The sequence below is a fragment of the Heptranchias perlo genome, chromosome 3 (assembly GCF_035084215.1).
Source record: "Heptranchias perlo isolate sHepPer1 chromosome 3, sHepPer1.hap1, whole genome shotgun sequence".
In the NCBI taxonomy this organism is placed as follows: Eukaryota; Metazoa; Chordata; class Chondrichthyes; order Hexanchiformes; family Hexanchidae; genus Heptranchias; species Heptranchias perlo.
In genome coordinates, this window is record NC_090327.1 from 16,751,004 (window position 1) to 16,883,514 (window position 132,511).

The 132,511-nt window shown below is 42.7% G+C and overlaps 1 protein-coding gene across 1 annotated transcript; it reads right to left on the reverse strand.

The window, feature by feature from the left end:
• Positions 1-5,136: 5,136 nt before the first annotated feature.
• On the reverse strand, positions 5,137-112,541 carry vapal (VAMP (vesicle-associated membrane protein)-associated protein A, like). The gene is made up of 6 exons (XM_067978325.1): positions 112,356-112,541; positions 70,643-70,795; positions 44,978-45,081; positions 21,232-21,312; positions 17,440-17,619; positions 5,137-5,888 (listed from the first exon to the last, which is right to left on the reverse strand). Exons 1-6 carry the CDS (start codon positions 112,411-112,413, stop codon positions 5,727-5,729), a joined length of 738 nt encoding a protein of 245 aa, XP_067834426.1. The 5' UTR covers positions 112,414-112,541; the 3' UTR covers positions 5,137-5,726.
• Positions 112,542-132,511: the final 19,970 nt, after the last annotated feature.

A 132,511-nucleotide genomic window follows, 5' to 3' on the forward strand; every position in this document is an offset into this window, starting at 1 on the left:
ATGGATGGCTAGCTCAACTGATGTTGAAAGAGCCCGAGATAAGGAGTTTGAGAAATGTGTAACAGATTTAGTGTCATTTTTGACTAGTCCTGAAGGGAACTCGTGTCAAAAGGTGACAAAATGGATTCAAAGTTAAGTAACTGAGGGTAAGATTGTGCAGGAGGATGAGGAGTTAAAATAGGAACTTGTCAGACTTTGTGTGAGGTGGAGACTAAGCTTCACCACTCCAGGCTTGGATAAGGACACAGACTGTGAACGTGAGACTTTGAATCGGTACAGAATGGGGTTCTATGATGGAATCAAGAAGGAGAATCACAAGCTACAGAACGGGTTCTTTTGTTTTCAATGTACCTTCTCTTTAGAAAACCTGACCTCATTGTGGGTGCTTTCTTTTCGTGTTGCGGGCTATGCCCCCTATTTAATGCTGGTTATGTGTTTTACTTTTTTGTGTAATGTTACAAAGATTTTGTTTCGCTGTGAAAGCAGTTATTTCCAGTATTTTCAGAGTTTTTGGAAAGGCGAGTCTGAAGAAAGAACGAAACCAAAGACGATGTAACTTTAGGTTTTAGTAAGCATGCGCTATATTGATAAAATTATCTGTTTTGTCTTGTGTTGAATTTTGATATTGCTGAATTAAAATTGGAGTTATTGAGGTTAACTAACCTATTAAATTGTGGCAACCATACTTTTATTGTGGACAAGTAAAATTTTGGTTCTTATATAAAAAATGAGTATCTCAAATTCCAGACATGAGATTATCATGTATGAAAATTAATCTGATTGAAGTTGTGAGTAATGGTGAGTGTGAATTGATGTGTAAGGAGTTAAGGTGTATAACTATAAATCAAAGAATGATATCTTGTTATCTAGTACAGGGAATCAATTCTGATAATCATCTTGGTTGTACTAATATGTGATAGCTGTTAGCCAATCACAAGATAAAAAGGGTGCTGTCAGAGCTATGGTCAGGAAAAAAGTGACTGAAAAATGGAAAAGATAAATAAAGCTCTATCTCGATAGAAAAAGCAGAAAACCTAGAACAGCTAGGAGAGTTGGTTATGTGGGGAAAAAAAAGAAAAATTAGCAAACTATAGTTGTGTTATGGCAAGGACAGCAAATTATAAAACTTCACAATTAGAAACTGAGGGCGAACTCAACAAAAAGATGATCTCAACAACCTGGAAATGCTGGTTAACTAAAACCTAAAATGAACAAAGGGAAATGCTATCTTCTGACAAGTTTTTTTTTTAAATTGCCATGAAAGCTACATTGACGTACGCAGAGAACGCTGCGTGCGTCTGATATCTGGCTCGGTCGTTTTGTTTCTGCTAAAAAAAGTTAACCCCTTCCAAGGACGCTGACATCGGTTTTTAAATTTAACAAGCAACATTATTTGCATTTATTTAAAACTGACATAATTTAATTGGATATTTCCCCACGGTGACAGAATGAAATAATAAAATCTTGTATTGACAAATTAACCTCTTGGGCTCTCAAGAACAGCCACAATGAATTTTCTACGTTTCTTTTAAAACTGGGGACCATGGTTTTTGTGACCGCCCATGAGTGTTGATGGCGCAGGATTACCAAGAGTAGTTCTTTAACATAAAATGGCTTTACAAAGTTATGGAGCAACCTTTGCTGGAGGAATGCTGGTGCAGGAAACAATCCAGTAGTGTGAAGAATTTAAGACCTTATCTCACAGCGGGTGACTATTTAGACTGAGACTTTGCCTCTCAAAGGCTCGGCTTTAACCCAGTTATTTATTTTCTTTCGAGACAAAGTTCTCGAGTTGGGGAGATAGGGGAGTTACATCCAAAAATAATTACAAACACTTCTGTCTCTACTGTAAAACACAAAGCCTGGACATAATTTCTGAAATTGGAACTGATAAGAAAAATTGATGAGTTGCTGTTCAAGCACTCAAGGGAAAATTTACCTGTAGTTTAAGGGGATAATCACATTATATTTTAATATAAAATGAGTCTAGTCTGATTTGGTTCATATCCAAAGATATGCATCAAGGAAGAAGGTTTTTTTTTGGTGGGTGGGGGGGAAATAGTGTGAACAAAATTGTACATTTACCAGTCCTGTCAGTCCAATAATACTGCTTTCTCCAATTGGGATAATGAAAAGCGGTCCAAGAAGAATTTAAGTAAAACAAAAAAATTGTATTGGGATATTGGACTTGACTGTAAACATTGTTTGGACAGTATATCACCATTCATGAGCCCTGGATAAATTTTAATGGGATGTGCAAAATTGGATGAGAGGAAGTGATTGAGAATTAAAGTATAGAAACAGAGAAATTACACCACCAAATGGGAATTTCTCAAGTCATTTACCTGGGCATGACTTACCAAAAGATATCAATCTGGTATAAACGTACAATCTCATGAAAGTCAGGAAAGTGTAATTGAGGATAGTAAATTGATTGCTTTCTCATGGAGATGTTGTGTCTTTGCCTAGTCTGAACAATGTAAAAACTGCATTTGATAGCCTGGCCATTACCTGAGACATTGGGACCCTGTAGGGGAAAAATAAGCAAAGACCTCCAGACATTCCCTGATCTGTTAAGATAACCTGAAAGCCCAAGAATGGCTACAGTGGACACGAGAGATACAAGTGTATGCTGCTATCAATCGGAAATGGAGACCAGGATGAAGAACATTACTACAAAGGCCTAGTGAGGTATTGGAACCATTCTTCAGAGTAGTTGCTCTTACAGGATGAATCTTACTGGACATATGATGTGTGCCATGGAAACCACATTCACCAATACCATGAGTAAGGAGAAACTGGCCAGCAGAAAATTAATAATCAAGATTACCACCTACGATATGTTGCATATGAGACAACTAGTATGCAGAAATGCGTGATGAAGATGCACTGAAAAACGGGTCTTAAACATGCTCAGTTACTTGACAACAGCACAACATGAAATGGTTAATGTGGCCCAGGAGAATGAGAAAACCTTTTAAGCAAGGCACTGACACATGCTCCAGAGAAACTGACTAATTAATGAAACAATCAGGATAGAGTTGAACACTGGTACCAATCAGAGGGATTGAAATTAAAGTAATGAGGGACACAGTAATTTGGATTTCCAAAAATCAGGGTTAAGTTCCTTTCAGTTAACAACGAAATTGGGCTAGGGAGAGAAAAAAAATGCGTAAGATGGATATAAGTAAAAAGAAAGCCGGAGAATCTTTAATGTCCATGATTTCTTGATAATATGGTACACTGTAGTTTTCTGTACGGTGTATTATGATTTTCTTTGTCTACATCACGATGTGTAATATTAACCAAATGAAACTTAGAAGCAATGTGTATATTTCTATGTGTGTTTATGTAATAAAATGTAACTCAAGATGATCTTAGACAAGACCGAGAAGAAAGTTACAGGATAAGGTGAAAATTGACCCAGAGTGGTTTCATTCAGGTTCAAGGGGTTGGAGGTGTAAGAATATGGTTTAAACTGGGCATAGTAAATTGTCCCATCCCACGTAACGTCTGGGCATTTAGCAAGAGGGCAATGCTGATGGAGACGAGGGTGCTGTCCAAGAGTCAGCATGTGGACGAAATAATTTACGACTAGAAGACCAGAGATGCGTATGTGCAACCTCGACAGCCAAATAGTATAAAGACAGGGCACTCCACACCAAAAGTTAGAGTTCTTGGAGCAGTTGGAAGTCCACAGCCCACTTAGACCAGAAGAGCAAATGGCTCAGATAGGGATGTGATGCTGACAAGATGAGAACGTGGCTGTTGGAAATTACGACTGAAAGACTGCAATGAAACAACACGATGTTGACGTTGAAATGGGGACATTTACCCTTTCCAATTATGAATGTTGGGCAGAATGCATGGGTAAGATTGCTCTCATATGGCTTTGCACTCGTCCACGGGATCATGATAATCATTTTAATTATACTACTATGTGTGAAGTGGACCCTGACTAAAGTCAACCATAGACTGCAGACCTTAGAAACCACAGCTTTGCTCAGAAGAAAATGGGATAGGTGTGAGAACTTGAGAGCCGGATTCTCTCGACCTCAAGGTGCAGACTATAAGGAAATATAGTTTTCACATAAATGTATGAGGAATTCAGAGAGTTAGACTTAACGGGGTTATGGGTGAGAAACTACAGGAACCAGCCTTAGTGCAGTAATAGTGGTTAAAAACACGCAACCGTGATCTGAGGCAAAAACATTGAAACAAAGGATGAGCCTGTATATCCAAACTTGTCGCTAAGCAACTACATTCCAGAACAATGGATGGACCCCTAGTATTGATAAGGGAACCATCTATGAGTGGCTTAAATTTGCTGCAGTAAGGGGGGGGTTAGGGCTTAACTCAGGTGACTAAGAAGCCAGCCCCCACGAGACTTAGCTGTAGAGAAGAAAGGTAGAGAAGGCGACGAAGTCAGAAGTTGTCGAAGAAGTTAGAGAGAAGTTAAACAAACTGGACCAAAAGTTACAATCTCTACCCAAAGGGCAAAGGGATAATATGATTCCTTGTTTTCTGATAATTACCACTTAAATACTTGCATGTATTTATCCTTGCTTTTGTTCAAATAAAAGATCACTATAACCAATTGGTGTCAGGTTGAAATACATAAATCTCACAACCACTACAGATTACCCACATTTAACATGACAGCTGGAGATGGAAACGTAAAACTTGTTAATTTACAGACCAATTACAGCAGTAAACGGACACCATGCTTTCAAAAAATAAAGCTACTACCTTGTACGTTTTAAATCAGTACCACACTTCATGAACACTTACTTGAAAGGATAGTGATGGTCTCAAATTGGACTATACCAAGTGGTACAATACAGGCTCTTCCCAATTCGCACAATACAGTGAGTCATACTGTGTCTGGGCAAGTCAACTCATGCCACTATTGTACTCCTACCACCTGGTCACCTTTGTCTAGGAAGAGTGCATGGAATGGAGACCGGGGGTGGGTGGGGGGGGGGGGGGGGTGGAGGTGAAAGAGGTGAAGAGGTAATGAGATAGTGACATTTTAACAAAAAGACATTCAAGTCCATAAATTCCACATATTCAATGACAAGAAACTATGAGGTATAATTTTGTCAAAATAAGTGAGACAGAAATAATACACAGTAGTTTAACGTGTTAAAGATTTTATTTTCGTTAAATACCATGGGACAGGATTGGTAAGAATGGAGAGCTTTCAATCAACATTTGCCTCACAGGGGACGTTTCTGTGGCTAGGGAAAAACTCTGCATTGATAAACTTGTCAGCCTTCAGCAGCAAGGGGGATAATTTACAAGGAGGCACCTTTTTTTTCAGTACATCTCTCATCACTGGTAAACAAGTGGCATGAGCAACCGGACTATAAAATGAAGAATTTCAAGAGGTAATCCAGCAACAGGTAACAAAATTTAAAAGGATTAAAATAACATTTACAAGACACAACATTTCATTCAACTCTTATTAAACCACAGAGAGAACAACTCATTATTTCCAAGGACCTTTATGTGAAACCTTGAGATACCTGCTATTGATGTTTTGACAATGTACAACTCCAATTATCCAAGAATTGAAAGTAATTTTTGTGTTCTAACCGTGTGAGATCATTAAAGGCAAGGCCTGCAAGATGCTGTACACACAAACATGGTCACTGTGAGCCATACTACCAATGATATGGCAGATCAACAGAACATTTCAGGCCTCAATAACTTGCATGCTTCCTCTACAAGATGAATTTCCCTAGAAAGAATCCAATGAAAATGGCTGCAATTACAACAAGGAGGGAGGGAAGAGCAGTGGAGCCGTTGTCTCTGATTGCAACACTAGATGTGGAAGACACTGGGTTGCCTGACTGAGCTGCCTTCCTCAGCCTCAGTCCATCATCCTAAAGAGAACAAAACAGTAGAGTTACATTGGAAATGCACTGCATTAGGCAGCATCTCACAAATTCTCATAACTAGCCCAGTGAGAATTTAGTTTTGTATTAACAGCCATTTGGCTCTTACCACTAATTGGTTTGTAGGCCACTGAATTACAGACACCTGAAACTGCATTGTACCCTTTATTTTATCCTTTTTTTTAATAAAAGCATACAGTGGAAACAAGTTGCTTCTTCACACGAGGAAAAAAATCTGGAAAGGCAATCACTGGCTTGATTTTGTGTGTCACCAAGTGGCCAGTTCTAGAGCAGAATTGACAGCAGCATGGAATAAGTCACTTATGCTTTCAGTTATGGAACAACACATGACTTTGGGTGGCAGGGCAAATTAAGTTTCACCATACATTCTACAGACCATATTAATATATAAATTAACATATAGATGTGGATAAAGAAACAGTTTAATTGCTTATTTGAAGGTTTGTGTCTCATTTATGTGCTCAAGCTGCAATCCTTTCCAACAATATTTTCATTCCATCAGTTTGTACAGGGAGGTGGGGCGGGGAAAAAGAGTCTATGTATCGGCCACAATATCTATTTAAAAACCTGAAGACTAAAAATCATATTTATAGTTATAAAAGTAAATAATTTAATTCTGATGTGAAACACAATCCAAAAGTTTAGTCTCAAATTGTAACTGTTTCATATGACCTTTGCTTTCGTGGGAAAGTCCACTAGAAACTTGGAAAAATAAATAAACTCTAACTCCAAGCATTCAGAAAAGCTTTTGGAAAATTTCAACAGGAAAGTTTGAATTTGAACCAAAGGCAACAAGCTGGATGAGTGCCAGTCCAGGGCAAGCGTACTCTGAGGATCCCATTCAGTCCCCTTTTAAATGGAGAATAATCATCATCTGGTCCAAATGGAACACATTCCAGAATTCTTAAGGAATTGAGTTAGAAAACAAGTGAGGATCAGAGTTAATATTTCGGGAGCTCCACCCAAATCAGAGGGGTCAGAAAATGTTTTCCAATGATAAAAAAAAAATTACAACCTAATATTCTAGTAGAAAAAACGATCAGCAGCATTTTTCAGGATACTAAATGTGTTCAAAGAACACAGAACCCATGAGTAGTTAGAATTGCTTCAGCAGCAAAAGGCCATGCAGCTCACTAAATTATTAGTATTCTATAAGGAGGTAATTACATTAGTGAATAAAGGCTGTCCAGTAGGTAAAAGTTACTTGGGATTTTCAGACAGCATCTGATAAAGTTTAGTATGTGATGTTTTTAAAGACTTGGAAATGAGGCAATGTATCTAGTTGGTTTAAACATGGGCTTGGAAACTGAAAGCTGGTGATGAAAAATGGGAAACACTGCCTGGGCATGGCACAGTGAGAAATGAGAGTTAAACGCAGATCTGTTTTATATCTACTGCTGCTCATCATCATATTAATAAGAATAGTTCTTAGTTTGCTGTTATCTTCATATTATTTGTCCAGGTGATTATGCTAGGGATATTTAAAGCATTCAAAGGGATCTAGATTAATTAAGCAGATTTTATTACTGGTAAAAAATAAGCAAACACATTTTAGAACAGCAAATATGTGCATAATGAAAAATGCTCAAACAGAAAACAAAACTGACTAGGGTACACTTACTGACCATTTACTCAAAGTGACCAGTCAATGTGAAACTAAGGAAAGCTTAATTTCAGGGTATTTGAATAATTGAGCACCCTTAACAGGACTTGCAATTAAGACGATCAGAGCTTGTAACGCACTTTGTTTTATTTTCTCATATGCTAACTCACAATTTACCAAACCAAAGGAAACAAGTGAAAAAGTTACACAAAATGCAAAGGCCCAATTTTAACTATAAACAGTCAAGCAGGCAATTTAAGCAAAAAAAAATGTTGGTAAGAATCAGTTTGAATTGGAAGTCAAAATAAACCAAGTGGCAAAAACACACACTGAATTTGTGCCAAAGGGCTGGAAGAATAAGAGTGTAAACCCAATTTTTAAAAATTTAAGAAAAAGTATGCTGGAAATTATACACATTATTTTGAACTGAGTAGAAAAAAATACTAGTCCAATGCAAAGCACTGAAAAGCAACTAAAATAAAGGCAATAACTCCATCAGGTGTTGGGTCAAGTTTATTTTACTTTTGGATGCAACTATAAATGGATAAAGGCAAGATGGTTAACTTTACATTTTAAGTTTTGAAAGAGCTTTTAAATAAGGCTTCTCAAGAGTATTAGGTGGAAACAAAACTATATGGGAGCCATTATAAGGGCTGTAAATTTGGTTGACAAGATGGAAGAAAACAGTATTGCTGTCAATGGTAGTAGTTCCAACTTGTGATCTAAAATTACTCACATTAGGAACTAGGATAAAGGATCAATTTAATTTTTTTAAAATTTCAGAACATGGTAGTAAATGGAAAAGTATCATACGGAAGTAAGAGAGCTAGCAGACATGTAAACAACAAAACCGTAAGTCTTAGGAGTATCTATTTCACACCAAGCCTATTTACAGAATACAGAAGTTAACACTCTTTGAAAGCATTCAAAAAATATTAATATTTCCTGATTTAGCACCAAGTCAGATGACAAATCAGAATTAACAGCTGTTAACTTCAAAGCTGTTCCAGCCTGTTTACTGGTAGGTCATTCTTTGCAACAGGTTAGAGAAACGTAGCTGGCATTTTAAAAAATTCATTCATGGGATGTGGGCATCGCTGGCAAGGCCAGGATATATTGACCATCCCTAGTTGCCCTTGAGAAGGTGGTGGTGAGCCCCTTCTTGAACCGCTGCAATCCATGTGGTGAAGGCTCTCCCACAGTACTGTTAGGTAGGGAGTTCCAGGATTTTGACCCAGCGATGAAGAAGGAACAGCGATATATTTCCAAGTCGGGATGGTGTGTGACTTGGAGGGGAACGTGCAGATGGAGTTGTTGCCATGTGCCTGTTGCCCATGTCCTTCTAGGTGGTAGAGGTCACGGGTTTGGGAGGTGCTGCCAAAGAAGCCTTGGCGAGTTGCTACAGTGCATCCTCTGGATGGTACACACTGCAACCACGGTGCGCCGGTGGTGAAGGGAGTGAATGTTTAGGGTGGTGGATGAGGTGCAAATCAAGCGGGCTGCTTTGTCCTGGATGGTATCGAGCTTCTTGAGTGTTGTTGGAGCTGCACTCATCCAGGCAAGTGGAGAGTATTCCATCACTCCTGACTTGTGCCTTGTAGATGGTGGAAAGGCTTTAGGGAGTTAGGAGGTGAGTCACTCGCCACAGAACACCCAGCCTCTGACCTGCTCTTGTAGCCACAGTATTTATGTGGCTGGTCCAGTTAAGTTTCTGGTCAATGGTGAGCCCCAGGATGTTGATGGTGGGGGAATCGGTGATGGTAATGCCGTTGAATGTCAAGGGGAGGTGATTAGGCTCTCTCTTGTTGGAGACGGTCATTGCCTGGCGCAAATGTTACTTGCCACTTATGAGCCCAAGCCTGGATGTTGTCCAGGTCTTGCTGCATGTGGGCTCGGACTGCTTCATTATCTGAGGGGTTGCGAATGGAACTGAACATTGTGAAATCATCAGCGAACATCCCCATTTCTGACCTTATGATGGAGGGAAGGTCATTGATGAAGCAGCTGAAGATGGTTGGGCCTAGGACACTGCCCTGAGGAATTCCTGCAGCAATGTCCTGAGGCTGAGATGATTGGCCTCCAACAACCACTACCATCTTCCTTTGTGCTAGGTATGACTCCAGCCACTGGAGAGTTTTCCCCGATTCCCATTGACTTCAATTTTACTAGGGCTCCTTGGTGCCACACTTGGTCAAATGCTGCCTTGATGTTAAGGGCAATCACTCTCACCTCACCCCTATGAGACATGAGACATGGAAAGCTTTCAACAGATCATGACAAACAGCAGGGATGACCATAAATCTAGGCAAGTAATCTGTTAATCCAGATTTTGTTGGTTTAATGAGGCTAGGCTGAAACCAAGGCTGGTATAGTCTGGTCTTGAATTTGATGGAAATATGAACCCCAAAAACAAAATCAAAACCAGGGAGAAGGAGTTAGGAGTTGGAAGGAAGGAGTGTCTACTTCTGAATTATATTCAATTGGACACTGATTTCAACAAAGATCTTTGCAGTTAGATCCAAGTCAACAACTTACATTTATATTGCGTATTTTACGTACAAAACTTCCCACGGCACTCTACAAAATAATAGCAAAAGGAAAGGATACACCAAACTGAGAGTGTTTAGCAGTGAGATTGAAAAAATGGGACTTAAGGTGGTTCTTAAAAGGAGGGGTAGAGCAGCAAAGGAGTGTCAGGAGGGAGTTCCAGAAATAGAAGGGCCTAGGTGGCTCAAGATGTTGCCACCAATAGTGAGGCAATGGTGGGATGCAAAGGCTAGAATCAGAAGAGCACAGGAAGGAGCAGATTGCAGAGATACAGATAGAGTGTAGTGAGCCCATGGAGAGAAGACAAGGATTTTAAATTTAATACAATGGGGGATAGGGAGCCAGTAGGTTTGAGAGTAATGGTGGACTGGGCTTTGTGTAGGACAGGATACGTACAACTGCATTTTGCATCAGAGAGACCAGTAAGCATGCATTGGAATAAATAAGTCTGGAGGTGACAAAAGTATGAACAACAGTTTCGGCAGTAAGGTAACCGAGGTAGTGTTGCAGAGGTGGAAGTAAGCAGTCTTGGTGATGGGAGAGAATATCAGATTTGAAGCATTGCTCAGGGTTGACGAAGACACCAGCACGATGTACAGTTTTATTGAGCATGAGAGGGGCCAGGGAGGGAGATGGAGTCAATGTCAAGAGATGATGGTTGTGGCAACCACCAAGAATCATGGCTTTGGTTCCCCCCATGTTCAGTTGAAGGGAGATGTTATTTGTCCAAGATCAATCACTGAAGGCTCAGCATAGTTTTAGTCATCATCAAAATACCTGAAAGGGCCAAACTGCTTACTTCAGCAAAAATACAGAGTTATAATTGGATATTCAGCATCTCCAATGTAAAAAAAATCTCCAAACAACTCAAAATTGGAAATAGATAAGGAAACAGGTGTTGAGCCATGCAGCGAGATGTTGGGAGGGGTAACCAAAAGCCTGATTAAAAAGATGGGTTTTAAGGTGGCACTGAGGAAGAAAGAAATGGCACAAAGGGCTTTAGGGAGAGAGCTGAAGGATCAGCTACCAAATGATGGCATGAAGGGAGGGGAGGACGCACAAAAGACGAGAAAACCAAAGGATGTTGGTAGGAGGTTTCAGAAATAAGGTCTTCCAATCCCTTCATGGTGTTTTTGCACATGTACATGGAATTAGAAGTTATTACATTAGAAGACAAGGATCCAGTGTAGATTAGTGAAGACAAGGGGTGCTGGACAAGTAGTACTTCTTATAGGAGAGGTTTATGGACAGCTGTTTTTTTGTACGAGTTGGAAAGTGTGGACGGCAGAGGGTAGAGAATGGAGTTCAGAAAGGAGGGCACTAATAATTGAGCCTACAGAAGGCAAAAAGGATGGAATTCGGTTTCTGCTACAGAGGGGCTAAAAGAAACAGACAATCTTATGTTCTTATCTTGATGATGGATAGGATGTGGAGTTTGAAACTCAGCTCAGTATTGAGCGGGATGCAAAGATTTTGCATAGTATGGTTCAGTTCGAACAAGTAGCCAGGGAAAAGGATGGAATCAGTGGCAAGAGTGTAGATTATAGGATGGGGGCCTTCTCTTTCCAAGTTGGTGAAAGTTGATGCTTATCCATGATTTGATGGTGGACAGGAAACAACAACTTGCATTTATATAGCACCTTTAATGTGGTAAAATGTTCCAAGGCAATATGACATTAGGGAAGTTGTCATGGGGTCAAGGGAAGTGAGATTGAGGTAGTGAAGAGGTAGGTGGTGTCATCTGAATACTTACAGAAACTGTCACCAAAGAGCAGCTTCCAGATGAATGAAGAGTAGGACATCTTAGTGCTGTGAGTATTGTGGAAACCAGTCTAAAGGATTCAAATTGAGGTTTGGGCAGGAACCTAGGAGGTGATGATGCATTCAAGAATCTTAAGAGTGGTTAGGGAGGAAATGAAAGATGAGCAAGAAGAAAGAAAGACTTGCATTTATATAGCGCCTTTCACAACCTCAGGATGCCCCAAAGTGCTTTACAACCAATGAAGTACTTTTGAAGTGTAGCCACTGTTGTAATTTACGATATGCGGCCATCTCAACCCACAAACAACAATGAAATAAATGACCAAATCATTTATTTTGTGTTGGTTGAGGGATACATATTGGCCAGGACACCAGAACTCCACTGCTCTTCTTCAAATAGTACCATGGGATCTTTTACACCCACCCAAGAGGGCAGGCGGGGCCTCGGTTTAACGTCACATCCGAAAGATGACACCTCCAACAGTGCACCACACTCAGTACTGCACTGAAGTGTTAACCTAGATTATGTGTTCAAGTCTCTGGAGTGGGACTTGAACCCACAACCTTCTGACCAGATGCAAGAGTGCTACCACTGAGCCACAGCTGACACTTAACAGCTTTGTCATGAGCCACATGACAGCTATTTGTCATGAGTTGAAATTCCAAGCATACAGTTTTGTTGAGTTATGGGTGGTTAAACTGGAAGTTATTTCAAGCATTATTTAAAATCTTTAAAGGACTGGAAGTTTAACTTCTAAAGGAAATTTCAATTATTCCAATCAGGTTATCCAATATTGTCATGTTCAGCCAAATTATTAACTATAAAACAAAACAACTGACAATTATGTACACCATGATAGGGATAGTCGAGAGGCATTAAGGAGATGTGTGAAATTGGGGAACACAAAAATATTTTTAGCAAGATTCAAGGCTTCTTTAAAAAAAGACTTGTTCTCTAACTACAATGGAACCCTGCAATAGCTTTGTGGGAGCCTCGCAATACGTGTATTTTATAATAAAAAGGGAAAGGAACAAAGTGTTTTATTTTGAAGGGGGAAGTGGAGATTTTGTGCTGCAGTTAGAATTTAATGTTAAGTTTTGGACACCTTACTTTAAGGAAAGATGGCAGGCCATGGAGAGTTATAGAAGAGATTCACTGAGACCAGGGATGAGGATTTTGATAAAATAAATCAGGAAAAACTATTTCCCATGGTCTGAGAGTCAGTAACTGGAGGGCATAAATTTATTATTACAAAAGGGAGAGGTTAGGATACTAATTTTTTTTTTAAAATACATGCTGTTAGGACATGAATGCCCATCAAAAACAGTGGTGGAAGTAGAAGCTATAATAGCTTTTAAAAAAGTATACGTATTTTAAAAACAAAAATTTAAGAGCATAGGGAAAGAACAGGGGAATGGGACTAGCTGGATAGCTCTTTAACAGAATTGGCACAAGCATGATGGTCTGAATGACCTCCTTCTGTGCTGCTTGATTCCATGGCCTACTGTTAAAAAGCTGTGCTGACTGGCCCAAATTAACTCATGTTTCTCCACGAGCTTTGCAGTTTCATTCCATATTATAAAGTCTGCTAGTTTTAACAATAACTGGTCGATAATTTCCTGGCTTATCCCCGACTTTTTTTTTTTTTTTTTTGAGTACCACATTTGCTAACCTCCAGCACAATTTTCATTTCTACACAACTTTGGAAAATTAAGAGTTAGAGCCTCTGCTACTTCTTCCCTAGCTTCCCTCAGAATCTTCAGATGTTAACCAACAGGCCCTACTGATTTGACTACCTTACGCTTCAATAGCTTCTTTAGTAACATAATAATCTCCACTAATTGCACAACACGCTTCCCTGGGGTTGGGGGGGGGGGGGGGGGGTCTACAATCTCAATAACCACCTTATCTGTGAAAACTGAGGCAAAGTATTTATTTATTTCACGGTGTGATATTACGCATTACAAGCCAGAAAATCGCAAGCTCAATTCAAACCCTCATGTGCTGAGTCAGCTGACTTCGTCCATCGCAGAAGTTCGAATCATAGAAAGGTTACAGCACAGGAGACCATTCGGCCCATCAAGTCCATGCCGGTTCTATGCAAGAGCAATCCAGCTATTCCCACTTTCCTGCCCTATCCCCATAGCCCTGCAATTTTTTTTCCTTTGAAGTACTTCTCCAGTCCCCTTTTGAAGGCCATGATTGAATCTGTCTCCACCACCCCCTCAGGCAGTGCATTCCAGATCCTAACCACTCTGTTTTTTTAAAAAAAGTTTTTCCTCATGTCACCTTTGGTTCTTTTGACAATCACCTTAAATCTATGTCCTCTGGTTCTTGACCATAAGAGATAGGAGCAGGAGTAGGCCATTCAGCCCCTCGAGCCTGCTCCGCCATTCAATGAGATCATGGCTGATCTGATTTTTACCTCAATTCCACTTTCCCACCCTTTCCCCATATCCTTTGACTCCCTTGCTGATCAAAAATTTGTCTAACTCAGCCTTGAATGTATTCAATGACTCAGCCTCCAGAGCTTTTTGGGGTAAAGAATTCCAAAGATTCACGACCCTCGAAGAAATTCCACCTCATTTCCATCTTAAATGGGCGACCCCTTATTCTGAGACTATGCCCCCTAGTTTTAGATTCCTCCATGAGGGGTAACATCCTCTCAGCATCTACCCTATCGAGTCCCCTATTGACCCACTAACGGGAACAGTTTCTCTCTCTCTACTCTGTCTAGACCTTTCATGATTTTAAATACCTTCAACAAATCTCCTCTCAACCTTCTCTGTTCCAAGGAGAACAACCCAGCTTCTCCAGTCTACCCACGTAACCTAAGTCCCTCATCTCTGGAATCATTCTAGTAAATCTCTTCTGCAGCCTCTCCATGACCTTCACATCCTTCCTAAAGTGTGGTGTCCAGAATTGGACACAATACTCCAGTTGTGGCCAAACTGCTGTTTTATAAAGGTTCATGACTTCCTTGCTTTTGTACTCTATGCCTCTATTTATAAAAGGCTTGGAGGTTCCTGTATGCTTTTTTTAAAAACTACTTTCTCAACCTGCCCTGCCACCTTCAATCGATGTGTGTACATATACCCCCAGATCTCTGTTCCCGTACTCGAAAAGGACTCGAAGCATCCAGGGAACCCCACTGTTTTTGAATCCAATGCCTTAACCTCTCGGCCATCACAGGTTGGGGTGCTACAATTGGCCTTTGCACCCCTAAATTAAGGAGGGAAGGAAAAATTGTTAGCCAAGTTTCCGGCTCCTGAATGCTATTTGGCAAGCTACCTGCGAAACCTAAACCAGGCAAGAGTGGATAGCTTCAGGTCAAATCTGAACATTTATAATGCAGGAAATGGCAATTTGTTGATAGAGTGCTATTTAATATGGTAACATTCATCTTGTAATCTAAAATCACTAAAAACGGTGTAAAAGATCACTTGCACTGCAGCACAGTTATAAAAACTTGCAGTAAAGTGCAACTAATGCACAAGACTTCATGGCATATTTATCCTCAATCAAATATTTATACAATCATTGGTGACCCATCTGTGTTTTTAGCTGCATCTTGTTTTTAAAAAATGCAAGAATGGGATCCCCACCCGACTACTTAGCAAGTTTATCCTAAAAGTAGCTGAACCACACATCAAGGAGGTCTAAGATTTAATGCCCAATATCTGTAGTAATGAAGTTTGAATTACTTCTTTCAATTAAAGATCAGATTTTTTTTTGATCAAAATGATTTGTTCCTTGATTCAATTTAATGTACCTTTGATCTGAATACCATTTTGTTTCATTGGGCAGATTTGCACATTTGATATGTGAAAATGTTCATATTGATATAGTTATATATCACAGTATTTGAGATATTGGTTTCTCTATTGTCAATTGTACATATATGAAAAACATTACTTCAGAAGGAAACTAAATCAAAGTGCTTGGTTTCATACCCAAGGGATGAAAAGCTCAAATTTTCCAAATTGTGGTACCAGATTCAACAAAAACCTGGGTTTCCCTCCCTAATGGAGGGCAAAGATACTCTGCTAGCCACCAATATAGAAAGTTTTACAAGACATAAGCAATTGAATTTGATGTGCATATCTCAAGAGGCTCATAATTCACAGACACCCCAGCAAAAATCCATAACAGACTATCACTGTATAAATGAGATATACAAATATATGCTTTTATAATTTTTTGTTGCTTCATGTTAGTTAATTGTAAATGAATGTTAGCTGCTTTAATCTGTATGCCTATGATCCTATGGCAATATCCATAATTTCAAAGAGGTTGACAGTGTAACGTGAGTCTAAACCAAATCAAGTAAATAGATTACAGCAATTACAAGTTGTAAATCCCTTGCATACACATCAAAATTATAGGGGATAAGATCTGCTTGTCAGAAATGCTGTTAAATCATTGAGACAAACTGTTCTACAAAAATACAAAATTGTAACAGCGGAGTTGGTTGACTTGCATTAGGCAGCGATAAGAGCATTACTGTTGCCCTCAATTACACTGGCTTACAGGCCGGGGAGAAGAGAAGACAGTGAGAGTTCTTGTTCCTCTTCATTATCCAATAATTGCTAGAAGTGCATGTGTGAACCTTAGGTGATGAAAACATCAGGTGAGGAAAGGACCAGGCTCAGCTTTGATGAACCCCATTCTAATAAACCTGCAGATACACAGTCAAGGCTCATATGAATAATGTCCACTTAGTCCGAGTACTGGAAGGTGACTGCTGACTGTCAGTCAAAGCCTTGGCGAGGAAAGAACACAGAATTATTAAGCACAACCAGTTTATCCCTCAACCATTTAGACACAATTCTGTACTATAATGGTGTCTTTATTTGCACATTTTGCATAGGCATCATCTGGAAGTAAAGCTTCTGTATTTTACTGGAGGATGCATTCAAAGACAGCCAAGTAAGTTGGTGTACTACTAGGTTCAAATCTTGTATCTGCAATTCTGTGGCATGCTACATTGGTACATCAACTCAATCATCTGCCTTTGAATGCAAATTCAAACAATGGTCCATAAACTTCCATATCCCACCCAGGCCAACTGATCACACCAATTCTCAGGCAAAGAGAAGGGAAATGGATGTATTACAATCATGTATCCCCTAGCAAATGGATTTTGAGCAGCACTTGTTGAGGCCTGGAAGCAAGTGGCCTACCTGTGCACCATTAAGGAATGTGTAATGAAAATGTAAAACATAAACAGGAAACAAAAGTATGACAAGTGAAGAAACTGAATTTTTTAAAAGGAATATTACTCCATAATATGCTTGATCACGTCAGTCCATTCTGTACATGCAGTCGAAGCCATTCCTTGGTCAACCTGAAATGGGGTGCATTAGTACGGCGCAGAAGGAATCCTTTCCCTTTCTCCATTCCTTCCCTCCCCATGCCAGAGTCTGCTGGAGATTCAACCTCAGATCACCTCACTGATTGTACCAGCCGCTTGAATGGTTCCAGTATCTGGCCAGTAACCTCTCAGATTAAGAGTAACATTCTTCTGCCAACATATCTTGACAGACCTCCAGGAATGAATGTGTTATACTGTGCAAAGCTTTTTGTACTGGTTCATAAAGGCTTACTTTCAGCTGTCGATTCTCATCTGTCATTTTCACCAACTCAACTTGAAGCCTCTTGCATTCTTCCATTAGTTTCCTCACTTCAGTATCATCCAGTGAAGCACTGGCAGATTTTGGTATTGCCGGTCCATCTGATTTAGGTGCATTCGTTATTGCAGCAGATTTGCTCATTTCAAGATCATTCTGCAAACATTTTGAAAAAGGAGCGTTACTGATATTTAATTACCTATGAAAACTTGTTTACATACAAATGGAGTACAGCAGTGTGAAACACATATGGTATATGTAATGACTTTTTAAAAAAATGCTTTTTAGTCAACGACAAGAAATTGCAGGCCAGTTATTTTAACAGGATGCCCAACATATAGGGGTAGATACTTTCTTTAAACATTGTGATTATTCAGCTCATACACTAACTACTTTGAAAGAAAATTCTTCTCCCAGATAAACAGATATGTATTCACACACTCTCATCAATTTAACTCAGATATGGTCACTTGGTAATCTTTTGGGATATCTCCCATTACTCGAACATTTAAATGGTGCGTTATGAAATATGCAGAGCTGCTACATATTTCATATGTAAGGAGTCTTACAACACCAGGTTATAGTCCAACAGCTTTATTTGAAATCACAAGCTTTCGGAGCTTTCCTCCTTCGTCACCTGACGAAGGAGGAAAGCTCCGAAAGCTTGTGATTTCAAATAAAGCTGTTGGACTATAACCTGGTGTTGTAAGACACCTTACATTTGTCCACCCCAGTCCATCACCGGCATCTCCACATCACATATTTCATAGCCTGCACATTGTGAATAATATTCCTTTTTGTCTTAGCAGAAACAGTAGTGTTTGAAAACACCAGTAAATTGGTTAGCACTTGCATTAAAAAAGTTCCCTGCTGCCATTCAAAATTTTAGATTACATTTGGCAGTGAAGAAAACCTACCACAGCTTCTCCTTTAAAACTTAAAATATTGAGTTTGACACGGTTTCTGCGGAATACACCCATCTATCAACTTTGTACAACTGTAAATGTACAGGTTAAAATAAAAAACACATTCAAATAAAAAAAGTATTTACTCCATTACTTATGCATAACTAAAGATCTGCTTATGGTTCAGAATCCAGAAAACCCTATCCACCTTCTGCAAAAATGTCAAACATATATGCACCCAGAAGAACAGTGGACTCCTCTTATTGTCTTTTTTCTCAGTTTTCTAAACTGTCAATTCTTCAATTTCTTTGTTATTTTGTCACACCAGTCAGATGAGTGCTCACAGCTCCCTCAAAATGGGAAAAGAAAATTAAATCCCCATTGCACTGCAACAGCAGTCATCTGAAAAAAGGCTGCTGCATTTTGATTTGATTGCAGAATGATTAAACTTAAATATGCTTTGTGCCAGAGAAACTACATATGGAGTGAAATTCGTATTTTTCCCATTACTAGCCGCAAACGTGACAACAGGAATCCACTGTACGATTCTTGCTGCAATACTTGCATTAATCCTAAACTGAACTACTTGCTCACTAGAACAGACCTGGACCTTCTGCACTTTGGTTTCACTGGCTGGGGCAGATATAAATCCCTGCAGGTCACTTCTATGGCGACCACTGATTGGAGTCTGAAGGTTGCCACCACGGATTGGAGTATGAAACCTGAGCGCATTTCCTGGTGTGGGTACAGCACGTGGAGGCGGTCGAGCACTGTCATAATAGTGCACAAAGCTGTGCAGATCCATCTTTGCTGTATCTAATGGGGTGTCTAAATCACTGCCTAATGGGTCGCACTCTACAATCTCGTTCTGCTATATAGAAAAAGAGACTTCAGGTAGATACATGCAATAATAACTGGCTTCTCTTTTGACTCTTATAAGCAGAGCTTGCATTTCTTTCTTTTTGAGGCCTTTTAGTGTTTTTGTCCTAAAAGAAAAACACACATTATTTGAGAGAATACAGTTATCAAATAAATGGCACACTCCTCTGCTGGTTTTGATTCAAATATTCCAATAAGTTGACATAAGTTTTGTCCACTGTTACCAATGGCATATTTACAGAAGGGGAAGGGGAAGAGTTTTTAAATAAATATATACACACACAACACACCCAATTGCTTATAACAAAAATGCATGCCCTTCTTATAAGCCAAGTCCTTTGTTACCTTGAAAGTTACCTTTGTTACCTAGACGCTGCATTTGTTGTGTTAATCATATAAAGTTACTATGTCAGCGATGTCACTAGGCTTTCAGCAAAGCACAATGTTGGGCATATGAAAGTTTTATAAAGTGCCCATTTGAGCAATTATAAAAACAAAAAGTTACCCAGCACTAATATTGTTTCTTTTTACATTCAAGTCTGGGCAGCATCGAGACCTCTAAGACACCACCATGGTGATGTACTAATGGGAGCAATGAGGTGACATAGTCTGACTTACCCTGTATCACATTTACACCAATATATTAAATACACCGAATAACAACATTGTTCTAGTGCATAATGAAATTAGTGAAGTGTTAAGCCCACAACCTTCAAATTTTTATATGATTAGATGCTCTTGCAATAATTCTGTTAAATACTTCATAGCAAGCACTTGGTCTAATTCCTAACTAAACTGGAAAAAAAAACTACATAAACAGTCAATTCAATGAAAGAAAACATTAGTGCTTTGGCTACTGCAGCATAGTGAGAACTGAGGTCAGCAACAATAAAGGAAATAAGGGAATTACTGATTATTGTTATAGACTGCCCAGGTACAAGATTAAGATAGACAGGGAAAGGTTTTCACAAATCAAGGAGGCTTGTAAAAATACCAGAATGTTAATCATATGGGATTTCTATCACCCAGAGACTGACTAAGAAAACAGCAGAGGAAAAAAAAAATCACAGTGCATGTTTCTGTAGGCAATGCAGGATTGCTTAAAGGGAAAATGTAGTCATTGGCCATTCTGGATCTAATCTTTATCAATGACCCAGGTTTGGTACATAAAATGTAGAAGTATGTGAAAATTTGTATTACAATAACCATATTCAAATCAAAATGCTTAAGGACATTCAAAAATAACAGTAATTCAAAAATATTAAGACTTTAAAATCCTCAGACTTTGAGGAATTCTGAAAGTTTTTTTTTTAAAAAAAAAGGTTCACTGAACACAATAACAATCGGTAGAATATTAGAAAGCGTTTGAAGAATTGTTTGGTTCCACATTGGCAAATAATGGCTAAGAGAAGGAGTGATGGAAATAGACTAACACTGGATAAATAGCTGGCTTAAAACTGGGCAGAAATAATTTGAGATCTCCCAAGAATGTGTCTTGGGACCCTTGTTACTTCAATACAAAATTAATGTCTTAAATTTCTACGTTTGCGAAGGATACCAAAATGGGAAGTAAGACAAACGAAAAATCCAACCAAATTTAATAAGGTTATTTCTGGGCAAATTGATAAAAAATATATATATTTTACACAAAGACGGAATCGAATGTGGGCTGCAAATGTGGTAAACTCTTTCTCTCCTCCTCCGCACCCCTTCACCCATTTTTTCGAAAGGAACTTTCTTCTCGGGTTATTTAGGAAACAAGGCAGAAAATTATTAAAAGTTATTTACGTTAGTGTTAAGTAAAACAACTCGCACTAGATAGTCACTGCAGGAATTCACGACACGTTTTATACTCTACAACGAATATACGGCATCTGTACAAGCAGCAAAGTTATAGCTATTCTCCATAAGGAAAAAGAATCAAATATAACCTTCCAGAATTCATAGTGAAGAGTGAATTTTTTGCCCTTCACTATTCTCTTACCGATTTCTCATTCTCAAAAGGCAACTCGAAGACACATCTCAGTTTGGAGTCCATGAGATCTTCAGGCTTTGCATCCTTCCACTAAGGAAATCAAAAAAGTCTGTTTAAATAACCTCTACTTGGGCACAGAAAAAATAATCAAAAATTGTCAGTTGAAACTATACCATAAACAGTGAAGAACTTACATCAAAACTGTTCAACAACCATCCCAAAGGTATGCATACTAGAAACAGTCAGTTCAATAATGCACTACACAAGCTTTTAATTAAAATTAAAAATTTTAAGGGCCACATTTCTACAGTTGAAGTGGAAATTTGCCAAAAATCTAGAGATTGTCATCCCTGTGAGTGCAGCATTGAATGCAGAATTACAGTATTTTGATCTTTCTCTACATCAAAGGTGTTAACATTTTCAAATCAACAAGAACAGTATTATTAAACTAATGATAGAAATGTCGAGTATAGGGCAAAGAGCACCTTTTTAGCAAGATACAATTACAGAACAAACAGAATGTGCTTCAAATTTTCCTGGTAGATCACAATTAACTGCACTACAGTGAAATACTTTCCAGCATCCAGTTTGCTAAACATTAAATAGATTTTAAGAAATCATGGGTTCCATAGAATCATAGAAAATTTACGATACAGAAGTAGGCCATTTGGCCCATCGTGTCCTCGCCGGCTGAGAAACAAGCCACCCAGCCTAATTCCACTTTCCCGCATTTGGTCCGTAGCCCTGCAGGTCACGGCTCTTCAGGTGCACATCCAGGTATTTTTTTTCTAAAATGAGTTGAGGGTTTCTGCCTCCACCACCCTCTCAGGCAGTGAGTTCCAGATCCCCACCATCCTCTGGGTAAAAAGATTTTTCCTCATTTCCGCTCCAATCCTTCTACCAATCACTTTAAATCTATGCCCCCTAATTATTGACCCCTCCGCTAAGGGAATTAGGTCCTCTCCCACTCTACTCTATCCAGGCCCCTCATAATTTTGTACACCTCAATCAAACCACCCCTCAGCCTCCTCTATTCCAAGGAAAACAACCCCAGCCTATCCAATCTGTCATCATAGCTAAAATTCTCCAGTCCTGGCAACATCCTTGTAAATCTCCTCTGCACCCTCTCTAGTGCAATTATATCCTTCCTGTAATGTGGTGACCAGAACTGTGCGCTTTACTCAAGCTGTGGCCAAACTAGTGTTTTATACACTTCCAGCTTAACATCCTTGCTTTTATATTCTATGCCTCGGCTAATAAAGGAAAGCATTCCATATGACTTATTAACCACCTTATCTACCTGTCCTGCTACCTTCAGGGATTTGTGGACATGCACTCCAAGGTCCCTCACTTCCTCTACACCTCTCAGTATCCTCCCATTTATTGTGTACTCCCTTGCCTTGTTTGCTCTCCCCAAATGCATTCCCTCACACTTCTCCGGAATGAACTCCATTTGCCACCTTTCTGCCCATCTGACCAGTCCATTGATATCTTCCTGCAGTCTACAACTTTCCTCCTCACTATCAACCACACAGCCTATCTTTGTGCCATCCGCAAATTTCTTAAATGTAGGGGGCATGATTAAGTCCAAATCATCAATGTATACCACAAAAAGCTAAAGTTCTAGTGCCAAGCCCTGCGGCACCCCACTGGAAACAGCCTTCCAGTCGCAAAAACATCCATCGACCATAACCCTTCACTTCCTGCCACTGAGCCAATTTTGGATCCAATTTGCCACATTCCCTTGGATCCCATGGGCTTTTACTTTTTTGACCAATCTGCCATGTGGGACCTCGTCAAAAGCCTTGCTAAAATCCATGTAGACTATATCAATTGCGCTAACCTCATCGATCCTCCTGGTCACCTCCTCGAAAAATTCAATCAAGTTAATCAGGCGCGACCTCCCCTTAACAAATCCGTGCTGACTGTCCTTGATTTGTCCATGCCTTTCTAAGTAACAGTTTATCCTGTTCCTCAGAATTGATTCCAATAATTTGCCCATCACCCAGGTTAGACTGACTGGCCAGTAATTACTCGGTCTATCCTTCACTCCCTTTTTAAAAAACGGTACAACACTAGCAGTCCTCCAACCCTCTGGCACTAAATGCCGGCTACGCCAGCGACGCCCATATCCCATGAATGAATAAAAAAAACATCTGTATCCAGTTGGAAAATGATTGTTAAAGCCTCCACTATTCCCTCCCTGGCTTCTTTTAACAGCCTGGGATACATTTCATCCCGCCCCAGTGATTTATCCACTTTCAAAGATGCTAATCCCCTTAATACTTCCTCTCTCACCATGTTTATCCCATCCAATATGACACAATCCTCCTCCTTAACTTCAATTCAATCATCCCTCTCCTTTGTGAAGACAGAAGCAAAGTATTCATTAAGAACCACACCCACATCTTCCACCTCCACACGTTGTTTACCTTTTTGATCTCAGGTCAAACACAGGTTTTTAAATTTTGAACAAACCCGCACATCACTGGATGTTCCCAAAATTGAATTTACAACCAACCAACAGGCAGGCGATGGGATGCAACAGCTAACATAACACCTTTCAATGAATTAAGTTACAGACTGAGTACGTGAAAACTACAGATAAGTTAGAATAGTTAGAATATTTAACCCTGGAGGGCTGGGCTCTTTATTTTAGCACCATCTAGTTTCAATTTAGCATTGTAAGCTTTCAAGTTAAATGCTTTATCCAATGCCATTAAGGCATCCAAAGCTAAATAGATAAATTCTAGCATAAGAAGTGAGTTCTCAAGAGCCAAATGGTGGTACCAGGAAGCACTGTGCCATATTCACAGTAGAGGAAGAGGATAACATACCTGACATTCCAGGGAAACTAACAACAAATCAAGGACTGGAACTCACTAAAGTTATTAACGCAAGCAAGAAAACAATGAGAAAAAATAACAGCACAAAGACTGACAAATCCCCAGGACCTGATTGTTTCCTTCCAGGGTTTTAAAGGAAGTACTGGAGGAAATTGCAGGTGCTTCAGCTATAATCTTCCAAAGCTCTCAATTCAGGAATTATCCCTTTAGATTGGAAAATTGCAGATGTAACTCTTCTATTTAAGAAAGGTGAGAGAGAAAGCAGGAAATTATAGACCTGTTAATCTAACATCTGTTGAGGAAGTTATTGGAATCTATAATTAAGGCCAGAGTGACATAGCACTTAGAGAAATTGGACCTGATTGGAGAGCCAACATGAATTTGTAAAGGGTAGAGCGTGTCTAACAAACCTAATTGAAATTTTTGAGAAAGTAACTAAAGTAACAGATGGGAATGTCTATGGACATGTTTATATGGACTCCCAGAAGGCATTCAATAAGGTTCCATATAAGAGACTGTGAGCTAAAATTAAAGCTCATGGAATTGAAGACATATTATTGACTTAGTTAGGAGGTTGGTTAGGCAGCAGAAGATAGAGAGCAGGGATAATGGGTATGTACTCGGATGGGAAGGAAGTGACTAGTGGTGTCACACAAGGATCTGTGCTGTGGTCTCAACTATTCACTATATTTATTAAGGGCTTATGTAACACAATAGAGAGCAAAGTGTCCAAGTTTTTTTTTTAATACGTTCATGGGTTGTGGGCGTCACTGGCAAGGCCAGCATTTATTGCTCATCTCTAATTGCCCTGGAGAAGGTGGTGGTGAGCCGCCGCCTTGAACCGCTGCAGTCCGTGTGGTGAAGGTTCTCTCATAATGCTGATAGGTAGGGAGTTCCAGGATTTTGACACAACGACGACGAAGGAACGGCAATATATTTCCAAGTCGGGATGGTGTGTGACTTGGAGGGGAACATGCAGGTGGTGTTGTTGTTCCCACGTGCCTGCTGCCCTTGTTCTTTTAGATGGTAGAGGTCGCGTGTTTGGGAGGCGCTGTCGAAGAAGCCTTGGCGAGTTGCTGCAATGCATCCTGTGGATGGGACACTCTGCAACCATGGTGCGCCACTGATGAAGGGAGTGAATGTTTAGAGTGGTAGATGGGGTGCCAATCAAGCGGGCTGCTTTGTCCTGGGTGGCGTCGAGCTTCTTGAGTGTTGTTGGAGCTGCACTCATCCAGGCAAGTGGAGAGTATCAGCAGGAACAGAGTACGGAGTTAGACGATCAGCCATGATCATTCTGAATGGCGGAGCTGGCCCGAAGGGCCTACCCTTGCTCCTATTTTTAATGTTTTCTATCACACTCCTGACTTGTGCCTTGTAGGTGGTGGAAAGGCTTTGGGGAGTCAGGAGGTGAGTCACTCGCCACAGAATACCCAGCCTCTGACCCGCTCTTGCAGCCACAGTATTTATATGGCTGGTCCAGTTAAGTTTCTGGTCAATGGTGACCCCCAGGATGTTGATGGCACAGGATTCAGCGATGGTACTGCTGTTGAATGTCATGGGGAGGTGGTTAGACTCTCTCTTGTTGGAGATGGTCATTGCCTGGCACTTGTCTGGTGCGAATGTTACTTGCCACTTTTGAGCCCAAGCCTGGATGTTGTCCAGGTCTTGCTGCATGCGGGCTCGGACTGCTTCATTATTTGAGGGGTTGCGAATGGAACTGAACACTGTGCAATCATCAGCGAACATGCCCATTTCTGACCATATGATAGAGGGAAGGTCATTGATGAAGCCAATGACACAAAGATTAGTAAGTAGTGCAGACAGGAGCATAAAATTACAGAGAAATTGATAGATTATGTGAGTGGGCAAAACTGTGGCAGATGGATTTCAATGCAGGTAAGTGTGAGGTCATCCATTTTGGACCAAAAAACGATAGATCAGAGTATTTTTTAAATGGTGAAAAGCCAGGAACAGTGAAAGTCCAAAGATATTTAGGGGTCCATGTAGGCAGGTCACTAAAATGTAGTAGTCACGTACAAAAAATAATCCAAAAGGCAAATAGAATGTAAGCCTTTAGAACTAGAAGGCTAGAATATAACAGGGGAGGAAGTTTTGTTACAGCTGAACAAAGCCCTGGTTAGACCACATCTGGAGTACTGTAGACAGTTCTGGGCAGCGCACCTTAGAAAGGATATATTGGCCTTGGAAGGAGTGCAGTGCAGATTCAAAAGAACGTTATCAGGGCTTCAAGATTTAAATTATGAGGTTAGATTCCGTAAACTAGGCCTGTATTACCTGTAATATAGACGGGTAATGGCTGATTTGATTGAGTTTTTAAGGATTTTGAAAGGAATTGATAGGGTAGATAGAAACTTTTTCCGCTGGTGGGGGAATCTAGGACGGGTAGACATAACCTTAAAATCAGAGCCAGGCCATTCAGGAGAGAAATTAGGAAACACTTCTTCACCCAAAGGATGGTATAAGTGTGGAACACTCTCCCACAAAAAGCTAGCTCAACCAATCATTTTAAATCTGAGATCAATAGATTTTTGTTAGCCAAGAGTATTAAGGGATATGGAGTCAAGACGGGTAAACAAAGTTAGGGTACAAATCAGCCATGACCTCACTTAATGGCAGAACGGGCTCGAGGGGCTAAATGGCCGACTCCTCTTCCGATGCCCTACTTGAAACACCAAGTTATGACAGCACAGCCCAATGTGAAGCAACATTTCTCCAGTTACTTTGAAGCAATTAAACTTTTTCTCGTACCTTTCAACTGGATCTTGTAAATGATCAGGAGAAGAAACAGCAACACAAATCTCAAATTACGAAGATGTACACTCCCAATACTCCATCAAAATATTGACAATTTTTAACAGAAAATTCCACTGTTACATTTTGGGATTTTTACTCCAGATATAGTTTTCTTGGGTTAAGTGTCTCAAATCACTCCCATAGGTGTGCGCTTGTTTATAGAATCATAGAATCTACAACATGGAAACAGGCCCTTCGGCCCAACATGTCCATGTCGCCCAGTTTATACCACTAAGCTAGTCCCAATTGCCTGCACTTGGCCCATATCCCTCTATACCCATCTTACCCATGTAACTGTCCAAATGCTTTTTAAAAGACAAAATTGTACCCGCCTCTACTACTGCCTCTGGCAGCTCGTTCCAGACACTCACCACCCTTTGAGTGAAAAAATTGCCCCTCTGGACCCTTTTGTATCTCTCCCCTCTCACCTTAAATCTATGCCCCCTCGTTATAGACTCCCCTACCTTTGGGAAAAGATTTTGACTATCTACCTTATCTGTGCCCCTCATTTTATAGACTTCTATAAGATCACCCCCAAAACCTCCTACTCTCCAGGGGAAAAAGTCCCAGTATATCTAACCTCTCCCTATAAGTCAAACCATCAAGTCCCGGTAGCATCCTAGTAAATCTTTTCTGCACTCTTTCTAGTTTAATAATATCCTTTCTATAATAGGGTGACCAGAACTGTACACAGTATTCCAAGTGTGGCCTTACTAATGTCTTGTACAACTTCAACAAGACATCCCAACTCCTGTATTCAATGTTCTGACAAATGAAACCAAGCATGCCGAATGCCTTCTTCACCACCCTATCCACCTGTGACTCCACTTTCAAGGAGCTATGAACCTGTACTCCTAGATCTCTTTGTCCTGTAACTCTCCCCAACGCCCTATTAACGGAGTAGGTCCTGGCCCGATTCGATCTACCAAAATGCATCACCTCACATTTATCTAAATTAAACTCCATCTGCCATTCATTGGCCCACTGGCCCAATTTATCAAGATCCCGTTGCAATCCTAGATAACCTTCTTCACTGTCCACAATGCCACCAATCTTGATGTCATCTGCAAACTTACTAACCATGCCTCCTAAATTCTCATCCAAATCATTAATATAAATAACAAATAACAGCGGACCCAGCACCGATCCCTGAGGCACACCACTGGTCACAGGCCTCCAGTTTGAAAAACAACCCTCCACAACCACCCTCTGTCTTCTGTCGTCAAGCCAATTTTGTATCCAATTGGCTACCTCACCTTGGATCCCGTGAGATTTAACCTTATGTAACAACCTACCATGCGGTACCTTGTCAAAGGCTTTGCTAAAGTCCATGTAGACCACGTCTACTGCACAGCCCTCATCTATCTTCTTGGTTACCCCTTCAAAAAACTCAATCAAATTCGAGAGACATGATTTTCCACTCACAAAACCATGCTGACTGTTCCTAATCAGTCCCTGCCTCTCCAAATGCCTGTAGATACTGTCTCTCAGAATACCCTCTAACAACTTACCCACTACAGATGTCAGGCTCACCGGTCTGTGGTTCCCAGGCTTTTCCCTGCCGTCCTTCTTAAACAAAGGCACAACATTTGCTACCCTCCAATCTTCAGGCACCTCACCTGTAGCTGTCGATGATTCAAATATCTCTGCTAGGGGACCCGCAATTTCCTCCCTAACCTCCCATAACGTCCTGGGATACATTTCATCAGGTCCCGGAGATTTATCTACCTTGATGCGTGTTAAGACTTCCAGCACCTCCCTCTCTGTAATATGTACACTCCTCAAGACATCACTATTTATTTCCCCAAGTACCCCAACATCCATGCCTTTCTCAACCGTAAATACCGATGTGAAATAGTCATTCAGGATCTCACCCATCTCTTGTAGTTCCGCACATAGATGACCTTGTTGATCCTTAAGAGGCCCTACTCTCTCCCTAGTTACTGTTTTGCCCTTTATGTATTTGTAGAAGCTCTTTGGATTCTCCTTTGCCTTATCTGCCAAAGCAATCTCATGTCCCCTTTTTGCCCTCCTGATTTCTCTCTTAACTCTACTCCGGCAATCTCTATACTCTTCAAGGGATCCACTTGATCCCAGTTGTCTATGCATGTCATATGCCTCCTCCTTCTTTTTGACTAGGGCCTCAATCTCCCGAGTCATCCAAGGTTCCCTACTTCTACCAGCCTTGCCCTTCACTTTATAAGGAATGTGCTTACCCTGAACCCTGGTTAACACACTTTTGAAAGCCTCCCACTTACCAGACGTCCCTTTGCCTGCCAACAGACTCTCCCAATCAACTTCTGAAAGTTCCTGTCTAATACCATCAAAATTGGCCTTTCCCCAATTTAGAATTTTAACTTTTGGGCCAGACCTATCATTCTCCATAGCTATCTTAAAACTAATGGAATTATGATCACTGGTCCCAAAGTGATCCCTCACTAACACTTCTGTCACCTGCCCTTCCTTATTTTCCAAGAGGAGGTCAAGTTTTGCCCCCTCTCTAGTCGGGCCATCCACATACTGAATGAGAAATTCCTCCTGAATACGCTCAACAAATTTCTCTCCATCCAAGCCCCTGTTGCAATGGCTGTCCCAGTCAATGTTGGGAAAGTTAAAGTCCCCTACTATTACCACCCTATTTTTCTTGCAGCTGTCTGTAATCTCCTCACATATTGCTCCTCAATTTCCCGTTGACTATTTGGGGGTCTGTAGTACAATCCTATCAAAGTGATCTCTCCCTTCTTATTTTTCAGTTCTACCCATATAGACTCAGTGGGTGAACCCTCGGATATATCCCCTCTCACTACTGCCGTGATGTTCTCCCTAATCAAGAACGCAACTCCCCCTCCTCTCTTACCTCCTGCTCTATCTTTCCTATAGCATCTGTACCCTGGAACATTGAGCTGCCTGTCCTGCCCCTCCCTTAGCCATGTTTCAGTAATAGCTATAACATCCCAGTCCCATGTACCCATCCATGCCCTGAGTTCATCTGCCTTGCCCATCAAACTTCTTGCATTGAAATAAATGCAGTTTAATCTAGACTTCCCTTGGTCTTTGCCCTGCTTTCTCAGACCATCTGTCCGGTCATGTTCTGTACACTCTCCCTTACTGCCTTTTGTTTCTGTCACCACTTTACTTCCCACTGACTTCCTGCATCGGTTCCCATCCCCCTGCCACATTAGTTTAAACCCTCCCCAACAGCACTAGCAAACACTCCCCCAGGACATTGGTTCCAGTCCTGCCCAGATGCAGACCGTCCAATTTGTACTGGTCCCACCTCCCCCAGAACCGGTTCCAATGGCCCAGAAATTTGAATCCCTCCCTCTTGCACCATCTCTCAAGCCACGTATTCATCCTAGCTATCCTGTCATTCCTACTCTGACTAGCCCGTGGCACTGGTAGCAATCCTGAGATTACTACCTTTGAGGTCCTACTTTTTAGTTTAACTCCTAACTCCCTAAATTCAGCTTGTAGGACCTCATCCTGTTTTTTACCTATATCGTTGGGGCCTATATGCACCACGACAACTGGCTGTTCACCCTCCCCCTCCAGAATGTCCTGCAGCCACTCCGAGACATCCCTGACCCTTGCACCAGGGAGGCAACATACCATCCTGGAGTCTCGGTTGCGTCCGCAGAAACGCCTGACTATTCCCCTTACAATCGAGTCCCCTATCACTATAGCTCTGCCACTCTTTCTCCTGCCCTCCTGTGCAGCAGAGCCAGCCACGGTGCCATGAACCTGGCCACTGCCACCTTCCCCTGGTGAGCCATCTCCCCCAACAGTATCCAAAACGGTATACCTGTTTTGGAGGGAGATGACCGCAGGGGACCCCTGCACTGCCTTCCTACTCTTCCTCTGTCTGTTGGTCACCCATTCACCATCTCCCTCAGTAATTTTTATCTGTGGTGTGACCAACTCACTAACGTGCTATCCACGACTTTCTCAGCATCGCGGATGCTCCAAAGTGAGTCCATCCGCAGCTCCAGAGCCGCTAAGCGGTCAAACAGTAGCTGCAGCTAAGAGAGAACACCTAAACCAGCCCCTGCCAAATATCCAGCTAATTTGTCAGATGCCGGGGGATCGAGGGGGGCGGCGGCGAGAGCGGTACCAGGAGAACAAGGGGAGCGGCAGCGAGAGCCCCATTCACTAACAGAGAGTGGCATCACAGTGACCAGAAAGGAGGAGCTCTGAGAGACCCAGAATAAAAGGGTAGGTTAAACGGGTTAGGTAAACAGTAATTAAATTAATAATAGGGAGTTAAGAAAAAAAATTCTAAATATAATGGATGGGCAGCTGAGACACTTTTTAAAAAATATTCGTTCATGGGATGTGGGCTTCGCTGGCAAGGCCGGCATTTATTGTCCATCCCTAATTGCCCTTGAGAAGGTGGTGGTGAGCCGCCTTCTTCAACCGCTGCAGTCCGTGTGGTGAAGGTTCTCCCACGTAGGAACATGAGTAGGCCATTCAGCCCCTCGTGCCTGCTCCGCCATTTGATAAGATCATGGCTGGTCTATAATCTAACTCCATATACCTGCCTTTGGCCCATATCCCTTAATACCTTTGGTTGCCAAAAAGCTAGCTATCTCAGATTTAAATTTAGCAATTGAGCTAGTATCAATTGCCGTTTGCAGAAGAGAGTTCCAAACTTCTACCACCCTTTGGGTGTAGAAGTGTTTTCTAATCTCGCTCCTGAAAGGTCTGGCTCTAATTTTTGGACTGTGCCCCCTGCTCCTAGAATCCCCAACCAGCGGAAATAGTTTCTCTCTCTCCACCCTATCCGTTCCCCTTAATATCTTATAAACTTCGATCAGATCACCCCTTAACCTTCGAAACTCGAGAATACAACCCCAATTTGTGTAACCTCTCCTCGTAACTTAACCCTTGAAGTCCGGGTATCATTCTAGTAAACCTACGCTGCACTCCCTCCAAGGCCAATATGTCCTTCCGAAGGTGCGGTGCCCAGAACTGCTCCCAGTACTCCAGGTGCTGTCTAACCAGGGTTTTGTATAGCTGCAGCATAACTTCTGCCCCCTTGTACTCTAGATATAAAGGCCAGCATTCCATTAGCCTTCGTCATTATTTTCTGCACCTGTTCATGACACTTCAATGATCTATGGACCTGAACCCCTAAGTCCCTTTGGACATCCACTGTTTTTAAACTTTTTACCATTTAGAAAGTACCCTGTTCTATCCTTTTTTGATCCAAAGTAGATGACCTCACATTTATCTACATTGAATTCCATTTGCCACAGTTTTGCCCATTCACCTAATCTATCAATATCCCTTTGTAATTTTATGTTTTCATCTACACTGCTTACAATGCCACCAATCTCCTTTCAGGAGCGAGATTAGAAAACATTTCTACACACAAAGGGTGGTAGAAGTTTGGAACTCTCTTCCGCAAATGGCAATTGAATAAGAAAGATGAGACTTTCTATGCCTTCATCTAAGTCGTTAATAAATAGTGTGAATAATTGAGGCCCCAAGACAGATCCCTGCGGGACTCCACTAGTCACATCCTGCCAATGTGAGTACCTTCCCATTATCCCTACTCTCTGTCGCCTTTCGCTCAGCCAACTTCCTAACCAAGTCCGTACTTTTCCCTCGATTCCATGGACTTCTATCTTAGCTAACAGTCTCTTATGTGGGACCTTATCAAATTCTGGAAGTCCATATAAATAACATCCATTGACATTCCCCTGTCCACTACTTTCGTCACCTCTTCAAAAAATTCAATCAGGTTTGTCAGGCACGACCAACCTTTCACAAATCCATGCTGGCTCTCTCTGATTAACTGAAAATTCTCAAGGTGTTCAGTCACCCTATCCTTAATTATAGACTCCAGCATTTTCCCCACAACAGATATTAGGCTAACTGGTCTCTAATTCCCCGGTTTCCCTCTCTCTCCTTCCTTAAAAAGCGGAGTGACATTTGCAATTTTCCAATCTAAAAGGGACAGTTCCTGACTCTAGAGAACTTTGAAAGATTATAGTTAGGGCATCCGCAACGTGCTCATCTACTTCCTTTAAAACCCTGGGATGGAAACCATCTGGTTCTGAGGATTTGTCACTCTTTCGTGCTATTATTTTCTTCATTACTGTTGTTTTACCTATGTTAATTTTATTGAATCCCTGTCCCCGATTCAATATAAGTTTTCTTGGGATTTCCGGCATGCTATCCTCTTTTTCTATTGTAAATACTGATGCAAAGTAATTATTCAACATGTCCGCCATTTCCCCATTGTCAATGACAATATCCCCACTTTGTTTTTAAGGGGCCATCACTGCTCCTGACCAACCTCTTTTTCCTAAAATAACTATAAAAGTTCTTCATATTTGTTTTGATATCCCTTGCAAGTTTCTTTTCATACACTCTTTTTGTAGCTCTTACTATCTGTTTTGTGACCCTTTGTTGATCTTTGTATCTTTCCCATTCGCCAGGATCTGTGCCATTTTTTGCCTTTTTGTATGCCCTTTCCTTACGTCTTATACTGTCCCTCACCTCTTTAGTTGTGCATGGCTGTTTTTTTTGGCAAGTAGAGTTCTTGCCCCTCAGGGGTATAAACCGATTCTGTATCACATTAAATGTTTCTTTAAACATTTCCCACTGATCATCAGTCATTTTACCCATTAACAGATTTGCCCAATTTACTGTGGACAGTCTCTGTCTCATCCCATTGAAGTCGGCCTTGCCCAAGTCTAGAATCTTAGCAGCTGATGCACTTTTTCCCTTTCAAACACTACATTGAACTCGATCATGTTATGCTCACTAATGGATAGATGTTCACGCACAGTTAAACCGTTAACTAAATCTGGTTCATTATTCATTACTCAATCTAGTATGGCTTGCCCCCTTGTTGCCTCCAGGACATACGGCTGTAGAAAACTATCTGACACATTCAAGAAATTCGCTACCTTTCTGACAGTTGCTAGTCTGCTTTTCCCAATCTATGTGAAGGTTAAAGTCCCCCATTAAGACCACTATGCCTTTCTTACACGCTTGTCTAATCTCGGCATTTATACAATCTAGCACTCGGAGCTGCTGCCAGGGCTCCTATATACAACTCCCACTATAGTCTTAGATCCTTTCCTAATTCTCAATTCAACCCATAAGGTCTCTGTTGGCTGCTTAGCCCTCGTTATATCCTCCTTTATCATTGAAGTGATTTCATCTCTAATCATTAAGGCTACTCCTCCCCCTCTTCCATATCTCTCCTGTCGACCTTATAACCTGGTATATTTAGTTCCCAATTCTGACCATCCTGCAGCCATGTCTCCATAATAGCTATCATGTCATACCCTCCAATTTGAATTTGAACCTGTAGTTCATTTAATTTATTCCTTATACTCCGTGCATTTGTATATAGAACTCTGAGTTGGGCCACACACTCTAACCTGACCTTCACCTTTGATGCTGGGTTAATCGCCTTACACCTTCTCGTTTTTACTTTATCTGCAGTGCCTAAAGTACACTTTCTTTCTGCTGCTCTACGCTTTTCCCTTTCACTTGTTCTTGAACAACTGTTTGTACTATTTGTATTGTAAATTTCCCCTGGGTCTTCCCCTCTCTTGCTGCTCTCAACTTTGTTCCCTTCTGACTCCCCGCTCAGGTTCCCATCCCCCTGCCACTCTAGTTTAAACCTTCCCCAACAGCACTAGCAAACACCCCCGCGAGGACATTGGTGGTGGTCCTGCTCGGGTGTAACCCGTCACGCTTGTTCAAGTCCCACCTTCCCCAGAACCGGTCCCAATGTCCCAGGAATCCAAATCCCTCCCTCCTACACCATCCCTGCAGCCACGCATTCATCCGGTCTATTCTCCTGTTCCTACACTCACTAGCACGTGGCACCGGTAGTAATCCTGAGATCACTGCCTTCGAAGTCCTGCTTTTTAATTTACTTTTAATTCACTTTGCTGGACCTCATCCCTTCTTTTACCTATGTCGTACCAATATGGACCACGACTACGGGCTGTTCACCCTCCCGCTCCAGAATGCCCTGCAGCCGCTCCGCGACATCCTTGACCCGAGCACCAGGGAGGCAACATACCATCCTGGAGTCACGTTTGCGGCTGCAAAAACGCCTATCTGTTCCCCTTACAATTGAATCCCCTATCACTATAGCCCTGCCACTCTTCTTCCTCCCCTCCTGTGCAGCAGAGCCACCCGTGGTGCCACGAACTTGGCTCTTGCTGCTTTCCCCTGATAAGCCATCTCCCCCAACAGGATCCAAAGCAGAATATCTGTTTGAGAGGAAGATGGCCCCAGGGGACTCCTGCTCTACCTGCCTCGTCCTTTTACTCTGCCCACAGTGCTATTAGGAAGGGAGGTCCAGGGTTTTGACCCAGCGACGATGAAGGAACGGCGATATATTTCCAAGTTGGGATGGTGTGAGACTTGGAGGGGAACGTGCGGGTGGTATTGTTCCCATGTGCCTGCTGCTCTTGTCCTTCTAGGTGGTAGAGGTCATGGGTTTGGGAAGTGCTGTCGAAGAAGCCTTGGCGAGTTGCTGCAGTGCATCCTGTGGATGGTACACACTGCAGTCATGGTGCGCCGGTGGTGAAGGGAGTGAATGTTTAGGGTGGTGGATGGGGTGCCAATCAAGCAGGCTGCTTTGTCCTGGATGGTGTCGAGCTTCGACTGTTGTTGGAGCTGCACTCATCCAGGCAAGTGGACAGTATTCCATCACACTCCTGACTTGTGCCTTGTAGATGGTGGAAAGGCTTTGGGGGGTCAGGGGGTGAGTCACTCAACGCAGAATACGCAGCCTCTGACCTGCTCTTGTAGCCACAGTATTTATATGGCGGGTCCGGTTAAGTTTCTGGTCAATGGTGACCCCCCAGGATGTTGATGGTGGGGGATTCAGCGATGGTAATGCCGTTGAATGTAAAGGGGAGGTGGTTAGACTCTCTCTTGTTGGAGATGGTCATTGCCTGGCGCGAATGTTACTTGCCACTTATGAGCCCAAGCCTGGATGTTGTCCAGGTCTTGCTGCATGCGGGCTCGGACTGCTTCATTATTTGAGGGGTTGCGAATGGAACTGAACACTGTGCAATCATCAGCGAACATCCCCATTTCTGACCTTATGATGGAAGGAAGGTCATTGATGAAGCAGCTGAAGATGGTTGGGCCTAGGACTCTGCCCTGAGGAATTCCTGCAGCAATGCCACATTGTCTACAATTCCTGTGCCACGTGGGAACTTCAGGATGCTTCATGTGTCCTGGAGGGCCACAAATGCAGGAAATGACTCTAGTTGCTCGAGCTCAAGCTGAGAGTTTCCGAGCTTGAGGGGCAGATGAAGTCACTGCAAAGCATAAGGGAGGCTGAAGGTTTCCTGGATCATACGTTCCAGGAGGTGGTCATCCCGCAGCCACAGAGAGTTCAGGATAGCATGTGGGTGGCCATCCGAAAGGGCAGGAAGAGGCAGGCAATGCAGGAATCTTCTGGGTGTGTGGCACTCGCAAACCGGTATTCTGCATTGATTATCAGTGAGGGTGACGATACCTCGAAGGAGTGCAGTCCTGGCCAGTCACCATGGGGCAATGGACTGCACAGGGGGGCAGTGTTAAGTGTAGAAATGCAGTAATCACAGGGGATTCGATAGTCAGGGGGGCAGACAGGCGTTTGTGACTGTCGACGTGAGTCCTGCATGGTGTGTTGCCTTCCTGCTCCCAGGGTAAAGAACATCACGGAGAGGGTGCAGAACATTCTGTGTGGGGGGGCAGGGGAAGGGGAACAGCCAGAAGTCGCGGTTCACGTGGGTACCAACGACGTTCGAAAGTCTTTCAGGAGCTAGGGAGGAAGTTAAAAAGCAGGACCTCAAAAAGGTACCAATCTCTGGATTACCCCCAGTCCCATGCACTAGTGAGTATAGAAATAGGAAGATACGGCAGGTTAATGCGTGGCTAGAGACATGGTGCAAGGAGGGCTTCAGATTCATGGGGCATTGGGACCAGTTCTGGGGCAGGAAGGACGGGTTGCACCTCAACAGAGTTGGGACCAATGTCCTCGCAGGGAGGTTCGCTAGTGCTGTGGGGGGGGGGGTCGCGGTGGTGGGGTGGTTTAAACTAATTCGGCAGAGGGATGGGCACCAGGATGTCGCATTAGAAAGGAGAAACAAAGTGCACAACGGATTGGAAGAGACAGATGGCACTAGTGGAAGAAATAGTATAGTATCAAATGGGATCAGACTAAGAGAGGCTACAAGAAGGTCTAAGATAGATTCAGAGTGCGCGTGTATAAACGCAAAAAGCGTGATAAATAAGGTTGGTGAGCTGCAGGCGCAAATAGCCACATGGGAATATGATGTAGTGGCGATAACGGAGACCTGGCTCAAAAAAAGGGCAGGGTACTTAATGTACCTGGATACAAGGTGTTCAGGAAATATGTTGCCGGCCCAATGAGGATTGCTGGATCTCGTTCTGGGGAATGAAGTGGGTCAAGTGAAGCAAGTGTCAGTGGGGGAACAGTGATCATAGTATCATAAGGTTTCGATTAATTATGGAAAAGGACAAGGAGCAATCTAGAGTAAAGATACTTAATTGGAGGAGGGCCAATTTCAGTGGGTTGAGAACGGACCTGGCCCAGGTAAACTGGAATCCAAGATTGGCAGGCAAAACTGTGATCGAACAATGGGCAGCCTTTAAAGAGGAGATGGTTCAGGTACATTCTAGGTACATTCCCACGAGGGGGAAGGTAGGGCAACGAAAGCCAGAGCTCCCAAAGTGACAAAACAGAGAGAAAGTAAGGTGAAGCAGGAAAAGGGGGTGTATGACAGATGTCAGGTTGATAATACAAGTGAGAACCAGTTTGAACAGAGAAACTACAGAGAAGTGAAAAAGGAATTAAGAGGGGCAAAGAGAGAGTATGAGAATAGACAGGCAGTTAACATAAAAGGAGAATCCAAAAGTCTTATATAGGTATACAAATGGTAAACGGGTAGTAAGAGGAAGGGTGGGGTCGATTTGGGACCAAAAAGGAGATCTACGCATGGAGGCAGAAGACATGGCTAAGGTGCTAAATAAGTACTTTGCATCCGTCTTTACTAAGGAAGATGCAGCCAAAGTCACAGTAAAAGAGGAGGTAATTGAGATACAGGATGGGCTAAAAATTGATAGAGGAGGTACTAAAAAGGCTAGTCGTACTTAAAGTAGATAAGTCACCCGGTCCAGATGGAATGCTTCCTAGGTTGCTGAAGGAAGTATGGGTGGAAATTACAGAGGTGCTGGCCATAATCTTCCAATCCTCCTTAGCTCTGGGAGTGGTGCTAGGGGACTGCAACTATTACACCCCGTTCAAAAAAAAGGGGAGGGGGATAAACCCGGCAATTACAGGTCAGTCTGCCCACTGTTGGTGGAGGGGAAACTTTTAGACAATAACCTGGGACAAAATTAATTGTCACTTCAAAAAGTATGAGATAATAAATGAAAGTCAGCACGGATCTGTTGAAGGAAAATAGTGTTTGACAAACTTGATTGAGTTCTTTGATGAAGTAACGGAGAGGGTTGACGAGGGTAGTGCGGTTGATGTTATGCATATGGACTTTCAAAAGGCATTTGATAAAGTAACACATAATAGACTTGTTAGCAAAATTAAAGCCCATGGGATTAAAGGGACAATGGCAGTATGGATACAAAATTGGCTAAGGGACAGAAAGCAGAGAGTAGTGGTGAACGTTTGCTTTTCAGGCTGGAGGGTAGCATATAATGGTGTTGCCCAGGTGTCGGTATTAGGACCATTGCTCTTTATGATATATATTAATGACCTGGACTTGGGTATACAGGGTATAATTTCAAAGTTTGCAGATGACACAAAACTCGGCAATGTAGTATACAATGTGAAGGATACTAACAGACTTCAGGAGGACATGGAGACACTGGTGAAATGGGCAGACACATAGGAGACAAAATTTAATTCAGATAAGTGATAAGTGATACATTTTGGAAGGAAAAATTAGGAGAAACAATATAAACTAAATGGTACATTTCAAAGGGGGTACAGGAACAGAGAGATCTGGGGGTGTATGCACACAAATCTTTGATGGTGGCAGGACAAGTTGAGATCCTGGGCTATATTAACAGATGTGGAGGTGCCGGTGATGGACTGGGGTGGACAAGTGTAAGGAATCTTACAACATTAGGTTATAGTCCAACAATTTTATTTTAAAATCATAAGCTTTTGGAGATTATCTCCTTCGTCAGGTGAGTGAGTGAGTAAAAGGTTCTCAAATCGCATATCTTATATTAGGCTGGGACACGCTCACACCAATCAAAGGTGTCGTTGGTGTTCAGACAGGTTAGCCATGGAAAACAGTTTTGAATACACAATGGGTCAGATTACAAAGCCATATAGAGAAAGAGACCCAAAAGGCAGAGAGAGAGAGAGGAAAAAAAAGAGAATGTCCAGTTGTATTAAAAACAGATTAACTTTTTTTTCCCGGTTGAGGCCGTCCTCATGGGTGTGCAACCACAGGGAAGTCTATCGTCAATTGGTCCGACCACACCCTTCAACCAGACGAAATCGAAGTTCTCAGCCGAGGGCTCAATTTCTGCCCCACCACCAAAATGGACCCCATCGGTCTCGCGGCGGACACAAAGGAATTCATCAGGAGAATGACACTCCGGGAATTCTTCCACAAATCCCAAGATTTCAGCAGCGAACCCAATGAGACAATCAACGATCCGGAACAGCAGACAGAGGGATCCGCGGTACAGCAACCGAAGAAGAAAGAGTCAAACTGGACTCCTCCGGAGGGTCGCTGCCCGAAGCTTGACATGTATGCTCAAGCTGTCAGATGCGTCAACGCCAGATTCATCAGCCGCACTCAGAAGACAGTCCAGAATGTCACCCGAGCACAACGCAACGCCATCAACGCTCTCAAGACCAACCGCAACATCGTCATCAAACCAGCGGACAAAGGAGGAGCCATCGTCATACAGAACAGAACGGACTATTGCAAAGAAGCATACCGACAACTGGACAACCAGGAACACTACAGACGGTTACCCGCAGATCCGACCAAAGAACACACCCATCAGCTCAACAAACTGATCAAGACCTTCGATCCAGACCTTCAAAGCATCATACGTGCTCTCATCCCACGTACTCCCCGCGTGGGAGACTTCTACTGCCTCCCAAAGATACACAAAGCCAACACATCCGGACGTCCTATCGTATCTGGCAACGGAACCCTGTGTGAGAACCTCTCTGGATACGTCGGGGGCATCCTGAAACGCATCGTATAGGGAACCCCCAGCTTCTGTCGCGACACTACAGACTTCCTACAAAAACTCAGTACCCACGGACCAGTTGAACCAGGAACACTTCTCACCACAATGGACGTCTCGGCACTCTACACCAGTATCCCCCACGATGACGGCATCGCTGCAACAGCCTCAGTACTCAACACCAATAACAGCCAATCTCCAGACGCCATCCTACAACTCATCCGCTTCATCCTGGATCACAATGTCTTCACCTTCGACAACCAGTTCTTTACCCAAACACACGGAACAGCCATGGGGACCAAATTCGCACCCCAATACGCCAACATTTTCATGCACAAGTTTGAGCACGACTTCTTCACTGCACAGGACCTCCAACCAACGCTATACACCAGATATATAGACGACATTTTCTTCCTATGGACCCACGGCAAAGAATCACTGAAGAGACTACACGATAACATCAACAAGTTCCATCCCACCATCAAACTCACCATGGACTACTCCTCAGAATCAGTTTCTTTCTTGGACGCACAAATCTCCATCAAAGATGGGCACCTCAGCACCTCACTCTACCACAAGCCCATGGACAACCTCACGAAGCTCCACTTTTCCAGCTTCCACCCTAACCACGTCAAAGAGGCCATCCCCTATGGACAGGCCCTACGAATACACAGGATCTGCTCAGACGAGGAGGAACGCGATAGACACCTGCAGATGCTGAAAGACACCCTCGTAAGAACGGGATATGACGCTCGACTTGTCGATCGACAGTTCCGACGGGCCACAGCGAAGAATCGCATAGACCTCCTCAGAAGACAAACACAGGACGCAAACAGAGTAACCTTCATCGTCCAGTACTTCCCCAGAGCGGAGAAACTGTGCCATGTTCTCCGCAGCCTTCAACATGTCATCGACTGCACAGGACCTCCAACCAACGCTATACACCAGATACATAGACGACATTTTCTTCCTATGGACCCACGGCAAAGAATCACTGAAGAGACTACACGATAACATCAACAAGTTCCATTCCACCATCAAACTCACCATGGACTACTCCTCAGAATCGGTTTCTTTCTTGGACGCACAAATCTCCATCAAAGATGGCTAAGGCCATCCCCACGCCTCCACTACTCGCCTTCAAACAGCCACCCAACCTCAAACAGACCATCGTTCGCAGCAAACTACCCAGCTTTCAGGAGAACAGCGTCCACGACACCACACAACCCTGCCACGGCAACCTCTGCAAGACATGCCAGATCATCCACACAGATACCACCATCACACGAGAGGACACCACCCACCAGGTACATGGTTCATACTCCTGTGACTCGGCCAACGTTGTCTACCTCATACGTTGCAGGAAAGGATACCCCGGAGCATGGTACATTGGCGAGACCATGCAGACACTGCGACAACGGATGAACGGACACCGCGCAACAATCGCCAGACAGGAGGGTTCCCTCCCAGTCGGGGAACACTTTAGCAGTGAAGGACATTCAGCCACCGATCTTCAGGTAAGCGTTCTCCAAGGCGGCCTTCAAGACACACGACAGCTATCGATTTCTGCTCGACGATTTTGCGTTAAGTTCCGCACCCATGAGGACGGCCTCAACCGGGATCTTGGGTTCATGTCACGCTACACGTAACCCCACCAGCAGGGAAAAAAAAGTTATCTGTTTTTAATACAACTGGACATTCTCTCTCTCTCTCTCTCTCTCTCTCTCTCTCTCTGGCTTTGTAATCTGACCCATTGTGTATTCAAAACTGTTTTCCATGGCTAACCTGTCTGAACACCAATGACACGTTTGATTGGTGTGAGCGTGTCCCAGCCAAATATAAGATATGCGATTTGAGAACCTTTCACTCACTCACCTGACGAAGGAGATAATCTCCGAAAGCTTGTGATTTTAAAATAAAATTGTTGGACTATAACCTGGTGTTGTAAGATTCCTTACATATATTAACAGAAGCAGAGAGTGTAAAAGCAAGGAAGTTATGCAAAATCTTTATAAAATACTGGTTAGGCTGCAGCTGGAGTATTGTGTTCAATTCTAAGCACCACACTTTAAAGAAGGATGTCAAGGGCTGAGAGAGGGTGCAAAAGAGATTTACTAGAATGGGACCAGGGATGAGGGACATCAGTTATTTGGAGAGACTGGAGAAGCTGGGTTTATTCTCCTTAGAGCAGAGAAGGTTGAGAGGAGATTTGATAGAGGTGTTCAAAATCATGAAGGGTTTTGATACAGTAAATGAGAAACTGTTTCCCAGTGGCAGAAGGGTCGGTAACCAGAGGACACAGATTTAAGGTGATTGGCAAAAGAGCCAGAGGCGACATGAGGTAACATTTTTTTAATACAGCGAGTTATGATGATCTGGAATGCCTGAAAGGGTGGTGGAAGCTGATTCAATCGTAACTTTCAAAAGGGAATTAAATAAATACTTGAAGGGAAAACATTTACAGAGCTATGGGGAAAGAGCAGAGGAGTGGATCGAATTGGATAGCTCTTTCAGAGTCAGCACAGGCACAATAGGCCAAATGGTCTCCTTCTGTGCTGTACCATACAGTGATACTATGAACCCTAAAATTCTTACAGCTATGTAGGTAGATAACAGAGTTGAAGACTACGTAGACTAACTTGGTAGAATTACTTGAAGACCAGGCAATTTTCTTAATTGCTTTCTTTAAATCAGTTTTCATGTGAAGATTGAAAACAATTCCTCAACTTGTCCTTTTGGTTCAGGCATCTACACCATATACAGACATGAAAAGGAAGGCATTAAGAAACTCAAAATTTAAACCTCTGCAGGGCACCTAAACCAAATCTTAGTCATTTCCTTGGAGGCATTCTAAGAAAATAATACAAAGTTCTGGTTGATATTGTGGTACCTTCATAAATAAATGGATGGACCCAAGGATAGGAAAATAGTAATTGTCATCTTTAAATTTAAAAAGGAGTAAAGCATCAACCCAAAATTTCAGATTGTTTAGTCCAATGCTTCTAGTGTGAAAAACACTTGCACATTTTTAGGAATGCTAATGAATATTCTTCAAGGATTGCAAAAGTCAGAGAGAGTCACAGCATGGATCTACTGGAATTCTTTGGGCTACCAAAATTAGTTGACAAGAATGATTCAGTAATTTAGTTGGATTTTCAGAAGACATTCATTCAAGTTCTACTCATGAGGCTTTAAAATACCATTAAACCTCATGACTAATGACAAATTAGCTAGGTTAAAAACTGGCTTGGCAATAGACAGCAGAAGAATTAGCTTCTGAACAATGACTACTGAAAATATAAACGGATCAGTCTTCAGCCCCATTATTCCCATTACTCAGAGAAGGCTAATTCCAACAATGTTAAAAGCTGATATCAATTAACAGCAGGGCAATTATTAGCATTCAAAGTGATCTTGACAAATTAAAGTAGATGTGCTCAGGAATGACAAATGAATTTTAATAGGAATATAAATATAAGGTAATGTATCTTGGAACATGAAAACACTGATTTGCGATTAGAAAAGGTAGAAAATGAAGAGTGAGGCTATTAACTAGTCACATAGTTGATGTGAAACCAATGCAGCTGATCTTAAATGCATGTGACATGTCAAAAATTCTGAATTTTAATTTTAACAGCTTGTTCCAGATTAAATCTTAGGACCAGGGCTCAATGTCTTAGTAAAGATTCTAGAGTGTGCACACAAAGACTCTGAGCAAAATTCAAACTCATACCACTCAGGTCATTAGCAAAGATTATGTAACTCCCAGCTGGCTCACTAGATGGAGCTTTTAACAAACTTTTTGTTCTGACTATAAATGCGAAACGTTCAAGGAATCCCACTCACTCACCTGACGAAGGAGATAATCTCCGAAAGCTTGTGATTTTCAAATAAAACTGTTGGACTATAACCTGGTGTTGTAAGAATGTTTACATTTGTCAACCCCAGTCCATCACCGGCATCTCCACATCTTAACAAAAGCTGATGGTAGTGTTCAATCCCACCCTCCCAGTTGGTGAAGTACTAGAGTGGTTTATTCTCGTTAACTAATTCAATACAAAGGCTGTACATGAACTTGCTCATTGATAGAAATTCTTTCCAGTTTCTGCTAAAACTATATAAAATTATGGCATAAAATTTCCACTATCACTAGTCCCACTTGATTCGGCAACTGACTAAAGTTAATTTTTATTCCCACCACTGAAGCAATCCGTAATCCAGCAACAGCTGAAAATTTCAGGTTGTACTGCGCAAGCAATACTTCAACAGCAATTGCTGTATCCAGACTGCATCAAAAAGTGGGACAAGTTAGTCAAGAATCTACAGCTTTTACAACAAATTCTAACAACTTATTTCACTATATGCAATTCAACAATTACAGTGATACCAACTGCATAGAGAAACTTCAAATCGCAACAGCATTATCCTTTAACAAAAATTGGAAATAAATTTGACTATGTTGAACCAAATAAGCATGCCCTATATTTTGAAGGCAATCTTTGTCCATTAAGAATATACAGTAGTCCACGGAGCCTACTTTTTCATCCAGTCTTCACTTACTAATTAAAACATGCACATGAATACATGCAACATTTAGAAACTGCAAAGTCAGTCGGTCTACCTCAAACATCATGCTGACTGATCACCAGAGTGGCATTAGGTTAGGTATGGGTGTTGGGAAGAATTTTTAAAAATCACTAATTGTAGTCAGTAAAAATTTATGAAGTATCACAAAACAGAGGCAGGGTAAACAGTTTTTTTTTAAAACTAGGTTTTACAAATCATAGAATTAGTATACTGGCCATTAGAGAATGCAGTGAAGACTTTTGGTGCTCTTTTAATCCTTACTGATAAAATGTAATACTTACTACTGCCTCCATGTCTGCAGCGCCAGGCGGAGCATAGACTGTCTGTACCATGAATTTGTGTTTGCTTTTCTCATTGGGATCATAGTCAAAAGGCTGTAACATTACTGGAGAGGGAAAACAGAAGTGTTAGTTTTGAGAAGGCCAGGGGTTGGTTCTTAATTTGAACATTTAAAAACTGTTAGTTCATGAAGTAACAGTGCCCCCACCCCAGTTAGTTTAAAATACTATTCAAGTGATGATAAATAAAGTAGCTGTCTGGTCCGAGTGTTGCCACTAAGTCATCAGTCTAGATACCGAAAGTAGTGCATCGATTCCTTCCATCTGTCTAAAAGTGTAACTACATTAGTGAGAGTACATGAATACCTAGTACAAAGAATCAAGTAACAAACTTCTGGTGAACAACTACAACCACTGGCACTGCTTTTAAGTTTCAGTTCTCATTTTCTGCTGGGCATAAACAAGCAATTGGAACTGGCACTGAAATTCAGTATACAAGCTGGTTACATAGGTACCATCCAGTGGCTAGAATCAACTTAAAGACCAAAGTACAAATTTTTAAAAATTTTGCTGGTCCGGACTAAATATTAAAAAAAAGTCTTGAACCTCAACGTCCATGGAATTTACACAACTAGTATACTTGATCATTCAGGCAAGTAACTGAAAATGCTGGAAATAGACAGCAAATCTGTAAGCATCTGTAATGGCAAAAGGCGTTAACATTTCTGGTGGGAATCCTTCCATATCCAAATGGGTCCACATGAAATATGGTTAACCCATCTTATCTGTTTACAGTTGTGATTGAGCTGGTGTGTATTCCAGCATTTTGTTTTTATTTCAGGATTTCTAGTTTCTTGCTGCTAATTGCTGTTTTCACAAGAACAAACTTTGGTAAAACAGGTTAGAAACTTATACAAATTACAATTCTACATTCAGAAAGAACAAAGTTTCTCTCCACCATGTGGAAACTCACTCAAAAATGAGAACCAAACTGACACCATTGTTCCTAGCACCAGATAGAGCTGTGAGTGAGTTTAAACTAGTAAACACAAAGTTGGGACACAAAACATATGGGGGTGGGTTCGTAAAGAGCATTGTGAGAGGTCAAAGTTTAAAATTGAGGGGTGAAGATATGAAAGGTTAAAAGAGAGAAAGACAGGTTAAAAGAAAGAGGCACTGAGGAGTTTCACTGAATCAAGAGTTCAGTGTTTAAGTGAATGTACAAATTATTAGAAAAAGTCAGGGAACTAGAAGTACTAATTAGAATGGAGACAAGGTATTATAGCCTTAATGGAAACATGGCATCACCCATGGCAAGACTCAGAACTAAAGTATTCCCATCAACATCCTGGGGGTCCACAATGACCAGAGACTTCACTGGACCAGCCACATAAATACTGTGGCTACAAGAGCAGGTCAGAGGCTGGGTATTCTGTGGCAAGTGACTCACCTCCTGACTCCCCAAAGCCTTTCCACCATCTACAAGGCACAAGTCAGGAGTGTGATGGAATACTCTCCACTTGCCTGGACGAATGCAGCTCCAACAACACTCAAGAAGCTCGACACCATCCAGGACAAAGCATCCCACTTGATTGGCACCCCATCCACCACCCTAAACATTCACTCCCTTCACTGTCGGCGCACCATGGCTGCAGTGTGTACCATCTACATGATGCACTGCAGCAACTCGCCAAGGCTTCTTTGATAGCATCTCCTAAACCTGTGACCTCTACCACATAGAAGGACAAGGGCAGCAGGCACATGCGACCACCACCACCTGCACATTCCCCTCCAAGTCACACACCACCCAGACTTGGAAATATATCGCTGTTCCTTCATCGTCGCCGGGTCAAAATCCTGTTACTCCCTAACAGCACTGTGGGAGGACCTTCACCACACTGACTGCAGCAGTTCAAGAAGGTGACTCACCACCTTAAGAGCAATTAGGGATGGGCAATAAATGTTGGCCTTGCCAACGACGCCCATGAACGAATAAAAAAAAATTTGCAAAATTTTCAGTAGAGAAAAAAAAGGGTTAAAGAGGCTGAATGGGAGGGAGGAGAGAAGATCTAATTGAAATCATATGCTCATTTCTATGAAATGTGATAGGCCACTTGGAATTTGGTTACTGCTAGCTTGCTTTCCTTAGGCTTGAGAAGATCCATTTGTGTGTGGTATGCAAAATGTCACTTCAGTGGAATTATTCTACACAAATACATTTTGATTGCAAACAAGTAGAAATGATTAAACACAGACTTCTTGCATCATCCTGAAATCTGTCAAATTAACTGTGTGACAAGGTGCAAATGGGGTGGAGGCTTGTACTGGGAGAGAGCACAGAAAATCATATTAGTTTGATAAACTCAATTCAACAATGAAACACATCTTGTTTTCTTGTAGCCCAGTTTTCTAAAGGGTACAAGTGCATGCCAGCCAGCATGCTCTCAGTCCCCCAGTTCTATATAAAACAACTCATGTGATAGTGTTCTTGTGCAGCTCTATAGGCGATTACAAATACCCACGGACAAGAGTTACATTATCAATAGAGTTACAAAAGTAACGTGCGCGTTACTTTTGTAAGCATAAGCTAAAAGCCCTCAAAAAATACTGCTACAGCTACTACCAAAGTTGCTTTTAATAAACCTGTTCCATAGTTATAGCTTAAACTATAGTCTGTTAGAATGTTTATTCTTCTGCTTTCCAAAGTCCAAAAGATCACAAGAGGGCTTGTGTCATATCTAGAAACCACACAGTAATAAATGTTGCTTTTTGATACCTAGACAACGCTACATTGTGAGATATTGTGCATGTAAAGTCACACTTTTGTTTGTAAGGACTCACTTACAGAAGTGGTCTTTGGCACAGAGTACGAAACATATCTAAGGACATAATCATAATAGAAAAGTAAATTTTTATTGGTGCTCAGTTAGTCAGTCTGGGTTGAGCTCAGAAATACAAGGATTTTTTACAATATTGGAAGTACACTATCGGCCAATGAATAGTGGGACAACAATCAAGGACGAGATTTGAAAGCAATTTAGAGGGGTTTGCACAGTAACAAATTTGTGATAAGGGACTTCAACTATTATAAGATAGACTGATAACACAAAGGTTTGTGGTCAAAATTTGTTGGAACGCAGTTTCCTCAATCAGTAATGTTGCATATCCAACAAGGAAGAATGCAGGGCAAGATTTGTTTCAGGGTAAAGAAGCAGGACAAGACGACAATCTCAAGGTACATGAACAGTTGAGAAATAGCATCCATGAACGAATCAGGTTCACCTTAAAAAATATATGTAAGACAAAGGAGAAGTGAAAGATAAAGGTGTCAGACTGGAAATAAGCACACAAGTAAACAATTGTCAAAGAAGGGAAGGGACCACTTAGGAGATAAAGAGGGCACTATTTTATACTGAAGGAATGCTGTAAGTATTTCGCCTCAAATTTTTTTTTTAAAAAAGAGGAAAGTGGGATTGCAGGAGTAGCAAGGAGGATGTAGAAGAGAAACTACCAGAGATAATATTCAAATTAGGGTGCATTAAAAAAGTTAATGCAACCAGGAGTACAAAAGTCACCAGACCTAGCTGGTTTACATCCCAGAATACCAGAGGTTCAGGAGGAGATAATGGAGGCACTAACCATAATTTTCCAAAAAAAATTTGGAAATGAGTATTATACCAAATGAGTGCAGGGTGGTAAATTTTACACCCTCCAGGGGAAAGAGATAAGCCAGGTGTAGGGATAAAATTTGGATTAAGGGATATAAAGGGGTGGGCCCCAATTTGCCGGTATAAAACGGTCTGAAAGGTACCATTCAGTCTTGTTAGGCTGGAAACAAAACACAAAGCACCATGGGGTACTTGACCATGTTAGCCCTTTTCAAACTAACAGATAGGTTTAGCTGACCAAGGACATTCCAAGCTTTACTTAAGGAATGTTTAGAAGGGATCTGTTCCTGAGAAGAGATAAGAGTACAAAGGCGTATTGATGAAACATCTGATGAACAGGTGCAGAAAATAATCAAGGCAGCAAATGGAATGCTGGCCTTTATATCTAGAGGACTAGAGTACAAGGGGGCAGAAGTTATGCTGCAGCTATACAAAACCCTGGTTAGACCGCACCTGGAGTACTGGGAGCAGTTCTGGGCACCGCACCTTCGGAAGAACATATTGGCCTTGGAGGGAGTGCAGCGTAGGTTTACTAGAATGATACCCGGACTTCAAGGGTTAAGTTACGAGGAGAGGTTACACAAATTGGGGTTGTATTCTCTGGAGTTTCGAAGGTTAAGGGGTGATCTGATCGAAGTTTATAAGATATTAAGGGGAACGGATAGGGTGGAGAGAGAGAAACTATTTCTGCTGGTTGGGGATTCTAGGAGTAGGGGGCACAGTCTAAAAATTAGAGCCAGACCTTTCAGGAGCGAGATTAGAAAACACTTCTACACCCAAAGGGTGGTAGAAGTTTGGAACTCTCTTCCGCAAACGGCAATTGATACTAGCTCAATTGCTAAATTTAAATCTGAGTCAGATAGCTTTTTGGCAACCAAATGTATTAAGGGATATGGGCCAAAGGCAGGTATATGGAGTTAGATCACAGATCAGCCATGATCTTATCAAATGGCGGAGCAGGCACAAGGGGCTGAATGGCCTACTCCTGTTCCTATGTTCCTATCTGCTAATGGTCTGGGAAAGGAGTCAGTTGGCTGCATAACTCAATAGAGCTTTGTAGTCAAGTAGGCCATGTTCCTGCTGAAGATACATCCCTATAGTGATAACAAGGGCAAGAGATAGCTCAAGAATGCGAAGTTAGAGTGAAGCCTCTGCAGCCCATAAGCTTCTCACAGGGGGTACTCGAGTTTAGAGGGCAGGCCTAGTAGTTGATTGATTAACACTATAAACCAATGATGTATCAATATTACCATGTATACACCCCCATTAGTAATTAGTGGGTGTTGTCTAATAAACTGTATAAACTAAGTTGTATTGCCACTTTTCTTTTGAGAACGAGGTCTCCAGCTGGGGTGGCTGAGATTGTTCTCCCATGTGCACTCGTAATAAACTATCGATCTGGGTAACACCAGAGTCTGTTAGTTCTGTTTTACCTTCCAGATTTTCCTCGCTTACACCAGGAAATTAACGGTCAGATACTCTTACCTTAGCTATGGCTAAATTTCTGCAGCCTACATTGCAAGGTGAAATTTGTGAACACCAAGAAAGATGTGGACTGGTCAGGAACAGTCACCTTGTTTTTGAACAGGGCAGGTCATGCTTGACTAATTTAATTGAAATTCTGGGAGAAAATGAAAAAATGTGTTGTTAAAGGGAATAATGTGTATATGGATCATTTGATGTGCCAGTTACGACTTCAAGTCTGCCACAGGTATCCACTCTGGTTCAACGGTGTATGGCATTCCCTTAAACGGTCTGGCTGCCTGTTTTTTTCTTTTTGAAACAAAAACCAGCTCCCACTGCCCTATATCTGCTGGAAGTGTAGCAGGATCCAGATGTATAACAATGAAACTTCCGTGTGATCTTGACCAAATCTCCGTGGCTTAAGCAAAAACAGAAAATGCTGGAAATACTCAGCAGGTCAGGTAGTATCCATGGCAAGAACAGAAAAATTAACGTTTCAGGTATGAACTGGAGGATATTACTGATTACCTTTTTTTTAAAATGATGTTTCAGAACAAAGGGAAAGGGGGGGGGGGGGAAGAGAAGAGAGAAAAAATCCAGTGTTTTTCCCCCCGTGTGTTCTGTTCATTTTTAATTGCTGTTCATCAGCAATATCTTCCAGGTTTATATCTGAAACATTAACTTGTCTGGTCTCTACACAGATGCTGTCTCACCTGCTGCACATTTCCAGCATTTCCTGTTTTTGTTTCAGATTTACAACATCGGCAGTATTTGCTTTTTGTACTCCTTTAATCTTTCTGAAGGTGGACCGAATCAACATTGGGCGTAACTCGATTCAGTTCATAAGCTGCTTTAATTCACAATAGGCAAAACACACAGAACACTAAGTATGATGAAAGTTACAGCACAATCAGTTCAACTTCTGTTTGTGTACCTTGCACATTTAAATAACATGCACAAGCCAGCCCAACTTGGTGAATCTTCTACTTTTAGTAAAAACACTAACTCTCCCTAACCAGGGCAAGAGGTTCCCCACTCACAGCCTGATTCTGCCTGGCCTGACCCCCTTTTTCAGCCTTTCGGCTGCCTTGCCTGACTGACTTTGGCTGTGAGTTGATTCTTAAATAGCCTCCCCCAAAGACTCAGATCACAGAAATATTGACATCAAGATGCCAAATGTCTACCCAATAACCAGACATTAACAACAAATGGGTCATTATTTGATGTGTGCAATACATTTAAATCTCTCCAATGTAGTAACCAGGTTCTTAAATCATCTAAAACTATCTCCAGAAATTGGTCCCTTAACAGTGAATAGCAAAGCCCATCATAGTATGTTGCAAATTCACTTTCCAGCCCCATCTGCCACATGTCCTTGAGCTGAATAGCCATTTCTCTACAAGTATTGTCCAGGTCCCTTCTAAGTTTCTTAAATTTCTGCCTGTATACCTCAGGCGTTAAATTACAAGACCCAAGAAAAGCACATTTTACAACATCATAGTCTGACCAATTGGAAGGATTAACATTAGAAACACCGCAAGCACTATTTCGCTTGGGGATATCATGAATCGGCTGGCCCTTGTGCTAACCAAATTTGATTGCCTAGATAAAACTGCTGATATCATCTGATGATATCCCCCTTTTGAAAATTTGGAATTAGGTTTGGTTTAATAAAATGGTGGGTCCCTAGTCCTGCTAAAGCATGTCTTAGCCAGTTCAAGATCTCCTCCTCTTCTGCCTCACCTTGACACTGTTGCTCATTCTTCTTAGCTTCAAATTCACGCCATTGCCTCTTCTTTCAATCTTCATTGCTCTTATTCTTTCCTTAACTGAAGCTCACTTTCGCAACTAAAACTTTCACTCCTTTAGCTGAAACACTCCATATCTTCTACCACCAAACGTGCTGATTCATTAACTGTCTCTTTTGATCTGAATGACATTTTTAGTTTCTGCTCCATTCAATTTAAAATATTTTGTATTACCTTCATCACCAGTGTAACTCAGCTAATTGCCACCAATTGGTGCAAATTCAGTTCTACAACAGGTATCTACTCAAGTTCAATGGTGTCAGTCAACACAAGGAAATTTGTCAACACTAAGGTGCTAGATATCTCCCAAGTGACCATACATTAACAACAAACGGATCACTGCTTAGGATCTGTGCAAAACAACAACCTATTCCCTAATTAAAGCACCTCTCATGTGCCTATCGGTAGCCAACCCAGTATGGGGCTGTGAGGAAACTATTCCCTTTCAGGCAAGTTACTGCAAAAACACCAAACCACACATTAAAATTCCTTATGTCCTGTCTTTTTCATGGAAAAACAAGCCACAGAATCCTAAACCATGACAATGCCACATAAAAGACTACGAAAATTGAGGCACATGATATTGATGGGAATGTAGCTGCATGGATAGAAAGCACAGTCGGGATAAATGGATGTTTCGGTGTTGGAAGCAATCACAAGATAATTACAGATGTGCACGGCCATTTTAATTCATTCATCCAGAACTATCCCACCAATGTAGCATCTAAATGATTCAAGCGTTTTTGCATGCACGCCAGTGTAGAAATATTTCCTGATTATCACTCCTAAAATTACCTTTTACCAGCTTGATCCAGTGTCTGCTTATTCTACTCCCACAATTTAATTTAATTTTTTTTACTTTTACTTTTTCCAGTCCCTTAACCATCTTATATACCTCTAAGATTACCAATTTGACATCAACTTTATAAACTGAAAAGTTGTAGCAATCAGCCTCACGGCTGCTATGAGTTACTCCTAATGCTCAAATGTCTCCCTTGTTTCTTGGCAACCAGAAATGGACAGAGCATTCATGGTGTGGCCTGACTGCAACCCTATACAGTTTGATCACTACCTCCTCTGATTTATATTCTACTGTATAGCTGTTCAGCAATCAATTGTTCTGCATTGGTTGCTCATGTTTAGCATCCAGTCTACTAATACTCCTAGGTCTCTTTAGATTAATCATAAACTGTCTCAACACCATTCATATGTCATCTATTTTACCTCTTATGTGCAGCACTTCACAATTGTCTGTGTTTAAATTTCATCTGTCATTGTTCTGCTCACTTACATGTTTAGTCCAATTTATTCTGTCATTCCTGAGCTGCCTCATTTATTTCACTGCCCCTCCTAGATTAGTATCACCGACTTTTTAAACCACTTTGCATTGAGTTTCTGACTCAACTCATTTATGTAAATTAGAAACAGCAGTTGTCCCAACACCAAGCTCAGATATCCCACACGGTATTTTCCCTCCTCCCTCCCCACTCCCAACATAACTCCTAAAAGTATTCATTGTTACCTACCCTTCAGCCAGCCTCCTATTCATTACCCAGGTTTAACATGAATCCCCACGGCTTTGAGTTTAACTAAATAGCCTTTTGTGTGGAACATCATAAGCCTTTTGGAAGTCACCAGCATAGGGTTTCTCACAGTCCACTTAGGACATCACTTCCTCTAAGTCGTCGAGGAGGTTCGCCAAGTCATTACCGCATGGATAACTTGATTCCCGATAATTAATTCTATTATTTTTACATTAAATGAAAGTAAGACCAGTGGATTTGTAGTTGCCTGTACCCACTTTATCATCCTTTTTGAATATGAGCACAATAGCCTGTTTCTAATCTACTGGTAACCCCCAGTTTCTATCAACTTCATGATTGTCAGTGCCTCACAAATCTCTTCTCTGGTGTCTCAGCGCTCTGGGATAATGATCACCCATCTCAGGATTTAACATTTCAAGTCCTTTTCGCCTTTTTAGGATTTGCAATTCATTTATATCAAAGTCATCACTTTTACTAGGGATGTGTTTGTTTGGGAAAGATATATGGTCAAGTCTCCCCTTGTGAATACTTGGGGGGGGGGGGGGGGGGGGGGGGGGAGAAGTGGTTATTCACAATATTTAGTGCTAATCCTGAGTTTTAAGCCAGTTAGCATTTATGGTTTTCACCTCTCTCGCTGCCCTCGTACAGTTGTAGTTCTGGAAGAATGTTTTACTGTTATGTTTATCCACAGCTGATTTGCTTTCTCGGCCTCTTTTGCTGCCCTTCACCCCTTCTAACAAGTTTCTGCATTTTCATTTATTCATCCAGTGAACTTCCCTTTCTTCTTCACAGAATTTGTAGAGGATATTTTCCTCTATCACTTTTCATGTGTTTGTTCATCCATTTAAAGGTCATAGTTATTTAGCCTGAGCTTGCTGATTTTCAGCAAGTTTTTGACCTGCATGCTAAGGTAACTTAAAGCAATTCCACCTGTTGTCTACTGAAATGTTGTTGAATAACCATTCCCAATCATTTACTTTATTTGTTCCATCAGTTAATTAAACTAAGCCCTTTTAAAAAGTTATATAATTGGTTCCTAGTCTTGGATATTTCAGACTCCCAGATCTGTAGTTCCTGTCCCCCAGGAGTACAACGACTTTTATTCGTAAGAACATAAGAAATAGCAGCAGGAGTAGGCCATACAGTCCCTCAAGCCTGCTCTGCCATTCAATCAGATCATGGCTGACCTTTAACCTCAACTCCACTTTCCTGCCCGATCCACATATCCCTTGATTCCTCTGGAGTCCAAAAATCTATCAATCTCAATCTTGTATATACTCAATGATTGAGCATCCACAGCCCTCTGGGGTAGAGAATGCCAAAGATTCACAACCCTCTGAGTGAAGATATTCCTCCTCATCTCAGTCTTAAATGGCCGACCCCTTATCCTGCGACCATGCCCTCTAGTTCTATACTCTCCAGCCAGGGGGAACAACCTCTCAGCATCTACCCTGTCAAGCGCCCTCAGAATCTTATATCTTTCAATGAGATCTAAACTCCAGAGAGTATAGGCCCATTCCACTCAACCTCTCCTCATAGGACAACCTTCTCATCCCAGGAATTAATCTAGTGAACTTTCGTTGCACAGCCTCTCAAGAAAGTATATCCTTCCTTGGATAAGGAGTCCAAAACTGTATGCAGTACTCCAAGTGAGGTCTCACCAAAGCCCTGTACAGCTATAGTAAGACTTCTTCACTCTTATACTACAACCCCCTTGCAATGAAGGCCAAAATGCCATTTGCTTTCCTAATTGCCTGCTGTACCCTGCATACTAACTTTGTGTTTCTTGTACCAGGACACCCAAGTCTCTCTGGACACCAACATTTAATAGTTTCTCACCATGTAAAAATATTCTGTTTTTCTATTTTTCCTACCAAAGTGAAGAACCTCACATTTCCCCACATTAAACTCCATCTGCCACCTTCTTGCCCATTCACTTAACCTGTCTATATCCCTTTGCAGACTCTGTTTCCTCCTCACAGCTTACTTTCCCATTTAGCTTTGTATGATTCCTGTTGTCTGGATCATTAACTAATACAAGGTTAAGATGGGCACCATCTTTCTATCCACTCCTTTATAGGAAGGATTATTAGGCAATGGAAATAATAGCGAAGATAACGAGAATGATGGCAGGCATGAGAGGTGAATAGTTATTTAGAAATACCCAAAATATTGGCCCTCCTCCCTCCTAAATAGAAGGCTTGGGGCACAGGGCTCGAATAGAGGCTTCCAAAATAATAAAGGCTTTTGAAAGATTATTTTTTCTGGTTTGCAGATCAGTAACAAGGGGCATAGATCCAGGATATCACAAGGATGAAGAGGGGGGGGGGGGGGGGAAGTATGGGACAGTTAAAACGAAAGGGTTTTATTCAGCCATCAGCAGTGCCACTAACGGTCAACCAATTTACATTAAAAAAAAGCTTAACTGAACATTTGACTTGAATTGTCCCTCCCACCACCCTGAAAATTTCTAGTTCTCAACTTTTCTTCAGGGTGGAAAAAAAAGGACTTTCTGCTGGATGGTGTGGAAACAGTTTATCAATAACAAGCAATTCTAACAAAAAAGATAACCTGCATAGCTAAATTTTCCCTTCCAAAGGAATCTTGGTCAGGTTGTCAACTGGTTGATTTTAACAGATAGTCAAACTAATTGCTAATTGATCAGAGGGAAAAACGTTTTAATACTGTTGGAGTGATATGATTTAAATTTCACACTTCAAAATCGAAGGAATTAACTTCATTCAGAGAATCACAGAAAGTTACGGCACAGAAGGCGGCCATTCGGCCCATCCTGTCTGCGGCAGCCAAAAAAGAGCTATCCAGCTTAATCCCACTTTCCAGCATATAATCCGTAGCTCTGCAGGTTACAGCACTTCAAGTGCTCATCTAAGTACTTTTTAAATGAGTTGAGGGTTTCTGCCTCTACCACCCTTTCAGGCAGTGAGTTCCAGACCCCCACCACCCTCTGGGTGAAAACATTTCTCCTCAGCTCCCCTCTAATCCTTCTACCAATTACTTTAAATCTATGTCCCCTGGTCACTGACCCCTCTGCTAAGCGAAATAGGTCCTCCCCATCCACTCTATCTAGGCCCCTCAAATTAAATCTCCCCTCAGCCTCCTTTGTTCCAAAGAAAACAACCCCAGCCTGTCCAATCCGTCCTCATAGCTAAAATTCTCTGGTCTTGACAACAGCCTCCAAAGTCTCCTCTATACCCTCTCCAGTGCAATCACATTTTTCCTATAATGTGGTGACCAGAACTGTACGCAGCACTCAAGCTGTGGCCTAACCAATGTTTTATACAGTTCCAGCATTACCTCCCTGCTCTTATATTCTATGCCTCAGCTAATAAAGGAAAGCATCAGATATGCCTTTTTAACCACCTTATCTACCTGTCCTGCTACCTTCAGGGATCTGTCGACATGCACTCCAAGGTCCCTTGGTTCCTTTACAACTCTCAGTATCCTCCCATTTATTGTGTACTCCCTTGCTTTGTTTGTCCTCCCCAAATGCATTTCCTCACACTTCTCTGGATTCCCTTTGCCACTTGTCTGCCCATCTGACCAGTCCATTGATATCTTCCTGCAGTCTACAGCTTTCCTCCTCACCACCAACCACACGGCCAATTTTTGTATCATCTGCAAACTTCTTGATCATGCCCCCCACATTCAAGTCCAAATCATTAATATATAACACAAAAAGCAAGGGACCTAGTACTGAGCCCTGCAGAACCCCACTGGAAAAAGGCTTCCAGTCGCAAAAAACTACCATTTGAGAAGAAAAATTAAGATAAACGGTTAGTTAGTTTGTTTGTGATTGGATAGGTCAGGTTTTATTTGTAAACTGAGTCATGCCCGATGACCTGTGAGCCAAAGCTTATTCTTCTATTAGTATACATAAGCACCTGCATTGCCTTGTGCTACACGAAGGAATTAGTTTTAGATTTCTCTCCCCCAATGCCATTGCAGAAATTATCTTTATTGATTTCCCTTTTTGACAGCATATTAAGCAGAGGTAGCCATTTGCCGAGTAATTTACAATTGTCCTCTTCAACATAAGGCAGAAGTTGAACGATAATTGATGAAACAAACATTAGAATCTATTCTTTGTCAAGATCAAAATTAAAATCCTAGGAAATAATTCTCATCTGAATACAGGAACATAGGAACAGATAGCATCCTTTGTAAGCAGGATCAACAGTCTGACATGGTATGTTGCCTACCTGGTGCCAGGGTGAGAGACGTATCGAACTGGCTTGAAAGGATATTGGAGAGGGAGGGGGAGGATCCAGTCACTGTGATCCATGTTGGGAACAACAACATAGGAAAGTGTAGCCAAGAGGTCCTGTTCAGGGACTAACAAGAGCTCGGAGCTAAATTTTTTTAAAAAAAGGACCTCAAGGGTTATAATCATAGAATCATAGAATCATAGAAGTTACAACATGGAAACAGGCCCTTCGGCCCAACATGTCCATGTCGCCCAGTTTATACCACTAAGCTAGTCCCAATTGCCTGCACTTGGCCCATATCCCTCCATACCCATCTTACCCATGTAACTGTCCAAATGCTTTTTAAAAGACAAAATTGTACCCGCCTCTACTACTGCCTCTGGCAGCTCGTTCCAGACACTCACCACTCTTTGATTACCCCCCGAGCCATGCGCAAATTGGTGTAGGGATAATCAGATTAGAGAGGTGAACACGTGGCTGAAGCAGTGGTATGGGAAAGAGGAACAATGGCACCAGTACTGGGAAAGGAAGGATCTGTACCTTTGGGAAAGGTTCCATCTGAACCGGCTGGAACAAGGGTCCTAGCGGAAAGGATAAATAGGGCAATCAGAAGGACTTTAAAGTAGTAATTGGTAGGGGGGGGGGGCGCTCAGCTGGAAACGGTAGTATAAATAAGAATTCTAAATCAAACAAAAAGGGAGTAGAGTAATCGTCAAAAATTATGCTTTAGGCACTACAGGTGAAAGAAAAACTAAAGGACTTAAAGTAATTAAATCAGATGAAAGAAATAAGAAATGAGAGAAAGACAACATTCAAGCAGAAGGACAGGTTAGGGTGCGTAGCCCAAATAAGTGTTCTTTACACAAACACACGGAGTACAAGGAACAAATTGAATGAATTGCAGGTGCAAATTCAACTTAAAGTACGACATGGTAGCCATTACTGAGACATGGCTGCAAGAAAGGTCAGGACTGGGAACTGAATACACCAGGTTATCAAGTCTATAGGAAGGATAGGGAAAGTGGCAGAGGAGGAGGAGCAGCCTTAGTGATTAAGGATGAAATTACTTCAATGATGAGAGGATGTAACGAGAGGCAAGCAGGCAGTGGGCAGAATTAAGAAATAGAAAAGAATTCAAGATTGTAGTGGGAGTTGTGTATAAGCCCCCTGGTAGCAGCTGTGAAGTGGCAGAATGTATAAATGCAGAGATTAGACAAGCATGAGCAAAGGCAGAGTGGTTTTCATGGGGGGGATTTTAACTTTGAAATAAATTGGGATAAGCAGACAAGCTCATGTCAGAAAGGCAGCGAATTTCTTGAGTGGGTTCAGGACAGCTTTCTGCAACAAGCTGTCCTAGAGCTAATAAAGGAGGCATATTAGATTTAATAATGAGTAATGAGTCAGATTTGGTTAACAGCCTAACGGTGTATTAACATTTATCTAAAAGTGATCAAATGATCAAGTTCAATGTTGTGTTTGAAAGGGAGAAACCCGTATCAGTGACTAAGATTCTAAATTTAGGTAAGGCCGACTTCAACGGGATGAGACAGAGACTGTCCACAGTAAATGGGACAAATCTATTAATGGGTAAAATGACAGAAGATCAGTGGGAGGTGTTCAAAAAAGAATTTAACGTGATACAGAACCAGTTTATACCCGCTAAAAGACAAGAGCTCTACTTGCCAAAACAAACAGACATGGACGACAAAAGAGGTACAGGACAACATAAAACTAAAAGAAAATGCATACAAAAATGCAAAAAAAATCCTGGTGATTGGGAGAGAGACAAAGAACAGCAACAGTTGACAAAACAGATAGTAGGTGCTACAAAAAGGAAGTATGAAAAGAAACTTGCAAGGGATATCAAAAATCAACAAAAACATTTTGCAATTATGAGGGAAAAAAAAGTGACCAAGAGTAAAGTGGGTCCCTTAAAAACTGATAATGGTGATATTGTAAATGAATATAAGGAAATGGTGGACATGAGAAATAATTACTTTGCGTAAGTATTTACAGTAGAGGAAGAGGATAGCATGCCAGATACCCCAAGGAAACTAATTTTGAATTAAGGATGGGGACTCATCATAATTAACGTAAGCAAATTAATGAAGAAAATAATGGCACTAAAGAGTGACAAATCCCCAAGACCAGATGGTTTCCATCCCAGGGTTTTAAAGGAAGTCGGTGAGATCATTGCAGATGCCCTAACTATAATCTTCCAAAGTTCTCTTGATTCAGGAACTGCTCCTTCAGATTGGAAAATTGCACGTCACTCCACTATTTAAGAATGGTGAGAGGGGGAAACCAGGGAACTATAGACCACTCAAGAAACTCGACACCATCCAGGACAAAGCAGCCCGCTTGATTGGTACCCCATCCTCCACCCGAAACATTCATTCCCTTCACCACCAGCGTACACCATCTACAGGATGCACTGCAGCAACTCACCAAGGCTTCTTCGACAGCACCTCCCAAACCCGCGACCTCTACCACCTAGAAGGACAAGAGCAGCAGGCATTTACCCATTAAGAGGAGCACGTTCCCCTCCAAGTCATACACCATCCCAATCTGGAAACATATTTCCGTTCCTTCATTGTTGCTGGGTCAAAATCCTGGAACTCTCTACCTAACAGCACTGTGGGAGAACCTTCACCATACGGACTGCAGCGGTTCAAGGCGGCGGCTCACCACCACCTTCTCAAGGGCAATTAGGAATGGGCAATAAATGCCGGCCTCGCCAGTGACACCCACATCCCATGAACGAATAAAAAAAAGTTAGCCTAACATCTGTTGTCGCGAAATTACGAGAGTCCATAATTAAGGAGAGTGACTGAACACTTCGAAAATTTTCAGCTGGTCAGAGAGCGCCAGCATGGATTTGTAAAGGGTAGGTCATGCCTGGTGAACCTAATTGAATTTTTTTGAAGAGGTAACTAGAGTGGATAGGGGAATGTCTATGGATGTTGTTTATATGGACTTCCAGAAGGCATTCGATAAAGTCCCTCATAAGGCACTGTTAGCTAAAGTTGAAGTTCATGGAATTAAGGACAAAATATTGACCTGGTTAGGAAATTCGCTGAGCGGCAGGAGACAAACAGTAGGGATAGTGGGCAGGTATTCAAATTGGCAGGATGTAACTAGTGGTGTCCCACAGGGATCTGTGATGGGGCCTCAACTATTCACTGTAGTTATTAACGATTTAGATGAAAGGACAGAGAGCCACATATCCAAGTTTGCTGATGACACAAAGATAGGCAGCATTATAAGCAGTGTAGATGGAAGCATGAAATTACAGAGAGGTATTAACAGATTAAGTGAATGGGCAAAACTGTGGCAAATGGATTTCAATGTAGGCAAGTGCAAGGTCATCCACTTTGGACCGAAAAAGAATAGATCAGAGTATTTTCTAAATGGTGAAAAGCTCAAAACAGCGGAGGACCAAAGAGACTTAGGTGCCCATATACATCGATCATTAAAATAGCATGGACAGGTACAGAAAATAATTTAAAAGGCTAACAGAATGCTGGCCATCATATCCAGAGGACTAGAATACAAAGGGGTAGAAGTTATGCTACAGCTATACAAAACCCTGGTTAGACCACACCTGGAGTGCTGTTTTCAGTTCTGGGCACTGCAACATAGGAAGGATATACTGGCTTGGAAGGAGTGTAGCGTAGGTTTACTAGAGTGATACCTGGACTCCAAGGGTTAAATTACGAGGAGCGATTAGGCAAACTAGGGTTGTATTCCCTGGAATTTAGAAGATTACGGGGTGATTTGATCAAAGTTCTCAAGATATTAAGGGGAACTGATAGTTTCTTTCTCTCCATCTACCCTATTTCTGCTGGTTGGGGATTCTAGGACTATGGGTCATAGCCTAAAAATTACAGCCAGGACTTTCAGGAGTGAAGTTAGGAAACACTTCTCCATGCAAAGGGTGGTAGACATTTGGAAACACTCTTCCGCAAACCACAGTTGATGTTAGCTCAACTGTTAATTTTAAATCTGAGATTGATAGATTTTTGTTAACCAAATGTATTAAGGAATATGGGGATATGGAGTTAGATCACAGATCAGCTATGATCTCACTGAATAGCGGAATGGCTCGAGATGCTAAATGGCCTACTCCTGTTCCTATGTTTCTACCTAACAGGAGTAGGCCATTTAATTCTATTTACCTACCTTGGTTCCATAACCCTTGCCTAACAAAAATCTATCAATCTCAGTTCTGAAATTTTCTTGTTCACCTTCATTGCTTTCTGTTTCCCTTCGCGTGTTTGCTCTGTACTTGCTTGAAAACTTTAACATCTTCCAATTCTGACAAAAGGTCTTCGACCTGAAACATTAACTGTGTTTCTTTCTCCACAGATGCTGCCTCACTTGCTGAGCTTTTCCAGCATTTTCTGTTTTTATTTCTGACATTTTCTATTGACCTAACTTCAACAGCTTTTTGGAGGAAGGGAGTTCCAGATTGCCACCACCTTTTGTGTGAAGAGGTGCTTTCTGACATCACCCCTGAACGGCCTAGCTCTAATTTTAAGGTTATTCCCTCTTGTTCTGGACTCCCCCAACAGAGGAAATAGTTTCTCACTATCGACCCTATTAACTCCTTTGATCATCTTAAACTCCTCAATTAGATCACCCCTTAATCTTTTATATTCAAGGGAATAAAAGCCTAGTTTATGCTACCCGTCCTCATAACATAACCCATTTAGCCCAGGCATCATCGTGGTGAATCTGCACTGCATCCCATCCAAGGCCATTATACCCTTCCTGAGGTGCAGTACTCAGAATTCAATGCAATACTCCAGAAAAAGACAAAAGACAAGGCTGAAGCGTTTGCAACCATCTTTAGCTGGAAGTGCCAAGTGGATGATCCATCTCTGCCTCCTCCCGATATCCCCACCATCACAGAAGCCAATCTTCAGTCAATTCGATTCACTCCATGTGACATCAAGAAACGGCTGAGTACATTGGATACAGCAAAGGCTATGGGTCCCGACAACATCCCAGCTGTAGTGCTAAAGACTTGTGCTCCAGAACGAGCCGCGTCTCTAGCCAAACTGTTCTAGTACAGCTACAACCCTGGCATCTACCCGACAATGTGGAAAATTGCCCAGGTGTATCCCATCCACAAAAAGCAGGACAAATCCAATCCGGCCAATTACCGCCCCATCAGTCTACTCTCAATCATCAGCAAAGTGATGGAAGGTGTCGTCGACAGTGCCATCAAGCGGCACTTACTCACCGATGCTCAGTTTGGGTTCCGCCAGGACCACTCGGCTCCAGACCTCATTACAGCCTTGGTCCAAACATGGACAAAAGAGCTGAATTCCAGAGGTGAGGTGAGGTGAGAGTGACTGCCCTTGATATCAAGGCAGCATTTGACCAAGTGTGGCATCAAGGAGCCCTAGTAAAATTGAAGTCAATGGGAATCAGGGGGAAAATTCTCCAGTGGCTGGAGTCATACCTAGCACAAAGGAAGATGGTAATGGTTGTTGGAGGCCAATCATCTCAGCCCCAGGACATTGCTGCAGGAGTTCCTCAGGGTAGTGTCCTAGGCCCAACCATCTTCAGCTGCTTCATCAATGACCTTCCCTCCATCATAAGGTCAGAAATGGGGATGTTCGCTGAAGATTGCACAGTGTTCAGTTCCATTCGTAACCCCTCAAATAATGAAGCAGTCTGAGCCCGCATGCAGCAAGACCTGGACAACATCCAGGCTTGGGCTGATAAGTGGCAAGTAACATTCGCGCCAGACAAGTGCCAGGCAATGACCATCTCCGACAAGAGAGAGTCTAACCACCTCCTCTTGACATTCAATGGCATTACCATCGCCGAACCCCCCATCATCAACATCCTGGGGGTCACCATTGACCAGAAACTTAACTGGACCCGCCATATAAATACTGTGGCTACGAGAGCAGGTCAGAGGCTGGGTATTCTGTGGCGAATGACTCGCCTCCTGACTCCCCAAAGCCTTTCCACCATCTACAAGGCACAAGTCAGGAGTGTGATAGAATACTCTCCACTTGCGGGGATGAGTGCAGCTCCAACAACACTCAAGAAGCTCAACACCATCCAGGACAAAGCAGCCCGTTTGATTGGCACCCCATCCACCACCCTTAACATTCACTCCCTTCACCACCGGCACACAGTGGCTGCAGTGTGTACCATCCACAGGATGCACTGCAGCAACTCGCCAAGGCTTCTTCGACAGCACTTCCCAAACCCGCGACCTCTACCACCTAGAAGGACAAGAGCAGCAGGCACATGGGAACACCACCACCTACATGTTCCCCTCCAAGTCACGCACCATCCCGACTTGGAAATATAGCGCCATTCCTTCATCGTCGCTGGTCAAAATCCTGGAACTCCCTTCCTAGCAGCACTGTGGGAGAACCTTCACCACGTGGACTGCAGCGGTTCAAGGCGGCGGCTCACCACCACCTTCTCAAGGGCAATTAGGGATGAGCAATAAATGCTGGCCTTGCCAGCGACGCCCACGTCCCATGAACGAATAAAAAAAAAATGGGGTCTAACCAGAGCTCTGTACAGTTGTTAAATAACTTCCACCCCTTTGGATTCCAGCCCTCTTGCGATAAAGGCTAACATTCCATTAGCCTTTTTAATTACTTTTTGCACCTGTCCACTAGCTTTGAGTGATTTTTGTACTTGGACCCCCTAAATCTCTCTGCCTTTCCACAGTTCCTAGAACCTCACCATGTAGAAAATACTGATCTTTCTTTCTTACGTCCCAATTGGATGACCTCACACTTTCCCACATTGAATTCCATATGCCACAGTTTTGCTCACTCACTTAATCTATCAATGTCCCTTTGGAACTGTCTGCTCCCATCTGCACTATTTACTGTGCCATCTAACTTAGTCTTGTCAGCAAACTTAGATATACGGCTCTCCAATCTTTTATCCAAATCATTTATAAATATAGTGAAAATCTGAGGCCAAATTCTATTTAGTTAGAATTAAAGAACAATAGGAGGAGCTATGACACTACTGGGCATATACTATAGGCCACCAAACAGTGGGAAGGAGATAGAGGAGCTAATTTTCAGGCAAATTAAAGAAAGATGCAAGAACTATAGAGCAGTGATTATTGGGGACTTCAATTATCCCGATATAGACTGGAACGATAATGGTGTAAAGGGCAAAGAGGTGAAGGAATTCTTGAAATGCGTAAAAGAGAACTTTCTTGATCAGTGTGTTTCCAGCCCAGTGAGGAACGAAGCAATGCCGGATCTAGTTCTGGGGAATGAAATAGGGCAAGTGAAGCATGTTTCAGTGGGGGAGCATTTGGTGAACAGTGATCATATCATCAGGTTTAGAATAGTTATGGAAAAAGACTAGGAACAATCAAGCATAAAAATACTTAACTGGAGGAGGGATTGGAATCAAAAATTGGTGGGTAAAACAGCAATTGAACAATGGGAGAAACTGGTTCGGGTACAGAGTAGACACATTCCCACAAGGCGGAAAGGAAGAACATCCAAAGCTACAGCTCCATGGATAACTAAAGATTTAGAGATTAAAATGAAACAAAAAAATAAGGCTTATGACAAATGTAAGGTTCATAATACAGTGGAGAACCAAGCTAAATGCAGAAAGTACAGAGGAGATTTTAAAAAGGGAATAAGAGGAGCAAAGAGAGATTATGAGATTAGATTAGTGGCTAACACAAAAAGGGAGCCCAAAAGTCTTTTATAAACACAAATAGTAAAAAAGTCAAAGGAAGGCTGGGGCTGATTAGGGACAAAAAAGATCATCTTGTGCAGGCAGAGAGTATGGCTGAGGTACTAAATGAATATTTCACATTGGTCTTCACTGGAGAAGAGGATGCTGCTAATGTAGCAGTAAAGGAGGAGGTAGTAGCGATATTGTATAGGATAAAAATAGATAAAGAGGAGGTACTTAAAAGATTGGTAGTACTCAAAGTAGAAAAGTCACCCATCCAGATGGGTTACATCCTAGGTTACTGAGGGAAGTAAGGGTGGAAATTGCAGAGGCTCTAGCCACAATCCTCCAATCCTCCTTAGATATGGGGGTGGTGCCAGAGGATTGGTGAACTGCAAATGTTATACACCTGTTCAAAAAGGAGGAGGGGGATAAACTCGGCAATTACAGGCCAGTCAGCTTAACATAAGTGGTGGGGAAACTTTGAGAGAATATAATCCGGGACAAAATTAATTGGCACTTAGAAAAAAGTACGGGATAATAAATGAACGTCAGCACAGATTTGTTAAAAGAAAATGTTTGACTAACTTGATTGAGTTCTTTGATGAAGTAATGGAGAGGGTTGATGAGGGTAGTGCAGTTGATGTGTAATTGGACTTTCAAAAGGCATTTGATAAAGTACCACATAATAGACTTGTAAGCAAAATTAAACCCCATGAGATTAAAGGGACAGTAGCAACATGGACACAAAATTGGCTAAGGGACAGAAAGAGAGTAGTGGTGAACGGTTGTTTTTCAGACTGGAGGGAAGTGTAGTGTTCCCCAGGGGTCAGTATTAGGACCATTGCTCTGTTTGGATATATATTAATGAACTGGACTTCGGTATAATTTCAAAGTTTGCAGATGACACGAAACTCGGAAATATAGCAAACAATGTGGAGGATAGTAACATACTTCAGGAGGACATAGATTGGTGAAATGGGCAGACACGTGGCAGATGAAATTTAATGCAGAGAAGTGTGAAGTATACATTTTGGTAGGAAGAATGAGGAGAAGCAATATAAACTAAATGGTACATTTTAAAGGGGGTACAGCAACAGAGAGACCTGGGGGTGTATGTACACAAATCTTTGAAGGTAGCAGGACAATTTGAGATAGCTGTTAAAAAAGCATATGGGATCCTGGGCTTTAGTAAAAGCCCAGGATCCCTCCTTTTATCGCTGATCCCACGCTCCGCTCGCTCTCTCCCTCCTCCTTTTATCGCTAATCCCAGACTCCGCAAAGATGCAAGACATGCCAGATCATCAACACAGATACCACCATCACACGAGAGGACACCACCCACCAGGTGCATGGTTCATACTCCTGTGACTCGGCCAACGTTGTCTACCTCATACGTTGCAGGAAAGGATGCCCCGAAGCATGGTACATTGGCGAGACCATGCAGACGCTGCGACAACGGATGAACGGACACCGCGCAACAATCGCCAAACAGGAGGGTTCCCTCCCAGTCGGGGAACACTTCAGCAGTCATGGACATTCATCCACCGACCTTCGGGTAAGCGTACTCCAAGGCAGCCTTCGAGACACACGACAACGCAAAATCGTCGAGCAGAAATTGATAGCCAAGTTCCGCACCCATGAGGACGGCCTCAACCGGGATCTTGGGTTCATGTCACGCTACACGTTACCCCACCAGCGAACAAATGTTATCTGTTTTTAATATAACGGGTCAGTTGCTGTCTTTTCTATGTTTCTACCTCTCTATCTCTGTTTTTTTTGTTTTTTTGGGGGTTTTTTTTGGTGATTTGTATATTCGGAGACCTTGCAGGTAACACCTGTCTGTCTGCACACTGATTGCCTTGGCAACGGACAGTTGAAAAAACTGTCTGTACTCACCAAGCATTGTTCTGTGAATTATAAATGCGATTTCATTTCGAGGATTTCATTTCCAACAACGTTCACCTGAGGAAGGAGGAAGCCTCCGAAAGCTTGTGAATTTAAAATAAAATTGCTGGACTATAACTTGGTGTTGTAAAATTGTTTACAATTTAGTAAAAGAGGTGGAGAGTACAAAAGCAAGGAAGTTATGCTAAACCTTTATAAAACACTGGTTAGGCCTCAGCTGGAGTATTGTGTTCAATTCTGAGCACCACACTTTAGGAAGGATTTCAAGGCTTTGGAGGGGGTGCAAAAGAGATTTACTAAAATGGTAGCAGGGATGAGCGACTTCGGTTATGTGGCGAGATTGGAGAAGCTGGGGTTGAGATTTGATAGAGGTGTTCAAAATCATGAATGGTTTTGACAGTGTAAATAAGAAGAAGCTGTTTCCAGTGGCAGAAGGGTCGGTAATCAGAGGATGCAGATTTGAGGTGATCGGCAGAAGAACCAGACGCGACGTGAGGAAACATTTTTTTTTTAACACTGAGTTATAATGATCTGGAATGCATTGCCTGAAAGAGTGGTGGAAGCAGATTCAAAATAACTATCTAAAGGGAATTGGAAGGGCAGGGAACTAAATTACAGGACTATGAGAAAAGAGTGAGGGAGTAGGACTAATTGAATAGCTCTTTCAAAAAGCTGGCACAGGCACAATAGACCAAATGGTGTCCTTCTGTGCTGTACCATACTATGATACCGATCCCTTGGGGACATGCTAATCACATCATGCCATTTTGTGTACATACCTATTATCCCCATGCTCTGTCTCCAACCTCCTAACCAATTCCCTAGCCAAGCTAATAGGTTGCCTCCATTTCTACATGCTCTCATTTTTGTTAACAGTCTTTTATGTGGAACTTTGTCGAATGTCTTCTGGAAGTGCATATAAATAACATCCATAGACACTCCCTTATCTACCACATTTGTTACCTCCTCAAAAAATTCAACGAGGTTCATTAGACATAACTTACCCTTTACAAATCCATGCTGGCTCTCTCTCATCAGCTCATATTTATCCAAATGCTCAGTCACTACCTAATAACAGATTCTAGTAACTTCCCCACAACCAACATTAGGCCTATAATTTCCGAGTTTATCTCTCCTACCCTTCTTAAATAATGGAGCTACATTAGCAGTTTTCCAATCCAAAAAGGAACAATTCTTGAATCAAGAGAGTTTTGGAAGATCATGACTAACCCATCAGCAATTTCTTCACCTACTTCTTTTAATTCCCTGGGGTGGAAACCATTGGGTCCTGGAGATTTATCTAACTTTAATCTCATTAGTTTCTCCATCACCATTTTTTTTTTAAAAACTTGTATTGAATCTAGTTCGTTCCTCCCCTTGATTTATGTTCAGTGTTCCTTCTATCTCTGGTACTTTATCCTCTCCATCCACTGTGAAAACGGATAAAGTAGCAATTTCGTAAGTCTGCCATTTCCTGATTTCCAATCCCAATATTAAAACCACAAATAGTTACAGCACTCTGTGTCCGTGCAGACCTCAATTCAAATCATGATGATAGCATTATTACTAGCCCAATAAATGCATTTAATATCGTGAATCTTTGGAATTCTCTACCCCAGAGGGCTGTGGATAGTCAGTCGTTGAGTATATTCAAGACTGAGATCGATGGATATTTGGACACTAAGGGAATCAAGGGATATGGGGATAGGGCAGGAAAGCAGAGTTGAGGTAGAACATCAGCCATGATCTTATTGAATAGTAGAGCACACTCGAGGGGCCGTATGGCCTACTCCTATTTCTTAAGTCCTTACTCATTTTAATAACTTGGACAATAAGATATATTTGTTCATATTCATCTCCATTATTAAACCAAAAACAGGGGAAAAAAAGTGGTCCAGCTTCCTAATGGCTTAATTGGTACCATCGGGCCCAGAAGGACCTAAGTTTGATCCCCCATGTACTGAGATAACTAATTTCAGTCAGGGTGGCAAGGTGCTAGAATTAGTTTCAGTACCTCTGGGCTGGGAAGGGAAAACTCGTCAGCTACAGTTCTTGCTCCTACTTGCTATTCAGTGACTCCTGCTAGAAAGTGGATAAACACAGGATTCGGATTGGCCGTAATGCCCCTCGTGGTAAAATAGCATGTCAACATTCACCATCTAGACCCGGACACAAAAAAAAGTCATTTGAATAACATTCCAGAAGGTGACCAGTGCCTGGGGAAGATAGTTTAGCAGGAGTCTCAGAACAGAAAGTGAAAGGACAGAAAGTGAGAAATCTGGAAGGGAAAAAATAAACAAATCTAACAAGAAAATGTCAGACCAACTCTAAAAGTTTGATCCTTAAAGTTCAATATTTTTTTTAAATGTGATGCAACTTATTAAATCTCCCCGTTACCAGAGTCAATTCCAGACATTGCTGCATTTTTGGGTCCATGCACAAATCAGAATCCAACATAAACATTATGACATTCATGTATGTTTAATGTGATTCATCTGATAGACTCTCAAATACAAGAGATCAGGTTTGACTTTGATTGTGATGCATAAATAAGGTGTGGAAACATGTATGGCTCACATCTGGACTGCTCCACTGGTGAATTTGTGCACTTTGGACTATTTACTCAGCTAACTATTAAAACAAACAAAGATCGAATTGAGCCACTAAGTTGTCGAGGTAAGAGAACTTAGCATTTTCAAACAAAAAGGGTGCCAGGAAAAATGCTTACTGACAAATACAAACTAATGCATTGCTGCATCCAATAAAAATGCTAGCAAATTTAAATCTTTAAATTCTTAGAATATAAACAGTGTCAGGTACCCAGAGAACGATTTAAGAATGTTCTAGCCCTAAACCCTGTGATACAACACAAAACTGTAATGCAAATCTAGTCATTTTATTGGGTAGTTAACAATTATATAGTCAATGTGTCAACCAAAAAATTGCAACTTTCTGAAGTCGAATCTAACAAACAATAGTCAGCTGATGACCCCAATCTATTCTGTTTGAAATGCTGTCTGCAAATTTAATAAAAGGCTGGTATTTGCTATCTATTTTAATACAGCAGCCACTGTACTATTTACAGTTTAGCTGAACAGTCATAGGGTCATAATCATACATTTATTTATGAACATTATGACACTCAGCATTGCACATATGAATCTCAAATTAGAAGGCAGACAGTTGGATGCATATAGTTTTAACATATCAAATTTAATGTATTTTCTACTCTAAACTAAGAGCAACACCATTTTCAACTAATCCTAATAAGGGCAAAAATGTTTTTAGTGGCCTATTAAAAATAATCAATTACTTTTACATTTGTTAAAGACTATCCCAATTTTGCATTCATTCTTACCTGAAACAGTAACAGTTGATCCAGGGTCAATAATCCCACTGTTAGGCCGTACACAGTACCGGCGCGGTGCTGTAGTCTTCACTTTGAAGCATACCCTCTTATCTGCTGGGTTTTTCAATTTAAGGTTTGTAGTTACTACATCTGTAAATGGACCTACATATATACACAAAAAAATACATTAATAAAGAATGAAGAACTTGAATTCACATAACATTTTCACAGCCAATTAATATTACATAGAATGTACAGCACAGAAACAGGCCATTTGGCCCAACAGTCCATGCCGGTGTTTATGCTCAACACGCGCCTCCTCCCACCCCTCTTCATCTAACCCTATCAACATAACCTCCTATTCCTTTCTCCCTCATTTGTTTAATTTAGCTGCCACTTAAATGCATCTATGTTATTCACCTTAACTACTTCTGGTGGTACTTGATTTTGATTCTGTATTACCCTGGAGATACATGTTCCATAGCAAGTCCCATCTTCAATGTATAATAACTTTCCTTACATAAATATAAAGATTGGGGAGCACGCAGCTTTAAACTCCATTTTGGAATCTCAAGAGCTCTGAAATATAGATGTGTGTTATTTCAATAATTTGATTGAAAATGTAACAACTGACATTTACATAGCATCTTTTAACAAAGATGTTACAAAGCTCTTCACAGAGGCATAATGAAGAAAACTTCTTGCTGAGAACATGTTTAAAAATTAGGATCAGCATACACAAGTTTGATCAAAGGTGGGTTTTACGGAAAGGTCTTAAAGGACATGAGGGCGGTGTGGTGGTGGTGGTGGTGGGACCAACGGACGGACGGACGTATGTATAAGAGAAGGAAGATTGTAGGAGGTTACAAAGATAGGGAGGGGAAAGGCCAGAAATGGATTTAAACACAAGGATGAGAATTTTAAATTTGAGATGTTGGGGTACCAGGAGACAACGTAGATGTGCGGGGACAGGGGTGATGGACGAGCAGGATTTCGGCCGTGTAGAACATAGGTAGCAAAGTTTGAATGAGCTGAAGTTTACAGAGAGTGGAGGATGGGAGGCCAGCCAGCTTGGAATATTTAAGTGTGGAGGTGACAAAAGTCATAGATAAGGATTTCAGCAGCAGTCGGGAGGTAGGCAACATTAAAGGTGAAGTGGGGAATCTTTATGATAGAAATGATATGGGATCAGAAGCTCAGCTCTGAGTCAAACTGTCTGCTGAGGATGTTAACAGTCTGGCTCAAAACAAGATACTGACCAGGGGGGAGGGATAGAGTAAGTAGCACGAGTATGGAGTTCATGGCAGAACCAAATTTGCCAGCTTTGGTATTTATCTTGAGGAAACAAGATTGGAGGTCAGACAAGCGAAAAGGCATTAGAGGGATCAAGAAAGGTGGTGAGGAAGTGGAGCTGGGTGTCATCACCATACACTGGAAGTTGACTCCATGTCTGTGGAATAGGCACTATGTCGAGAAGGAAAAGTAGGGGGCAAGAATGGATGCTTCGGGAACTCCCACGGTGACAATGAGGTCTGAGAAGAGATGCCATTGCTAGAGATGCTCTGGCTACACTTGGATAGGCAAGAGTGGAACCAAGCAAAAGCAGTCTCACCAAGCTGAACGATGGAGTAGCATTGGAGGAGGATGGTGTGACCATGTTAAAAGCTGCAGAAAGCTTGAGAAGGAGAATGAGAAGGGATAATGCATAGCAGTGTCAAAATATTATTTGTAAAAAAAAACTGCCCCTTTCCTCTGTTTCCCCTTTTTCTCCTTCACCCAGCTCACTCCCCCAAAAAAAAACATTTTCTGATCAAGGAAATTACTAAATACAGTAGATTTACTAAATTTGCCCATCTAGTTTGTTATAGCTGTAACCAATTCAGTGTTAACACTTCAATTTCAGTAAAGCATAATGATGAATCTGTGAAATGGTCATATAATGTCCATTTGAACTATGAAAAACTGTAGAATCATAGAATTCATCTTTCCAAACTCAGGTTGCGTCTGGGGAGAGGATTTTGAGCAATGTAATTTGAGGATGAAGTACTGGGGTTGCTGTTGGTGGGAGCAATGAGGATAAAGTAAGGCAACATATGAAATCCAAGTTAATTTTTCATAAATTCTATGGACATTAATAATCTCAGGGGTATTTCAATTACTTATAAAATGACGACTAGAATTTAGTATCTAGTTTTTCAGAATCGAGATTAAAATTTACTGGGAGGAAGTCCCACTGCAGTTAACTTTTTTTAAAAAGGCTTGAGGTTTCTGTTCACAAATTTGCATCATACTAAATTGTATACATCACACGAGGTTTTCAACACTAGATTAAGATTTACATATGAGTTGTGGGAAATTTCCAAGAGCACAAAACAAAAAGTCCACTTTACTGTGTTATTCACATTGTCTAATTCAAATATTGTATGATTTAAATTTTTAGTCAAAAACATGGCCTTCAATCAGTAGACTGCATTTCCAAATGTCTGCAAAACCATCCCTCATCTGGTAATAACTTAAAAGGAAACAGACAACATCCCTAAATGCAAAAGGAATCAATAACCTGTGGCTCTCCAACCAAGCATTCTTTTGTAATTAAGTGCAATTCACAAAAATATGCCAATCTGTTTCCTTCCACACACTGGTAACAATGCAACAAGACAAGAACTGCTTAAAAGGCACAATACAGATGATAATGGACATAGAGTCAGTAGTCGATTTTACATTGATAGATGAATTCAGGATCATGGACTATTCTCCCAATTTGGGAATATAAACTATAATGAAAAAATGCAAGATAAAAGTCTTATGAAAGCAGGCTGAGCATATTGGTCTGATGTGAGCTTTTCAAGTGCTTTAAGATCATTCTGTCCCAAACAACAACACTGTCTATTTATGATCCTTTGATACTACACTTGTGATCAGTTACTATGTTATAATGCCATCACCGACCCACCCCCCCCACCCCACCACACACCTTTCAGGAAAACAAGAAAAGCCACTTTTTTTTAAATGAAATTTGTTTGTTAATTACTTGTTGGGTTTCCTATGCCGAGATATCCAACCTGTGACCCGAGGGCTGCATGTGGCCCTAAGCCCTGGCAACTCTTACTCACTGGTTTGTCCTGTTTGAATTTTATGGGCTTGGAGTTTGAAAAAGGCTGTTCTTAAAACTGTCGCCTCATTGGTGGATAAATCTCAAATCAGAACACCAATATCTATTCCCATCAATTGTAAACAATTTTACAACACCAAGTTATAGTCCAGCAATTTTATTTTAAATTCACAAGCTTTCGGAGGCTTCCTCCTTCCTCAGGTAAATGTTCAGGAGCTCCTCGAAGCCTACGCATTTATACATATAGAACAATACATGGTGTTTACAGAATGCCCCTGCAACTGCCCGTTGCCAAGGCAATCACCGTGTTCAGACAGAGAGGTGTCACCTGCAGAACCCCCGAATACACATTCAACAAAAAAACAAACAGGAAAAAAAACAGAGAGGGGCAGAAACATCCGGAAGGCAGAGAAAGCCAGCAAATGACCCATTATATTAAAAACAGATAACATTTGTTCGCTGGTGGGGTAACGTGTAGCGTGACATGAACCCATCTCCACATCATATTCCAATCAACAACTTGAGATATATACAAACTAATGTAAGTAGGGATTTAAGCTTGATACATGGCCCCTGAGAATCCATATTACACACCCATGGTGTCTGTCCCATGAGGACCAAAGCTTGGACAACTCTGCCCTAATGTGGAGATGCCGGTGATGGACTGGGGTTGACAATTGTAAACAATTTTACAACACCAAGTTATAGTCCAGCAATTTTATTTTAAATTCACAAGCTTTCGGAGACTTCCTCAGGTAAATGTTTACCTGAGGAAGGAGGAAGTCTCCGAAAGCTTGTGAATTTAAAATAAAATTGCTGGACTATAACTTGGTGTTGTAAAATTACTCTGCCCTAGGACACACAGCATAGGTACCTGTGCTCATCTCTGCATTAAAGTAGGCCACTAGGTGGTATACGAGCTCTGTAATGGGTAACATTGCACTCTGATTATCCCGCTTTACAGATTTGCGAGCAGAAACTGGGAAACAATGGGCCAGAATTTGCTGGCAAAATAACAGCGGATTTAATACGCACTGTTATTAGTGTGTAAATCGTCCACCAATTTATGGCGAAGAGGAGATAGCCAATGAGGAAGGAATCGCCACAAATTGCTGGATGATTTGCCCCACTCCACCATTAGCCTTGTGAAAATGACAGCTCTCCATCAACTTCCCCGTGAGTTTCAAGAAATTGCTACAGTTGCACATTAATTACCAATTAAATTCACCGCAGAAAGTTAGGGCTGGTACAGAACAGTGTAAGGAGCTTTTTAATGACCAGATTTATGTTCCTGCAATGCCACTCAACCTTTCTGGCCCAGAAAGGGAACACTTGAAACTGTGGAGTCTCATTCCTGCAGATAGTAAACTATTCTTCAGAGATTTTTAAAATTTATTACAAATTTTTTCTTCTACTTTTCCTTTCTATCTCCTTTTTTCCCCTCTCTCTTAATCCAATCTTTCTTTCCCTCTCCATTTCTTTTTCTGTAGACCAATCACAACCTTGCAGTCCTATTTGACAGAGATGAGCTTCCGACCACACATCTGCTCCATCACCAAGACCACCTACTTCCGTCTCCGTCCCTGCCTCAGCTCATCTGCTGCTGAAACCCTCATCCATGCCTTTGTTACCTCTAGACTTCAGTATTCCAATGATTTCCTGGCCAGCCTCCCATCTTCCAACCTCCATAAATTTGAGCTCATCCAAAACTCTACTGCCCGTCTCCTAACTCGCACCAAGACCCATTCACCCATCACCCCTGTGCTCACAGACCTACACTGGCTCCTGGTCCAGGACCACCTCGATTTTAAACTACTCATCCTCGTTTTCAAATCCCTCTATGGCCTCGCTCCTCCCTATCTCCGTAACCTCCTCCAGTCCTACAACCCTTCGAGATCGCTGCGCTCCTCCAATTCTTACCTCTTGTGCATCCCCAATTTTAGTCGCTCCACCATTGGTGGCCGTGCCTTCAGTAGCCTAGGCCCTAAGCTCTGGCATTCCGTCCCGAAACCTCTCCGCCTCTCTACCCTCCTTTAAGATGCTCTTTAAAACCTACCTCTTTGACCAAGCTTTTGTTCATCTGTCCTAATGTAGCTCGGTGACAAATTTTGTTTGATAATCACTCCTGTGAAACACCTTGGGGCTTTTTAAATACATTAAAGGTGCTATATAAATGCAAGTTGTTGTTGTACCTAATATGACACTTGTACTTCATTTCCTTTGTCATTCCGGTTTATTTCTCGATCCTTAAATCTCATCGGTTAAGGAAATAGACTGTTGGCTCAGTTATTTACCAACTTGAGCTAAAAGGTGAGGGGGGGGTAGTCTAACCAACAGGGCAAACAGCAAGATGCCCCGCCCCAGCAAATTCTAGGTCAGTGACAGCATCATCAACACTTAATTTCTTGATTTCACAATGTTGTTTTAACTTGCTCCATTCAATTGCAAAGAGGGGGATAATCTCCCCCCTCTCACACGAATTGCTAACAAAATAGCAGCAAAAACAAAAGATAGAGGACCACTAAGTCACTACAATGCAGATCGACTTAAATCTGAAATCAAATTTCAACACCAATTCACTTTTATAGAGTGACCATAGTGATGAGAATTTCAAATATAAATGTTTATGTAATTTTGAAGGAGCGCATTGACAATTCTACTTACCTCTTCAATTTATCTTTCACTTTTCCAATTATGCTGTTCACTTTTTGATTTCACTTCTAATTTCAAGAATTTTTAGTATTCATTCTTGCTATTGTTAACATGGAGAGGGAATATTGCCAATTTAAAATCACATGGAAACTAATGTGTTCAGCAAATAATTTAGTTGTGCACAACTTAATTTCACTATTCAAAGTTAATCCATGCAATTTTACCTTTGCAAAAATTGTGACATAGATACCGTTACAATTTTCAACCCATGATATTAAGTCCTACTTCAAAAGGATAAAACCAGTAGCCCTAATACAACTCTGCACCAAATTCAGATTAAATCCTTGTACCATGATTAAACACTCGGGTCTCAAGTTCAACACTGTGAGCCATAAAATTTCAATTATGAAGTATTCTAGGCCTGCAAAAACTATCCATTGCCACATGTAATTCTGCATTAAACACGTTTCTGACTGCAGATAGCCTACATACATAGAGAACCATTTTCTGAAGAAAGAAGTCCACTTAGACATTATGCTTTTAAAGCCAATACGTCAACTTTTGTTGGAGGGAACTGCAAAAAAAAGACGAGTCCAAAAAGCAGCTGAAGTTTTCATAATTTTAGGCAGCACTGAGTAAGTTTACAAATAAAACAGGATGCCCTCTAATAATTTTGGGACAATATGGATCAAATCAAGATGGTAGCAGCTACGTTGTCCTCAAATAGACACAAGTATTTTGAAATCCTACACTGTACTTAATGCTGACCTACTGATGTAAATACGAATATATGAATTGTGTGTGGCCTTGCTCATACTTCATTGGAGGAAATAGTATGTCTTTCAACTGTTAATTGCAACAGGCTGAGAAAAGTGCAACCTAGAGCAAGGAAGAATAACCAATGTTTTTGGAATACTTGCTTTTAAAATGTCAACACCATCTCTGCAGCAAGTAAGAATAGGAACCAGCAGCTCAAATGACAGTGAGTTATTTATGTATTTATTCGTGGTCAGGGCCAGCAGGAAAATATTGGGGAAACATCAGGCAGCAAAACAACTTGCATTTATATGACGCCTTTAGGGTAGGAAAGCATCCCAAGGTGCTTCACCAGGAGCATAAGAAAAATAACGAAAAACGAGCCAAAGAAACAAATTAGGACATGTGACTAAAAGCATGGCCAGAGAGATAAGCTGTAAGGAGGGTCTTAAAAGACGAAAAGGAGACGGAGACACAGGTTTCGGAAGGGGATTCCAGAGATTAGGGCCTAGACAGCTAAAGGCACAGCTGTCAATGGTAGGGCGAAGAGAGTGGATGATGCACGAGACACCAGAGTTCTTGAAGGGTTGTAGGGCTAGAGGAAGTTAAAGAAATAGGGATGGGCAAGGCCATGAAGGGATTTGAATGCGAGTCCACGCGCAAAGTGATGGAAGGTGTCGTCGACTGTGCTATCAAGCGGCACTTACTCACCAATAACCTGCTCACCGATGCTCAGTTTGGGTTCCACCAAGACCACTCGGCTCCAGACCTCATTACAGCCTTGATCCAAACATGGACAAAAGAGCTAAATTCCAGAGGTGAGCTGAGAGTGACTGCCCTTGCCATCAAGGCAGCATTTAAGAGTGTGGCATCAAGGAGCCCTAGTACAACTGAAGTCAATGGGAATCAGGGGGAACACTCCAGTGGTTGGAGTCATACCTAGTACAAAGGAAGATGGCAGTGGTTGTTGGAGGCCAATCATCTCAGCTCCAATACATCGCTGCAGGAGTTCCTCAGGGCAGTGTCCGAGGCCCAACCGTCTTCAGCTGCTTCATCAATGACTTTACCTCCATCATAAGGTCAGAAATGGGGACGTTCGCGGATGATTGCACAGTGTTCAGTTCCATTCGCACCCCCTCAGAGAATGAAGCAGTCCATGCCTGCATGCAGCAAGACCTGGACAACATCCAGGCTTGGGCTGATAAGTGGCAAGTAACATTCGTGCCAGACACCTGCCAGGCAATGACCATCTCCAACAAGAGAGTCACCCACCTCTCCTTGACATTACCATTGCCAAATCCCCCACCATCAACATCCTGGAGGTCACCATTGACCAGAAACTTAACTGGACCAGCCACATAAATACTGTGGCTACAAAAGCAGGTCAGAGGCTGGGTATTCTGCAGCAAGTGACTCACCTCCTGACTCCCGAAGGCCTTTCCACCATCTACAAGGCACAAGTCAGGAGTGAGATAGAATACTCTCCACTTGCCTGGATGAGTCCAGCTCCAACAACACTCAAAAAGCTCAACACCATGCAGGACAAAGCACTCCACTTGATTGGAACCCCATCCACCACCGGCACACTGTGGCTGTAGTGTACCATCTACAAGATGCACTGCAGCAACTCACCAAGGCTTCTTCGACAGCACCTCCCAAACCCGTGACCACTACCACCTAGAAGGACAAGGGCAGCAGGTGCATGGGAACACCACCATCTGCACGTTCCCCTCCAAGTCACACACCATCCTGACTTGGAAATATATTGCCGTTCCTTCATCGTCACTGGGTCAAAATCCTGGAACTCCCTACCCATCAGCACTGTGGGAGTACCTTCATCACCACGGACTGCAGTGGTTCACCATCACCTTCTCAAGAGCACTTTGGGATGGGCAATAAATGCTGGCCTTGCCAGGGACACCCACATCTCATGAATGGAAAAAAAAGGATGAGATTTTTAAAATTAAGGTGTTGGTGGACCGGGAGCCAACGTAGGTCAGCGAACACCAGAGTTATGGGTGAGCAGGACGTTGTGTGGTTTAGAATACAGGCAGCAGAGTTTTGCATGAGCTCAAGTTTATGGAGGGTTGGAGGCCGGCCAGGAGATCATTGAAATAGTCGAGTCTGGAGATAACAAAAGCATGTATTAGGGTTTCAACAGCATATAAACTGAGGCAGGGGTGGAGACAGGCAATGCCACGGAGGTAGGCAGTCTTTGTGATGGAGAAGATCGGGTATCAGAAACTGAGCTCAGGGTCAAATAAAACTGAGAGGTTACGAACAGTCTGGTACAGCCTGCGACAGTTAACAGTGGGGGGGGGGGGGCGGTGAAAATCAGTGATGAGGGGACGGAGTTTTTGGGAGGGCCGAAGACAATTGCTTCGGTCTTCCCCAATGTTTAATTGGAGGAAACTGCGGCTCATACAGGACTGGACATCAGACAAACAGACTGACAACAGAGGCAATGGAGGGCTTGAGAGAGGTGGTGATGAGCGAGAGCTGGATGTCATTTTTTTTTTTATTCGTTCACAGGATGTGGGCGTCGCTGGCGAGGCCAGCATTTATTGCCCATCCCTAATTGCCCTGGAGAAGGTGGTGGTGAGCCGCCTTCTTGAACCGCTGCAGTCCGTGTGGTGACGGTTCTCCCACAGTGCTGTTAGGAAGGGAGTTCCAGGATTTTGACCCAGCGACGATGAAGGAACGGCGATATATTTCCAAGTCGGGATGGTGTGTGACTTGGAGGGGAACGTGCAGGTGGTGTTGTTCCCATGTACCTGCTGCTCTTGTCCTTCTAGGTGGTAGAGGTCGCGGGTTTGGGAGGTGCTGTCGAAGAAGCCTTGGCGAGTTGCTGCAGTGCATCCTGTGGATGGTACACACTGCAGCCACTGTGCGCCGGTGGTGAAGGGAGTGAACGTTTAGGGTGGTGGATGGGGTGCCAATCAAGCGGGCTGCTTTATCTTGGATGGTGTCGAGCTTCTTCAGTGTTGTTGGAGCTGCACTCATCCAAGCAAGTGGAGAGTATTCCATCACACTCCTGACTTGTGCCTTGTAGATGGTGGAAAGGCTTTGGGGAGTCAGGAGGTGAGTCACTCGCCGCAGAATACCCAGCCTCTGACCTGCTCTCGTAGTCACAGGATTTATATGGCTGGTCCAGTTAAGTTTCTGGTCAATGGTGACCCCCAGGATGTTGATGGTGGGGGATTCGGCGATGGTAATGCCGTCGAATGTCAAGGGGAGGTGATTAGACTCTCTCTTGTTGGAGATGGTCATTGCCTGGCACTTGTCTGGCGCGAATGTTACTTGCCACTTATGAGCCCAAGCCTGGATGTTGTCCAGGTCTTGCTGCATGCGGGCTCGGACTGCTTCATTATTTGAGGGGTTGCGAATGGAACTGAACACTGTGCAGTCATCTGCAAACATCCCCATTTCTGACCTTATGATGGAGGGAAGGTCATTGATGAAGCAGCTGAAGATGGTTGGGCCTCAGACACTGCCCTCAGGAACTCCTGCAGCAATGTCCTGGGGCTGAGATGATTGGCCTCCTACAACCACTACCATCTTCCTTTGTGCTAGGTATGACTCCAGCCACTGGAGAGTTTTCCCCCTGATTCCCATTGACTTCAATTTTACTAGGGTTCCTTGGTGCCACACTCTGTCAAATGCTGCCTTGATGTCAAGGGCAGTCACTCTCACCTCACCTCTGAAATTCAGCTCTTTTGTCCATGTTTGGACCAAGGCTGTAATGAGGTCTGGAGCCGAGTGGTCCTGGCGGAACCCAAACTGAGCATCGGTGAGCAGGTTATTGGTGAGTAAGTGCCGCTTGATAGCACTGTCGACGACACCTTCCATCACTTTGCTGATGATTGAGAGTAGACTGATGGGCGGTAATTGGCCGAATTGGATTTTTCCTGCTTTTTGTGGACAGGACATACCTGGGCAATTTTCCACATTGTCGGGTAGATGCCAGTGTTGTAGCTGTACTGGAACAGCTTGGCTGGAGGCGCAGCTAGTTCTGGAGCACAAGTCTTCAGCACTACAGCTGGGATGTTGTCGGGGCCCATAGCCTTTGCTGCATCCAGTGCAATCAGCCGTTTCTTGATATCACGTGGAGTGAATCGAATTGGCCGAAGACTGGCTTCCGTGGTGGTGGGGATATCGGGAGGAGGCAGAGATGGATCATCCACTCGGCACTTCTGGCTGAAGATGGTTGCAAACGCTTCAGCCTTGTCTTTTGCACTCACGTGCTGGACTCCGTCATCATTGAGGATGGGGATGTTTGCAGAGCCTCCTCCTCCCGTTAGTTGTTTAATTGTCCACCACCATTCACGACTGGATGTGGCAGGACTGCAGAGCTTTGATCTGATCCGTTGGTTGTGGAATCGCTTAGCTCTGTCTATAGCATGTTGCTTCCGCTGTTTACCATGCATGTAGTCCTGAGTTGTAGCTTCACCAGGTTGGCACCTCATTTTTAGGTACGCCTGGTGCTGCTCCTGGCATGCTCTTCTGCACTCCTCATTGAACCAGGGTTGATCCCCTGGCTTGTTGGTAATGGTAGAGTGAGGAATATGCCAGGCCATGAGGTTACAGATTGTGCTGGTATACAATTCTGCTGCTGCTGATGGCCCACAGCGCCTCATGGATGCCCAGTTTTGAGCTGCTAGATCTGTTCTGAATCTATCCCATTTAGCACGGTGGTAGTGCCACACAACACGTTGGATGGTGTCCTCAGTGCGAAGACGGGACTTCATCTCCACGAGGACTGTGCGGTGGTCAATCCCACCAATACTGTCATGGACAGATGCATTTGCGAAGGTAGGTTGGTGAGGACGAGGTCAAGTAAGTTTTTCCCTCGTGTTGGTTCACTCACCACCTGCCGCAGGCCCAGTCTAGCAGCTATGTCCTTCAGGACTCAGCCAGCTCGGTCAGTAGTGGTGCTACCGAGCCACTCTTGGTGATGGACATTGAAGTCCCCCACCCAGAGTACATTTTGTGCCCTTGCTACCCTCAGTGCTTCCTCCAAGTGGTGCTCAACATGGAGGAGGACTGATTCATCAGCTGAGGGAGGACGGTAGGTGGTAATCAGCAGGAGGTTTCCTTGCCCATGTTTGACCTGATGCCATGAGATTTCATGGGGTCCGGAGTCAATGTTGAGGACTCCCAGGGCCACTCCCTCCTGACTGTATATCACTGTACCGCCACCTCTGGTGGGTCTGTCCTGCTGGTGGGACAGGACATACCCAGGGATGGTGGTGGAAGAGTCTGGGACGTTGGCTGAAAGGTATGATTCTGTGAGTATGGCTATGTCAGGCTGTTGCTTGACTGGTCTGTGGGACAGCTCTCCCAATTTTGGCACAAGTCCCCAGATGTTAGTAAGGAGGACCTTGCAGGGTCGACTGGGCTTGGTGTTTTGCCGTTGTGTCCGGTGCCTAGTGGTCCGATGCCGGGTGGTCCGTCCGGTTTTATTCTTATGACTTTTCGTAGCGAGATTTTACAACTGAGTGGTTTGCTGGGCCATTTCAGAGGGCGATTAAGAATCAACCACATTGCTGTGGGTCTGGAGTCACATATAGGCCAGACCGGGTAAGGACGGCAGGTTTCCTTCCCTAAAGGACATTAGTGAACCAGATGGGTTTTTACGACAATCCGGAAGTTTCATGGCCATCATTACTGATACTAGTATTTTAATTCCAGATTTTTATTTAATTAATTGAATTTAAATTCGCCAGCTGCCATGGCGGGATTTGAACTCATGACTCTGGATTTTAGTCCAGGCCTCTGGATTACTAGTCCAGTAACATAACCACTATGCTACCGTACCCGATAACATCAGCATACATGTGGAACCTAACGTGTTTTCGGATGATGTCGTCAAGAGGCAGGATGTTGGTTGTTTTTTTTAAAAAACCACAGACGTTTACTGTACAGGAGACTGCTAATGTGTCTGTGCCTGGACTTGGTTGGATAATCCAAAGTTAATACCACGGCTCTGTGCTGCCCATGTATCTTTTCCGCCTCCAGCATATATCCAATTTTCCCTTAAATGACGCAATGGTCTTTGCCTCAACAAATCAAAATTTTGGCAAAACATTCCATCCTCCAACAACTCACTGAAGAAAATTTTGTTAGCCTCTCTCATGACTTAATAAAGTTTGTAAATTCATAACCCGACTAGAGAAAATAGCCTTTCCTATTGATTCAAAAACCTCCATTAAATCTCCTCTTAGCCTTCTTTTCTCTAGTGGAAATTGTCCCAGCATCTCAAGCCCCTCCTCATAACTATCATTTCCCATCCCTGCTGAACCTGCACCGTACACGCTCAACAGCTTTAATGCCCTTTCTATAATGGGCTGCCCAAAACATCACATAGCATCTTAATTGTAGCCTACCCAACATTTTGTATAAATATCTTTGCTTCCTTACTCTTGTACTTATGAAGAATAAGAGGGCCACATACTGCTTGGATAATAGGAGTCTAAATGGGGTAGAGGAGCAGAGAAATCTGGTGGTACAGATACACAAATCACTAAAAGAAGCGACACAAGTTAATGAGGCCATTAAAAAATCAAACCAAGCACTGGAGTTCATTTCTAAAGGGATAGAACTGAAAAGCAAACAAGTTATGTTGAACTTGTATAAGACCTTGTAAGGAACCTTACAACACCAGGTTATAGTCCAACTGTTGGACGATTGGACTATAGTCAAACTGTTGGACTATAACCTGGTGTTGTAAGATTCCTTACATTTGTCCACCCCAGTCCATCACCGGCATCTCCACATCTTGTATAAGATCTTGGTTAGACCATACTGGAATACTGTGAACAGTTCTGGTCTCCATATTATAAAAAAAAGGAACTGGAGAAGGTGCAGAAACAATTAACCTAGGACGATACCAGAACTGAAGTTATACCTATCAGGAATGATCGAACAGGCTGGAGCATTTTTCTCTAGAAAAAAGACTAAGGGGTAACCTGATAAAGGTCCTTAAGATTATGAAAGGGTAGACGTAGAGAAATTGGGGTGGGGGGTGGGGGTGGAGAGAAGGGAGACCAGAACTAGGAGCCATAAATATAAGATAGTCACTAATAAATCCAACAGGGATTTCAGGAGAAACTTCTGGTGAGAATGTGGAACTTGCTACCACAAGAAGTATTTGAGACGACTAGTATAGATGCATTTAAGGGGAAGCTAGATAAACACAAGGGAGAAATGATTAGGAGAATATGCTGATAGGGTTAGATGAAGCAGGGAGGGAGGAGGCTCATGAGGAGCATAAACCTGTTGGGCTCAATGGCTTTTTCTATGCTGTACATTCCATGCAATTCTATGTCCCCATTTATAAGATGCAAAATTCTACAGACTTTTTTTTAAAATTACTTTATCAACCTACACTCACACTTTCAGAATACGTATCTGAACCCCGAGGTTTCTCTGTTCACCCATAATTTTGTGTCCTTTCATTGAGTGTATAGTACAATTCCTGGTTTCTCCTCCCAAACTGTATTATTTCACAATTATTCAGATTAGATTGCATCTGCCACCAGTCTGACCATTCCATTAAATGTCTTACTGAAGTCTTTTAGAGTCCGCCTTGCTATTTGCCAAACCCCCTACTTTTCTGTCAGCCGCAAACTGAGATTGTGTTCCTTGTGCCCAAGTTCAAATCATTACAGGAACAAAGAACAAAAATGCATTCAGCACCATACCCTGAATTTTTCCAACGAACCTTGAGTCACCTTATTCAACACCTTTCGAAAGAGCCATTTTTTACATCTACTGCACGATCACTTCAATTGTTCACTTCTTCAAAAATAACGCATTAAATTTGTCAAAAGGACTCACTTAACAAATCTATGTTGGCGAAATTGATAAATATGAAACTTTAAATGCTTGCTAATTTGTCTTAAATTAAGAATTCGACCACAACATACTGGTTAAGAGTTACCTGGTTTATCCTTCGTTCAATTCCTGAACAACTGTGTCACACTGGTTACGCTCCATGACATAATTTGCATATTTGAGGATTGAAAAATTGCAACCAGATCTGCTTTCTCCTCTCTGACTTCTTTCAACATGCCATTGATGCCCAGTGGCTAATCAACTTTGAGCTCTCCTATTTTTTTTTCAGAACCAATTCCTTTTCTACATTTATCTTAAGTTGTTTCAGCTCTTCCTCTGGTACAGCTACATTCTCACTTCCATCATTTATAAAACTTGATATAAAATATTTAATATTGCTACCATACTTTCATCCTTCACAGTAGACCTGAGCATAGGTAATAGAAGTAGGCGTTACCTCTAAGCCTTACCAAATGTCACACTAGTATTACAAACTCGTGACAAGAAGAAACAAGAAGTCTCACGAATTTTAATGTACACATAAAGAGGAAGCAAGAACAAGATCAGTGATGGAGCAGTGAGACAAAAAAAGAGTAAACCTTGTTACAATCTCTCAACAAACTTTGTTGAAAAAATATCAATGCTGATTATTCCTCGGTAAACTTGCAAGAATTACATCAGAATTATTCATCCTTAAGAGCATTCACTGATACAGCAGCGTATACTGTTTGTATCCTCGACAGATTCAGTTCTAGTTTCCATGCCATCTCCTTTCATATGTCAAAATCAGCCCCTTTCTCTCCACCACCCCACCACTTACCCATAAAAAGAGCATAAATTGAAAAAGTTCATTTAAAAACAATCCCCACCTTCAGTTCCCAATCTCATCACTCCCTACAAAGAGCAGAACATCTATAATGTGCCCCTACCCACTCTCCAGTACCTCCAGCAGTAGACGCAACAGCAACACAGCCTGAATTAATGTACATGAAAAATTAGCTAAAAGCAGTAACAATATAGAAGGACTTAAAATTAAAACTACAGAATTAGTAAGCGAAGTTCAAGTGGCTCTCCAAAAAGAGCACCATCTCTGAAATATTACCAATACCATATTTTTTAACTAACTGCGGGCATGTCGTTAATATCATTCCAATAAGAAAGCCAGATAGGGCACATTCACATACCTTCAAGATGGCAAAAAAAGTGTCTCATGTATGACGATCAACAGCAGCTTATAACTGAAACTCAAGCATTTACACACCAGCAGTGTTTTTCCTGCTCTTGTCCTTATTTACACAACTACATCTTTAAAAACAGTTATCAGTGTTGGAGAAGCTCTGCCTCAGCATTCTCCACATTGTCTGATCCTCAGGACATGTTTGACAACATCATAGAAACCAGCAGGAAAGCAGGTGCCTCTACAGTCTCTCTCTCTCAAACTAAATCAATGCTACTAGTGCGCCTTAAAAATGCAGGCGTTGTATTGCAGTCCAGGCACATTTTGACTGGATCATAGACAGTCTAAAAAGACATGCACCTTCCTGTATGACAATACAGAAACCTACATTCAACCAACAGAAACGAACAGCTGAAGCAGTGACTCCAATAGGCATTGTCCCCCAAGTCCTGGGTCCAGGGGAAGGGTGTGCTCATCAACAAACATTACACTTTTTGAAATCTTGTAGGTACATGAACTCCTATTAATTTTTCAAGGAAAAAAACCCTGTACATGTAAAAGCCATACCAATTGATTTGAAATGCAAACACTTCATAAAAACCAGGCCTACAATTACAAAAATATTTAATGTGCTATATATGGCAAGTAAACAGTGAGGGAGGAGAGTCTGTGAAAATTGGAATAACAATCACTTGTTTTTGTAATTGAACTTTCTTTACGTTTAGAGAAACCAGAGCAACTACACTTGTATAAGCACCACCCACAACTCATCTTCCCTGCCCCTCCCTTCCACTCACTCCATATCCCCATCTGTTCTCCCTCAAAGTTTCAGTTTAAAATCAGATAGTCACAGCTTGTTAAACTGGTGAAGCTCTGCTTTGGAATTCCTGACACAGAACTGAGATTCTGGGCAAAATCAACTATTAAATTAATTTACTTTCACCCTCTCTCCATCAGATCCACATCAATGTGGATTTCCAATGACCTTAGTGTTCAAATGATATAACTTTCAGAAATTTTAAGACCCAACCATTTAAAAACAAGGGCGTTAAAATGCTTATGACTACATTTCATTAGTACCCTAGATTTGTGCAGTAGAACAAAATGCTGCTGAAAAATGACAGGCTTTAACTTCTCAAGCCACCTCCAAAGGATAAGTTTTATTTTCACATTTCCATTATAATTTCACAACATAAGCATGTAAATATCAATTTCAAACCCCAATTATAGTCAAGTTTGAAGTATTTTAAATAGGCTAAAAAAAACCAGTAGCTAGAGTCATAGCTACTGCCATGAAGAGAGAATCAATCTGCAATTGAAAAGGTTTTTTTTGGAACAGTAGCATCCTAGTATGGAAATATGCAAATTTAGGCCCAAAATTACCCATGTATGCTTCTAATCTTGAATAGACCAACGAGGAAAAGCATTAACCAGAGGTAAGCCAGTTGTCTGCAGCAGTGGTTTTTAATATGTGCAAAGCATGGTCAATTTGCTTTACTTTTCTGTGTAGTATCTTTGACAGTCACAATACTGAAAATATTCGACAAAACTAAATTTTGTAAATAAGCTGCATATATAAAAATTGAGAAAATATCACAGTCATGCAATTTCACACTAGTTTTGAATCTGGGGTTTACAACTTTAATGCTGCACAAAATTAAACACACTAGATTGACTGACAGCATATTCCAGACTGATACTCCAGTGTAGGGCTGAAAAGTTCTGCTTTGTCAAAAAGATGCCATTATTCAGATAAAATCTTAAACCATTCAGACGCTTCAAGTGGACAATAAAGTACCACTGGATTATTCAAAGAGAAGCTGGGACTCCCACTGCCCTAGCCAATAGTCCCCCCTCATCTATAATCACAATGACTCTTTCTTCATTGTGGGCTATTATTGGTAGAGTATTGTCTACATAATCAATCATTGGATTTCAAAAAGTAACTATAAAGCTTTTTCAATAATGAAAGGCAAAAAGCATAAATGCAAAAGAATTCACGTTTAAATATGATAGTCAGCTCCAACCTCAAATCTCCAGGATTCACCCCAGCAGCACATTGGGAGATCAAAGTATGTGCAAAAGAAAATGAAAACAAAAAACAGTAATTAAAAAGACTTAACATCGAAGAAACAAAAATAGTGCAGATGTTGGAAATCAAACAAAAGCAAAAGAAGAACACTGGAAACACTCAGCAAGTCAGGAATCATCTGTTCAGAGAATACAGGTCAGTCAATACTTCGATTACAGGACCCTTCCTCAGAACTGTAAGATATTAAGACGAACAAGGTACAGAACAATGAAAGGGGAAGAAGAAAACACTATGACCACACACACAGGTAAATAAATAGAATGACCTGTTTAAGTGGAGAACAGGAAATGGTTAAATTACATGAAGATGACAAAAAAAGGTAGAATGAGAGAAATCAATAAAATTTAGGTTTTAAAACAGCAAAAAATTCCAGAAATAAACAACTATTTCACATGCTATGAAATTTCTTCAGTCCACCCATAGAAACCACTGGTCAAATACATATTTCAGTGCACAAGTTTTTTTTATATATAAAAAAAAGAGAACAAGTGCAGCCAGTCCTGAAATCCAAGAGGACAGCAGAAAAGTAAATTGACACTATTCAGGTAACCTCGTACAGAAGCTTTTATATAAAGATTAAAAATTCCCTGCCCCAAGCAAAGATGTTTGTGCAATTTGCAGCAGACATACATAAACTCCAATTCTCTGTTCTTATCATTTCCACAAAAAAAAAATCTAGCTTGTAATCCAGGAATTCTGACCAACAATAACCCATTTAATTCTGTACTTCCAAACTTCAAGTTTTACTCATTGCTAAACAGTAAAAAGAATTCATGGTCTTATGGTCTCATATGGTAATTCAAGGCAATTGCAGCCACTTATCATGAGATGGCATTTACTATATTGTAATTGACAGGGTACAAAGACCAACACAAAGACGACTCTGGGTATCAAGAAATTAAAGTTACCTGGGAAGGTTAAGGAAGCTTTACATTTTTTTTAAAAATCAAGGTGGTTTTATTGAAGTTTTCAAGAGTATGACAGGAATTAACAAAATTCAACACCATCTTTCCTTTCCTCCTCCCTACCAGTGTCAGAGGGGATGGGGAAGAGGATAACTCCAGCTCAGATACTATCACAGTTGCGAAACTTCCCAACATCCTGCAGGGAAATACTTCCACTTGATTTTGCCTATCCGAGTGAGTAAAGTCCAAAGATTTATCAACCGGAGTTGCTGGAGCAATAGTGCCCCAGCAGTTGGAGAACCTTACAGGTTCCCATCCAAGTGAAGCCCTCTGTTAGTTCAGAAAATACAACCTCAAAATAATGAAATTCAGATTTCTGTAACTGTCTACATTTATCTGACAAACAGGCATAGCCCAGGAAAAGACCACAAAGTCCTTGGTGCCTGTAACTGTAAACATCTTAGCTGTAGCAGACTAATCATAAAAACTTGTATTTATAGATCCTCCTCACATGCAGGAAGACGTCTCAGTACTTCACAGTAAGAAGGAAAAGGAGGACAGCAACCATTGGGAAGTGGAGAGCAATGAAGAGGCGAGGACAGGGACAGTCAAAAAACAAGGATTTGAGGAAGTTTCTGAAAGCAGCAAGGAAGGTGGATAGAACTGGGTAGAAAATTTCAAAGGGCAGCAGCATATTTACTGAACAGAAAGGAGTAAGGGATGTGAAATCTGAAAGCGGGGGAGAGCAATAAGCATTCTAAATGGATAAACTAAGATAGGCAGAGCAGCCTCTCTCATCTGTAATTATATGGTGAACTTTGTTCTGGGGTGTCATAAGTTCATGGACTACTTTTTTCTACATCACACCATAAAGCAGGACTTCATACAGTGAAGCAGCATCCATATTAACATTGTCAGTTACAAGATTCTGAAAAACAACCTAAGATTTCAGAAAGATTGCACTGCTGATCACCTACCATATTCTTATTGCTTCTGCATAATTCCGAATATTCTAAACAACTTAACTACTACTCATTACCTGAACAAGTGTTCTCCATCTTTTGGCGTGGACATGAGTGCACGATGGACAACCATGTCGGATGCAAAATATTGTGACAAAGTGTCATTGCTGTTCCCAAACCTTTGACAGTTTAAGAAAACCACACATTTCAATGAACATAAAGAGAGTTAGGAGAGAAGCCGAATGGTAATAACCTGCACCTAAATATGTGCCCATCCTCCATCATCCAGCTGTGACAGACTCTGGCCATAATATCCAAGGTCTGTGTCAAAGCACCTCATACATCAACACAAAAATTAACCCTTCTCAAATATTAAAACATCTCTCATCCAACAAATATCTGATGGCTTAGACAAAATAAAATCCTAGGGGAGAAAAAATAAATTTTCATTTTCAACTTTTCCACACCACTTAGTTATTTGTACATTTTCTGCTATTTGCATCTTGATCCACACTAAATCTTACTTAAATCATTAAGCATGAGAGCAAGTGCCACACTATAAAGGGAAGCACCCCCAAGAGGCCCACAGCCACCAATGCTCCCCCATGTGCTCCAGCCACATCAGTTATTTTGGAGGAGTACAATTTCAAATCCCAGCCAAGCCTCCTGCACTGAAACATCTCCAGGCAGTTACTCTCATCTTCAGCAGCTATTACAAGTCAGTCACAGTCCCACACACACCATACCACACATAGTGAGGGCTACGGAACCAAGGCGGGTAGATGGAGTCAAGATCTAATCGAATGACGGAACAGACTTGAGGGGACTGAATGGCCTTCTCCTGTTCCTATTCCTAAAAGGACATGTCATGCACAGGCATGCTTAGATGCAAACTCCCCATCAGAACAGTTCTGACGAAGGGTCATCGATCTGAAGCGTTAACTCTGTTTCTTTCCCCACAGATGCTGCCTGACTTGCTGAGTATTTCCAGCATTTTGTGTTTTCATTTCAGATTTCCAGCATCCATAGTATTTTGCTTTTGATTTAGTATCCTGGTGAATCTACATTGCATGCACTCCAGGGCTCTAATGTCCTTTTTATAAATGGACACCCAAAACTGCGTACAGTACTCTGACTGTGACCTAGCCAATGTTGTGTATATATTCATAATTATTTCTTCATTCTTGGACTTTGCCCCTTTTAAAAACCCAAGGCTCTACTGGCTTTTTTTTTTTAAGACTTAATCTACCTGCACTCATACTCTCAGGGAATTTTTGTATTTGAACCCCTTGGTCTCGCTGTTAATTATTAATTCCTATTCTTCATTTGTTATCCTCCTGAAATGTAATAAATCAGTTATCGAAATTAAATTCCATTTAGCTGCCCCTTCCGCCAACCCATCTACATCTCTCTGATCATTTTCTAAAACCTACTTTAGTGTCATCAGCAAATTTAGAGATTGCAGCCTATTAATTGGATTGTGCCCAAATCAGAGTGCGATCCCTGTGCTGCACGTGCCTAATGAGGCTGGCAGCAGAACCACAACAAATTGGTCGACTTGCCTCATTTGTTTATCAACTGCGTCCTCAGAGGCAGCTCGCTAGTCACGGAGGGGGGAGTAAATTTGGCTGGCTCAGACACAGGCAGAGCTTCTCGGCAGAATAGAAAGAGAGGTGGGGGGAGGGGAGTGTTGAGTCAATTGGGTGAAGCGTAAGTGGTGGCCGGCAGCAGCTCCAGGATTTCATGTGGATCTGGAAGGAGCATTCCTGCACACCCCAACTGCACAAGGTAATTTTAAAAATTCATACTTACTTTTCAGGTGGCAGCCTCCTGCAATCACTTTAAGGACCGCTGGTTTGTCTGCGAAGCATCTGAAACAATTGACCACAGCATGCACGGTACATGCTGTGGTCATTCACAACCCAATTCTACAAATCAGAGCACAGGAGCCCATTCGGCCCACCATGCCTGTGTCGGCTCTCGAAAGAGCTATGCAATTAATCATCACCAAAGTGATGGAAAGTGTCATCAACAGTGCCATCAAGCGGCACTTACTCACCAAGAACCTGCTCACCGATGCTCAGTTTGGGTTCAGTCAGGACCACTCGACTCCAGACCTCATTACAGCCTTGGTCCAAACATGGACAAAAGAGCTGAATTCCAGAGGTGAGGTGAGAGTGACTGCCCTTGACATCAAGGCAGCATTTGGCCGAGTATGGCACCAAGGAGCCCAAGTAAAATTGAAGTCAATGGGAATCAGGTGGAAAACTCTCCAGTGGCTGGAGTCATACCTAGCACAAAGGAAGATGGTTGTGGTTGTTGGAGGACAATCATCCCAGCCCCAGGACATTGCTGCAGGAGTTCCTCAGGGTAGTGCCCTAGGCCCAATCATCATCAGCTGCTTCATCAATGACCTTCCCTCCATAAGGTCAGAAATGGGGATGTTTGCTGATGATTGCAGTGTTCAGTTCCATTTGCAACCCCTCAGATAATGAAGCAGTCCGTGCCCGCATGCAGCAAGACCTGGACAACATCCAGGCTTGGGCTCATAAGTGGCAAGTAACATTCGCACCAGACAAGTGCCAGGCAATGTCCACCTCCAACGAGAGTCTAACCACCTCCCTTTGACATTCAAAGGCATTACCATTACCGAATCCCCCACCATCAACATCCTGGGGGTCACCATTGACTAAAAACTTAACTGGACCAGCCACATAAATACTGTAGCTACAAGAGCAGGTCAGAGGCTGAGTATTCCGTGGCAAGTGACTCACCTCCTGACGCCCCGAGGCCTTTCCACCATCTACAAGGTGCAAATCAGGAGTGTGATGGAATTCTCTCCATTTGCCCGGACAAGTGCAGCTCCAACACAAGAAGCTCGACACCATCCAGGACAAAGCAGCCCGCTTGATTGCCACCCCATCCACCACCCTAAACATTCACTCCCTTCACAACCGGCGCACCATGGCTGCAGTGTGCACCATCTACAGGATGCACTGCAGCAACTCGCCAAGGCTTCTTCGACAGCACCTCCCAAACCCGCAATCTCTACCACATAGAAGGACAACAGCAGCAGGCACATGGGAACACCACCACCTGCAAGTTCCCCTCCAAGTCACACACCATCCTGACTTGGAAATATATTGCCGTTCCTTAATGGTCGCTGGGTCAAAATCCTGGAACTCCCTACCTATCAGCACCTGTAGGAGACCCTTCACCACACGGACTGCAGCAGTTCAAGGCAGCTCACCACCACCTTCTCAAGGGCAATTAGGGATGGGCAATAAATGCTGGCCTTGCCAGCGACACCCACGTCCCATGAATGAATAAAAAAAGTTCCACTCCCCTGCTCCTTCCCCATACCGCTGCAAACATTTCCTTTTCAAGTATATATCCAATCACCTATTTAAAAAGTTACGACTGAATCAGCTTTCATCACCCTTTCAGGCAATGTATTCCAAATGATAACTCATTCCATAAATAAAATTCTCCACATCTCCCTCTGGTTCTTTTGCCAATTATCAGAAATCTGTGTCTTCTGGTTAACAACCCACCTGCCACTGGAAACAGTTTCTCCTTATTTACTCTATCAAAACCCTTCATAATTTTGAACACATCTATTAAATCTCCCCTTCACCTTCTGTTCTAAAGAGAACAATCCCAGCTTCTCTAGTCTCTCCACATAACTCCCTCATCCCTGATATCATGCCAGTAAATCTCGTCTACACTTTCTCCAAGGGCTTGATATCCTTCCTAAAGTATGGTGCCCAGAATTGGACAAGGGTTTACCATAACTTTCTTGCTTTTATACTCTATGCCTCTATTTATAAAGGCAAGGATCCCGTATGATACTTTGACAGCCTTATCAACTTGACCTGCCACCTTCAAACAGGCATTAGCTCCCCTATTTGCATATGCACAGGACCGCCCATTTCAGGTGCACGTCCTGAACACCTACAAAGGAGCCCTAACCAATATAGTGGCGGAACACTTCCGGTACGGAGTGAGCACATACATGTCAACCATATTGGACCTTTAGGCGCTCATTTAAGCCTGTAAAACAGGTGCAGCATAGTCCAATGTCCAGGCCCAAGTTTCCTGCACTGAAGCCCAAATAATCTTTAAAAAAACTCACTGATATATTCTCAAACCACCATGGTGGGATTTGAAATCATGTTCTTTATTATGACTCCAGGTCTCGGGATTATTAGTCCACTAAAATAACCACTACGTTACCATATCCGTTACTTGGTATGTCAACCTATTTTTTAAGACCCTGAAATATTCTGCCCATAATTCTTCTTTTTGTCAAGGAAATAATAAGCATTTACTGCAGAAAACATTAAAGAATATTCTTCAGACAGCCATTAAAAATATATTAGGCTAGTTACATTAAAAAGTATCCTAGCCTTATTATCCTTAATAGATTTCAGATTTAACGTTGAGTAGTGTTTACACATTAACCTTTTTATTACACATATAGTTTGGCAAGCAATATGGTAGATAACTGCTACCAAATAAGTAAAATTCTTAATCCAATTAAGCAGTTTTAAAGCATGCATTGCTTAATTTCTGTAACCATATTAAATATATTTACTTGTACAAACATCTGACTTCAGTTTGGAGGAGGGTGACGTGAGGAGAAAAGACAGTTCAAGAGGCAGAGATAAAACAACTCAAACATTTTACATGTTTACGTTGAGAAACGAAAATACTCTTTAAAAAAAGTCTGGATTCAATTTCCTTACAAATCTTAGCAACATATTTCAACGCAATCACTGTAATTAGAATCTGCAACAGCTTCTATTCCAACTAAATTCACCATTTGTAATGAAGCAGAATATGTTTGAACAAAGCTGTATTATTGAACGTGAATATCCATTGATTATGTTAAATCAAGGCCAGAACCTAACTTCATTAAGTATCCAATACAGTTCTAGGATTATGATCGGTCCATTTTCTTCCATCCAAAAAGTTTTTCAAAAAAAACAGTAACTGTCTTGTTCGAAATATTGTCAGCTATTTTTTCCTTGCAGAGGATTGCAAACTCCAACATGCAACAACCAAAGTCTGAGCATGAATATTTGACAGTTGGTCTGTAGCATCGATCAGAGATGATTGCTTCAAAAGGGCAGTTTTCAATTACGAATAGTGCTACTTCTGATATGAATTTATGACACTATTGTCTTGAGCAAGATGGGCTAACAATAGACAGAGAACCCTATATGACAACTCATTTGCAGTGAAGCTAATGATTTCAAATTTTGGGGGAGAGGGGAGGAGGAGAAGGGGTAAGAAGCAGGGTTGACAGAGTGAGCTCAGTCATACACAACTTTGTAAGATCTTTGTTCACTGAATTGTATCTATAATATTTAGCTACATCGTGATTAGCTACATCATAGGTTACAGCTGGACAAACCAGATTGGGAACTGGAATAAAAAGACTAAAAGGCAGAATTTCATAGCAAAACTGGGATGCAGACCACCACCAATTTCGAAATTTTGGTCACATTAGTGCAAGCAGATACCAGGCAATGGCTACATATCTCAATTGGGGAAGGAGAAACCTTAAAGAGCTGGCACAGATGCAATTATTAATATGAGTGGTCCAAAAGCCTGTCAGTAACTTGGTTGTCAATTTTCAGAAACTAGTACACAAAACATTGTAAAGAAAGATTTTTTTTATTTGTTTGTCAAAATTGTTTCGGGACCAGTAAAAACGTTAAAATTTTTTACTTGGCAATTGTAATGCAGTCGATTGTAGAGTATGACATTCCTTTCAAGGAATTTTAATTTTTAAAAAAATTTGTTCATGGGATGTGGGTGTCGCTGGCAAGGCCAGCATTTATTGCCCATCCCTAATTGCCCTCGAGAAGGTGGTGGTGAGCCGCCTTCTTGAACCGCTGCAGTCCGTGTGGTGAAGGTTCTCCCACTGTGCTGTTATGTCGGGAGTTCCAGGATTTTGACCCAGCGACGATGAAGGAACGGTGATATATTTCCAAGTCGGGTTGGTGTGTGACTTGGAGGGGAACGTGCAGGTGGTGTTGTTCCCATGTACCTGCTGCTCTTGTCCTTCTAGGTGGTAGAAGTCACGGGTTTGGGAGGTGCTGTCGAAGAAGCCTTGGCGAGTTGCTGCAGTGCATCCTGTGGATGGTACAAAATGCACCGGTGAAGGGAGTGAATGTTTAGGGTGGTGGATGGGGTGCCAATCAAGAGGGCTGCTTTGCCCTGGATGGTGTCGAGCTTCTTGAGTGTTGTTGGAGCTGCACTCATCCAGGCAAGTGGAGAGTATTCCATCACACTCCTGATTTGTGCCTTGCAGATGGTGGAAAGGCTTTGGGGAGTCAGGAGGTGAATCACTCATCGCAGAATACCAAGCCTCTGACCTGCTCTTGTAGCCACAGTATTTATGTGGCAGGTCCAGTTAAGTTTCTGGTCAATGGTGACCCCCAGGATGTTGATTGTGGGGGATTCGGTGATGGTAATGCCATTGAATGTCAAGGGGAGATGGTTGGATTCTCTCTTGTTGGAGATGGTCATTGCCTGGCACTTGTCTGGCACGAATGCTACTTGCAAATTATCAGCACAAGCCTGGATGTTGTCCAGGTCTTGCTGCATGCGGGCTCGGACTGCTTCATTATGAGAGGTTGCGAATGCAACTGAACACTGTGCAATCATCAGCGAACATCCCCATTTCTGACCTTATGATGGAGGGAAGGTCATTGATGAAGCAGCTGAAGATGGTTGGGCCTCGGACACTGCCCTGAGGAACTCCTGCAGCAATGTCCTGGGGCTGACACGATTGGCCTCCAACTACCACTACCATCTTCTTTTGTGCTAGGTATGACTCCAGCCACTGGAGAGTTTTCCCCGATTCCCACTGACTTCAATCTTACTAGGGCTCCTTGGAGCCACACTCGGTCAAATGCTGCCTTGATGTCAAGGGCAGTCACACTCACCTCACTTCTGGAATTCAGCTATTTTGTCCATGCTTGGACCAAGGCTGTAATGAGGTCTGGAGCAGAGTGGTCCTGGCAGAACCCAAACTGAGCATTGGTGAGCAGGTTCTTGGTGAGTAAGTGCCACTTGATAACACTGTCGATGACACCTTCCATCACTTTGCTGATGATTGAGAGTAGGCTGATGGGGCGGGAATTGGCCGGATTGGATTTGTCCTGCTTTTTGTGGACAGGACATACCTGGGCAATTTTCCACATTTTCAGGTAGATGCCAGTGTTGTAACAGTTTGGCTAGAGACGCGGCTAGTTCTGGAGCACAAGACTTCAGCACTACAGCCGGGATGTTGTAGGGGCCCATAGCCTTTGCTGTATCCAGTGCATTCAGCCGTTTCTTGATATCACGTGGATTGAATTGAATTGGCTGAAGACTGGCTTCTGTGATGGTGGGGATATCAGGAGGAGGCAGAGATGGATCATCCACTCGGCACTTCTGGCTGAAGATGGTTGCAAACGCTTCAGCCTTGTCTTTTGCACTCACGTGCTGGACTCCGCCATCATTGAGGATGGGGATGTTTGCAGAGCCTCCTCCTCCCGTTAGTTGTTTAATTGTCCACCACCATTCACGACTGGATGTGGCAGGACTGCAGAGCTTTGATCTGATCCGTTGGTTGTGGAATTGCTTAGCTCTGTCTATAGCATGTTGCTTCCGCTGTTTACCATGCATGTAGTCCTGAGTTGTAGCTTCACCAGGTTGGCACCTCATTTTTAGGTACACCTGGTGCTGCTCCTGGCATGCTCTTCTGCACTCCTCATTGAACCAGGGTTGATCCCTGGCTTGTTGGTAATGGTAGAGTGAGGAATATGCCGAGCCATGAGGTTACAGATTGTGCTGGAATACAATTCTGCTGCTGATGGCCCACAGCGCCTCATGGATGCCCAGTTTTGAGCTGCTAAATCTGTTCTGAATCTATCCCATTAGCACGGTGACAGTGCCACACAACACGCTGGATGGTGTGGTCTCCACAAGGACTGTGGAGATCACTCCCACCAATACTGTCATGGACAGATGCATCTGCGACAAGTCGATTGGTGAGGACTGGGTCAAGTAGGTTTTTCCCTCATGTTGGTTTGCTCACCATCTGCCGCAGGCCCAGTTTGGCAGCTATGTCCTTCAGGACTCGGCCAGCTCAGTCAGTAGTGGTGCTACCGAGCCACTCTTGGTGATGGACATTGAAGTCCCCCACCCAGAGTACATTCTGTGCCCTTGCTACCCTCAGTGCTTCCTCCAAGTGGTGCTCAACATGGAGGAGGACTGATTCATCAGCTGAGGGAGGACGGTAGGTGGTAATCAGCAGGTGGTTTCCTTGCCCATGTTTGACCTGATGCCATGAGATTTCATGGAGTCTGGAGTCAATGTTGAGGACTCCTAGGGATACTCCCTCCTGACTGTATATCACTGTACCGCCAGCTCTGGTTGGTCTGTCCTGCCGGTGGGACAGGACATACCCAGGGATGGTGATGGAAGAGTCTGGGACGTTGGCTGAAAGGTATGATTCTGAGAGTATGGCTGTGTCAGGCTGTTGCTTGACTGGTCTGTGGAACAGCTCTCCCAATTTTGGCACAAGTCCCCAGATGTTCGTGAGGAGGACTTTGCAGGGTCGATTGGGCTTGGTTTGCCTTTGTCGTGTCCGATGTCTAATGGCCCAATGCCGGGTGGTCCGTCCGATTTTATTCTTATGATGACTTTTTTTAAGCGAGATTTTATAACTGAGTGGCTTGCTAGGCCATTTCAGCGAGCGATTAAGAATCAATCACATTGCTGTGGGTCTGGAGTCACATATAGGCCAGACCAGGTAAGGACGGCAGGTTTCCTTTCCTAAAGGACATTAGTAAACCAGATGGGTTTTTATGACAAAACGGTAGTTTCATGGCCACCATTACCGATACTAGTTTTTATTAATTCCAGATTTTATTTAATTAATTGAATTTAAATTCCCTAGCTGCCATGGTGGGAATTGATCTCATGACTCCGGATTATTACTCCAGGCCTCTGGATTACTAGTCCAGTAACATAACCACTATGGTACACTAAGTGTCATGGAGAGAAGTTTAGCAGTACAAGGATGTTAGTGTTGTTACTGTACAAGTTTCTTCATGACACCAACCTATTGGGTGAGAAAATTTACATTATCCAATTGTTCCCAGTAACAAAACTGTCAAGTTTGTGGAAAGAATATTTGTTCCCAACTAAATGCTGCTTTGTCCTTTTGTACATGTTAGATTACCTGATATTTTATGTCTTGCTACTTTTTAAGTATATTTCTAGTACTGTACCTGTCAGTACTCGATTCCAAAAAGCAACATCGTTGTTCGGCACCATCTGCCTCATCAATTAATAGTCCATAACCTCTACATTAAAAAGCGCTATATAAATGCAAGTGGTTGCTGTTAAAGAAATGCAGACTTATCCAAATATTGGGTTTGCTAACAGTGAATCCAACAACATTTATGAATGAGTATCTTTGTAGCATATTTCCAAACAAAAAAAAGGCTTTCTAATCTTTAAGTGTTTACAGCTAGTTACCACAGTTAATCTACTGTCAGGAAATGAAAGCTAATCCAAGTCCTGGAGAGGGAATTCTCCAGATCCCTTCAAATCTCTTGTCTCTAGTTCAAGCTATTGGTTCAGACAACTTTTGTACTAATTAATAGGAGCTACGCTGCTCGTTTTATCCATAGGTTCCTCAGATGTTTTCCACTTTGTGATTTGCCTGTACTTGACATCTTGATAATTGACCTTTTAACCTTTTGTTGCTTGCAGTATTTCTGAGTATGTGAAGCCCCTGGTCAATGGATGTATACTTTTGGCTAAGGGGCCCCATGAGGAAAGGTGCACCGGAAGGGTATCTTTCTTGGCAAAGTATTAGCCAGGATACCATGCTGTTTAACATTACTACTGTCCACCAGCAGAAGCAGACATGCAAGTCGATTTAATCCAATAGCAGCTGGTAAAAATGTTGCCATTTCTCCAAGTCATGTACTGACAAAAGATTACAAAGGAGATTGCTATAAATATCAATGTTCAATTTATTTCATCAATTTGGTTCCCTAGTGTTAGTAAAACAAAATGATGCCCAAAGCTGAAGTTTATTTCTGTAGAGCTGATAAATCCCGGCTAAAACTCTGCTCATACAGACAAGAAAACTTTTCTAGCCACAGGTTTATTTTGATACAAGCCATCAGTACTGTCACCAGGATTACAGTAACGTGCATGGTGGTTGTATGAAATTTTTATGATGTCTACCTGACCTGCACAAAACACCCAACGATACTGAATATATTTAAGAAGGAGCTCGATAGATTTCTAGACACAAAAGGCATCAAGGGGTATGGGGAGAGCGCGGGAATATAGTATGGAGATAGAGGATCAGCCATGATCATATTGAATGGCAGATAAGGCTCGAAGGGCTGAATGGCCGACTCCTGCTCCTATTTTCTATGTTTCTACGATACAATTGCAGATTTTGTCCATCCAGAAATGGAGACAGCATTTTAAACTGCATAACACAATGATGAAGAACAGAGAGTCGGTTACAGGTCAATCAGCAGTGGTAACAAAAGTGGGATCATGAATTAAAACCACTCAAAATACATACTGGCACAAAAATCAAGCCTACTAATTTAAGTGTGATTTTTCCTGTAGCATATTGGTAGCAATACTCTACATAGGTCTACTCACAATACCCCAATACAATTTATCAACTGTAGACCATCACTGAAACTCAGTAATTGCGTCACAATCACTCATCCATTCACGTGATGCACATGGGGCAGGGTGGCCAATATCGATCAGCAAAAAGAGCAATGCACTCATAGCATAAATATTAGAGAAAATAACCAATACATGGTAGTGATTGCAAGGCAATAACACCTTCGGGATTATTGCTCATAAACACTCATACTTCACTTTGACAGTTCAATGTAATCTGAACTCCAATAATCTTCATAATTTTCAGTAGGCATCCATTCGATGTGAAAGTAAACAGCTGCTCCAATAACTAAATCTTTGATTTTGCTTCCACCTCCATGCAACAAGAGAAACCAAGTATCAAGATAATTGCCATAGTTTTATTTAATTTTTGAAAGTCCTTACAAACTTGTGGCCATACACCAATTCAGATCAGATGATAGGGTGGGAAAGTGGAGTTGAGATAGAAGATCAGCCATGATCTTATTGAATGGCACAGCAGGCTCGAAGGGCTATATGGCCTACTCCTGCTCCTATTTCTTATGACTGCACAAAACATTAATCACTGTGATGCTCTGCGTTTTCCAAGAAGCTACAGTATGCAATGTGTACAGCCAATATTACTGGATCCATACAAGTTAAGCTTACTAGTACATGGTCAACCCTATGGGAGGACATGCATCAATAGGAAAGTACAACGCAGCAATAACACATTTTATCATGCAAAATTAATTCTGGGACGTTGTTGCCTCTAAATGTAATAGTGCAGTCGAAAAAGCAAATTTTCCATTCAAATATCATGTGGTTGATTTTATTCCTATTCACAAGTCAACCCTTCATTTTATTGCCACATTTTGCCATTAAAGCAACATTTGCATCCTTAGCTCTTGCCAGTCGAATTAATTTTATGCTGCATTTACAGCAATGCCACCACTGGCATGGAAAATCATCTCAAGTTTTTCCTCCACTGTTCTGGAAGCAGCAGAGCTGGTGCAACAACATAAAGCAGCTGCTGATTGAACCAGCTGCCATTTTTTCTGGCCACGGGCCACATCACCACAGCAACTATTTACATTTCTATACCAGCTGCGCTGTCTGACAAAGCGGACAAGTCACCTGTTGAAATGGCTGCCCATGGCACCAACAGTTTAAGGTACGTGCAGAATAAAGATTTTCAGCAACAAAAAGTTCCATAAACAAAAGTCACAACTACACTTCGAAGCAACCACAATGTAGTCATTTTGTGTTATTACTGGTGCTCTGAAATCCTCCTGCAACATTAAAGCAGCAAATTTCACAACACTGGGAACTAACTCTTGCACAATCAGTTCTATTTAATCTAAATTTATCAAGTCAATTCAAATTTAACAAGAATGAGACATTTAGGTTCAAGCATTACAAAGTAGACTAAAACCATCTTTAGAATCAGTCCAATTGCAGTATCTATTGCCCTTGCCAAAAACAATTACAAAGCATCACAAACATCTAACTAAAACCAAATTATTTAAACACTCAAAACATCTGTTGTGAAGATCAGCTGTTAAGCCAGGTGTTAAATTACACAAGTTTTGCCACCTCCACAATGCTGCATGTTGTATCCATGCATTACTTAAGAATGAATCCTTTGCTCATACTCAGCTCCACTGTCAACTGCAGATTACTAATTCAATGAGTCCAACACAAAAGTTAATCAAATGTCCTGTACAGCATTGCACTGGATATAAACTTTGGAAGGTGATTAACGGGTTACTGTTATCAGTATTTAAGACTCCACCAGCAGCTTGGTATTTGCATGTAAAATCCCAGGGAAAGTGCTTCTAATCAGTCAACTTCAGAAAATGAAATTCCAGTTTACACGAGTTAACCTGCAAAATCCCTTTCAGACTGCTTGCTTCATTTGAACCCTCTACATAAGCTGTCAAAGAATATTTGTTAAACTAGCTACTTTTTGTTTATATTCCACTCAGTCTACATTTCACGAATACAGTTGTCATGAACTGCATTTTAAAGAATTTTTCAATTCAACCCCCTCACGGGCAAAATAAATTGTTTTAATAGGTTTAAACAGTATTATGGTGACAGAAGCATTAGAATCATAGAAAGTTACGACACAGGAGGCCATTGGGCCCATCCTGTCCAGCTTAATCCCATTTTCCAGCACTTAATCCGTAGCCCTGTAGGTTACGGCACTTCAAGTGCTCATCCAAGTACTTTTTAAATGAGTTGAGGGTTTCTGCCTCTATCACCCTTTCAGGCAGTGAGTTCCTGACTCCCACCACCCTCTGGATGAAAAAATTTCTCTTCAGCTCCCCTCTAATTCTTCTACCAATTACTTTAAATCTATGCCCCCCTGGTCACAGACCCCCTTGCTAAGGGAAATAGGTCCTCCCTATCCACTCTAACTCGGCCACTCATAATTCTATATACATCAATTAAATCTCCCCTCAGCCTCCTTTGTTCCAAAGAAAACAACCACAGCCTTTCCAATCTTCTCATTAGCTAAAATTCTCCAGCCCTAGCAACATCCTCATAAACCTGCTTTGTACCCTCTCGAGTGCAATCACATCTTTCCTGTAATGTGGTGACCAGAACTGTACGCAGTACTCAAACTGTGGCCTAACCAATGTTTTATACAGTTCTAGCATAACCTCCCTGCTCTTATATTCTATGCCTTGGCTAATAAAGGAAAGTATCCCATATGCCTTTTTAAACCATCTTATCTGCCTGTCCTGCTACCTTCAGGGATCTGTAGACATGCACTCCAAGGTCCCTCACTTCCTCTACAACTCTCAGTATCTTTCCATATTTTTTTTTTTGAGTACTCCCTTGCCTTGTTTGCCCTCCCCAAATGCAATACCCCACACTTCTCTGGATTGAATTCCATTTGCCACTTTTCTGCCCACCTGATCAGTCCATTGACATCTTCCTGCAGTCTATAGCTTTCCTCCTCACAAATCAACCACACGGCCAATTTTTAGATCATCTGCAAACTTCTCGATCAAGCCTCCCACATTCAAGTCCAAATCATTTATACCACAAAAAGCAAGGGACCTAGTACTGAGCCTTGCGGAACCCCACAGGAAACAGCCTTCCAGTTGCAAAAACACACGTCAACCATTACTTTTTGCTTCCTGCCACTGAGCCAATTTTGGATCCAACTAGCCACTTTCCCTTTGATTCCATGGGCTTTTACTTTTTTGACCAGTATGCCATGTGGGAACTTGACAAAAGCCTTGCTAAAATTAACGTAGACTATATCAAACGACGTCGACCTTCCTTGTTACCTGCTCAAAAAATTCAATCAAGTTAGTCAGACACGACCTTCCGTTAATAAATTCACGCTGACTGTCCTTGATTAACCCTGGCCTTTCTAAATGACGATTTATGTTGTCCCTCAGAATCGATTCCAATGATTTACCAACCTCCGAGGTTAGACTGACTGCCTTATAATTACTCGGCCTATCTCTTTCTCTTTTTTTAAAAAACAACAGTGTAACATTGGCAGTCCTCCAACACCACACCTGTATTCAGAGAGGATTGGAAAATGATGGTCAGAGCCTCTGCTATTTCCTCCCTTGCTTCTTTTAACAGCCTGGAATACATTTCATCTGGGCTTGGCGATTTAACTACTTTCAAAGATGCTAATCCCCTTAATACTTCCTCTCTCACTATGTTTATCCCATCCAATATTTCACACTCCTCAACTACAATCTCTGCATTGTCCCCCTCTTATATGAAGAGGTACGCAAAGTATTCATTAAGAACCATACCCACATCTTCCGCCTTTTTGGTCTCTGATAGGCCCTACTTTTTCCTTAGTTATCCTCTTGCTCTTTATGTATTTATAAAACATCTTTGGGTTTTCCTTGATTTTACTTGCCAGTATTTTTTCATGTCCTCTCTTTGCTTTCCTAGCTTCTTAACATCAAACAGTGAGCTACATGAGCTATGATGAGAGAGTTTTTAATACTTGGATAGTCTTTTCCTTAAGAGTATAAAGATACCACCTTGAGAAATGTTGCCTACAGTTAAGGTAGCACTGTTTTTCAACCGGCTCTTCAGGCCACAACAGGACCAAAGCAGACACCTGATCTTCTATTTGTTCAACTAGTTTCTTTGGGGAAATGCTCTAAAAGACAAATGCTAAGGCCAACTGCTGATGCTCAGCGATTTTTTTTTTTAAAAATCTAAAACAGCAATCCCAACAGTGCCTGAGATGGAGCAGGAGGAATGGTCGATTGACAGTTCCTTGTAAAAACACTGTTCCTCCCTTTGGGGGGAGGGAGAAGAGGCCAGACCATCAAAACATGCAGGAAATCACTTTTATTTTACTCCAGGACCTGCTTAGCTATGATTATTGTGTTTTAAATATATTTGAGCCAATTATGTGCAAGTTTCTACTTTATATACACAACACTGTGTGATGGACAAAAAAAATGATATATCAGCGGCTCTTTCATGGCGTTGCTTACAGTGAGAGGATATGCTATTTTATAACAAGGGTGTTGTGCCATGTGAAGCACAACATATCGGGCCACTGATTATGGCGACTGATCATGTCAGATTTCATTTTTGTTACATGGTATTCTACAACTGAATTTAATTTTCCTCTGAAAACTGTAATCAGCAGCCATTATAGAAATCATAGAAATTTATGGCACAGGAGGCGGACATTTGGCCCATCGTGTCTGTGCTGGCCGAAAAACAGCTATCCAGCGTAATCCCACTTTCCAGCTCTTGGCCCGTAACCTTGTACGTTAGTGTAGTGCATATCCAAGTACTTTTTAAATGTGGCGAGGGTTTCTGCCTCTACTATCCGTTCAGGAAGTGAGTTCCAGACCCCTACCACCCTCTGGGTGAAAAAAATCTCTCAACTCCCCTCTAATTTTTCTACCAATTACTTTAAATCTATGCCCCCTGGTTACTGACCTTACTGCGAAAGGGAAATAGGTCCTTCTTATCCACTCTGTCTAGGCCCCTCATAAATTTAAACACTTCAATTAAATCTCCCCTCAGCCTTCTCTGTTCCAAATAAAACAATCCCAGCCTATCCAATCTTTCCTCATAGCTAAAATTCTCCACTCCTGGCAACATGCTCATAAATCTCCTCTGTCACCTCTCTAGTGCAATCACATCTTTTCTGTAATGTGACCAGGGCAGTACGCAGTACTGTAGCTGTGGCCTAACTAGTGTTTTATACAGTTCTAGCATAACCTCCCTGCTCTTATATTCTATGCCTCAGCTAATAAAGGAAAGTATCCTGTCTGTCTTTTTAACCACCTTATCTACCTGCCCTGCTACCTTCAGGGATCTGTGGACATGCACTCCAAGGTCCCCCTGTTCCTCTTTTTAAAATTCATTCATTTCTGGGATGTGGGCATCTCTGGCAAGGCCAGCATTTATTGCCCATCCCTTCCCTCGAGAAGGTGGTGGTGAGCCGCCTTCTTAAACCACTGCTATCCTCGTGGTGAATGTACTCCCACAGTGCTGGTAGGTAGGGCGTTGCAGGATTTTGACCCAGTGACGATGAAGGAACGGCGATATATTTCCAAGTCAGGATGGTGAGTGACTTGGAGGGGAACGTGCAGGTGGTGTTGTTCACATGCACCTGCTGCCCTTGTCCTTCTAGGTGGTAGCGGTCACGGGGAGGTGCTGTCAAAGAAGCCTTGGCGAGTTGCTGCAGTGCATCTTGTAGATGGTACACACTACCGCCATGGTGCTTTATCCTGGATTGTGTCGAGCTTCAAGTGTTGTTGGAGCTGCACTCAGAGGCAAATGGGGAGTATTCCATCACACTTGACTTGTGTCTTCCACACTTCTCAGTATCCTCCCCTTTATTGTGTATTCCCTTGCCTTGTTCGCCCTCCCCAAATGCATTACCTCACACTTCTCCGAAATGAATTCCATTTGCCACTTTTCTGCCCACCTGACCAGTCCATTGATGTCTTCCTGCAGTCTACAGCTTTCTTCCTCACTATCAACCACACGGCCAATTTTTGTATAATCTCCAAACTTCTTAATCATGCCCCCTACGTTTAAGCTAAATCATTGATATATACCACGAAAAGCAAGGGACCTAGTACTGAGCTCTGCAGAACCCCACTGGAAACAGCCTTCCAGTCACAAAAACACCAGTCGACCATTACCCTTTGCTTCCTGCCAGTGAGTCAATTTTGGATCCAACCAGCCACTTTCCCTTGGATCCCATGGGCTTTTACTTTTCTGACCAGTCTACCATATGGGGCCTTATCAAAAGCCTTGCTTATATGTTCTTTTATATATGTACTCAATCATACCTCAACCTTCCCCACCCCCCACCCCAGCAAATAAAAACAGGATACATGGCAAGATAGTAAGCAACATGTAACTCCCTTCAGTTGACAGAAAAGTAACTGGGTAAAAATATCAACTCCAACCCTGAACTTTTGCGACATGCCGAGACCTCCAATGGAAAACGTTAATGAAGCTTCTCAAAAGCAAAAAGCAATTTTATTAGCAAGTTTAACCACATTATCTGAAATACATATTTTTTTTAATTTATGTTTTTAACCCAAAATCAGCAGGCGAAGGGGAAAATAGCAGTCAACTGTGTTTCAAAAGGTATTTTGAGCATTTTGTTCGTGCATCAGCCAAAGATTTAGTTATGATAAGGTGCGGTGTCGGCAATGTACAGCTTTATACACTAATTTTAAAAAGCATTCAAAAAAGTGTCTGCCCTATGCATTTATAATCCATACATAGACCTGTTCAGGTGTAAACAATTGCTGAAAAAATACTTGCTGCTTTAAATTAGGTGATCAAGTATTCAGCAACAGATTATTTGATTGGTCTTGGTGAATTTAAAACTAAGACATAATTTCTTTTCTTTCCCCATGTCCAAGTGTATAAACATATTAAAACACCCTCAGTTGAATATAGGTGCAATGACCAAATTGCAACTTTCTTTTAAAGAAAAGTTTACATGGAAATAATGAGGTTACGGTTTAATTTCAGGACAGGAGAGTTTGTCTACATAACAGATGTCCTAATTTAAATTTACATTAACCTGATCTTTAAGATCAATACCTGATTGTATATTTTAATCACAAAAACTGTGACTTAGAACAAAGCTCATTCAGTAATTAAAAAGCTTCATTAAGTTTTAGTCTCTCCCATTCCATCCACTCCCTCAAGTCCAAGACACACAGATGTCAGTGTACCTGGAAATTGAAGACCCCCCCCACCACCGCCGGCTTCATTTCTCTACTACCAACTGTCTCCTTAAACCCCTCTCCCCTCCAAATATGGGAAGCTCACGGACTTCTTTGTCACTAAGATTACCACCTATTCAGCTACCTCTGGTGCTTTCCCCCACTCCCAATCCTTTGCCTTGCCCACCAAGCCAAACCCACCCCCCACCCCTGCCATGAACTAGGGTCTTTTTCTAGCTTCTTTCCCATCTTCCCTCGTGCTCATCTCATCCATAAGACCTATCTCCTGCTCCGCTGACCCTAATTGAAATAAACTAGCCAACTTTCCTCCTGGCACCTATGCTCACTGACATTATAAATGGTTCCCTCATCAGGTATCCGTCCCTTTCAAACCTATCGTCATCACCCCTCTCAAAAAAAACAAACACTTCTGTCCTTACAAACTACCGCCCCATCACCAAACTGCCTTTCCTCTCCAAAGTCCCTGAACATGTTGTCGCCTTCAAATCTTAGCCCCTCTTTCCCGCAATGCTGTGTTTGAATCTCTCCAATCAGGTTTCTGCCCCTGCCACATCACTCTAACAGCCCTAATCAAAGTCACAAATGACATTCTTTGTGATAGTAACCCATAGTGCATTCTCCCTCCTCATCCTCTCAGCAGGCTTTCACTCAGTTGACCACACCATCCTCTTCCAAAGCTTCTCCTCTGTTGTCCAGCTTGGTGGGACTGACCTTACTTCATTCCACTATTGCCTATCAGAATGTAGCCAGAGGATTGCTAGCAATGGCTTTCTTTCCCGACCCATTACCTTTTAGAGTTCCATAAGTACGTACCCTTGGCCCCACCTCTTCCTCATCTACATGCTGCCCTGTGGTTACATCATCCACAGACACAGGGTCAGTTTCCACATGTACCCAATTCTACAGCTCCACCACACTTCTCAGCCTCTCCATGGTCTCTTATCAGACTGCTTGTCCTACATCCAGTCTTGGATAAACCACAATATCTTCCAACTATGCACTGATAAAACCAAAGCCATCTTCTTTGGGCCCCACACAAACTCTGTATCCTTATCACTGATTCCATCCCCCTTCCCAGCCACTCTCAAGTTGTATGACTGAAAGAGTCTATTCGCAAGCTTGGCATCCCATTCAACCCAATATCCTTTCAATCACAAAGACCACCCATTGACACTTTTGTAACATTGCCAGGAACACCTCTGCCACTGAAACCGTCATCCATGTCTTTGTCATCTCCAGACATGACTATTCCAATGCTCTCCTTGCCAGCCCCCCATAACCTTCAGCTCATCCAAAACACAGGTGCCGCTATCCTATCCCACACCAAGTCCCATCCTAGGTCCCACACTCTGAAATACCCTCCCTAAATCCTTCTGCCCCTCCCCTTTTAAGATCCTCTTTAAAACCTACCTCTCTTACCAAGCTTTTGATCACTCACCCTAATATCATCTTTATCTCAGCGCCAGATTACACTTCTGTGAAACGCTTTGGAACTTTTTTTTAATATATGTTAAAGACGTTACATAAATGCACTCTGGATAAATACATTGTTTGGCACTGCACCAAACCAGGAAACCAGACTAAGAAACCATACCAAGATCAATCCTTGGTCTATGCAGAGTTAACTGATCCCTATCAGAACAGTTTGGATGGAAAATTACACCCAGCATCCCTTGGTCAGGAGAGGGGTTGGAAAATAAACACGACTATAACAGCAACTTAAATTGCGTCTTGAACACAATGAAACATCCCAAACCAATTCACACAGCTGGGGAGAGGGAGAGAAGGTTTGAGGAACTACATAGGAGAAAAATTAGGAGGGACTAAAGACGTGATCAGAGCTAGGCGAGGAGAGATACACCAAGGCAGAGGCGTTTAGGATGGCAATTCCAGGCTCTGGCTATATGAATAATCAAAAGTTCCACCGGCAATGGTGGCGGGGAGGAGAGGCAAGAGAAAGGTTCACGCTCCTTATCACTTTCCAGAGGGAAAGGTCAAATCAAAGCTGAACTTGCAATTTTTTTTTTTGGGGGGGGGGGGGGGGGGGGGGGGGAGAAAAAAAGAGTTTTACAATTGTTAATTTCACTCAGTGTAACAAAATATAACCGAGATTTAAATTCCATTCATAAAATCATTTAAAGCTGCACTCTTCACTTCCTTTTTTAAACAAATAGGGAATAGAAGTCCCAAACTATGGCACACTGGAGGCAGGGCAATTTCACCATAATACTACAGGTAAGTTTCAAAAAGCCAATGCAAAGTACTTAGTTTGACAGTATAAAACATTTCTAAACCATCCTGGGTCTTAAGTAGTCGTTGGAAAGTCAAGTATAAATCTATCCAAGTCCCTTCTACAGTCTTTATCAGTCATCTTTAATATCGATACTGATTTTTCTCCTTAGCTAAAATTTAAGATTTGAGGCGCTAGGAAATTTGTTGACTACCAAACGCTACCTGAACAATTTTCCACAATAGCATATTTATCTGCAAGTTAGCAGCATGATTTTAAAAATAAAAACTTAAAACTTATCTGAAATCGGCAATTAACTCAAGAGCATAAATTACTTATTGGATCAGTTCTTTGGAATGGAGCTGAGCAAAAAAAAAGTGCAAGATCATGTCATACTAGCGATCTTGAGAAGAAACATAATCCACTTGGTGTCAAAGGGCAGAGATTGCAGCTCCGTTGCATTTCCAACAGCCTCGTTGGCACTTTGGGCGGAGCTAGTCTGTACCATGGTGTAGAGTCGAAAAGACCATCAGGGCACTATCTTATTAAGGCAGCCAAACAGATCGAGTACCACCAAGTTTCTCATCAACCAGCCATGGCCCAATTTTGGCATCAGCACTTGAAAATAAATTTTTGAGCAAGACTATTTTTACCCTGACCTCACGAAACCTCCAGAGTCTGTAATACAAACTGTATCTAGCTTTAGCAGAGAACGACCAAACAAGTTACTCAATTAAGTAAAACATATTTTCAAGCCACCTGATCTTTTTTGTCTCCACAAATCTAACACACATTTGGAATACAAAAGAATGGGGAAAATGAATAGGAATACTTTAAACCAGTTTCTACATTTTCTGGCATTTTTTCCTACCAATAATATTATGAGTATGTATGGTCTGACAAAAATAAACTTTATACAGACATATTATGCAGGGAAAGAAGTTGAAGCAGTTAAGAAAGTGTTATTTAATGTGCTCTCTCTTATTTAACTATTAACTCTGCAATTTACATTTTGAACAAAAATGCAGAATAAAAAATTACAAAGCATTCCCTAACAATTACAAGCGCTCATCGGATTTTGTCATCGCAAGGTGGAAATCATTACAAGAGATTTTAGCATAGATTGTTTTCTTCCACTAAAATGACAATTTTGAGATTTGCTTCGAAATAAATGTGGATATTTGTGCACATGGAAGAGTTATTACTTTATACAGATCACCACTGTTACATGCCTGAAGAATGCAGTCGCGATTGAAAAAATGTCCAGCCTCTGAAACCCGGCTGCTCCTGAGTCGGGACCGCGTTCTTCCACAGCCTACAACCTCCGTTGCTTTCCAAAGCCCCACTTTTCCCATCCCAACAGCCGGCTCCCGATTTGAGGCTGTTTCCCAGCCCTTCCGTGTGTCTGTCAGGTTCGGTTAGCAAAAAAATAAAGGCCGGGACGGGGCCCACTCGGCATAAACTATCAACACTGACCCTCCCTCCCCTTTCCAATAGACCGCGGCCCCATTTATCTTGTCACCAACCTCCCTCCTTGGCGGGGGGGGGGGGGGGAGGGGGAAGTGACCCGACCATCCGCGGCGCTCTCGGTCAACCAGAAATCCCTCCCCACTCCCTCCACTATGACAAACCGAGGCTCCATCGCGGCCTAAAAAAAAAGAGTTTGTCCCAAATTGTCAAAATGGCGGCTGCGCCTGTGGGTCCCGGAGGCTGAAAAGAGCCGGCGGCCCCACACTGTCAGCCAGTGCGGGGCCGGCGGCTCAGCTGCAGCCCACACCCACCCACTCCACCCCACCCCCCCCCCCCCCCGGGGCCTCCTCCTCTTCTTCTTCTTCTTCTTGTTCACCGGGAGTGGGATAGGGCGCGGTGGCAACGACAGCCCCACCCGGCGCGGGGCAAAGAGGGGAGGGGAGGGAGAGGGGAGGGGAGGGAGGGAGGGGGGGGGGGGGTGAAGGAAACCGGAGGGTGAGAGCAGCAGCAGCAAGCAGCAGCAGCAAACAGCCCCGTCCTCGCCTCGGGCACACTCAGTAAAATATATTTAGAAATAAATCTAGGAATAGACGCATGCAAGCGGGGAGTCACCTTTGAATTTGAGCTCGTTGGGCGGCTCCAGGATCAGCACTTGCTCCAATCTGGCCATTGTCGGGTGACAGTACGAGAGTTGCTGGCTGATGGCGCCCGACGCTTATTTTATCCTCTCTTTTTTCCTCTCTCTCTCTCCCCCCTCGCGCTCCTCCGTCTCACTCGGGCACTGCAGGACGTGAACGTGCGCGCACTCCCGCTTCGACCCAAAAAAAAAACTCCGGAACGCGCGCGGGCAGGAGCGAGCTCCAGGACGCGCGCAGATTCATTCACCCTTTTACGCTGCGAGCATGCGCATCTCTTTTCATGTCGGAGAGACAAGGGGCCTTTTTTTTAAAACATGATTTAACTTGCTGCACCTCCTGGATCTCTTTGCTGTTTTTTATACTTATTATTCCAAGCAGTATGTGGCCTCCTTAATCTTCCTACCGAAAACGTGACATCTCACAGTTACCTGTGTTGAAATTCATTTGCCATCTTGAAGGAAGGAAAGAATGTAGTGTATTTATCCAGATATAGAAGAGGGGTAGGGGTGGGTGGGGAACTAAAAAATGTTGATCAATGAAAAGATCATGCGGTGATTGTATAACTTGTAACAGTGAAATGCTTTCTTGTCACGCGTGCAAATTCATTCACCCTATCACGCTGCGAGCATGCACATCTTAATGTCACAGGGACAAGGGACTTTTTTTTAACATGTATCTTTTAAAACTACAGACGGTACAAAAAAAAGAGACTATTCGGCCCATCGTCTCTGTGCTAGTTCTTTGCTACAGCAATATATTTCCAAAGGCAGTGGAGATTTGAGAAATAAAAGTTAGGCTACTGGATGAAGGTACACAGTGATGTTCCCTAGGGATCGATATTAGGACCATTGCTCTTTGATATATATTAATGACCTGGACTTGGGTATACAGTGTATAGTTTGCAGATGACACGAAACTCAGGAATGTAGTAAACAACGTGGAGGATAATAACAGACTTCAGGAGGACATAGACTGGTGAAAATTAACGCAGAGAAGTGTGAAGTGATACATTTTGGTAGGAAGAATGAGGAGAAGCATTATGAACTAAATGAGGCGTGTATATATATATATGGAGAGAGAGAAATAAAGACATTGTCAAACCCACAATAAAACAAGATTTTAGATTGCTGTAGTGAACTTGTTATTCAAAAGAAAAATGGAAGAAATGGCACATGAACACAGAGATTATAAAGCTATTTGCCTAACATCCATACTGAAGAAAATGCTCAAAACCATGGCAAATGTTTTTGACCGAACTTAATCTCCCAAGACATTTAAATGGATTTGCAGTCAATCTCACTTTTTGAACATAAATTTGAATTTTAATTTTCCCTGATGTTGACAGCTTGCTAACTTTCTTTAAACTTCCTGTACTTTCCTTTTTTAAGATCTAAACTTAAGGGAATTGGAGGTATGAAGTGGAGTGTATGTTCATGCAGATCTGTGATGCCTCACTCATTATTGGTTTTAAAAATGTCACCAGCTATTTTGATATATTTCGGTCTTGAAAGTAAACACAGCTCTGTGATTTGTCTCACTGTTGGGACTCTTTCAATGGTTCAGTGGATAAATGCATCACTTAAAAAAAAAGAATTTGCATTTATATCGCACCTTATCATGTCTTCAGGATGTCCCAAAGCACTTTACAACAAATGGATTGCCTATGCAGATCATGAAGGTCCCAGGTTCAGTTCCTGATCTGTGTGAGTTAGCTCAACTTAGCCTCAGCAGTCGTGTTTGTTCTACAGTTTGCATTAAAATATGAAATGGCCTCTACCTCAACGAATCCCTGTGGCAACACATTCCTTGCTCCAACATCTCTTTGTATATGAAAGTGTTTACTAACCTCTCTCCTTACTCTCATAGTGACAATTTAAATTGATGACCTCTCCCCCCGATCATTGACTCCACAGCTAAAGGAAATTGTCTTTCCCTATTCACTCTGTTAAAATCATAGAATCATAGAAAATTTACAGCACAGAAGGAGGCCATTCAGCCCATCATGTCCGTGCCAGCCGAAAATGAGCCACCCAGCCTAATCCCACTTTCCTGCACTTGGTCCATAGCCTTGTAGGTCACGGCACTGCATGTGCACATCCAGGTATATTTTAAATGAGTTCAGGGTTTCTGCCTCTACCACTCCTTCAGGCAGTTAGTTCCAGATCCCTACCACTCTTTGGGTGAAAACATTTTTTCTCAGCTCCCCTCTAATCCTTCTACCAATCACTTCAAATTTATGCCCCCTGGTTATTGACCTCTCTGCTAAGGGAAATAGATCCTTCCTATCTAGGCCCCTCATAATTCTATACACCTCAATTAAATCTCCCCTCAGCCTCCTCTGTTCCAAAGAGAACAACCCCAGCCTATCCAATCTTTCCTCATAGCTAAAACTCTCCAGTCCTGGCAACATCCTCGTAAATCTCCTCTGTATCCATCATAATTTTAAAACACTTCTATCAAATCTCCTCTTAGCATTTTCTGCTCCAGTGGAAATAGTCCTAGTATCCCAAGTCTCTCCTCATAATCTATACTTTCTCATCCATGGCATTATCCTGGTGAATCTACAAGGTAGGCTCTCTTTGGCTGTTGTGTCCTTTCCATAATGGGGTGTTCAAAACTGGAGACAATACTCTAACTGAGGTCCAGCCAATACATTGTACAGATTTATCGTAATGTCTTTACGTTTGTACTCTGTACTTCAATTTATACAACCCAACTTGCTGTTAGCCATTTTTATGCCTCAAAATACCTACACTCGCACTTTCAGGGAATTATGTATTTGACCCCCTAGGTGTCTCTATTCATCCACACCCTTCAGTACCTTTCCATTGAATGTATCCTCCCTGTCATGGTTTGGGATTCTCTGACCAATTTTTCACAGAAAGGACATGGATGTGAGTTATATTAAGATATGTTTTTGTTTTAGCAAAAGAGGTTAGCTTCCCAAGACAGCCCCATGCTTAGTTTGTATATCACTAGTCAGAGACTTAGACAATGGACAATTTGCTAGCCATGTCTGCATATTCAGAGGGACACTTCACACCTTGGTGTTGGAAACCTCTCTCTCTGTGAGGGCTATGATGTGGAGATGCCGGTGATGGACTGGGGTTGACAATTGTAAACAATTTTACAACACCAAGTTATAGTCCAGCAATTTTATTTTAAATTCACAAGCTTTCGGAGATTTTCTCCTTCCTCAGGCAAATGTTTCGAGATCTTGAAACATTTGCCTGAGGAAGGAGAAAATCTCCGAAAGCTTGTGAATTTAAAATAAAATTGCTGGACTATAACTTGGTGTTGTAAAATTGTTTACATCTGTGAGGGCTATGAGAGAGGCCTTTATAAATGAGAACACAGATACCAAGGGGCAGCCAAGCTGAGAAGGTACTGAACCACTAGCCTAAGTAGTAGGACAGGGAAAAAAGAAACTGTGCTTTTAAGTAGAGTTAGACATCTTTTTTTTTAAGAGTTAGACAACCCACTGGAGCGGGCTAGTACTCAAGAGTTCTTTTTTTTTTCAACAGGACTTGACCAGTTGTACGGACCCTGATGAATCTCATTGTTCTGTGAGTGTACCCTACAGTGAAATAAAGCAGCTCATGATTCAAACCAAACTGTATCTCACCTGTTGTTAACTTGATCCACCTTTGGAGAGATCGAAGGAGCACGCTTGCATAAGACACTGAAATCTGGTCCAGATCACAACAACAACTTGCATTTATATAGCGCCTTTAACGTAGTAAAACGTCCCAAGGCGTTTCACAGGAGCGTTATCGAACAAAATTTGACACCGAGTCACATAAGGAGATATTAAGACAGGTGCCGAAAAGGTTGGTCAAGGAGGTAGGTTTTAAACAGCGTCTTAAAAGAGGAGAAAGAGGTAGAGAGGGAATTGCAGAGCTTAGGGTCTAGGCAGCTGAAGGCACGGCCGCCAATGGTGGAGCGATTAATATCGGGGATGTGCAAGAGGCAAGAATTGGAGGAGTGTAGGGATCTTGGAGAGTTGTAGGGCTGGAGGAGGTGACAGAGATAGGGAGGGGAGAGGCCATGGAGGGATTTGAAAGCAAGGATGACAATTTTAAAATCGAGGCATTCCCGGACTGGGAGCCAATGTAGGTCAGTGAACACAGGGGTGACGGGTGAACGGGCCTTGGTGCGAGTTAGCATTCAGGCAGCAGAGTTTTAGATGAGTTCAAGTTTATGGAGGGTGAAAGATGGGAGGCCGGCCAGGTGAGCATTGGAATAGTCGAGTCGAGTGGTAACAAAGGCAAGGATGAGGGTTTCAGCAGCAGATTAGCTGAGGCAGGGGCAGAGATAGACGATGTTACAGAGGTGGAACTAGGCGGCCTTGGTGATGAAGCAGATATGTGGTCAGAAGCTCATCTCGGGGTCAAATAGCGCGCCAACGTTGTGAACGGTCTGGTTCAGCCTCAGACAGTGACCAGGAAGAGGGATGGAGTCGGTGGCTAGGGAACGGAATTTGTAGCGGGGACCAAAGACAATGGCTTCGGTCTTCCCAATATTTAGTGGAGGAAATTTTTGCTCGTGCAGCATTGGATGTCAGATAAGCAGTGTGACAAATGAGAGACGGTGAAGGGGTCGAGAGAGGTGGTGGTGAGGTAGAGCTGGGTGTCAGCATACATCTGGGAGTTTCATTGTTATACACCTGGGCCCTGCAACTGCACAAGTATATGTAGATTAGATAAAGTAAGCACTCAGAATACTTGAGGAAGCGACTGACCACTCCCATTCCTTGATTTCCTCCCAAAATGTATTATCTCACACATATCCACATTGAATTGCATCTGCTTCCTATCTGTCCATTCCATTGTCTATGTCTTCCTGAAGTCTTTTACTGCCAAACCTCCTACTTTTGTGTCATCCCAAATGTCAAGATTGTGTACCCTAAACCCACATCCAAATCATCTGTATATACTAAGAACAAAAAGTGCAGGCAGAACTAAACCCTGTGGTACACTCCTCCAACCCTTCTACAATCCAATCAACACTCCTTTACCCTAACACTTTGGGAATGAATTTCTGCAGGGGTTCTCCCACTTTGGATGCGTTTGCAACCATCTTCAGCCAGAAGTGTCGAGTGGATGATCCATCTTGGTCTCCTCCCAATATCCCCACCATCACAGAAGCCAGTCTTCAGCCAATTCAATTCAATCCACGTGATAGCAAGAAACGGCTGAGTGCACTGGATACAGCAAAGGCTATGGGACCCGACAACATCCCGGCTGCAGTGCTAAAGACTTGTGCTCCAGAACTAGCCGCACCTCTAGCCAAGCTGTTCCAGTACAGCTACAACACTGGCATCTACCCAACAATGTGGAAAATTGCCCAGGTATGTCCTGTCCACAAAAAGCAGGACAAATCCAATCCGGCCAATTACTGCCCCATCAGTCTACTCTCAATCATCAGCAAAGTGATGGAAGGTGTCGTCGACAGTGCTATCAAGCGGCACTTACTCACCAATAACCTGCTCACCGATGCTCAGTTTGGGTTCCGCCAGGACCACTCGGCTCCAGACCTCATTACAGCATTGGTCCAAACATGGACAAAAGAGCAAAATTCCAGAGGTGAGGTGAGAATGACTGCCCTTGAGATCAAGGCAGCATTTGACCGAGTGTGGCTCCAAGGAGCCCTAGTGAAATTGAAGTCAATGGGAATCAGGGGGGAAACTCTCCAGTGGCTGGAGTCATACCTAGCACAAAGGAAGATGATAGTGGTTGTTGGAGGCCAATCATCTCAGCCCCAGGACATTGCTGCAGCAGTTCCTCAGGGCAGTGTCCTAGGCCAAACCATCTTCAGCTGCTTCATTAATGATCTTCCCTCCATCATAAGGTCAGAAATGGGGATGTTCGCTGATGATTGCACAGTGTTCAGTTCCATTCGCAACCCCTCAGATAATGAAGCAGTCCGTGCCCACATGCAGCAAGACCTGGACAAGATCCAGGCTTGGGCTGATAAGTGGCAAGTAACATTCGCGCCAGACAAGTGCCAGGCAATGACCATCTCCAACGAGAGTCTAATCACCTTCCCTTGACATTCAACGGCATTACCATCACCGAATCCCCCACCATCAACATCCTGGGGGTCACCATTGACCAGAAACTTAACTGGACCCGCCATATAAATACTGTGGCTACAAGAGCAGGTCAGAGGCTGGGTATTCTGTGGCGAGTGACTCACCTCCTGACTCCCCAAAAAAGCCTTTCCACCATCTACAAGGCACAAGTCAGGAGTGTGATGGAGTACTCTCCACTTGCCTGGATGAGTGCAGCTCCAACAACACTAAAGAAGCTCGACACCATCCAAGACAAAGCAGCCCGCTTGATTGGCACCCCATTCACCACCCTAAACATTCACTCCCTTCGCCACCGGCGCACTGTGGCTGCAGTGTGTACCATCCACTGGATGCACTGCAGCAACTCGCCAAGGCTTCTTCGACAGCACCTCCCAAACCCGCAACCTCTACCACCTAGAAGGACAAGAGCAGCAGGCACATGGGAACAACACCACCTTCACGTTCCCCTTCAAGTCACACACCATCCCGACTTGGAAATATATCGCTGTTCCTTCATCGTCGCTGGGTCAAAATCCTGGAACTCCCTTCCTAACAGCACTGTGGGAGAACGTTCACCACACGGACTGCAGCGGTTCAAGAAGGCGGCTCACCACCACCTTCTCAAGGGCAATTAGGGATGGGCAATAAATGCTGGCCTCACCAGCGACGCCCACATCCCACAAACGAATAAAGAAAAACTTGTCTACCATAACTTTGAAAAGCTATGGAAACCCCATTAAAATGGGGTAATTGCCATTAATGCCATTTTTCCAGGGTTTCTGTGGCTTTTCTGCTGAAGCTACAGTGGATGAGCAGGAGAACCTTTATAAAACACTGGTTCGACCAGTTCTGGGCATCGCACTTTAGAAAGGATGTGAAGGCCTTAGGGTGCAGAAGAGATTTACTCGAACAATTCCTGGGATGAGGGACTTTAGTTACGTGGATAGACTGGAGAAGCTGGGGTTGCTCTCCTTGAAAGGAGATTTGATAGAGGTATTCAAAATCATGAAGGGTCTAGACAGAGTAGATAGGGAGAAACTTTTCCCATTGGCGGAAGGGTCAAGAACCAGTGGACATAGATTTAAGGTGGTTGGCAAAAGAACCAAAGGCAACATGAGGAAAAACTTTTTTACACAGGTTATGATCTGGAATGCACTGCCTGAGGGGGTGGTGGAGGCAGATTCAATTGTGGCTTTCAAAAGGGAATTGGATAAGTACTCGAAGGGAAAAAATTTGCAGGGCTACAGGGATAGGGCGGGGGAGTGGGACGAGCTGGATTGCCCTTGCAGAGAGCCGGCACAGACTCGATGGGCTGAATGGCCTCCTCCCGTGCTGTAACCATTCAATGATTCTATGATTCTATCGTTGCTGAAATTCATTCCCTTTGTTTCCTGTCCATCAACTAACTTTCTATCCATGCTATAACATTTCCTCTTATACCGTATGCCTGAATTTTTCTAATAAGCCTCTTGTGAGACATCTTATCAAGTGCCTTCTGATAATCCATATCCACTACACCTACTATATTCTCCTTATCAATCCAATCAGTCACTTCTTCAAAAAAAACTATATTAAATTTGTCAAATATGAGTTGTCTTTAACAAATCCATGCTGGCTGTCCTTGCTTAACCTATGTATTTCTAAATATTCACTAATTTTATCTTGAATTTTGGATTCCATGAGTTGCCCCACAACTGATGCAAGACTAACTTGTTTGTAGCTAGCCAGTTTATCCTTCTCTCCCTTTTTGAACAAAGGTGTCTTCAAAAAAAATCAAAAGAAATGTGATTGCCATTTAAGGACGCAGAGAAGCAGTCTCCATAATGGATGAACTGAGCAATTAAAAAGGAAATAAGAAAAGGAAAAATCTATACAAAGGTTAAAAGGAAAAAGGATGGAGGTGTATACATGCTAAATAGGTAAAGAAAAGATTTTAAGGGTACAAAGAGGGCCCTGGATATGAATATGGCAAATGATATTAAACACAACAGTAAAACATTTTTTGCATATCATAACAGTAATGTAGAACTCAAAAAGATAAAAGTGGTGAAAAATTGAAGGTGAAGGGAAAAGTGTGGACTACATAATGATTATTTTCTAATAGTATTCACTGGGGAAGAAAACATTAACTTGCTATCCAGTTATTGTCGTACAACAAATATCCTGGACAATTTTGAAATCAGTGTTGAAGAGATACTTAATAGATTAAAGGGACTGAGGGCAAAAGAAATCCCCTGGTTCAGGTGCAGTGAGTATACAGTCATCCCAATGGAGCTTCAGAATCAAGCCATATCTCTCATCCACATTGGCCATCAAATGATAGTCAAAAACAAAACCCTTGGAACCAAAGAGTCGTCTCCGGCACAGACAATAAGGTTCAAGAAGCTATTAAAGGATGTCTCAGCTGTCACACAACATTGTTAAATACAAGATAGGGGCACTCGCCACGTCAAATCTACTTGATTATCCATGGCAAAAAGTTATGGTTGGTTTTTGTGGACCTTTTCCATCAGGAAACTATTTCTTAATGATTTAATAATTTATCTTGAGCTCCACAGTTGAAACAATCAACTCTACAATTGCTAGAGCCACTATTCTATCTGTAGACAAGATTTTTGAAGTACATAGAATTACAAAGGTATTAAAGTCAGACAATGGATCTCCACTCCAGAGTTACAATTTCCAGCAATTTGGATTTTACCGCCATCAAATCACACCATAATGGCCAACTGTAAACTCAAACTGAAAGATTCATGAGAATCATCAAGAAATGCATCCTGACTGCTCAATTGGATGGCTTACCTTGGCAGCAACGACTTTGGGCCTTTGTGCATAACTATTGTGTTACATCTCACTCTAGCAAAGCTGAAGCACCCACAAAAATTTTGTTCCATCAAAATTGAGAATCACAATTCTCCATGCTATCACTTCCAAGCGGAATAAAATCTGAAAAAAGACCACAATGCTAAGAGAAAAAATGAAGCATTATGCTGATCAAAAATGCCATACTCAATCTAGCGAAATCAAAGTTGGTAACCATCTCCTAATGAGAAATAACGAGCAAAGAAAACCGATACCCCTACCACCACCAGCTGCCTTCCCCGCCTTATGACTAGCCACCTCCCGTCATAAAAGACTCCCTGGTTCCCAATTATTCAACCCTAGTCAAGTGCCCTCCACAATGAACAATCTGTTCATTTCCCATAATCCCACAGCACTGAAGCCATGTCGTTTGGAGTGTTAGATCATCTCAGTCAGACATATAGTCAAATATTCCGTTGAACACTGGTGCCAGTCCTAAGGGACCATGGAAAACAACTCATCAGGATTGAATAATGTATGTTGGCAATATTAAATAATGAGATTTTGCTCAATAGGTCACGGAGACAATTCACAGTCTTATGTTGTTGGTAATTTTGATTGTGATAATTTATCTATCTCAGGAAAGTGAACAAATTGTGGAGAGTCCAGCAGCAGGATTTGAGCAGCAGCAGAATTGAGGGCAGGAGGGAAAAGTCAGGAAATGTGGAATTGGAACTGCTCCCATTAGGGGCTGCATCATGGGCCCTATAATGAGTAGCCTTGCTTTAATCCATTTAAGTAATAGGTCTGGATCTTTGGGCCGGATCTTGCTGGAGTGGGGCATCTCGGGTGCGCGCTGCTGGTTGGACTTTTTCTGGACCCTTCAGCTTGAAAATTTATTGCGCCGTAACTTGATGGAAGTGCGAGCTGATAACAACGTGGCAAGGACAACGGCAGGACCAATAGTGTATCTCCTTAACCAGTGCGGATTAACGATTGAGAAAGAAACAGAGGAATGATGGAGAAGGAAATAGGCTGAATTCGAGTCAAATCCAGTACAGAAAGAGAAATAAAGAGATGGAAAGAAAGATTGGATTCGGAGAGAAAAAAGAGACAGAAAGATAAATAAAGTAAGAAAAAAAAATGTAAATTTAAAATTTGACATTTTTAAAATCTCTAACAACAATTGACTACGTGCAGGAATGAGATTGAACATTTTAAATTGTTCCCTTTCTGGGCTAAAGAGATTGATTGGCATTGCATTAAGAATCATCAGTGATTTTATGCCGATTTTTTAAAACATTTTGTTCTGCTTGTTAAATGGCTTCTTCTTTGGAGACCGGCAGAGTCCAATATTGTCAATACATAAAGTCCATACGTATTCTTTTTCCAACAGGGGTCACTAGGCCAGGGACACTGAGGTAAATTGTAGTATTCTTACTAATACCCGAGCTTGGATCAGCCAACTCTGCAGAGGCCAAGGATTGAACCCAGGATTTCCCTGGACTGTATGCTCATATCCATACTGAGGCTACACTTACCCATTGAACTACTGGCTGAATTTAACATGTTTTTCTGATTATCCAGTTCATAATGGATACAAAGTAATGGAAATGAGAAAAAAAGATGCTTCTCAGAGGTTATTTGATTTTTTATTTGCTCTTTAAAAGGATCCATAGGTCATTTAATCAATTGAATTTATTTAATTGGATCCTGGTAAACATGAACCATAGAACAGCATTTAGCCATTTGTAATTGATTTTGATTTGCGACATGTTTAACAGTTCTATTAAGATTTTAGCAAATGTCAAGTGTGCCAACTTTACTTTGCTGGTTGAGAACCTGTTTCTTTATCTTCCACTTCCTAAATATTTATCAGGATCTGCATTCTATCTCATTTGGTGCTCATTCAATCTCACTTTCAGTAGCATAGTGAGGTTTGCAGCTCTGAAACATTCAGACTGGAACAGCAAAATGTTAAAAGGGAAAGATAAAGGGGAAACTACTGTTCAACAATGTAGCTGTTTAAAATTTATCAACATTTATTTTGAAAGGGTTTGGTTAAACTATGTTGTGAAGCAAGCAAATACTGTACCTATCTGACAGAGGTTTCTCTATGAATGTACAAAATAAAGGTCTAATTTTAAAAATGCTGAAACATAGAATCGTAGAATGATTTCATGATTACACCACGGAAGGAGGCCATTCGGCCCATCGAGTTTGTGCTGGCTCTCTGCAAGAGCAATCCAGCTAGTCCCACTTTCCCCATAGCAAAACACAAACAAATTTGCTCTTTTAAAAAATATAACTGGGTTATTTGCCTTGAAATTACAATGTGGATTAATAGCATCCACACACTTAACATGTTCTTCTGACTTCCTCACTGCTAATTTGGTGGAGGTGTTAACCTGTTAAAATAGTGAAGAATCTCGGATGAATGAGTTTAGCATATTTACACTGTTACGCGACCTCGTAACTTCAAGGGCCATTGACTAATCCAGTCAGGAAAGGTTTTGATGCCAGAAAGAAAGAGGCATCTGTTTTTCTTTTCAGATTGATCGTTGGAATTCGACATGTGGATTGAGTATTAAGACAGACAACTCAATTATCTTTACAAGAGCGAGACTAATCTGTTTAAATGCATTTTCTGGCTTTCTAACAATACAAAGGGAAAGTATGACTATCTTTCAATTCTGCTGACCACATCAAAGTCTTTGGGGCCGATTTTCGGATGGCGGAGCGGGTGCGTTGGGGGCTCGTAAAATGGCAGAAACCCGGAGTGGGTTCAGAGCCCGCTCCAACCTGCTGACTTCCGGGTTCCTCAGTGACGCGTTCGGGTGAGCGCGCACCTCCCGAATGCGGGACTCCCACCGGCAATTAAAGCGGGCGGGATGATAATTTACATAGTTTGAGAGATAATTGAGGTACTTGAGAGACCTCATTGAGTGGAGATTTTGGCAGGGGTGGAATTTTGAAGGATCCTCAGTGTGTTTCCCGTGCTGTGGGAAATACTCCCTGTTGCAGCAGACGTGTTTCAGCCAGCAGCCAGTGGGAGATGCAAAAGATTATTTGACAGGTCGGGGGAAACCTCATTTATTGCAGCAGGGCACTCTGTCACTTCAGACAAAGTTTTGGCTGCAAGACATTTGTGTTTCCACTCAAAATTCTTAATTTATACCCAAAACTCTGCTGTGCAAACACATTTACCTACATTGCGGACCCCCTCAAACTCACACCATCAGGATGGGGGGAGCCATGGCAGCATTCATCACTTCATCCGAGGACAAGCAACATCACCAGCCTCACCAGACACACTGTCCACCTCCGCAATGTGGAGCTCCACAACACAGTGCTGCGCCACAGGCTCCTGCACAACAACACGGAGGGCAACAACAGAGAGAGCGACGTCGCAGGAGGCACTACCCTCGCAACAGGGTCTACAGACCGAGGCTCAGAGTCAGTCGCCAGGTAGTCGCGGACATCTGCAGCCTCCTTCATGCCGAGCTGCTCCCGGCTGGCCCGAGCAGCATCTCCTTACCTGTTATTGTCAAAGTTACCACTGCCCTCAACTTCTTCACCTCTGGATCATTCCAGGGGACATCGCTGGGGTCTCTCAGTCGTCTGCACATAAATGCATAAGGCAGGTCACCGACAGCTTGTTTTGCAGGGCCTCGCACTACGTCAACTTCCCCATGGATGACCTCAGCCAGACGGAGAGGGCAGTGGGATTCCACGCTGTGGCTGGCTTCCCACGGGTGCAGGGTGTAATCCATTGCACCCATATAGCAATACGAGCACCTCCACACGAGCCAGGACTGTTCATCAAGAGGAAGGGCTATCACTCCATCAACACTCAGCTCGTTTCTGACCATTGCAAGAGATTCCTTCACGTGTGCGCCAGTTACCCTGGCAGCTGCCACGATTCCTTCATCCTCCGGGAGTCCAACATCCCGCCCCTCTTCCACGCAAGGGCTGGCTCCTCGGGGACAAGGGATACTCCCTGCACACATGGCTCATGACACCTCTGAGGAACTCCAACACTGAGCAACAGCGTCGATTTAACGACAGCCACATCGCTACTAGGTCTACAATTAAGCATGCTATAGGGCTGCTCAAGATGAGCTTCAGGTGCCTTGATCATTCTGGGGGAGCGCTTCAATATGCACCAGACAGAGTGGAACGCATTATAGTTGTCTGTTCTGCCCTGCACAACATGGCACAACAGAGAAGAGCGCCGCTGGAGGAGGCCCCGTCCACATCTGCCACCCACATTGAGGAGGAGGAGGAGGAGGAATATGAGGATGAGGCGGAGGAGGAGGAGGCAGAGGAGGAGCAGCAACCCATGGGCAGAACAGCGGCTCACCTGGCTGCTCGTGAGGCCAGGGAGTCACTGATATGTGAACGGTTCTCCTAACATCAGACGGTGTGAAGAGTCCAGTCCTCACCACCTGGACAGAGCAGTGGTCACACCAGTCCCCCCGCCCCCTGCACAAAATAGTCCTGCAACTACACATACACCCACTGTATAGTGATCCAATGGGTGGCATCAAGTGTGGGCGTTCTTGGTGAACCTCATGAAAGGGCCTTATTACACAAGCCAGTCAAGAATGGTCAAGACGTGGCAGTAATGGTGACAATAATAATATTTAATGTGCGATTAACAAAAAGTAAATATAAATAAAAAACATGGCAAACCGTCAAACATCCTTGTGCATCCCCTTTATGCTCACAAAACCTTCGCCTTTCGCTTACGACTACTCCTACGTGGTGCATCCCCTGTGGCTGCAGCAGAGGTAGAGGCAGGTTGCTCTTGTTCATGCCCTGACTGATTAGATGCTTTGGGCCTACGCCCTCTGGGTTTCAGTGCCCGTGAGGGCCCCTCCAAAGACTGCTCCACCTGCACCTGTGCAGGGGCGGACTCGGCCACCTGGAGAGGATTGTAAACAATTTTACAACACCAAGTTATAGTCCAGCAATTTTATTTTAAATTCACAAGCTTTCGGAGGCTTCCTCCTTCCTCAGGTGAACGATGTCGAAATGAAATCCTCGAAATGAAATCGCATTTATAATTCACAGAACAATGCTTGGTGAGTACAGACAGTTTTTTCAACTGCCCGTTGCCAAGGCAATCAGTGTGCAGACAGACAGGTGTTACCTGCAAGGTCCCAGAATATACAAATCACCAAAAAAAACAACAAACAAAAAAAAACAGAGATAGAGAGGTAGAAACATAGAAAAGACAGCAACTGACCCGTTATATTAAAAACAGATAACATTTGTTCGCTGGTGGGGTAACGTGTAGCGTGACATGAACCCAAGATCCCGGTTGAGGCCGTCCTCATGGGTGCGGAACTTGGCTATCAATTTCTGCTCGACGATGTTGCGTTGTCGTGTGTCTTGAAGGCCGCCTTGGAGTACGCTTACCCGAAGGTCGGTGGATGAATGTCCATGACTGCTGAAGTGTTCCCCGACTGGGAGGGAACCCTCCTGTTTGGCGATTGTTGCGCGGTGTCCGTTCATCCGTTGTCACAGCGTCTGCATGGTCTCGCCAATGTACCATGCTCTGGGGCATCCTTTCCTGCAACGTATGAGGTAGACAACGTTGGCCGAGTCACAGGAGTATGAACCATGCACCTGGTGGGTGGTGTCCTCTCGTGTGATGGTGGTATCTGTGTCGATGATCTGGCATGTCTTGCAGAGGTTACCGTGGCAGGGTTGTGTGGTGTCGTGGACGCTGTTCTCTTGAAAGCTAGGTAATTTGCTGCGAACGATGGTCTGTTTGAGGTTGGGTGGCTCTTTAAAGGCGAGTAGTGGAGGTGTGGGGATGGCCATAGCGAGGTGTTCGTCGTCATTGATGACATGTTGAAGGCTGCGGAGAACATGGCATAGTACGAAGTGTTCCCCAACTGGGAGGGAACCCTCCTGTTTGGCGATTGTTGCGCGGTGTCCGTTCATCCGTTGTCGCAGCGTCTGCATGGTCTCGCCAATGTACCATGCTCTGGGGCATCCTTTCCTGCAACGTATGAGGTAGACAACGTTGGCCGAGTCACAGGAGTATGAACCATGCACCTGGTGGGTGGTGTCCTCTCGTGTGATGGTGGTATCTGTGTCGATGATCTGGCATGTCTTGCACGTAGTACTACGAGTAGTGGAGGTGTGGGGATGGCCATAGCGAGGTGTTCGTCGTCATTGATGACATGTTGAAGGCTGCGGAGAACATGGCGTAGTACGCCATGTTCTCCGCAGCCTTCAACATGTCATCAATGACGACGAACACCTCGCTATGGCCATCCCCACACCTCCACTACACGCCTTTAAACAGCCACCCAACCTCAAACAGACCATCGTTCGCAGCAAATTACCTAGCTTTCAAGAGAACAGCGTCCACGACACCACACAACCCTGCCACGGTAACCTCTGCAAGACATGCCAGATCATCGACACAGATACCACCATCACACGAGAGGACACCACCCACCAGGTGCATGGTTCATACTCCTGTGACTCGGCCAACGTTGTCTACCTCATACGTTGCAGGAAAGGATGCCCCAGAGCATGGTACATTGGCGAGACCATGCAGACACTGCGACAACGGATGAACGGACACCGCGCAACAATCGCCAAACAGGAGGGTTCCTTCCCAGTCGGGGAACACTTCAGCAGTCATGGACATTCATCCACCGACCTTCGAGGATTTCATTTCGACATCGTTCACCTGAGGAAGGAGGAAGCCTCCGAAAGCTTGTGAATTTAAAATAAAATTGCTGGACTATAACTTGGTGTTGTAAAATTGTTTACAATTGTCAACCCCAGTCCATCACCGCTATCTCCACATCATGACTACCTGGAGAGGAGGCAGCATTGCGGGTACTGGTTGAGAGGGGGGCAACGGGTGAGACGCGGGGGCGCTTTGAGTGGCTTCCCCACTTCCATGTCCCCTTTTGCCATCTTCCCTCCCCTGGGCCAGGCCCACACCACTCCTACCACTCTGCTGGATGACAGTTTGGAGGACATATGTGAAGCCTTGTAAGGCCAGTGCCAGAGTATCTGCCTACCTGTTTAAGGCGGCTTAATGTTGTTCACCCTGAGTCCGAAGGGCCGTTGTCAGGGTCTCAATGGATTCATTGGTGAGCCGTGCTTGAAGCTCCATGAAGGCTAGCCTTCCCTCCATCGCTGACATTCCTGCACTTACCCGCGACACTATCTCAGAGATGCCCTCACGTCCCTGTGACAGTATCTTAGAGATGCCCTGCTTTACCTGTGCCACCATTCCACTCATGCAGGAGTTGGACTCCTCCATCCTCTGCGCGATTGTGGAGAGTGTGCGTGGCACCTGTTCCAGCACCTCGTAAATGTGCTGCTATCCCTCGATCTTTCTCCTCTTCGTGGATGGCCCCCAGGATTCAGTATCTGTGTCCAGCTGAGCAGAGCCTGGAGACGAGTGCTCTCACCGACGTGGACTATCCACAGCTGCCCCTGCCACCAGTGTCTGCTCATGCTCACATGTGTGTGGTGACTCACTATGTGCGACTCCAACGAACTGAGAACGGGGACCCACCGAGGTGTGTTTATCTGCACTGGTGGATGGCTCGCTCAGATGTGACGATGCCCCCTCAGAGGCCGGCAGGTCCTCTGAGGAATCGCCCTCCGCCGTCACGGCGGTCGCTGAAGGCCCTGTAAGAGAATAAAAGGCAATATTAAGCATGATGACAGATGTTGAGATGCAGAATGATGGCAAGGCATGTAAACATCAACTGCTATTGTGTGTGCTGAATATTAAAGTTCTGTCACCAGCCGTTTGTCAGGTGCCAGTCTCGGCGCCCCTGACCGACAGGCATTCGAGGGTGCGGTTCAGTTCCAGCACCTCCTGCTCTGTGTCTGTGAGGACGACTAGATGTTGCGGCACCCCTCTGGTCCTCACCTTCTCCCGTGCATTCTAGGCTCTCTTCTCCTATAAGGGGAGAAAGTAGAGAGGTGTGAGTGAGTGATGGTGAATGCATTGGTTTGGGTGGGGTTGACCGTGAAAGAGATGCATCAGAGGGTGAGTATGAGACAGAGCCATGACATTGTATGAGGATTGGGTTGAGTGGTAGTGGTGGGATGAGTATTGGGGAGGTGAGGAAGTGGTAAGTGCAGGTAAGTTGAGGATGAGCTTTGAGTGGGTGTGAGGAGTGATGTGATAGAGTCGTGTTGGCATTGCAGAATGAGTTGTGGGGTGGGGGCGATGATGTGGAAGACGGAGTGTAGGAGAATGAGTAAGTGTACTCACTTTGGCTGACCTAGTTAGGTCATTGTAGCGCTCCCTGCACTGTATCCAGGTGCACCTCGAATCAGGCCTTCTTGGTGGCAGAGGCAGGCCACTTCCTCCCGTCCGCTGGGTAGAATATATTCCTCCTCCTCCTCACCCCATCCAGTAGCACCTGGAGGGAGGCATCACTGAATCTCGGCGCAGCCTTTCCCCTGGGCTGCTCCATTGTGTAATTTTGGGTGTTTGCTCCAGGAGCAGCATTGGAGGACTGCCCCTTTAAATAGGGCTCCTCCAGCTGACAGCCTGTGATGCGGGTGCGCAGTCCGCCCACTGCGCAGGCTTCCGGCGGGAAACCTGGAAGCCACGTTAAGTGGCTCCAATTTACGAGCGATCACGTGGGGACCAGACGGATTTTACAGGGTGGGTTAGCCACGGGCCCAGGCACCCCCCGTCGCTGCCATTCCGCCTTCCTGGTAATATCAGGGCCTTTGTTTTTCTTTGTCTGTTCTTGGGATGTGAGCAACACTAGCAAGGCAGTACTTATCTCATCTCTAGTTGCCCTGAGGGCATTAAAAGTCAAAAGCATCGTGTGGGACTGGAGCAAGATGTGGACTAGACCAGGTAAGGGTAGCAAGTTCTCGTCTCCGAAAGACGTTAGTGAACAGGTGGGTTTTCACAATAACCCATGAGATTTCATGGTCATTTTCTGGTAATAGCACATATATAATTAGATTGATGAAATTCAGTTTCGCAGATTGCTACGGTGAGATTTGTACTCACCGGCCTCAATTTTAACTCCCTCTGCCTAGCAGAAACCAGGCAGGGGGGCAGTTAACATGGAGCGAGGGATTTAACCACTCCTGTCCCACCTCGAATAAGGAGGTAATGGCGCCCGCCCCAAGCCAGCGTGGTCTTCATTAAATATGCAGGTCAGGCTCCGATTACGTCATCGGGGCCTGAGATGCCATTTAAAACTTAGGCCTGAGTAGGGGAGCAGTGGTGGCTCCCCCACCAGGTGAAACCTGCCAGGATCCACGTCGACGGCCAGAAGGGGCCCAGAAAGGCAAGCTTTTATTAATTTTTTTCTGTTTTCTTGTGAGCCAGAAGGAGCATTGGTGCTCCTCCAGGCTCTGCCAGGAGACCTTGGGCCTCCCTTGCCCCGGGCTTCCCCCTACTCCCCTCCCCTAGGTTTACCTGACTGCCAGGCACCATTCTTGCAGGTGCCTGGTGGCTGCCTCCTATCACCTGAATTCATGCTCCTGCCTGCCAGCCAGGCAGTGATTCCTGTCGAGTTCAGCGGGAGTCAGACCCTGAATATGGAAAGGAGGCTCAAGAGCTAAAATCTCACCGGGCCTCGTCATGCAAGATTGTCACTCACTTCGGCCCCGCATGCACTGATCAAGCCAAGTTGAAATTGGGGCCATAATCTCTAGGGTTATAAGTCCAGTACCATAACCACATGGCTACCATATCTTGTAGGCAGAGGTTCTTTATAAACTGGACTTGTCTATAAACTAGATATATACTCAATTATCAAGGTGGATTCCCCACGTTAAACTGTCTATTCTTACGGGGAAAAAAAATCACTGTAAATCTGTTACTCCATTCTCCTTATAGAGATTCTTAATTAAAACTTGATGATGCTCCTCAGATTTCATAAAGAGTTACAATTATAAACATTGAAGACTTATAGGGCTAGAAATTCATATGCTTTGTGCATGTTTTTCAGGTGTAAATGGGTACAATGCATACCAATTTAGCAGCGGGATGACCAGTGGCCCATCTGTGCAGGCACTGCTAAATTCGTCAGAACCTACCACATACGTTGCAGGAAAGGATGCCCCGGAGCATGGTAGATTGGCGAGACCATGCAGACACTGCGACAACGGATGAACGGACACCGCGCAACAATCGCCAGACAGGAGGGTTCCCTCCCAGTCGGGGAACACTTTAGCAGTCAAGGACATTCAGCCACCGATCTTCGGGTAAGCGTTCTCCAAGGCGGCCTTCGAGACACACGACAACGCAAAATCGTCGAGCAGAAATTGATAGCCAAGTTCCGCACCCATGAGGATGGCCTCAACCGGGATCTTGGGTTCATGTCACGCTACACGTAACCCCACCAGCAAGGAAAAAAAAGTTATCTGTTTTTAACACAACTGAAAATTCTCTCTCTCTCTCTCTCTGCCTTTCGGGTCTCTTTCTCTCTGTCTGTGTAATTTGACACAATGTGTATTCAGCATACTGGGACCTACTGTTTTCCATGGCTAACCTGTCTGAACACCAACGACACCTTTGATTGGTGTGATGGTGTCCCAGCCTAATATAAGATATGTGATTTGAGAAGCTCTCATTCACTCACTCACCTGACGAAGGAGATAATCTCCAAAAGCTTGTGATTTTAAAATAAAATTGTTGGACTATAACCTGGTGTTGTAAGATTCCTTACATCAGATTAGGTGGCAAACATGATAGTTTGAACTCCTAGTCAAGAATAATTCCAGCCAAGTATGAATGATACTGGTGCCTGCAAATGTATATAGGGACACTATAAACACAGCAAATGAAACTAGAACGATGAACAGTTTTTATAAAAATAAACTGAAATCAATCATGTTGAATTGCTGATATGTGATAATGTCTTTGATGGTGCCGTGTTGACTGAGTCTGAGTTGGTGCTTCAAAACTCAGTTTTTTCACCACAGCAAAATATATTTCTGTGCCTGGAAATGTTTTCAAATCAAAAAATGCAAGTTTGAATTTCATGTAAGGTTTGAAAAAGTTGGGGACATTTTCTTTTTTTAAAAATGCACAAGCCTTAATTTAATCTTTTTAAGTTTGTTCTTGGGACGTAGGTAATGCTGACAAGCTCGCGTTTATTGCCTATCCGCAGTTGCCAAGATGGTACTGGAGGGCCTTCTCCTTGACCCCGATACAGTCCTAATGGTGTTCCCACAATGGTTTTAGGTGGGGAATTCCAGGATTTTGACCCAACAATGATAAAGGA

Coding starts and splice junctions, on each gene's coding strand:
- vapal (XM_067978325.1), bottom strand. CDS start 112,413: ATGGCCAGATTGGAGCAAGTGCTGATCCTGGAGCCGCCCAACGAGCTC. Junction 45,082..70,642: donor ATCAACTGTTACTGTTTCAG/GTAAGAATGAAT, acceptor TTCCCTCTCCAG/TAATGTTACAGCCTTTTGAC. Junction 21,313..44,977: donor CTGCAGACATGGAGGCAGTA/GTAAGTATTACA, acceptor TGATTTCCTTAG/TGGAAGGATGCAAAGCCTGA.